This window comes from Bacillus rossius (genome assembly GCF_032445375.1).
Source record: "Bacillus rossius redtenbacheri isolate Brsri chromosome 4 unlocalized genomic scaffold, Brsri_v3 Brsri_v3_scf4_2, whole genome shotgun sequence".
Lineage (NCBI taxonomy): Eukaryota > Metazoa > Arthropoda > Insecta > Phasmatodea > Bacillidae > Bacillus > Bacillus rossius.
This window is the reverse complement of record NW_026962011.1, coordinates 34,486,212-34,627,538: the sequence shown is the minus strand read 5'-3', so window position 1 is coordinate 34,627,538 and position 141,327 is coordinate 34,486,212. Positions and strand designations below refer to the sequence as shown.

The following is a 141,327-nucleotide window of genomic DNA, read 5'->3' as shown; positions in this document are numbered from 1 at the left end:
AACATTTGTAATGTTTGAACTGTAAGTGATTAACCAATTGGGCCCGTATACAACCATCATTCAATAAGATTATAAAATAAAAAAAATACATACATATAATATTAATATTCATGAAAGCAGGAGTGCCTCTTTTCGATTTTTTTAAGTAACCAACTATATTCAAGCAAAACATATTCATCAAAAAATAAAAAATAAAAAAATTTAATGAGCAAATTTTGAGACGAAATTAGATCAAATATATTATAAAGAGCTTTGATAGTCGCTTAGTCGAATTTTCGCTCAGGCCTCACCTATTGTGGTGATAAGAAGTGTCTTGAGTGAAGTATGAACTACTATTGTACATAATTTCCTTACATCATTTTAAGAATGTTTAAATTAAATATAATGCCCTTAAAACACAATTTATTCCTCATATATGGCACAGTGGACACAGTTAGGGTGTACACAAAATAGTCTTGCCTTTATATGTATAATATAAAGTAAAGGATTACACTTTTCTTTATAGAATTACCTTGACAGTAACAGCCTTTGAAGAGTGATACAGGCTACCAGGGCCGCAACTAGAGCCTCTGGCACCCGGGGCATGAATGGATTCATGCGGGTTCTCCCCCCCTCTTTTTTTGCACATACCACACCAATAAAGCGGGGGGTCCGGGGGCCCTCCCACGGAAACATGGTGCTATTTAAGCATTTTCCATACCTACATGTAACAGTTTCTGTGCTGCTGTACCTTCCATGCATGAACCCACTACATATGTCCATAAAGTAGTCCGTATAATCACTAGACTTGTTCATTAAATATATGTTGAGACGTTATATTGTAAATCAGATCAGACATTCCCGGCATGCAAGTTAAAAAAACTGTTTACCAGTTACCAGTTGTAGTAGGAATTACAATGCAAACAATGATTTCGGCGCCCCCACGGCTTTGCGCCCCCACGGCTTTGCGCCCGGGGCGTATGCCCCGCTTGCCCCCCTCTAGTTGCGGCCCTGCAGGCTACTGTTAGTTTTTTTTAAAACTACTGTTATCATAACTGCAGAACTGTTAACACTTAAGTAACCAATTTCTTACAGAAGTATGTATGTAGTTATATTGCACTACATTTTTCTTATAAATTTCCCTTTCTGAAAGTTTTTTCTTTTTGTATGCATATTTTTGAAACAATTTGACGTTAATAACAGGTCAATCTAATCAGTTAGCAGTGATCCAATAATCACAGTACATGAAAATTCATGAAAATTAAATACCAATAACTAAAAAGTCACTACTGTCATATAGGAAAAATATAAATTACATTTTGAGGTTAGTTCCTTGTACAAAATTAGGATGGTTGATTTTTGGAAGAAATATTTTGCACATGTTGAAAATTTATTTCTATTTGAAGAAAAAAGTTATCATGACTGAATTTGTAGACAGTTCATTTCTGGGCAACCAATTCTTTGCCATTAAAGCTGAAAAAAATACAATGCATGGTAAAGCTTAGAAAATTTCATTCTTGGGGTGATTGAAGTGTATAAAATCTTTGTTGTAAGTCTAAACACCAAGTGAGACAGCAAGGACTAAGTGATGTCTGGACAAACTTTGCTGTGTCCCTTAGCAGGAGAGAGATAGTCACATAGCCTTAACAACCAATATCAACACAGCTTTAATACTTCGCCCAGTCGCAACTCTTCGTATAACAAAATTTTACATTAGTTTGTTGCAGGAAACTTTCCAGAAACAGTCTCTCCTTATAAACAGAAGCAAACACCTTCAGAAAAATTTTTACTTGTACATTACCTTACTGTGCCATTGTGCATAACACCTGGTATTTTTTCTATTGTAATGTATAAAATAACGAAAGCCTTCTATTATAGATCAGTTTGCTAGATATAGTATATGTATAATAGCCTACAAAATGAATTAAAAAATCAAAATGACAATTGAAGTAATATAATGCCAATGCCAGAGTTGGAAAGGTATTGCAGAAGAAATTTGAGTGCAAGAGTAACTTTGAAAATAGTTTTATAAGACACATTAGAAAATTATGTCCAGAAGTTAGTATTAAGTAAACACCTTTGAAAGATTACGAAAGCTATTAAGTAAGCAAGTTAACCGGAAGCCAATTAAGCCATCCAGAACATCCGGATAAGACTTTGGATTCAGTCTCTGTTCGCATCCTGAACGATGGAAAAAAAGGTCTCTTCTCACCTTTGTCAGCATTCAATTTTCTAGAAGAGAGAAAAATGTTTGTGAAGTGTTGTGTTTTCTTGTGTAGTTTCAGAAATCAGATTAAGTCCACTGACTGACTGCTGATTACTAGTGTGTACGACTGAATCTAAAGGTCTGAGTCCGCTTGTCATCTCCTATGCTACACGGTACAATGGCGCATGCACTCTGGAACTACACGTAGTTACTATGTAATACCACAGTGCAATGCAACACGCTAGCAGAGCTACAGCCAAAGCTTGCGAACACTCCCTGTACGTACGTATGTATGGTTTTTTGTGTACCGTGAACATGGTCACCAATGTGACATTCCACGTAACTGGGATCAAGTGAATCTCATTTTACAGTTAGGTAGTAGCTCTAGCAATAAACAAAAGTATTTCCAGACCTATGTCCTCTGACATTTATTCCTCTTATGCAAGAATTGCATATGCACCCACAGCTTTGAAGTGTTTTATACACATCATGTAAGTCAATACTAAAAACCAATCATATCAATATATTTAAAAAATACACATTTGACATAAAATATATAAAACTTTTTTTAAACTTTAAAAATGATAATGCCAAAACATGGAAAAACATGATTATAATTCCTAATCATAAAATTGGCAACAAAATAAAACTTTCTAATAAAATAATTGAGTAGTTAGCATAAAATATATTACTATGCTTAATATTTTATAATTTATAATAGTGCATAAGAAATGTACTTTCCATGCTTTCCCTAGTGAAAATTTGTCTCTATAGTTATTACCGTAAAATGGCGTGAATAGGGACATTTTTTTTTTAGTTTTTGTTATATTATTTCTATATCAGAAGAATGATTTATCATTATATTTTTATTTAGTAGTTGTTTTTATTAGCTGGCAATAGTATAAAAAAATTTTTGCGTTTTCTGTTCATGTTTTACATAAATTTAATTTTTTTGTTTGTTTGTCCCTATTCACCCTAAAGGTGGGTTTAATAGGGACATATGTTTGGCTTTTTAAATGCAGGTAAAATTTTAAATCACTTCCATTAGTAGTTTTATTCAAAATTTGTCTATATAATATTTACAAAAAGGCATCTTAAATATGCATTTTAAAAATTGCACTTAAAAAATAAAAAATTGATTTTATACTTATAAGCTCCATGATGCTGTTATGCGTAGTCTTGGAAGACAGTCTACTTTCAGAATATAATGTTACATTTAGAAACTCACACTATTTTCCGGTAGTCCTACCACAAATAATATGTGGAAAAAATAGGTTTGTTTGCTGGTTGGAGATGACAAGCTCGTCGCCTTCCTCCTGCACGGAAGATGGCCGCGGCTGGCCGTCCCGCCTCCACGTGAAATAAGAACATTACAAATTATTTCCACATATTAAACTGTCTTCAATTTCATATGAACGAACAAAAAAGTTGGCTTTAAATAAAATATAAAGCTTGATCTTACGATAATAATAAGTAAGTATAACAGGATTAAAAATTCAATAGGTTAAGTTTGCAGATAGTTTGACGTCGTCCCGACCATGGCCTCTTAGCCCGTGCTCCGCACCACTAGTACACCAGATCCCGTTTTCGGAGCGCACCCCTAGCCCAGCGGAAGTGAGTCGGGCAAGCGCCTCGGGTGTGACCCCACTAGACTCAAATAAATTTCAGGGCACGAAACCCCGGGGGCTAGACCCCATAAAACAATTAAGGAACAAGACATTAGAACACAATTATTCACAGGCATTAAACAAGTGCATCGTAGCTACTCCGTGCGAGCACCGCACGCACGGAGTAGATAACGAACCTCATTATCAGTCACAGCGGCCACTGGCCTTAATTAAAGTGCCCATGATATTTATCGAGTCAGATTAGGAGAAATCCAACTAAAACAGTTCACAGTGAGACAATATGTTAATAAATTTACAGTCTCCAACTTGATGCCACAATTAAAATAATTAAATACTATGACGTGTCCCGGCAACAGCGTCCAGTGCTGGAGTGGCTTGAGGTGGGGTGAAAGGCCCGCTGGGATGTTGGCGCTTATCTGAGATGCCTACGTCCTGCCCTCTTACTGGGCAAATGAGCAGGGAGGGGGAGGGGGAGGGGTCCTGGAGCATAGTTCCGAGGGCTGCTCTAGGGGGGGAGGGGGTTGGTTAGGAGGGGGGCAGTGAGTAATTCACCCTTTTCTGAATTACTGCTGTATTACTGTTGTATTTCTCCAGTTTTTTCTGGGGTAAAGGTCCCTGACTGGTACGCCGCCGTTTCTTCATATGCTCAGCCGGGAGCGTGTGACAGCGACACCATGAACTATTATGTTCCCATAACTCACTACGTGGGAAGTCAATTCAAGATTGCGACTCCGTCACTATATTCGAATCTTAGAAACGACGGCGGGGCGCGAAGTGTGCGAATTTAAGATTAATAGTGGCTCACGGTCCTGCAAGTAGTTAAGTAGCTGTCGCTGTGTGCTTGGCTTTAATTTATTTAGTGTAGATGTCAAGCGGGGGGAAGGTCACCCTTTCCCCCTCAGTTAGGTGGCTAACTGATGTATGGAAGTGTCGTGATGTCTGTATTTAGAGGCTTGTAAAGTATTGCGTCAAAAGTGGCCTAGTTAATCTCGTTGTGTGAGTGTAGTGTTAAGCTTCAAGGCCACGCGCGACAGCTCAGTGACCCCCCAACAGTGCCCGGCCAGTCGCCGAGGAGGCATATAATCGGGAAGAGTGTAGAGTTTCGCTGTGGGAAAGAGGTTAGTTAGCAGGCAACCGCGCGGGATTCTGTCAGTCCGCTCCCGCAGACAGCCAGTGCCCCGCGCGATTGCGCAGCCCCCGAAGCTGACTGTTGCTCCAGTCCCTCACCGATTCACTCGTTCAGGTTTCTCTCTCCATCAGCCGACGCACCGGGACCTTTCATGCATGGCGCGAGTTTCCGAGGGTCACTACTCCTCTTCCCCTCCTGCCGACGATGTGCAGCTTTAGAAGTGTGTGTAACGCCAGGCTCTCGTCGATTACTGCTGCATCGCCGGCAGTGCCAACACTCAAGGCCTAGCGCGCCGTCCAACTTGAAGTTCCGCCATCACTTGATACTCGGCGAGCCACTAAAGCAACCGCCCCTCCGGCCAGATGGTCCACGAGTTGGTATTTATATATTTCCAACAAATCCAGCTGCTCATCATAGTTGGACCCCTGTATTCGCCATAGAGGTGGGTCGCAGAGTATCAACCTGCTTCTTTGTAACTGATACACGCCTGTATCAAATACTGTCAACGAGTACACTATTCAAGTATCAAGTACTTTAGTATCAGTTTAGAATTCGCCTTAAACAACACCACGGCCAATGTGCGCAGAACCCGATCGCAGATGACGGTCACTTGGGCGGAGCTTGTGAAAGGGGAGGGAGCGGCACGACGAATAAGGGATAAAGAAGGGAAAGAATGTAGGGGAGGAAGCGCAGGGGAAGGCGTTGAAGGAGAGGCGCAGAGCGAAATTGTTACGAGTCGTTTTGTTTATTGTCCCACATCAAAGTACGCTCAGTGCGCAGTGCGTGCTTCTTGCGAAGACTGAAGACTCTAGTTAGTACGCTAATAGCGATACAAGACCAAGGGCACTGGTTCTAGATCCATCATCCTTAGGTGATAGATATGTGGATCTACGATCTAGGGAGCAAAGCTGAAACACCATCTCGTTCAATAATAAAACTAATGAAATTTTAATATTAAAAAGTACATTAATAAAATATATAATATTTATATTTGTGCACCTAAAACCTATGAAAATGCAATTAAATTCTTAGTTGACCCTATGATGCCACTCCCGCTGCCTGTCTAAGTTTTTTAATTGATTATTAATGTTGAAAGTGATCTCAGGGGTTTTAACGGGGGTTGGGCCTCGTGGCTGCAGGCAGGAGCGCGTTGCGGTTTGAAACCTACCCGGGCTGTTCAGGCCACCCAGGACGCCTTATAAATAACTGGTAAACGATTTGACACGACACTGCACTTTATTCAGAACCGATACACTTATTGGTCCAGGTACTGGCCGCTTCTGTTGTCTGACTGCTGCGACACGCGTATCTCTCTACGTAAACGGTACGCGCGACCAGGATATGTTGCCAAGTGGTGTACACGGACTTATACAGTGGCCGATTATAAATGTGAAAGGTGCGGCGGATAGCCACAGATCTCCTGTGCTGCAAGAACTTCTACAGGCAGTTACGTTAACATGGAAAACAGCACATACAAACGGACGTTCCAAAGTTATTTGCAATCTAACCTGTGGCGAAATATTGAGGTCCCGAAAAGTACGTTACCCAGTACGCTGGAATCATATACGTTACAGTCACTTTCTAACTGGAAATTACTCGGTTAGATTGCACATTACAAGTTACACATTTACAGACGATGAAAGTTAGAAGGCGAAAGTTAGTGAGTAAGAACTCGACACACGTTGCTAAGAGTCTTCGATGATAACAATTAAGTGGCTGTGAAGCCGAAACTGCGTAACTCAATTACGCTGTCCTTAATCTCTGGACACGAAATTACGTAGAAAATGCAAAGTTCCCTGTTGGGATAAAATTAATTAGTTACGAGTCGCACGAAATATCGTGCGACTGGGTTGGGTCGGCGCAGAGCTGGTAAAAGGATTTTAAAACTTACACTATTGCTGATATGTAGATGTAGCGCGAAAGTGGATGGCTCTGCGTTCGCGGAGCGTTCGACCCCTGCGAGCTCCCGACGGTAACCACAGAACAGTAATAGGGTGACGGTAACTGAGCTCGAGACCGCCCTGCGGCCTCGCGCCTAAACGCGTGGAGCGCGGGAAAACGGATCCGGCCAGTTTTGGGCTTAAAAGACATGTTACACAATATATGATTATAAAACAATTAGACATGATTTCCCTTGAATTAATTATCTTTTAAATTATTATTAAATTGGTTGTTTTTGATTTGAACAGAATATTACATATTTAATTCGGCCCATTGCCACACCCGGCTGGACGCTGTCGTCACTTTGGTGTTCGTCGCGGCGCACTTTTACACACTCGGCGGAAATCACGCTCGGGCGTGTTCGATGCACTTAAGAGGTGTTGTTGTGACATAACGGCCTGTGCGAACCAGAGGGAGCACCGGCGGTCGGCGTCAAATGCCCCCCCTCCAACGAGGCCATTATGCTCAACAACACTACTCCTCACACGCATGGAAGTGGTGCACTGGTTCGTCGCACTAAGGGGGTTAGAGCATGGTGGGGCCCCTGTGTGTGGCATACTCAGTAAAGGTGTTTCTACAATTGAATTAATGGCGGTCCTGGCATGACCCATCTAAAGGGCGTAATTAGTGGGTGATGTAGGATTTGATTTGTACTCGACTGTGAGCCCACAACTGGATTGAAGAATGGGTGTTGGTCCTCCCTTGCCGTAGTCGGAGACAGCCCCGTCATCCTTTGGGACCCCACCATCGTGATTCGACCCAGGAAGTAGTCCCTTAAATGGGTTGGCACCTGTGGAATGCGGTGTGATACTCTAATAGGATGTAATATTGGTGTTGCCTGTTCATGTCGCCCTCCCTGGTGTGCACTGGTCACACCCTGGACGCTCGCATTTCCCTGATTCTGGATGTTTCCGGTGATGTAATCCTACAGATGGACCGGAGGGCGACGTGCCCGCCTGGAAGGGATGGTGTTAGCGCTAGCATTTATATCTAGACTGGCTTGGTTCTCCCCTTCACCCTTGTCCACGGTGTTATCAGCTACGCGCCCTTTCCCAGGGCCTGTCGAGCCGTCTGCTTGCGGCCGTGGCTGCGAGCAGCACGTGCGGGTCATCACCCGCCGCCGCCTCTGCGGTGCTTCCCCCTCCCCCTCTGACGTAGGCTCCTCAATGGACATGGTGAAAGTGGACTCGCTCAAGCTGACATCCAGCGGCCACCAGGGCTCGTCGACATCGTCCTCTACATGGTTCAAGTCCTAATCGTCTGGCTGCCAGCATTGGTGTAGCTGTGTTCATAAAGTTGGGGGGGACAAATAATGATTTTGATGTCATGTAAACCCATTCCCGTCTTACTAAGCCAGGGGGGGGGGGGGGAGTCTGGGGGTCCTCCACCGGAAAACTTTGATATTAAAAGTGCAAAATAGCACTTTTTAAGCAGTTTTTGTATCTAACCATTGGATGCATCGATGTTAAAATTATTATTGTTTCCTTAAGATAAAATTTGATGAGTGAAGAAATTACAAATAAAGTTGGGCAGAATAATATTATAAAATAAAAATATCACGGTCTAGAAAGTTGGGGGGGACAGTCCCTTACACCCGAAAAGTTCAGGGGGACACGTCCCCCCTGTCCCCCCTGGTTCCTACGCCCCTGCAGCAGACAAGGTGAGTCGTCTCCTCCTCAGCCAGAGAGGTCGGTGCTAGGTTGGTCATTGGCAAGATAGTGTCCGCTGCAAGAGGAAGGATGTTGGGTGAGGGGCAGTCGGGAACTGGGGAGTCCATGATATTTGTGGACTCGGGTGGAGTCCCTGGTACGGAACAAACAGCATCTGACCTTTGTGTAGGTGATGGGGCAGTTGCGTGGCCGTCGTGGTGTCCGTGCGGGTCAGCCACGTCCGGTTCGGGCGAGCCCGGAGTCGGGCTCGGAGGTGTGCCTGGTGGCCTATCAACCGGGGGTCCCGCCCCTGTTGGGGTCAGGTCGTTGACTGCGAGGCGCAAGTCGTCTCGATGCACCTTGGCCGGTCGCCCACTGGGGGTGCGAACGGTGTACGTGGATGGACCGGTTCGCCACAGAATTTGGCGTGGCTCAGACCACTTGGGAGCCAGCCCCACGCAGAAGTTGTGTTTTCCAGAAGACAAGTGGTGCTGCCGCACATACACCCACTGACCGGGTTCAAACTGTGCAGGAGGACGGGTGGACTGTGGTGTTTTTTGAGCCAGGAACTGTTCCTGTTGAGTGCGTGCCTGCTCCCTCATGGCTGCGATTTCCTCCCCCCATAGGTCCTCAGTAGCCGCCGTGGCTACCCGACACTCCCCAGGGAGGGCCAGGTTCTGTCCCAGGAGCAGTTCGGCTGGAGAGTGGCCCGTGACTGCATTGGTGCGTCGGCGCAGACAATACAATAATTTGGGCAGGTGTATGTCCCACTTGGAATGGTCCTCCCCGAGACGGAGGCGGAGCTGAACCTTTATCTCCTGGTTCCTCCGTCCTGTGGGATTGGCCCTAGGATGGTATGTGGGCGTGGTGTGATGGGAAATTCCCCACTGGCGGCATCAGGCCTGCCAGCGCCCCCTGGTGAACTGGCATCCATTGTCTGTTAGCAGTATCTTCGGGAAGCCGAATCGTGGGTAGACCTCATTTTCTAGGAGTGACAAGATGGTGCCTGACCTGACATTGGAGACTGGGAAGGCTTCGACCCAGCGGGTAAAAAGATCGGTGATGACAACAAAAAGCCTTTTCCCGCGTGATGTGACATGATGTCCAAAGCTAGTGTGTGAAAAGGTTCGTTTGGTCTGCGGGGCTGCTGCTGCTCTACCCCGTCGGGCCGCCGCGACTTGCGCTGCTGACACAGCTGGCACCTCCGCACGTAGTCGCGGACGTACCTGGCAACACCGGGCCAATGGAACTCCAGACGCAGTGCCCCTTGCGTCTGCTCCGCGCCCGGGTGGCCGGCCAGATCGTGGTCGTGGTAAAAACTCAGGACAGCTGAATGGGCAGCTGCGGGTACTATGTCCTCCAGGTTTCCTTGTTCCCCGGTACCCGTGTCTGCAGCCTCCCGTCAACACATCTGTGGTACGGCTGCACCTGTTCCCCGCATCTGGCCACCCACCCCCTCACTGACTCGTCGTCGTGCTGCGCCTCCAGCACAACACGATGTAGGGCCGTGAGCGTGTCGGGGAGAGACGTGTTAGGACTCGCGTTGGAATCAGTGGCGTATAGAACCGCGGGTTCGCCTGCCCCCGGAGTGTATGCGGTGTGTCCCACTGGCTTTAGCAGTTCCTCCCAGCTGCCCTCGTCATGGTACTCGGTGTTAGGATCGGGGTGTCGTGATAGTTCGTCAGCCAGTTGGTTCTCACGCCCTGGAACGTGTTCGACGTGGAATTCAAAGCTTTGGAGCGTCAGGGCCCACCTCGTCAATTTCGACTTGCGGCCCTGTACCGAGTCGAGCCACTTGAGACACTGGCTATCGGTACGAAGGGTAAATGGCCTACCCTCTAGGTGGTGTCTGTAACGCCCTACCGCCCACACGACCGCGAGGCACTCCTGCTCATTGACGTGATAGCGGCGCGCTGCTGGACTGAACTTGGCGCTCGCGTATTCCACTACGCGCCGTTCCCCCTCTGGACCTACTTGGTACAACACCGCCCCCATCCCCTCCTGACTCGCATCAGTTTGCAAGAACACGTGCTCCTCGGGGCGGAGGCGGGCGAGCGTGTGGCACTCCTGGAACAAGCGCTTCATGTCAGGCAGCGCGCGGTCCGCCTCATCTGTCCACCTGAACCTGTTCTTGGGGGATAGAAGGGCTGTCATCTGTGCCATGACTGTGGCGAAGTGGGGGATGAAGCCCCTCAGCCAATTGAGTAGGCCTATGAGCTGCTGTAGTTGTTTGCGGGTACGCGGTGCGGTCTTAGATTCAATCAGGTCAAGTTGCGCTGGCAGGGGTCGGCATCCGTCCGCACTTACAATGTGACCCAGGTATTCTAGCTCCGTAGCACCAATGTGACATTTGTGGGGCGCGCAGGTCAGCCCATGTCTGGCCAGCTGCTCGAGGACCATGGCAAGGTGCTGCGCATGCTCCTCCCACATCCGCGACCAGACGATCACATCGTTCAGGTAGGCCGCGGAAAACTTGCCCACGAACCCATCTAGGACGCGAACCATCATGGTCTGGAAGGTCGCGGGGGCGCCCATCAGCCCGAACGGCATGGCGCAGAACTGAAACCTGCGGCCATCGGGAGCGGTGAATGCTGTCTTGTGTCTGTCCTCTGGGCATACTGGGACCTGCCAATACCCTGACTTAAGGTCTAATGATGTGAAGATGCGGGCATCCCATAGTCCCGCCAGAGCATCCGTTATATTAATGAGAGGTGGTGGTGCTTGTATGTGACGGAGTTGATGGGTTTGAAGTTGATGCAAAACATTAGCGAGCCATCCTTTTTCTTCACCATCACCACTAGGTAGTTGTAGGGCGACTCGCTCGGCTCAATGACCCCGTCATGTAACATTTCTGATATTTGTACCTGGATGGCCTCACGTTCTTTGGGTCCGAAACTAAAAGGTTTTACAAACTTAGGTTCATGAGGGCGAGTAGTAATTGTGTGTTGTTTCACCGTGGTGCGACGTTACTTGTCCGCGGCCGCGAACACCTGGGGATGTTGTGCCAGAACCTCGTTGAACCTGTCCATGTGTTCTGCAGGGACCTCATTGCACAATTCCCCTACAGTGATGGCTGGCGTGGTCACAAGTGGCCCGTCCCCGCCGATGCTGTACATCGTCCTGCGACTCGCACATCCCACATGCACCTTACCGTATTTGACGTCGATGGACGCGTCCTCCTGGACGAGCCACGGGAGCCCCAGGATGAGGTCGTCCCTCAACTCCCGCAGCACCAGGGCGGTGGTCTGACTGATCATGTCTCTTATGGTGATTGTTACCTGGGCGCACCCAGACGTGAGCGCGCGGGTCCCATGAGTGGCCAGAAGGACGTCCTCCTCCCCCGGCTCCAGCTCTGCCTCAGGTACCAGGTGGGCGGCGATGTAAGAGTGGCTCGCCGCGGTGTTCACCAGGGCGTGGACGGGCTGCCCGTTGACCAGGACCGGCACACGGATCAGGCCCCCCGTGTTGTCACCCGCTTATCCCAGCCGGTTTGGTGCTGCCGTCCGCGCTGCCAGGGTCGCTGTGTGCGCTGCCATACCAGCACAGTGCGTCGGCGACCCTTAGTGGGGCGGCGACACGTGGTGCATGGCACCACCGCCTGACGTGCCAGGTGGCGGTGGTGCGTGGTGGTGCCCCGCAGGTGGTGCCGGAGTCGCCGTGTGCGCTGCCATGTCAGTGTGGTGCGGCGGCGACCTGGAGCGGGGCGGCGACACGTGGTGCGTGGCACCACCGCCTGACGTGACAGGTGGGGGTGGTGCGTGGTCATGCCCCGCAGGTGGTGCTGGGGTCGCTGTGGGCGCTGACGTGTCAGCGTAGTGCTTCGGCGGCCCGGAATGGGGCGGTGACACGTGGTGCGTGGCACCACCACCTGACGTGACAGGTGGCGGTGGTGCTCGGTGTCCTACGTGCCGGTTGTGTGGCACCACATGTTCAGGCAGGCATGCTGTTGTTGTCGGGGGAGTGCGTCCCTGCACCTCGCTCGCCAGTGTAGCGTTCTGAGATGCCGGAACTCTATAAGGCACCACCACCCGCCTGTCTTCTGGTGCTATGGGCTGTTGTCGCGCCGTCCCCTGTTGCCGAGCTCTTGTGGTGAGCGGCTGCGGTAGCGGCTGCACGTCCTGCTAAATTTCCTTGGCCAGTTGCACGAAGTCCTCCAGGTCACGTCCGGTGGCGCCCCTCAGATGTGGACGCAGCTCCCACTTCATCATTTCGACCACCAGTCCAAGGGCCTCGCTTAGGTAGCTTCCCGTGGTAAGACGGCGATGAAGTTGAACTTTGGTTCGTATGAACGACTCAACGTCCTCGTCGTCACCTTGCGAGGTACACCAGAGGGAGCGCTGGCACTGCGCCCGTGGCCGCACGTCGTCGAACCGGCTCTCCAGCCGAGAGATGAAGTCGTCCCATGCCATTTCGCCTTCTCCGACCATGGCCCACCAGTCACGAGCGGCTCCTCTGAGCTGGACACTCACTCGCTCCGTCCACTCGTTGAGTGGAACGCCGTAACGGGCCAAAAAGTCGCGGCAGTGGCTGCTGAATTTTCGTGGGTCCTCGTGTTCTTGTCCGGCGAACTCGGGAAGCCTAATTCCGGCGCCTGCGCGGGCTGGACCGGCCATGACCGCTACTTCCGTCGGCGCGGTCGCCTTACTTGCACATGCCTGGCACATAAAGAGTCCGTCATGAAAAACCAGGAATTCTCGCGCGACGGTACATGTTCGGTGGCACAGCGTGCCACACTGGTAGCAAGTGGCTAACTCGTCAGACTGTCCGCGGCACTGCGCGGCCCCGCACTCGCCTACTCGTACGTTCGGTTTCTGCGGCTCCTGTTTTGCGGTCTGGTCACTATCGTCCCCAGGACGTCCTGCGGCGTCTGTTTTCGCGGTGTGCTTTACCGCCCGTAAGCACGTCTCCCATGGGTCGTCCCCGTTCATATTGACGTGTGACCTGTCACGCGTTCGCGGCAGACTGTCCGGACGACGGATCAAGACGTCGATGACAGGGTGCGAGCAGGTAGGGAGGACCACCTCCCTCACCCCCGAGTCAGTATCTCATGCTCGCACGCCTCCTGTCCCGCGGAACCCGGTGATGCGTGCGTGGCCGTGCGCCTGTCTGTCTGTGTCTGCTGTGACGTCACTGTGCGCCGAGCAGCATTCCTGCGGTTGCGGCATGCCATTCCCGCAGTACCGAGTCGTAACTGATCGGGTGAGACGTTGTGTAACTAATCCCGGCCGTATCTCGCGGTGCCGAAGTTATCACGTCGCGGGGAAACCGATCCTCGTGTCTCCTGTCGCTATCTCGCAGCGTCATCTCCCGTCGCTATCTCGCGGCGCCGTATCCCGTGACATGGCGCGCCGGCTTCCGCTGCCGCCGTGGCGTAGCCGTCACCCGACCTATGTGAAAGGCCCGGGGGGTACCTGACGGGCGCTACGGACGTCGCGGTGCTCTTGTTGTCCGGAGGGGCGCCAGGCTAGCGGGCTGCTAGGCCGTTGGTGTTGGGTCGTGGGTACTCTGCCCCCGCGTGCCCCGCCAGGTACACGGCTTGAATCTACCCTGAATGGCTCTCCCTTGACTGTGAAGGCCGCTCGGCCGTGTGGAGGACGGGAGACTCCGGAAAATTAGTGTACACAAGTTGGTGAGAATTACCTTTAATCTAGTCCCGCTACAAAACACTCTCACCAACACTTGGCGACGTCTAGCCGTTACACAATTAACACAGAAAAAACATAACACTACGCGACACTAATGGTTACCGCGGCAGTCTCGCGGGACGCGGGTCGATGCTCGCTGGAGACGGCCAGCGCCGAACATTAACCGGTGCAGGGGGGGCTCTATGAGCGGGCTCCTAAATTCGGCGAAACACTTACGTGAGTGATGCGATCTGCAGCGCGGTATCACGATGAAGACGGTCGGGATAGGCCCGGTTCCGTAAAATACGCGCCGAGTCGACGTGGGCAGCTATGAATTAATAAGAGGTTTAAATTTAAATATTTAGTACAGAATAAAATAATCACAGATAGAAAACTTGGATGCTGCCCACGGACACATGCCTGTTCCCGGCGCGGAGTGGTTCGAGACTCCCGGACATGGCCGCCTCGCAAGGAAGAGAAACTTTCTCTTCTTTGTGAGTCGGCGTCAAACTTATATTAATTTATTTTACTATATTACCAGTTAAAACATGTTCCAGGTGCCCAATTAAAATATAGCACCTGGTAATTGGGTGCTTAAGGCTTAACAATAGTTTTAATGTATTTAATTAATTAAATTGTGACATCAAGTTGGCGACTGTAAATTTACTTACATGTTGTCCCACTGTGAATTGTTTTAGAGGGACTTCTCCTATTCCGACTTGATCATAGTCACGGGCATTTTAATTAAGGCCAGTGGCCGCGGTGACTGTTAATGAGGTTTGTTGTCTATTGGGGTCACGCCCGAGGCGCTCGCCTGACTCAATCCGGCTGGGCAAGGGACGCGCTCCGAAAACGGGATATGGTACTGGTGGTGCGGAGCACGGGCTTAAATGCCATGGTCGGTACAACGTCAAATGCCCCCCCCCCCAGTGGAAGCCCGTCTCCGCCCCGTGTTCCCGCTCCTGCGGTACGACGACCCCCTAGCTCAGCCGGCACCCTTCGACACGCGATCCCATAGCGCGTGGCGCCTTAGCGCCGGCGGCACGTGAGGTGCTGGCGCAGGCTGATGCCGCCCCGGTCGCTGCGTGGGCAGCTGGGCCGGGAGGCGGCGCCGCGGCGCATGGAGTGTCGGCGCAGACGGACGCCGCCTCGGTCGCTGCGTGGGCAGCTGGGACGGGAGGCGGCGCCGCGGCGCATGAGGTGCTGGCGCAGGCGGTCGCCGCCTCGGTCGCTGCGTGGGCAGCTGGGCCGGGAGGCGGTGCCGCGGCACATGAGGTGCTGGCGCAGGCGTACGCCGCCCCGGTCGCTGCGTGGGCAGCTGGGCTGGGAGGCGGCGCCGCAGCGCATGAGGTGCTGGCGCAGGCGGACGCCGCCTCGGTCGCTGCATGTTTAGCTGGGCCGGGAGGCGGCACCGGGGCGTGTGATGGGTGGGGCGGCGTGGCGAGACTGCCCAGGACGTACTCGGCCAGGTGGGCTGGGAGGCGGGGGGATTGCGCCCTATACCTGGGGTCGGCGGGCTGGCGCTTTGCGGCGGGGGTGGTCTCACGTGCGCCTCCTGGCACGGCGGTGTGGCGGGTCGCGCCGCCCGGAATTCCCGCGGGCATTCACTGTGCCAGTGACGTTTGCCGCGCGTGCACCCGAAGCGACAGAGCGGGACGTGTTCCCGTGCAGTGGCATCCTGCGGCGGTCGCTCCGCCCGCCAAGATGGCGGCGCCTCAAAGGCTCGTGGTCCTCTGGGCTGGTATGGGGGCGTGTCCCGTGGTGCGGTGTTCTGCCGGACTTCCGGTGGGCTGTCATTCCCTCGGGCGTTCGCGGCGGGGCCGCGCTTGCAGGCCCGCTGAAAGTTTCGCTCTGTCTCGCGTGCTTCCTGCACATAATCTGCTACACCACCGGTGTGGTAGCGGCGCAGGAAGGGTTGCAGCTCGTCTCTCACAAAGCTCGTGATGACGGGCAGGGCCCCGGACAGGTCGGTGCCGGGTGAGATGCGGCGGAACAGTTGTATTTTCGTGGCTATGAATGCCTCGACTGCTTCGTCGTCCCTCTGCCGTGTCCCATAGAAGTGGGCGGAACACTCGACACGGGGCGATCCGGTGTCGAATCGGTGGCTGAACTCGTTCGCGAATTCGCTCCACGGCATTGTGAATCTGCCCCACATGCTCCACCAGCTCCGGGCGGTCCCTCGTAGCTGATCGCTAACCCGCTCTGTCCATTCGGACTGGTGCATCCGGCACCCGATTAGGCGCGCTTCGCACAGCCTCAGGAAATCCCTCGGATCCTCATGCGGGGCTCCGGTGAACTCCGGCAGAGTCACTCTGCTGGGTAGCAGGGCTCGTGCTAGGTCCTCCAGGGCGAGCCACGCGCATTTGGCCTCGGTCATCCCCGGGGCGTGCGTCGCATGGTCGGTGTGCGAGCTCCAGTCGCTGGCGCGGGTGGTTGGTGGTGCGGGGGTCGCCGGTGTGTGGTGGACCAGCAAGGGGGTGTTGTTCTTCCAAAAGCTCTTCGGTCTTGATCCTGTCTGCCATCGCGTTGCGCGGGGCTTTGATGTTGACAGTCGCTTAGTGCGCGCACGTGGCTCTGTTTACAAACAGACTCCCGGCGAATGAAGATTGGTGAGGGGGGTTGGCGCGCGCGCTGATTCGGGTCGCTGGCCGAGAGGCGCCCAAACAGCCGCACAAAAGGGAGAGCCGAGACTCGCCACTGCGAAGGGGGGATGCGGATAGCCGTGTGTAGCGGCGGCGGAGAGCGCCCGGACAGCCGCACAAAGCGGATAGTGCGATGATGTGAAGGATGATGGGGGGGGGGGGAAACGCGGGCGAGGATGTTCGCTGAAGGCCCAAAGGGGAGGGGTGGGGGTGAAAGTGAAAGTTGGCGAGGGTCGACGCGAGCGGTGACGCTCTCTTCCGGGTGGTCCCTTTGTCGCTGCTCCTCTGTGCGCCAAATTCCACTGCGCGCGTCCAAAATGGCCGTCTTCTGTCCCCTTTGTCTGATCTTGCTGGGTTTTTGTGATTTTCGGCTGTAGTTATGCCCCATGTTGGGCGCCATTTGCCGTCACCCGACCTATGTGAAAGGCCCGGGGGGTACCTGACGTACGCTACGGACGTCGCGGTGCTCTTGTTGTCCGGAGGGGCGCCAGGCTAGCGGGCTGCTAGGCCGTTGGTGTTGGGTCGTGGGTACTCTGCCCCCGCGTGCCCCGCCAGGTACACGTCTTGAATCTACCCTGAATGGTTCTCCCTTGACTGTGAAGGCCGCTCGGCCGTGTGGAGAACGGGAGACTCCGGAAAATTAGTGTACACGAGTTGGTGAGAATTACCTTTAATTTAGTCCCGCTACAAAACACTCTCACCAACACTTGGCGACGTCTAGCCGTTACACAATTAACACAGAAAAAACATAACACTACGCGACACTAATGGTTACCGCGGCAGTCTCGCGGGACGCGGGTCGATGTTCGCTGGAGACGGCCAGCGCCGAACATTAACCGGTGCAGGGGGGGCTCTATGAACGGGCTCCTAAATTTGGCGAAACACTTACGTGAGTGATGCGATCTGCAGCGCGGTATCACAATGAAGACGGTCGGGATAGGCCCGGTTCCGTAAAATACGCGCCGAGTCGACGTGGGCAGCTATGAATTAATAAGAGGTTTAAATTTAAATATTTAGTACAGAATAAAATAATCACAGAAAGAAAATTGGATGCTACCCACGGACACACGCCTGTTCCCGGCGCGGAGTGGTTCGAGACTCCCGGACATGGCCGCCTCGCAAGGAAGAGAAACTTTCTCTTCTTTGTAAATCGGCGTCAAAAAACTTATATTAATTTAATTTACTATATTACCAGTTAAAACATGTTCCAGGTGCCCAATTAAAATGTAGCACCTGGTAATTGGGTGCTTAAGGGTTAACAATAGTTTTAATGTATTTAATTATTTAAATTGTGACATCAAGTTGGCGACTGTAAATTTACTAACATGTTGTCCCACTGTGAATTGTTTTAGAGGGACTTCTCCTATTCCGACTTGATCATAGTCACGGGCATTTTAATTAAGGCCAGTGGCCGCGGTGACTGTTAATGAGGTTTGTTGTCTATTGGGGTCATGCCCGAGGCGCTCGCCTGACTCAATCCGGCTGGGCAAGGGGCGCGCTCCGAAAACGGGATACGGTACTGGTGGTGTGGAGCACGGGCTTAAATGCCATGGTCGGTACGACGTCAGCGTGAGACTGTCGCGTTGGAGTTATGAAAATAAAATTAAGATATTTTGAAAAACAAATGTTACTTAGTTAATAGTACCGAAATGTTATAAAAGTCACAAAAACTAAATGCCACTTGCCGGCCTTAGAACTCACTCGTGCTAAAGTAATTTTGATGTACTTTGAAGTTTACAATACGTTCAAAAGTTCGTTTTTCAAAAGCCACACTAGTTGCGCGCCATATGACGCCACTCCCGCTGCCTGTCTAAGTTTTTAAATTGATTATTAATGTTGAAAGTGATCTCAGGGGTTTTAACGGGGGTTCGGCCTCGTGGCTGCAGGCAGGAGCGCGTCGCGGTTTGAAACCTACCCGGGCTGTTCAGGCCACCCAGGACGCCTTATAAATAACTGGTAAACGATTTGACACGACACTGCACTTTATTCAGAACCGATACACTTATTGGTCCAGGTACTGGCCGCTTCTGTTGTCTGACTGCTGCGACACGCGTATCTCTCTACGTAAACGGTACGCGCGACCAGGATATGTTGCCAAGTGGTGTACACGGACTTATACAGTGGCCGATTATAAATGTGAAAGGTGCGGCGGATAGCCACAGATCTCCTGTGCTGCAAGAACTTCTACAGGCAGTTACGTTAACATGGAAAACAGCACATACAAACGGACGTTCCAAAGTTATTTGCAATCTAACCTGTGGCGAAATATTGAGGTCCCGAAAAGTACGTTACCCAGTACGCTGGAATCATATACGTTACAGTCACTTTCTAACTGGAAATTACTCGGTTAGATTGCACATTACAAGTTACACATTTACAGACGATGAAAGTTAGAAGGCGAAAGTTAGTGAGTAAGAACTCGACACACGTTGCTAAGAGTCTTCGATGATAACAATTAAGTGGCTGTGAAGCCGAAACTGCGTAACTCAATTACGCTGTCCTTAATCTCTGGACACGAAATTACGTAGAAAATGCAAAGTTCCCTGTTGGGATAAAATTAATTAGTTACGAGTCGCGCGAAATATAGTGCGACTGGGTGGGGTCGGCGCAGAGCTGGTAAAAGGATTTTAAAACTTACACTATTGCTGATATGTAGATGTAGCGCGAAAGTGGATGGCTCTGCGTTCGCGGAGCGTTCGACCCCTGCGAGCTCCCGACGGTAACCACAGAACAGTAATAGGGTGACGGTAACTGAGCTCGAGACCGCCCTGCGGCCTCGCGCCTAAACGCGTGGAGCGCGGGAAAACGGATCCGGCCAGTTTTGGGCTTAAAAGACATGTTACACAATATATGATTATAAAACAATTAGACATGATTTCCCTTGAATTAATTATCTTTTAAATTGTTATTAAATTGGTTGTTTTTGATTTGAACAGAATAATTACATATTTAATTCGGCCCATTGCCACACCCGGCCGGGCGTTGTCGTCGCTTTGGTGTTCGTCGCGGCCCACTTTTACACACTCGGCGGAAATCACGCTCGGGCGTGTTCGATGCACTTAAGAGGTGTTGTTGAGACATAACGGCCTGTGCGAACTAGTGGGAGCACCGGCAGTCGGCGTCACCTAATAACTGATGTAATAAACATATGGACTTTCTTTTTTGGTAAACAATTAGTAACTAGCGTTTCATACATTAAAAGATTACGATTTTATCAAAAATTAAAAATAAAAATAACAGATAGGTACATTAGTGAGCATACCATATCATAAGACATTCGAGTTACATCAGGCAGATAGCAGTGCCAATATCGATAAAAAAACAAACACTTTGCAAGTTCTGTCACTATTTAACAAATAGTATTGCATTATAACTCAGTTTTTGTTTACACAAATTACACTTAGCAAACTCATTATTTCCCGTGAAAAAATTCCACACAAATGAAGTCTTTTTCCTGCACTTATTCATTCCTTATTTCACTATAAAGATACTAACTGCAAAGCATGATAGCCCACAACAATGTACGTGGTAATACACCAAGGTTAGTCTAACCTTGGTAATACACGGCCAGGACGAACTGCAGTGAATGTTGAACTGTTTGATACTGGCTGTATTAGGCAGGCATGAGCGTAACAGAGGTAGAGAATTACCGGGCATGATAAATAATGTATCAGATTCTCCTTACAGTCGCACGGTCTGCGTACGCGGATCTTTTTTTTACTGTTGGAGAGAAGTAAGGACCAGGGAGGGAAGGTTGGAAGAGAGTGAGAAATTCTCCTTTAACGTCGGAAAGGGGGGAATGAAGTATGACGAGGAATTGGTCGTAGATGGGCCCTTTTAAGGGGGGGGGGGGGCTGCAGATTAAGAAAGGCGTGGAAAGTAGGGATGCAAACGATACATCGATGTTTTGAAAACATCGATGTTAGCATCGATGTTTTGAAAACATCGATGTTAGCATCGATGTTTTGAAGAGCGATACATCGCCGATGCATCGAAGAAAAAGTCCAAAAACATCGACATCGTTCATCATTAAAATTGCCATAGTTTCTTATAATATTCTGGCTATAATTTCATGAATATTTATTGATTATATAAAAAAACATTACGATACATTTAGTTTTTAAAATACAATTTTTTTAACTGTCTATACTTACTATAAAAACCTACATTTTTAAGTAGGTAGGTATCATAAAAAATGTTGTAAATACTGAACTATTTGTTTGATTTCAGTATAAATTTTTCCCAGTACTTTAAGATGTGTAAAATCATTTGAAAAAATTAATACCGTTAAAAAAATTTGTTTACATAAGAATTTTCTTTAAAATTTTGAAAAATATAGGGAAAAAGCAGCGAGACTTTATGGACAATTTCATAGCTTGTTGTACATACAAGCTATTGATTGGTACTGATACGGTCTCGCTAGCTCTATCGAGAATATTAATGTTACATTTTAAACCTGCACATACACTTAATGCTTTTTCCCTATTTTTTTTTTAATTAAAAATAAATTGTGTAAAAAAATAGTTATTTTTAAATGATTTTGGACTTCTTAAAATACTGGGAAAAAAATATAAGGATACCAACCAAAATGGTTTAGCATTTACCTACTTTTATTTATACTTAAAAATGTAAGTTTTATAAGTATCGAAAATTAAAAAAAAAAGTTTCTTGAAAACTAAATGTCGTATCGCAATGTTTTTTTTTGGATAAATAGATCTCTCATGATCTGTACTATTTACAATATATTCATGAAATGATAACTAAAAACATAAAAAACAAGGGTAATTTTATTTTAAGTAAGCCTGTCTCCTAAGGCTGCAGTCTGCCCGGGCACACACACGGTGCGCAGAGCTTCAGGAAAAACCAACGTGATTTGAAAACTACTCAATTATTCGAGTGGGGTCTGTTTACAAAAAGCATTTAAGTGTTCGCTGAATGCCGAAAGGTACTTTTTAATTCGGATTAAGTTTTTAAAATGTGTTTTTAGTAGAGTGAAAATTGCTAAAAGGCGTGTTTTCGGAGTAATCTTTAGGGATAAAACAACCGATACAGAATCTTGAAACCACTTAAGGGCAGTGCAGTACACCCTTTATCTTCATTTCTCAGCCATATAATGTCACGGTCACCACTGAGTTCTCTCAGTTATCCTGTGACGACGAGAAGACCGTGCGCCAGTCCAGAGGAGACACCGCGCTAGAAACACCAGCGAGCGTCGCGCTTATCATCCCGCCTCACTGACACACATAAACCCCGAACAGACGGCCAGCTTTACATACATTTAAACTATGGACATGCCCTTTAATGTTTACCTTTACTTCTGCTAATGTTGTGAAGTTGTAGCTGGTCAAGTAGTTCATGCGGATTTTTAAGTTTTTGGTAGCAGAATTTGCTTTTAATACATGTTTTTGTTCTGCATGAGACACGACTGTAAATAGGTTGTGGATAGTGTGGTCAGGAATCTGTAGTAGGTATGGTTTTTGGCTACATACTATAGTTTAAATCATTTTGGCATGTTTTCCTGATATTTAAAAAACATCGGTTAGAACATCGATGTATCGGTTGTCAGAACGATGTTTTTTGACATCGATGCTTTTTCGTTTGAACATCGATGTTCGTGATATCGATGTTTTTAGGAGCGATGTTGCATCCCTAGTGGAAAGTAGTGATGGGTCGTTCGTTAACGATTCGTTCAAAAAGAACGAATCTTTGAGAGAACGAAATCTTGCGATTCGTTCGCGATGTAAAGAACCGGCTCTTTGAGAGCCGGTACCTTGAATGATTCGGTAGAACGAAAATGCGGAGAGAACGAGAGAACCAACCGGCTCTTTGAGAGCCGGTACCTTGAAAGATTCGGAAGAACGAAAACGCGGAGAGAACGAGAGAACGAGATGAGAGAACCGGCCACGCGCCCGGTCTGATTCGTTCGTGAAATGATTCATGACGTCAGGAGTCTGAAGAATTAGTAATCACAGCGTGAGCATGTTCATAAGAGCAAACGATATCTGATCAAATAAAATAGGGTAACATGAAAAGTATCTATACCTGAAAATGTCAACTGTTAAGTAGTGGTTTAAAATTGCGTTTTCACATTCACATACACAAATTTGGGGGAAAAAAAAACATGAATTAAAAATAACAGGGAAAGTAACTACAAATGTTCACACTTACCATTTAGGTGTTAATTAATGTACCTACTTCATTTTTCTCTCTTCATACTGAATCGCAGTAGTAGTATTCAATTTTTGTCTTTTTTTCTCTAAATGTGTTGGTCTACATGCAAACACTTTACTCTCTCTAGAGTGTAAATAGCCTGTATATTAATATTTGTAACTTAAAAAGTAATACAATATAAATAATCTTGTTTCATATACGCAACTGTGATTCACTGGCTACGAAAAGCAATGTTCAAGTACTAGCTATAATAGTGCGATTACAAATTAAAGTTAAGAAAGATCACTTTCGTACCTAACATTCTTAGATTTAATGCTCCCGTATTATATAGAATCACTGCATGAAGCATTTGCAGCGATCAACAGTCAATAATTTTATAACAGTCAGTATACAACTAGATGTTTGAAATTTCATTTACCCATGCAGAGTAGATAAAGATAACCACCCACGCGATCCAGCCTCCTCTCGTTATCGGGTCACGCGATAACGAGGGGAGGCTGGAAGCAAACACGTAGCCAATACTCTAAAGGATGAACGAGTTACGACACCTGATAAAAGAGCCAGATCCTATTCACAGAAAAGAACGAAATGACCGAGATGAACGAATCGTTCTGAACGAATCTTTCACGGAACTGATCCGAAAGTACCGGTTCGGTCAAAAGAACCGTTCTGCCCATCACTAGTGGAAAGAGAACACCGATACCTTTTTACGCTGGTGATGATGGCACGGAGGATGTGTAACCTGTAACAAGAATGCTTACTGCTCTAGCTGTTACAGAAGTATCTGCTACTTGTAACTAGTACATTACCGTACTGTATCAGTAACAGGTTGGAACAGATACCGAAAATTTTCTGTAACAACCCATCTCTAATTCGCCACAGACAGGACGCCCTCGATTGCAGTCGGTTACATTATCATTACCGTCAATATTTACAGATTTAGCCTTTGCAGCATGTTCTATAAGTTTTCACTGACTGTCCTGATCATATGCTAATTTCTGATTCTCGGGATGCTCCCAACACGAGCGGAAGGCCGTTCTTTCTCTGAGTAATGCCACAATAAATCAAACTTATTTACATTCTGCAGTAGGTGCCATCTATTGGCGCCGGGTGCATCACAATCTTACAGTATAACTAGCTTAGGTATAGAGATTAGATAAAAAATACCCTGCGGTGTCGGGGCAGCCATGTTTGTTTCAGGGATGAGCATGTAGCACTCTCACAAGGGGGCCGAGGCCAATGCAGGACACGACAGTACATTTACTACTAGTGTCGTTAGTTCGCATGCCACCGTGAGCTTCACTTAGTAGATGGAGAATGAATATAAGAAGTCTGATATGCTATTTGCATATATCTACGGCTGTTATGGCAACGACAGTCTTGTTTGATTTTTTATTGGTTGCTTTTAAAGTGCCGCAAATCTCAAATGAGTTCGCGAACGGAAATGTGTGAATTATTATTTAGTTAAATGAATTTACGTTTGTAATAAAATCGTAGTAAGTAATATATTATTTTCTGTACAGTTTTGTACTAAATTTTTATTTTACTTGTGGTTTAAGGGTTTTTGAATGGAATGTGATTATGACTTAAATATGCTTTGCACAAATGTAAATTGGAAGCATTCGAACCAGTTACGTGAACAACACAAAGCATCTCAAATGCAAAATGGAATGTCTATGTGTAAATCATTTTAAATTATGACCGTAATTGTATAATTAAAGTATAATAAAAAAAAATTCATTTAGGTAGCTAATTCCGAAATTAAAAATGGCAAAATGCATTTGTTGGGTTTTCGATAAAGAGTTGTCAAAATGCTCAATATCGTATTTACATTTCTTTTAACATAGTTACCCTATTGTTATTTGTCAATTAATTACATTACTGCAATTGTTGACTCATGTAAAAATAAAAGAAACAATGATTGATACTTGCATTGGTATGTGAATTTTCATGTAGGCAATGGTTCTTGCAAACACATCTACAAAGTTTTATGCAAAATTATTGTGTTTGAACACTCTTGTGATTTACTCATTGTTTGAGTTTGTTATTTGAATTATGACATGCTGTGGATTTGGTCTACTTGTCTGTTTTATTTCCACTTTCTTTTACTAGAGAAGGAAAAAAAAAACAGTATTTTTAGCTATGAAATGATTATTAACTTACTAAAGGCTATGCGTTATTTTTTGACATAAAAAGTATTTAAATTAATACATCACAGTCACACTCATTTTCAACTAGTAATATTACACAAGTACACTCATCATACACAAGAATCAGCGGGCATTGAAAAAGCAAAACAAAAGATGCTTCGCTCATGACGTGAGTAGCTGTGTGCACAACCAAAGTGTGCTCTTATGCTAGTGCTTATACGGTGGTATGAGTCCTTCCATCCTCCATCGCTCGTGCGATTTAGCTTAAAACAGTGAGGGGACCATTGCGCTATTAGAATTACTGAGAGTTAAACTTTAAACATGTCGATGAATTACAAGTACCTATTTTTAAAATTTTTTTTTAGAGTATTGGCATTGAATTTTTGCTTTAGTACATTATTGAATATTAACTTGAGGATTAGGAGTAAATGTGCCATTGTACTCCACTGCAGTAAATGCCCACTCAATGCCTGCTTTGTTTTCTTAGATACAGAAAAATTTTCTTTTCTGGGCCGATCTCCATGAAGATATTGGTATAGAGCCAACTTTGGTGTAAGGGGTTCTGGGTTTGAACCCCAAGAAAGGCAAGGCTGCTTGTGGTGTTGATAAATGTAACATTAGTAATAGTTTATCTTGCATTCCTCTCCTCAAACCAAGACTAGGCCTTGGGCCTAAAAGGAGGGGTGTTAATGAGCCCAAAAAATTATGTTGTTTGAGTTGGTTATTGTATTGTGTATTTCATTTTTATCTTTCGTGTGCTGGGTGGCAGTTTGTGAGAACACCGTAGGTGGCCACGGATTCCATCATCACATGTTGTGATAACGATGCTGCCTTACGAATGGTGCGACTACATTTTTACCGAGTAAGCAGCAAATACAAATTCGTTCACTTGCAGGCTTGAGCAATACACAATTGGTGTGCTACTCTGAGTGAGCCAACTTATGTGTTTAGGGCTCTCATCTTGACGGCTTAACTCTTCATCCTGTCACCTTCATGATGTATCAGTTCCTTCATGGCATGATGTTTGGTGAACTGCAAGTAGATTAACGTATGCTATATAGCAGGAGTACACAAGCTTGAAGGTTACAGGGTTTATTGTTTTGGTTATTTTCTGATGTTTAAACATTATATATATTCTCTTATAACAATTTTCCTTATGTTTCTACCAGAATAAGAGTTTGTAGCAGACAGCAACATGGGTGATGAGGAAGAGCACAAGGAACTGGTTGACGATGTTCGGCTGGTGTTCATGCTGGACTACCTCCAGAAGACATTGCAGGTCAGACCAGAACGTTGGCAAAGAATGTTGGAAATTGAAGATTTTCAGGTGAGTTGAAAAAATCAAATTTTCTATCTTAATATAGCATGTTTGAAAACTTTTTTTTAAAGTTTGCTTTATGCATCTCAATGAAAGTTTCTAGGTTCAGTGTAATGTTCACTTCTTCATTGCACACACTTTTTCAGTTCTTAAAAATGAATTTAGTGATGGGCATAACGACTTTTAATGCAAACTTTTAAATTATGCGAAACTGCAGCAATATTGATATTGTCAGTAATTATTGCAACTATGTATATAACACTTAAAGCAAAACAAAAAAAATAAATAAGTAGGTATATTACATGATAAGTGCAATTGTAGTAAGATGTTGAAAAGTGAAAAATTTTTTCTTAGCTTGTTGCCAACTAAAATATATGTATATGGATAAATATACTTATGTTTGTATGCAGTAATGTGTAGTTTTTTTTTAAAAGGTTGGTTATTGAGAATTTACTACTTAAGGCTTATTTATTCTACCTGTATTGTATCCTGCCAGATGAAAAATTGTAATTGCCTCAACCTCATGACGAGTATCTTCGCATCAATCATGTGCAACTTCACTAAGTGAATATAAAGTTATATATTATTTTTTTTCCAAACGTTAATGTTCAGTTGCCTGACTGTGTACCCCTTTGGACATCTCAGTGATGTGAGAAGGGTTTGGCAGATGTGACTGTTTTTGGCTGGGGAGCTAAGATGTTAGCTTACCATCTCTGAGGTCGTGTACTTGTCGTGAGATTACTGAAGATTTTTACTTGGTTCGCAAGGAGGAAACTCTAAGCCCATTGTTGCAGAGTGCTTCAATTTTATCATGTGTACTTGTGACTGATGTTCTATTAGTTTATCACTGCATCAAACAATGTTAAATGTTCACTATGTTATTATTTTCTGCAACTAAATTTTTATTTGTTATCACTAGAGACAAGATTTTACGGTTTTATTTTTATTCCAATTTAATTTTTAAAAAAAGGATTTTTGTGTTAATGTTTTTATTTTTATCAAAGGTTTTATTTTTGATACTACTCTATCACAATAGGGGTAAAATTTATGAGCTGCATTTTTACGGGAAAATAATTTTTAATAAATTGGTCTATAAGAGATAGATTCAGAACAATAAAAATAAATTAACAAGTATTTATGTTTTAAAATTGATTCAATAAGAGATGCACAGTAAAACAAATTAATTTAATTTTTTTTGATCCATGCACTTTGGTGAAATTTTTTTATCTGGAATTGACAGTCCTTGAATTTCAAACATTAAAAGATATTTTTTTTTTATGATTTGAATTAAGTTTTGGTTAAATGTTACTTAATTCCGTGATATAACTTGCATTTCAATGCTATATGGTGTATTAACTTTGTATTTCAGTGCTTTTTGGTGTCATTTCAGTTTTTTTTGCAATTCACAGTATAATCTTGTCCCTAGTTATCACTGTGTAGTTGTTTGTAGTAATTTTCTTTACTTTTTATGTATTTCTGAGCTTTTATTAAATAAATCACATGAAAAAGTAGATGGATGTGCATCTGCCTGTGCAAGTGCACAGTGGCGTAGCCAGAATTTGTGTATGGTGGTGTCAAGAAGCATGCCCCCCCCCCCCCCCCCCGTATTAAAGCCCGGAGGTACGGGGGTCCTCCCCCGGGAAAATTTGGATTTTAAGGTGTAAAATAGTGCTATTTTAGCAGTTTTCGGTACTTAAATTTAAATATTGTAATGTTAAAATTTTTTATTAATTTTAATATGAAATTTGTTTGAGTGATGAATAAGAAATTAATTAAAGATTTGGTGCTGGGGGGGGGGGGTTGAACCCCCCCTGGCTACGCCCCTGCAAGTGCAGTGATGAAAAGAAAGCTAAAGAGTTTGCACACACTGTGTTTGAAGCTGCAGACGGGAGGCAATGTGGAACGGCGAAGGGGAGGGAGTGCCAGTGGGGGCTCGACTGCGCAGAAAGCGGTGCTGGACTTCCTGACGGGGCAGTCCAAGGAGCAGGTGCTGGTGATCACGACCACGGCGGGCGGCGTCCTGGTGCCGGTGCTGGGCTTCCCCGCGTCCATCCGCAACAAGGCCGTGTACTTCATCAAGCGGGACAAGGGGCCCCTGCACTCGGAGGACCTGCGGCGGCAGCTCATGTTCGGGGACCTGGCCCCCAAGGTCCTCGACGAGATGTCCGTGATTGTGGACGAGGTGGGTCGGCGGCCTCGGGAGGGTCCAGTCGGACATCCTTTCACGAAGCTCCTCATGACATGCAGAATCGTCTGATGGATTGTTAGAGACCCGGAAATTTCGTGAATTCGCCTGGCCTCAGGGCAGAGTTCAAAGTCAATAGGTGTGTTAAACCGATGTTTGCTTATCCATTGGTCAATTTCTTAGTGAGAATAGTTTTATACATGTTAATTGGCACTAGCTGATTCGCTTACTTCTCGCCTAGCTGGGCCTCGTTGGCTCACGGTCTCGGAGGGGTGTGTCCAAATAACTGCTGTCCAATCATGAACACAGTGCGAGAGAGTGAAGGTTTGCATTCTAACTTGCGACTAAATGAATGCGCGAAATTTCCGTATCTCTATGGATTGTCTTTTACCCGTACAGACTAAGTGGCTTTTGAAAAAGAAAGAAAAAAAATACGTAGAGTCCACGTGCAACAGAAGTGAATCTTGCTTATCAAAGTATCAGGTATAGGAAAAATAATTATCTGTTTGTATCACATAACTTGAAAGTTTTCTTATGAATCCTATTAAACGTATAAGGGTAAACTCAAGGATTAAAAAAATAATTGAAACTCAACGGGGGCCTCTTAACAGTGCCCGGCCCCGGATACATTGCACCCTCACCCCCCTACCTTGCCGCTGGCTCCCCCTCTCAACAGCCCTGCCTTTACTTGTCAGAGTGAGAGTTGAGTGAGTGCAGAAGACTCACGAAATGAAAATTAAATCAATGACCAATACCATTACTCTGTTATTTTCACATTTGACTTTGCAACACTGAATTTTGTGTACAGATTGCAGGATGCTTCCTCTATAAATGAATCAAAGTGATCAGATTTGTAATGTGACAACGATGGGCGATGAACGGACGGACAGGGATGGATTGGATGGGGGGATGGGTGGGTCTGGGGCTGTACGGACAGGAGGGACGGATGGGACAGAGGAGGGTGGCCAGATGGATGGGGACAGACGCAGTGGCGGATTCATAGGGGGGCCGCAGGGGGCGCGTGTCCCCCTTGAGATTTTTCTGTATCCGCCACTGGACAGACGGATGACGACAAGCAAGCAGTCCGGATGCTGTTTCAGATGCCCAGCCATTGCTAAGGGGAGATAGCCTTTGATCGGCTAGGGCAGACCAGATGAGGTGATTCTGCAGAGTGGCCACTGCCTTCGTCAGTGTGGCATTCTAAAGCCTTATGTTGAATTGTCTTGGTTTATGGGCAGTGCTTTAACAATTAGTAGAGACATGCAAAATTCGCGGATTCATTTCGCGATAGGCTAGCATCAAAACAACTATGTATACCTTTGTACCGCTTCTGCGATTGGCCCACATTTTATCCGGGGAACTGTGAGCCAATGGGAAACACTAAACCAAGAAAGTGCCGAATTATGGACAGCCTAGTTGAGACGTCTCACGCGTCAGTAGCCAATGAACAGGTGTCGTTTCCGAGAGTATTTAAAGGACTGTGGAGTCTATCCTGGAGGTCAATGAATCCGCGAATTTTGCAGGTCTCTAACAATTAGTGTCGAAAGTGTGGAGCCAGGCTCGGATGGACTGTGGTGTGGAGCTAGGCTCGGATGGACTGTTCTGCTCGCAGCTGTTCGTGCCTCTGCTGTCCAACCCGGAGAGCCACAGGGGGTGGCCGCAGGTGGTGGCAGACGACGTGGTGCACCACGCCCACACGCTCAAGAACACGGTGCGCGAGGTGCGCGGCAAGATGAGGGGCCACACCATCCTGCCCATGCCGCTGGGCACGGACCGGGTCGAGGCGGTGGAGAAGGACGTGCTCGATGGGTGTGTGCTATCCTTCGTTCGTGGTTTTTAAAACAGGATTTCCATGTTATTGACTTGATGTAAGCTTTTGAACATACGCCATTGCTTAGTACATGTATGTCTGTAGAAGAAAACTTCAAAAAACACAAATGACAAAAAACACAAACTAAGCAAAAAATTGCTGTTGTCAGGATTTAACGCCACACAATACTCCACAACAGGAATATGGTCAACAAACAAAGAAAAAACAAAGAAAAATAAAGAAAAATGGACTAACAGAACGACAAAATCCCCACAAATGATAACACAAAAATACCGAACCCAAAAAAATTCAGCACAACAGTTGAAACGAGACAAAAACATAGCAAAACGAAAAGACGAAACAAGCAAAATAGTTTTCCAAAAAACAAAAAAACAAAAGAGAAACGAAAAAAAAAAAACCCCACAAATGATGACAGAACAAAAATATTGAACCCAAAAAAATTCAGCACAACAGTCAAAATGAGACAAAATCACGACCAAACGAAAATACGAAACAAACACAACAGTTTTCTAAAACAGTTTGTGTTTTTTGTCATTTGTGTTTTTTTGAAGTTTTCTTCTACAGACATACATGTGCTAAGCAATGGCATATGTCCAAAACCTTACATCAAGTCATGCACTCCCATTGCACTAATCTTTCAAAGATAATTTCCATGTTATTGTTTTAATTTTTTTACAACGTGAAACTAAAAGGTGTGCTAATATAACCCTTATTTGTGAATAATCTATACTAGCAAAAAAATGTGCCACAGATTAACTTATAATTATATGAACTACAAGTGATATTGACACCTCTTGATGTCTAATGATGAAAAAAAAAAAATTGTAAATTAAAACATGCAGATCTGTAGCACTGAAATAAGAGAGTAACTTTTTTTAAAAAAGGATTTTTTGAAATCTCAAACTCTTGGTGCTTTGACTAAAAAAAAAAAAAATTTCCAGTTTCTTTATTATTTAAATATTTTTTATGTTTGATAATAAATGTTTGGTTTCATCCATTGTCACTAAGACACATAAAACACTTTCTCAACGTTTAATTTAACATGAATGTGCGTATTTCCACAGAGATAGTGATGTCAAATTACCTTACAATATTTTTGGTCTTCAGCCTGTGGGCATGCTTGATTCACAGAAAAGGCGTGGACATGAACGTGAAGAGTGCCATCGAATCCATGACAATCAAGTGGGCAGGCCAGGTGAACGATTTGCTGAAGGAGTCATCACACTTACCGGTCGATGGACAGGAGTACTTCCCCACTCCAACGGATGGTAATGAACACATTTACCGTCATATGTTGTAAATTATCACTTTCAATATGAGGACAGCCCCAAGGGTAACATTACTCCTCGAAAGTAAGACATATAAAAGAAAGGACCTTTATTATTATGTATTTGAGGAGGTGAGGAACAAAAAGAGTATGTATGGACACAAAAAATCAAAAAGTGAACTGAGGGTATTTTTGTGTAGGGATTGGTCATCATGAACTAATGTATCAACCAAAAGTTTGAAAAAATTTAATCCCTTGTATGTTGCCATTCGAAAATTGAAGTTAATTTCAAACAAAGTTTAATCCAGCAGCAGTGACAATCAAAAGAGATTTATTCCAAAACATCGAATCACAGAGCTAGCTCATGTTCCCATGATCCTTTGCTGCTCTCTTGTTTACATTGAGAGTGCAGGTTATGTTGGTTATAACTGTTGTTATGTTGGTTGTAAAATGTGTGTTGTGTTTAATAGTTAATTATTTTTATTAAAAATTAAAATGAGTGACATTTAAGACAATTTAGTGACTGTTGGTGCGAGCAAAGAAGGCAGCTGAAAAAGAGAAACTTAAGGAAGAAAGAGGGTTGATGGAAAGAGAAAGAAGTACTTCAACCCAAAGGCTTCAACACATACATACAACCCCTGTCAACACAATAGTAAGCACTTTAAGTGCAATAAGTTTTCACCTAATGACTGTAAGTACTTAAGGAACAAACTTTTAGTGTTGGATAAAGAAGCTCAGGATAACTTCATTTCCAGTTTTACTGATGTTCTCCCAGTAAAATGGCGCAGACCATTGGCCACAAGCAATAACAGCTGACTAAATTCTGTTTTGATTAAATATCACGTAATAACGTCCGAGGAAAAAAATGTTGCCTGTGTGCAAGAAACTTTTCATGCAAGCAGTGTGTGTGGAACCTATGTACTAGATTAAGAAGTATCTTTCAGGCCAAGTCTAAGTGGTGTTATAATGTTTGTAACCACTAAAGTAGTTGTGTTATTTATTTTTAGCTGAAGAAAAGTTAGTGATTTTTTTTTACATTTAAAGCAGTTTTCAAAATAAAAATAGAAGTAGATGAATTGAGACATATGCTCATATGATGTGAGTGGGAAAATATTTGTCACTTTTGCAAACAGTAAAGCTGGACTCCCAATCATCCGTTTCATCCGTCCGTCACCCGTCCGTCCGTCAATCACGTGACCTGCAGCCAATCAGATGGCCCGAAAAATTCCATCCGTCCGTCTGTCAAAACCTTGCCAAGCTTTAGCTTTTGACGGACCAACGGATGGTCCACCGCCTTGTTAAGTCGATCGTCTTCAATACGACTTTCCGAAAACAGTGTTCGATTTTTTTAATTTGCAATATATAGAAGGCTGTGCGTATTGACAGATTATTATTGTCATAATAACGGTAAAGATTGCTTATGAGAATGAGCTTTTCGGAAGAAATGCTGATAAATTACGTCCGGGAAAGGGAGCATTTGTATAATATATATAGCAAAGACTATCGGGATAAGCAACTGAGGGAAAAAGCCTGGATAGAAATAGCTTCTTTCTGATTCCTTTGATGCAGTAATAAAAGAAGCATAATTTTATTTATTGCTGGCATGACTAATGTTATTTTCAACGGCACCCGTTTAATCCACTTGCCAAAGCACGGGTCCCGCCTGTCAACTTATTATCCCGTTCATAAAAACAAAAGTTAATTATCCCAAGTAAATTATTTTCACCAAAAGTTTACCTACAATTGAGAATGTATGTGGCGGAAAGTTGTAGCACTGATATTTTAGAATAGTGACGGACGGACGGATGGCGGATGGTTGAGAGTCGGTAATAATTGCCGATAGAAATAACGGACTGAAATTAACGGACGGACGGGTGACGGACGGATGAAACGGATGATTGGGAGTCCAGCTTAATACCATGTGTTATACAACTTGACAATTATTATCGTTGCAATAGGCCCCATAACAAAAAAAATATGAATCATGAATATTTACCATCTTGCAAGAAACTGGAGAAAAAAAAACAGGACAATTATACAATTTAAATAATTCAAAATGGTTGATTGGTTTGTATGATTAATGTGTTAACTTGAAGTCAGTAAATTTTTTTGTAAAATAGGATATTATTAGTTTGTTATGACTTTAATAAACTAACAATATTTTCATTCAGTTGGGGTGAATGGTTGCCGCAGAGATGAACTTCTGGAGCAACCGCGAGAGAGATCTGGAGTTCGTGTACCACCAGCTGTGTGCCGACAAGGTCCGGAGGATGGCGTCCATCCTGCAGCTGAGCCAGAGTGCATACTTCCCTTGCTTCAAGACTTTGTTCAGCAACGTGGTGGCCGGTGGGTGACCTTGCTAGCTCCTAGAGCACTTGCTTCACGTCTCCGAGCTCATACATTGAGATGTGTTGCTAACCTGATCATGTGGAGCTGTCCACTTATAACTCTCTTGGCTTACAAGTAGAAAGTTCTATCGTCTCAGTGTAGAACTATGTACTTAACACAGAACACAGATAACTTTGGACTGAGAGGGAGATTTCTGTTTAGCGCTTTTGAGAATCTGTTGTATTTGAAAACTGGTTAATTGATCTGTGGACGCGGTAGGATTGATGATGGATTGGTCAAAGGGTGTCTTGGTGGTGATATTCAGATGGAGGAGGTAAGCGCTGCTTGTTCTCAGGGCTGACGGAGGTGAGGCACATAGCCATATACCTGAAGCCGCTGAAGAAGTTCTTTGAGAAGATGGAGGTGTCGGAGTTGGAAGAGATACGCCAGATGCTGCGGCCGCTGCTCGTCATGGTGTGCATGGTGTGGTCGAAGAGCGAGTACTACCGCACCCAGCACCGCGTGGCGGGCATGCTCACCAAGATAGCCAACCTGCTCATCAACCAGGTGACGGCCTGTTCTCTTCTGCTGTGACTCCAAGTGTTGCGTTTTCCATATACCACCTCACATGGTGGTTTGCTGTACCATTATTTCCTTTTATTCTGTAATTTTAAACAAAGAGATGCTGTATGGTAGTTTTTGTTTCTTGCCAAATAGTGGATGATTACTGATCTACAGCACTGCAGTCTCAGTGATCTCCAATCACTAGAAACCTGCAAAATTCGCGGATTCATTCGGTGAGAGGCTAGAATTCAAATACATATACCTCTTAGATAATTTTGCTATTGGCTTACCATTCATCTGGACGAATCTCAACCAGTTATAAACCCTCAACAAAAGAAGGATCGAATCACAGACAAACCAGCTGAGACGACTTACAAGTCGGCAGCCAATGAACTTGCGTTATTTGCCCGAGTGTACAGGGGTATGTGCAGTCTATCCTGAAGGCCATCGAAACCGCGAATTTTGCAGGTCTCTACCAATCAAGTAAAAATATTTTTATAGTGGAATCCTACTTTTATTTTGTTTGTAATTTTTTGTTGTGTTGCCGAAATCAAAATCATGTTATTTAATTAATTAATTTTCTAAAAATTTCTAATTGAGGTGTAAATTATAAGGTAATATTATTTATATTAAATCATTTGTTTGGTGCTAATTATGTTAAAATTAAAAAAGAAAATTGAGCTAAATCACCATTGTTGCACGCTGGGTCATGTCGCCATCTAGGCAAGGTGCTGAGAGAAGGCGTAAATATCTGTGACTTCGTTAGTTGTGAAGAGAAGTATGATTTCATCACTGATAGTGCCAACAAATTTTAGAAGGGAATTTTATTGTGGTTTTGTAAACAAGTAAAGATCATTTCTGAAAGCGTGTACTTAACAAGCTGTATGCAGCGTATTTCAAGAACGAAAACACTTCGTTATTAACTCAATAGTAAGTGTGCATATATGATGAGTTGATGAGCTACTGAAGAAAATGAATAAATATTGGGAGCCTTCAGTCGTTAACTCTTTTTTCTCGTCACAGTGGGTACTAATATCATGAATTGGTGCTGATGGTTACTCTATATAGTTTGATTAAATGACACTACCTGATAAATGTCATAAAAAAAAAGTAAAAGAAAGTTAAGAACTAAGGTATTTTGCAAGAAAAATTATTGTTTCCATGAATTACTTAATACAAACTGTAAATGGTTTCTAGTTATTTCTGGTTCAAGTTAATGGGATAATTTCTTCAATGTAAACAGACCAAGTAACCTCTATTGAGAATTGGTGGCCAGAACCTGACAAATGTAGAAATGAAAAATTTACTAGGTTTGAACTATGTTTAAAAATACTAAAGGAAGAAGTGTTCTATATTACATTGATACGTAATATGTACATCAGTGAAAGGTCTTTAATCCGGCTCTTTCAGGACTACGGCCTCATAATTTCTTTCCCGATAAACGAATGTCAGTATAGTTTTAACGGGTATACCAAATGTGAAATATGACCCGCAAGAAAAAAAAAGTTCAGAAATGAAAACAGACAGTATCGATAAAATGTGAGCAAACTATAATGCAGGCAGCACAGTAATGTAACCTGGTAGGAATAGTAACAGTTGCAATATCGTACAAAAGTGATGTGTAACCGGTTATCAAACATGAATCCTTTCGAAAAACTAAAAGTGAGCGGCTGGATCCATGCCGGATCACAGAACGTGCCGAGCCGGAGAATGCCGGATTAAAGATCACAATCTGTATAACTGTACTGTAGTTTGTTGTGGAAAGGAAATTAATTTTTGTTTTTCCAGGCCAGTAAGTTCTTAGATCCCAGTCGGATTATGCAAGGAGATGTTCACGAATCACGGGATCAAGTAGATATCTGCATCGAGCTTTTTCAAGAGTTCAGGTAAAATCTCTCAACACTGCAAGTAGCATAAATAAAATGTCATTAAATATGATAGCATGAAATGTAAGTGGCATGGCCACCATGAACGCAATTAGCTTTTTGTCAGGCAAGAGTGGTTACTCTACCTGAAGGACAGTCCTGCCATTCTTGGCTGATAATAAAATGATCATTTCAACAAAACTCTTCTTCACAATGCCTTTATCAATCTCATTGCCTGCTTGAAGAAGAATTTCTTTGTTGGTAGAAATTCAGTTTGTAAAGCGTAAAGCACTTGAATAAATACACACAATTATGCATGCAAACACAAATAACAGGGACTAAGGAAGGTTTTTTTTTTTTGCTTTATGTGAAGTCTGCAGTAAGGTCTCTAACAGAAAGAAATACACAATAAATACAGGAGTGTTAGAATATAAAATAGTTACAACTTTTAGAAGGAACAATCTTAGCATTTTCCTGGAGTGATTTTGGATGGCAAAACCAGGGTCTCTGGAATATGAGTTTGGTCTTACACTTTGAACCTCGCTCCCATATCAGGTTTAAAGGTAAGTTTTTGAAACTTATGGAGTGACTCTTTTGCTTCAGATGATGTGCAGTTGATGCACAATACTTTGCAGGGAGTAGAGAGATTCAATGGTGTTACATTTGCAAGATAATGGTATGGAGACTAATTAATGTATTTCATGCTGGTGAAAAATAATAAATAGAGATGTGCAAAAGTCACTTTTTTTCATTCAGGCACCAGGTTTGGTTCCATGGAATTTTATGTCATCAAATTGATGTCATTTAATTTTTTTTTTGGTTGCTGCCACACATATCTTTCAGTCTAATGTGGGGCACCAGCGACAAATGTTTGTTTCTTTAACTAAGTCCATGGATAATTGTGGTGATAGCCATGAACTTGTTAGTAAAGTAATGCTCCCTGTTATGTTATCTTTGAGTTGGTAGGTGTATAAAGTTTAAAAGAAGAAAATATGGACAATTTTCACTTGAGATATAATAATCAAATTCATTTGTCTTAGACCTACTAGTGAAGAGGCAAACAGGTATTTTATTTATTGATTTATAATTTTATTTATTGAAATATTTCACCAGTGGTTCAGAGTAATATAATAACACAAAATTTATACAGTATCAGCTTTCATATTGTTCTTTTGAGTTTTTGCTGGCCTAGGAACAAAACTTTTCCAGTTAAGATCATAGTTAGGAATTTTTGCTGAAGTAGGACTAATACTTAATATTTTATCAATTGGTTTTACTTTCTAAAATAAATCCTACATCAAGTTGCACGTGACATGGTTTTTTGATATTTAAAAATCTTTTAACTGCTTTTAGTCCTTCAAGACATTCAAATAATGAGATACAATAATAAACGTTGTTGAACTTTACAAGGCTGTGCGGTCCGTCGTGCCATCAAATAACACAGTGAAAGGTTTTTAATTCAGCATTCCGTGGTTTGCCACATTCTGTATTCCGCCACCAACTGGACCACTTGCAATCAGATTTTTTTTTTGGGTGGATTACAGCTGTTGACTTTGGCAGCCAAGTGCTATTACTGTGCTGATGGCATTTTTAGTTTGGTGATAGTTTATCATCACTGTCGATTTTCATTTCAGTACAGCATTTCTTGCTTTTTAACGGGTCACATTTCACATGTCATATTTGATATTCCCGTTGAAACTATATTGAAGTTCGCTAATCTGGCAAGGCAGTGGTCCCGAATGTGCTGGAATTGAATTTTGCGTGTCTCTGTTGACGTTTTACACTTGGTGGTGGCTGTTTACTAGGCCTGTTCAAATACTCTAGTTTATTGACGCGAAGCGAATATCAAATCAAATGTTTAAAATATTTTCAAAGTCATATTCAATTGCGAATATTGTTCTCGGCAAAGCTGTATTGCTATTGACGTCGACCCAAGTGTCTCCTCGGCTCCTTCAGGCCGTTATGCCTCGTCAACGTCCTCCATTGTGTCCCCAGTGGAGTGCGACGGCCAGGGACGCACCCGCGTGCGCCCTAGCGGGCTAATGAGCAAATTGTGCAAGAGTTGATTTTGTGTTTTTGTATATATTTACTGTGTATAATTTAATAACTCTGTAAGCTTGTTGTAATTAATGTTTCGTGTTTAGCTGTGATTATTCTGTGTTTCTGCAAGGATGTAGTATGTAATTGCAGCCTGGCGCGCCGCGAGACGGAGCTCTCTCCCACGCCGGCCGATTTCCCCTCCCCTCCCCGCAACCCGCGGGCGCCGGCCCGCGGGCTAGCGGGGAGAGTCAGTCGTGTTCAGGGCTAGAACGAGGACGGTCGAGTACGCCGCTCCGCGCAGCTCGCGAGGCGCGTACCCGGAGCTCGTAGCCACTTCTCGTTTTGCAGTTCACGAGTACGGCAGTCAAGCTGCCTCCGCGAGTCATTCGCCGCGTTACGGAGTTTACGAGTCGTCTAGTGACATTACCAGCCGAGTACGGCAGTCAAGCTGCCTCCGCGAGTCAATCGCCGCGTTACCGAGTTTACGAGTCGTCTAGTGACGTTACCAGCCGAGTACGGCAGTCAAGCTGCCTCCGCGAGTCATTCGCCGCGTTACTGAGTTTACGAGTCTCCGAGAGACGTATATCGCAGAGAATTCCGGACCATACGTTACGTAACAGGACGCACGCGCACCGCACTTCTTTGTGGTGTAACATAACGGGACTAATACTACGTGTAAGCGGCATCGGTGCCGGGACGTCATAGCGGACCTTACGGTGTTACGTGAGTCTGGGTCGCCGTGGGAGGGGAGCAGGCTCCGCGGTGATTTCGCCAGGCTGCGACAGGGTCATAAACCGTTAATAAAAGGGGCTCGTGAAAACCGTCAACACCGAATCGTTATTGGAACAATTTACCAATATTCCTCTCCACCTAACTCCTCCCTCCAGGTCCCGCAGTTCCCGGTCCCGGCCACGTTGGCCTGGACCCACTCTCCGCAGAGCAGTACGGGCATAACTGAACATTCATGCAAGCAGGGAACCGGGGGCCTCAAGCCGAGGGACGTCACTATGTTTTTATGGAACATAGGATATAATGAAAAAAATCGTTTAACATTTGTAATATTTTAACTGCTTAAGTGAATAACCAATTAGGCCCTATTTATAACCTCATTCTATAAAAATTATAAAATAACCTGGCATAATATTAACATTGAGCATTCATAAAAGTAAACGGAGTGCCATCTGTTGATTTTTTTTAAGTAACCAACTTTATTAAAGCAAAACATATACAACTAAAATAAATATATATGTATATAAAAAAATCAGAGCTTTGCAACAAATACCAAGCGTCACACTAGACGCGAAACTTTGAATCACAACTGAAGCTAAAAATAAAATGAATAACAAATTTCCTAGCAAAGTCAAATAATTAAAAAGAGCTTTGACTGATTCTCATAGTTGAAATTTTTCACAGGCCTACTTTTTACATTGAGATGAACTTGTGAGTGAAGGTGTTTGATTGCTGCGAATTTTGTTTCAGTGATCTTTTCACAGAGTACAAAGAGAAACTGCCAATGTTTTTCGAAAATGAGGAACCAGTGCTTTGGACGTTTGATGCAGATGAAGTATTTGCCCGTAAGAAAGTATTCGTACAGAGGCTTGAAGACATAAGAGTAAGTTGAGAAAAAATCTGCTTGTTGCTGATGGGGCCAAATACTCGCTTTGTGCTCACCACTGCAAAATCAATTTATAATTGTTTTATTTTATAATATTTAGTTGTTTATCATTACTGTATGCCCAATTGTTAACAAATTCTCCAAAAGAAATGAGGAAGTAGGATAGCCTATGTTTAGACCTAAAAGAGGAATGCACAATCACTTGTTAATTTGATGCAGGCGGTTGGGGTCTAACCTATGACCTGCTGAAGACCAAAGTGGCTGCCTGATTGGGCTCATGGCATATAGAAGCGCGGAAGTGTAAGGGTGACTGGCTCACACATTGCATGCCTCTTCATTTCTATGCTCATGGCACTGAACTGGTGCACAGCCTCTTTATCCGGAACATGTCTCTAATAGACTTTGAGCGGTGACTACAACTTTATAGTGGAACATTAATGATGAAGTATCCGTGCATGTTAGGCATACCAAATTTTTTATAACTTAAACACCTTCTTTCTTATGTTAAGAAAATATATAAAATAAAGTTAAATATAATTAAAAAACTTTTCTAAATAAAATAATTAAATACCAGAATTAATTACAAGAAACTAGGTCATTATGACTGTGAAACTTTATATTCAGCTACTCCACCTGAATAGCAAAATATATTTCCTTCCCAAAAAAAACTCATAAAAGCTGGGGAGGGCAGGGTCTTGCAACATTATAGACTTTTCTAGTCTAGTTCATTTTTGATTAAATTTTCTGTAGAAACTCAAACTTAATTACCTAATTAATGAGGCAACTGTTTGATGTAGTCTTTGTCATGTAAACCAAATGTGTACAAATTTAATGCTGCTAGGTTAAATTAGAAATATAGCTAAAATCAACCAAATGTCTTACTGCATGAGCTTAAAAGATTTTTGATACTCACTTGTAGGATAAGATTTAAAACACACAGTGGGTTGAAAGAAGTTCAGCTCGTTACTGGTCTAACAATACTCTTGTGGTTTTTTATCCAACCAATTATGAAGTTGAAGTTTCATTTTTTTTGAACTTCCAAAAATAATATCGAATTGTATCCTTTTGACAAGGTGATTTTGTGTAGCAACACAACAATTGTAGTGACTTACTGCTCCAGCTATTACAACACAAACCTCTATGTTGAAATTTAAAACTTGTAGTTAGCTTTTTTATATGCGTACTTCTATTATTGTTTGCTTAATCTTGGTAGATCCTTACTGCAACAGTTTTTGTTTGCTATTGCTTCTGTGTTATTTCACACTTGTCTAAGTATATTAAATAACAATTTTGCACATGTCGACAAATGCTAAAAATTGTAGCATTTAAAAATTTCTCTGCATTCATAGAATATAAAGTAATTCAGAATCTGCATTGTGCTATTTTTTTTAAACATTATTGGTTTATTACGTAACCAAGTACCACCCGCCACTGCCCTGTAAGCAGAGAACTGTTGATTGGATGTTGCAGTTCCTGTTCTTGACCGCAGAAGAGTTCTTGAGGCTGGAGAGGGTCGTGTTCGGAGGCATCAAGGGACACGCCCTCTCTAACCAGGTTGAAGCTGTGCTCGACGTAAGCTATTGTTCCGCCAGACAGCCCACTTACCGTGAACGTTCATCACTTGAGCAAACCAGCATCTGTTGAATCTCTCTGACGGGTCATACAGGTTTTTTCTTTGCAAGAAAACGACACCCGGGACATTTTGAATGTCATCCGCACTTAATTCACCTCCAAAACCCTGTGTCATGCTGTGGTTGGCATTTAACCAGGGGTGCAACAACAGGGGGGGGGGGGGGGGGCAAGGGTATTTTGCCCCCCTCTGAAACCTTGAAGTGGGGGCAAATGGTGGCAAAGAAAGTGCTGTGTAATCAATTTTTAGATAATAAAACTGCTTAAATAGCACCATTTTCCAGACCCCCGGACCCCCGCTTCAATAGGGGGGATCGATGATTCTTTATAAAAAGGTATATTGCCCCCCCTTTGGAAATTTAGTTGTTGACCCCTGCATTTAACCACTGACACTCTTCACATCAACATATGTCAGCAAACACAGTAAAAAAAGAGGACATTTAAATTGCATTGGGGTTATTACATCAGACCTCAGAAAAGAGTAGGGTGAAATTTAATTATAGGAATGTAAAAAAAAAACAGCTTTATTTTAGTTACAATACCTAGAAACTCTATAACGCTCCAAGTTATACCTTGTAATAAGTGGCATAAAGAAAAGGGCACCAGAGAATAGAGATGTTACAATTGTAAGTATAACGCATGGCATAACACTCTTGGAACAGGTGAATGTTTGTGAAGCTGTGTTGTTTATTCTCTTGAGGCTGTAATTTATGTATCATAGTTCTTAAAATCAGAGTGTAGTTTTGTGAGTTTTTATCAAATCTTTGTCTAGCCCACAATACTGTAAATACTCTCAGTATGTTACATTCATGGTGATATTTATACTGACTGCTAATTCTTTAAGGATGTACTTTTTTTTGCATTGTTTTGTTTTTGATATAATACAAAATATTATGTTACAGGATTTTAAAAAAATGTTCAGCGTGTTTGTCAACATAAGCTATGACGTGTTACTCCCTGAAGAAATGCAGTTTGACAAGGACTACAAAACATTTTACAGCATGTTGGAAGACCTGGATCACAAACTGGCCAGCATTTTCATTCAAGCTTTGGATGACTGCCACAATCTGGAAAGTTTTTTCAAGGTTGGTAGCGATGATTTTTTCTCTGAATTTTTAGAGTGACCTTGGTTTACTGGCTTTTATGCATGAGATAAATTATGGGATAGGATACTATGAGAGTTCTCTTGATAGAAGAGAAAAGGCTTTAAACAGTACAGGAAACTCCAGATTATTTGTGCTAATTGAGAGTAGCTGCCGTGGATAAACAAAAGTTATGAATAATCCACAACAGATTTTACATGCTGTATTTAGGACTTTCATGGCTGGTTTATATATTAAAAACAGGACTTTTCTGAATAAATTGATTGTTAAGAAAGGCATAGATTACCTGTTGTCGCCAAAACAAACATAAACACCAAGTCATGACAAACTTTTAATGAGTGGTTATTAGCTTGCTGCAAAAAAATAAATAATTTTTTGTTAAAATTTTAATTTATTTCTGTACTTGTGTGTCTTTCAAACAAAATGAAACCACAGAAGGCCATATTCAAAGTCTTGTCATAAAAAACCAAGCATACGCAGCGAGTGATGATTAAAGTCGTGTAGTGTGCGTGCAAAGTCAATTTTCCGTGACTTCTATTGGGAAAGTTATTGATATTTTTTTGAAATGTGAATTGATTTTTATAGGTAGACGTCTCCGAATCGCAACAATACCATAGAAAGCCAAGTATAACATCTCATTGTAACCAATCAAAAAGTTATTTAAATATTGTGCGTATTTTTTGGAAAGATGCCAGTGTGAAGTCCATTTTCAGCAGCTCGTTGCAAGAAAATAAAAAAAGCTTCGTTCTTGACATGTCTTAACAACAAAAATTTACCACAGATAGAAATATGAAATGTCTCTTTATTTCAAAAAAAATAATGTTTTTGTCGCAGAGTGATGCATAAATTTTGGCGATGCACACGTCAAGTTAATTTTTCGCGGCTTCTCACAGGAACATTAAGAATTATCCTACAGTGTCAAACATGTCAATTTGTAGATATTTCTTTCAAAAAGTTTTGATTTGGTTGAGTGTTGTTTTGTTTCAGTGCACGTATGTGCTGGGACAGCTGATGGAGAGGCCAATCATCTACAATGAAGTGGCCATCAAGTACAATACAATGATCGAGATGCTTATGGATGAGCTGGAGACATGCAAAGTACCTTCCCCCCCCATCATTTGGACTCTATATTTGTTTATTTGTTTTTATTTGAGGTCTTGTCAACTGCAAAATCCTTACAGATGGATAACATGATACCGCATGTCAGGGATTTTAAAGGAAGTACAGGCTACGATGTACATGTAGCAAGGAACCTAGCATTTGCCTGGAGTGAATGCTGAGAGCTGAAATTGGCTGGGCCGTACCGGAATTCAAACCCAGAATGCGTGTCCACTGTCTTGTAACTGCGCAACCTTCCCTTGGCCAAACAAAGCTTTGTAGGAGGGTAAATTTGTTGAAAATTTTTTAGAAACTAAACATCCTTCCTAGAGGTGCCAAACAAAGATGGTTGTCTTAAAATTTATTATTATATGTGGGATAGTTATAAGCCGCATAAAGTAGCTGATCTTAAAAAAATTATCGAGTTCAAACAAGCATATTGCCAAAAATTTATTTAATGAGAAATGAATGTTATTTGGATAACTATACAAACAACATACAAACAATACTCAAAAATTTGCAATTTAAATAGAGCTGTAAATTTGATTCTCAGGTTATATTATGAATGTGAATTTTTTTTTAAACTCGAATATATAAATACAAGATTTTGTAACATCTTTACCATGCAATTATAGGAAAGAAAACTAGCGCAACCATTTAATGTAACACTTCCTTCTTAAAAAAACAGTTGTGAGTCAATCATTGGGCAGCTCATCCTGCAACTAGTGGCATGTACTCTAACTAGGATGCCAAAAAAAAATAACATAATCTTTTAAGTCCTAAAAAATTGTAGACTTTAAATTTCTTACAACAGTTCATTTAATCGGAGCTTACAAATACAATGCTTTTTTTTTTCCATAAACTATAAGTGATGAAATGCAGTGCCGGCAACTGGTATCAGAACTTTCTACACAATCAAACCATAACTCACGGTAATTTGGCACATCTTCTAAATTTTGAAATCAAAGGATGGAGTTTATTGATGAATTGAAATTTAAACTTAATTCTAAGTTGCTGCAGGCTGCCTTAAATATTTTCGTAGAAGGTTCCAGTTAATGCCTTAGCCTAAACTGTGTGCCAAAACTCTGTTAACAAATAGTTCTGTAGTAAAACTGACACACCTGAGGCCCATGTCTGTCAAATATCTTAACTACAGACATCTCTTATAGCCAACAGTAATCCCAATTATACTTAAACATCTAGTATTTTGGGAAATGAGAAAAACGAGTGCAGTTTTATAACTGGGAAACAGTTTTGCAGATAAAACATTTTCTATTCCGTATGTATTGAGACTGTTAGCTTTAAAGTGGTGTATTTATGTATTCACAAGTTTGTTCTGAAGATTGCCATGTAGGCTGCCATGTTGGCCAAGAAACATCAAGTCAGTGTGCATGATGATGAGGAAATAGTGTGATATGGCCAGCCCAGAACAAAACATTGCTGAGTTGTACACTTCCAGGAAAGTTAATTTCATTTATGCATTGTTTCGATAACAAGTTTTTTTCTGCGCAGAGTTCGAACTCCAAAAGACTTAATATTCAGTCTGCCTGTCTAAAAATTAAAATGGAGCAGATAACACAGTTCATCGTAGTCGGCCTTGCAGCTGCAGTTCTTGATTAGACTGCCACACGGTTACAGGCACGAAACAGCCGAGCAAAGCGAAAGCAGAGTGCCTCACGCACCCAGTACCTCCGCAGCCTGCGGCAGGAGTTCCTGTTGACCACTGCACTCGTTTGCTGTCTCACTTGAAGTCCCCGCGTCGAGCAGCCAAGGGCATGCTTGCAAAATAATTCCTTGTGACTTATCTCTCTGCTCTCGTGCCTGCTCACAGACCAAAGCAAAGATTTTGAATGCCAGTTAACAAATCAATTAAAATTTACCATTGCCAATCTAAATTTCGCTTGAAAAAAAAAAAAAGTGTTTTAAAATTTAAATATGTAGTTATTCAAAATGTAACATTACCATGATATCAAGTTAACCAACTTAAATGATGAACAAGAGTATTTATATAATACATTTAGCATTAAAAAAAAAATACGCATTACAAAAAAAAATGCAGTAGTGTCTCGAATAAAAGAGCTTCAATTAAGTGAGGTTCCGTTTTATCCGAGCTGACTTAAAGAGCCATTCCCGGCAAAGACTTCTGACACATTTGTTTCTAGAAAATGATCTAATCTTTGTCAAAAGCCTAGTAAAATAAGCCTCAAAGATGCATTTTACTGGTTAAGCAAGTCATGGAGTGACGTTAAAGAATTTATACTGAAGATAAGCTGGAAAAATAAGACCGCTGGGCCAACTGAAAACCATGACAATTTTTAAATTATATGCGTGTTATCCAAGATTTTGCCCATCGAAGGTTGCCACGGTCCACATGAACTCGGTTAGTCCCAGCACCCTTCATCTGCTAGCAAGTGGAGCACTAGGAGTGTAAGGAGTGTACGAGTCGCCCCGACGCTTGCAGGAACTGTTCGACGAGCGGCAGGCCATGATGGACCGGCAGGAGTACCTCCCGGTGGACAATTACATGCCCCCGGTGGCCGGTATGCTCATGTGGATCAACAAGCTGCGGTACCGCATCACCAAGCCCGTGGACTCCTTCCAGCAGGTCGAGGACAAGTGAGTGCAAGATGGCTGTGAGCAATAACTTTATGCTTGTATTTTCAGTCCAATTTCGTTTTTAAACACAGAGGATTTCTGTGTTATTGTTTTTATTTTTATAAAAGTTGTTTTGTAATACTTACTCCACCAAAATAGGGGTAAAAATTTATATGCTGCATTTTTATGGTAAAATAATTTTTGATAAATTAGTCTAAAACAGATACATTCAGAACAATAAAAATAAATTAGCAAGAAGTTATGGTTTAAATTGATTCAATAAGAGATGCATAACCGCACTTCCAGAGGACCTAGGTTGGAATCTTGGTACGGTTATCCAGAGTTCTGTTCCTCCCTGGTTTCCCCAAATCACAGCAACAAATATTGGCATGGTTCTTTGCATCATTGCATCGGCTATGGCCAATCACAATATTCCTATTTGTGTTATGTTACTGTCTCTAAAGACCTCGCCTAGGGGTTCGCCTAGTCAGATGGGCATTTGTGTTAGAGAGGCGGGATGATATGTATGACGCTTGCTGGTGCTTCTAGCGTTGTCAATAGTGTGGTTTCACTGCACCACTAATAGTCAGATAGTTGTCATATAAATCACTCAGTTTGCCCATTTGTTATTCAAAATGTACTTGGTTGATTGTTAACGGTTGGTCATTACCACAGACACTTTATGCCAGTTAGCTACACTTATATATGAGCCAAGACACCACACATATCCCAGCCAATTACAATCAAGTTTCTGCACAAAATGTTTTTTCTGTACATCTTTCTACAAGTTCTAGCCTGTGGGTGATTTGAGTTCCTGTTAAATTTTTTATCTTAAATTATTTGTTTCACGATAAACAAAAATTCCGGTAAATAATAATAATAATAATAATAATAATAAATGTATAGTTGCAGCATTTGATGAGAGTTGCACCTTGTGAACCATCTGATTTCCAATGTGGAACTTGTAAATACCAGTCATCCCCGAATGTGAAACACAGTAAGCCTCAAGGATGACCCTGAAAAACGTCATCACAGGGTGGAGGGAACTGGAATACTCCTAGGGAACCTGCCAACCATCGTCATCGTGTGCCGTGGATCCCGTCAGAAAATATTTACCGAATGTTATTCAGACTGGGAGCCCCCGGGGGACTAAACATAGACCATCGCGACAGGAGACTTGCAAGAGCACCAAGGCCTCGAAGGGAACAACACATCCTGACTTCTTTGGTCTCTGCGGCTACGCGGTGCACTTGCCCTCCGTGTACAGGCCATTTGTGGATCTGCCTACCTGGCTGTGGTTTCCCCTCAGGGAGTGCTTAACTGCTGTTGGTGCTGACGGTTTTGAAGTTTCCATATAGTCGCATGAATCATTACTGTCCGTGTCGTGTTTATGTCGTGCCCACCACCCAAGCCCCTTGGCTGTTGGTGGGCATGTGACAAATTAAAAAAAAGAAAGAAAAATTGACAAGTGATGTATTGCTAACTGAAGTAGTGCTGGAGCTCTTTCCAAAAAATCATGGTCACTCATTTTACAGATATAAAGAAGCAATTTTTTTTCGGGAAGTTACACTAAACTAATTTATCCTGGTTTGCTTTGAAAATCATACTGTTTAGTGTTTGAAATGTTGCATTGTGTGTGAAACTTGCATGTTGTGCATCGCCTACGTACCACGCCAAATACAGACGTCTGTCCACGTCCTTGCCACCATGTCGGTGGGCCGGCCGACTGTTCCCAGCCAGCAACGCAGCTGAGCTCCGGCCCCCTCTCCCCCCCACGCATGCAGGGACTGGGCGTTGCAGGATCATGGAGACCCCGGAGGCCCAGCAGGTGCTGGACAGGTACAACGCGCTGATGGACAGACTGGCGGGGATGGAGGACGCCGTCTTCTCGCAGTGGGCGGCGACGGTCGGGAGCGTGGTCAGGACCAACCTGGACAAGCCGCTGCTGATCCGGGTCGACGAGGAGGTCCTGGCCCCCAACTTCCAGCCCGAGGTGGGGTCACCGGCGGCACTTGATGAGTGCCGCGTGTACGTGTGTACGTGTGTGTCGCAGGAGCGGACGCGGGATAGAACCACTGTGACCGCTGTTTGCTTTCAAATTATTTCCGTTTGTTCAGTAAAGCCGAGGCCAATCAGAAAGCTATGCTAGGTTCTCGCTATGTTTGCTGTGTTAGCTATGTTAGCTATGTTCGCTGCCCCAGGTGGCCAAACAGGATAGTATAGTTCACGATGTCGGAGAGATGAATGCCGTGGGTTTCAAGTGATGAGCAAAACTCAACTCGGATGACAAGAGTATAAAATAATAAAATTTTAATATATTAAATTCAATGAATGTAAATTATTTAGCATGGAGTTTGTACCAAAATGTATGTACTACCTAAGTACTAGATTGGAAAAATTTGTGTTTTTTTTAATGTTGTAACTGTTATTAGTAACTAATTTTTACATAACATTGGTACATTTTTGAAATGCACATTTGTTTACTGATTTATTTGTATCATTGTAAATACTTTGACATGATTATTACAAATAATTTTATTGTAAAATAAGGCATCATGTATCAGTCAAAATGACACTGTTTTGGTAAAGTAAGTATCATTGAACAAGAAATTGTAATATTTGTTGAAAATAGTAATATATTTATGAATATACAGTTCATAAAAAATAACAATATCACCGAAATATCTTGTTTTAAAAACGAAATTGGCCTAAAAATAAAACCATAAACTCTTTTCCCTGGATATCAGAGACTTATCTAAACAGTAATGCTCATCTGTAATTTTTTCTTTCTGTAGAGCAGCTATTGCAACTTATTTTAAATACCATCTTAATATATATAAATCCAGTGTCCTGATGTTTGTTTCCAGTGAACTCTTCACCAAGTCAACCGATTTCGATGAAAATAGGCATTTATGTGTAATTTTTTCCAACTTGAGAGATATGATAGTTTTTATTTCGATTAATGGTCTTAATAATTTATCATTAATAATAAACTGATTATCAATGTTGATTAGTGTTTAAGCCCGGGAAACAGTGGGTACTTCGTCTCCATGACAACGTTGCGTGCTCGAGAGTCGGGAAACCATCGGTGCTATTCGTTTTTTTCTCTCCGGTACATTACAAAAGCATTGTATTAAGTTTTTGTCAAAATTATTTAATTTTCATTTTATTTCATTTATTATAACTGTAAATAAGAGATTTGGTCATATTTCACCCCCCCCTCCCCCCCATTAATACAACCGTGCGAAGCCGGGTTGGGCAGCTAGTTGTACTGTATATCATTTTTATTTTTTATTCCTGTTTGAAATGTATTGACGTTGAGTAATGAGGCACAGCCGTGGCCCTGAACGTGCTCGATGGAAGCAATGCCAGCTGTGGCACGACGCTGGACTACCTTCGGTCGGACTGCGCGCGTGTGCTCCAGCTGACTGCCGTGCTGCGGGAGGTGTCGTACATGAAGATGCTGGAGAAGTCGGACATCCCCGAGGAGGCCCTGGACCTGCACGACCGTGCCGAGACGCTGCGGCAGTGGTCCTTGCTGCTGGACTACATCATCAGCTCGTGAGCAGGGCTTGATAATAATTACTCTCTGTGCCTCCCCCACCGCGAGTGGTCTCGTAGCCCCCGGAACAGAGGGATAAAAGAACACTAGATATCCAGAAGAATATGGGAAAACATTAAATTTTTTCTTGATGTTATTTCACTACGTAAGCTACTGTTTCCCAAAAACTTCTCGTTCCTCTATCTGATTCTTCTTCTTCTTCTTCGTCTAACCCTTTGAAGGATGAAATTGAGAAATTAATACAAGCATAAATTTTTTGCTATAGTGTTCAGTTCGTTACCTGATGTACACCCACACATTATGCACAGATTTGATCACACAGCACAATACGCAGATGCATGATGTAGCAATAGTATGGTACAGGTATTGAGCGTCGCTTCATGTCATTACGCTGGTCGTGACATCCCCCTTGTGGTGTTCTTCAACAACCTATCAGTTATATGAGATCCAATGCCAGTACCTTATTTGTATATAGCCACAGTGGATACCGAACATTTAAATTAGCGGCTAGTCACGCTGGTGCAGGCTCGTTAGGCAACCCACTGGCCTCCGCATTGTACGCGTTCACACCGTAGCTACGTGGTTGACTCTAGAGTGGTTTTAGTTTGATAAGTTTAATTATGTCTGTCACACAAGCAACTGGACTCAGCGTGAGAGACGTGAGAGCGACTTTGCTGGCAGCTCAGTTCACGCCACGTGACTGGCTGCAAACAGCTTCCATGCCCAGCGGCATCGCTCGACAGTCGTTATTGTTGCTGCATTCAATAGAAAATAAACCCTGGGGATTTAAAAATAACTAAAACACGTAGTAAGTAAGCACTGGTGATGCTCACACGACGTTGCACATCCTTGGGGGTAATTGAAACTGCCATTCACTTGCACACACAGTGGCCCTATTCATCTTTTATTGTTTTCACCAACTGAGGCAGTGCAATTTTTATTTGTTGGGGTTTCAACCTTCAAAGACTGGAGGGTTTTAATTGATTTGTTTCCTACCTTTTTTTTTATAGTTAACATGTTAGCTTCCAAACAAAAGTTTTAATGCAATTACACTGACATTTTTTGATGTGGTTTGATGCTCAGGTACAACAGTATTCATGCGAACACTCGAGAGGAAGAGTTCGCCTTGATAGAAGAGGAGGTCGAAGAAGTGAACGAGGTGGTGGACAATGTGCTAGTCGAACTGACATGGGATTCAGAAGGTAAGGACTCAGGAAGTTCATAGGTTAGTTTTTAGTATGAATACATAACAGTTTGTGCTTTGTTAAATTCATCAGTTGCAGCAGAGTGCGTTTATGTTTCCTCCGGCTCTTTAAGCATCAGAGGTGAAACGCTGATGCTCCGTTTGTCCCAAGCCGTGGCAGCAATAATAACCCATTTCTTCATCTTGCCCCCAGCGAGGACGCAAGCACATCAGTGACCAACTGTGTGCACGACCGAAGAGAAATTCCCCATTGTCGGGCAACCTTCCGAGGGAAGAGAGTGGTTTTCGCTTGAATTTACTCAAATGTTTCAGGTTTATATGTTTTCAAACTCTTTTTCTTTGAATTCTCAATGGACCAGCTGATTCAAGTTTTCCAGACTCTGCGGTTTTTCTATATATTTTACCTACCACGTTTAGGTATGAATCAGCTACAGAAAATTTATGATAATATGACCTGATCAAGAATACTACTTAAAAATGCAAATTTATTCTGGGAAAAATCTCAATGTCTTCAATTCAGTGTTTGGAAAAAATATTAATTAATTATGTAATTTGCTACCTGTATACTACTTTCTTCAAGGCATGGGCCACTTACAATGACAGTTTAATTATTCTTGACAATTGGTTCAACCATTGTGTGTATGTACTTGTACACATCTGATTCACATTTTTCAATGAATCAGGAAACAATGTTTCACAACAGAACTGCATTATAGAAGATGAGAGAATGTAAAATCAGGAGACGTAAATAAATGGATTTTCTGTATATAAAACTAAATGCATGTTATTGCTGTTTTTTAAAATATTGTTTGGTTTTGTTACTGTTGGTAGAAGCTGGACCTGTGATAAAGAAAACACACAGCCTTGTGAAATCGTTATTTGACAGACTGGTACAGGCTCAGTCGAATGCAGCTAAGATAGAGGATGCCATAAGCAAGTGGAACAATATAGCCTTGTATGAAAGGAGACTTAACAGGAAAACTGAACTTATCTATCTGCGGGATCGTAAGGATCGTGTTCCACGAAGGTAGGAAATTGCACGCAAAACTCTTCGTAGGCGACTTCAGTGGCTTAGTCACTAGCACAAAAAACCAGCTTTGCTTTTGGTAGAGTGAAATGCTTTTAAATATGTACATAGTTAAAATGACAATGCTGGAGGTACAGTGTACAATGAAGCCAGTACGAAAAGGTAACCATGTAATTTACCTAAAACTACAGGTTAATTAATTCTTTACTTATGCACCAGTGCAAGTTTTGTCACCTTGCTGTCAGATTGCACATTTCTTCAATTGCTTCACACACACGTGCACTATGTATCTTACCTCACATGCTATACGTAGGCATGCAATTACTATTGTTTATTTATGTAATGGTAGAATGCTGTAGAAGTAAAAAAAAAAAATGTTAAAATAACTCTCTCTAGCACAGGGCCAGCACAATCAGGTCTGCCACCCCAGCCAAACGTCAAATTTCCATGCCTCCCATAACTAAGGTGACAACTTTTGCAAATTCAAATTACCTGACACTAGATACGAAAAAAAAGACACACACACTCCTACAAATTCATACTACTACTTTCAATAAAAATGCTATCTCAAGTATGAATTTAAAAAAAAATATAACTATAATATAATGTTTAGCCAAAGGCTATGAAAATATGAAATTCAAACATCATCATTTAATAAGAAATTTAAATTTAAGTTAAAAAGAAAGGTGATAATATAGTGTTATCTAATCATTACTTGTACTTACTGCACTAGTAATGTAATTTATCAATGAATTTAATAAAATTAAAATTATTAGTGGTTACAGAAATAAATGTTGATGAGACAAATTTTGCATTTAACTGTATCTTTTTTTTTTATAAAAGGCAAATCCCTGGGGTCCACACACTAAGGGTCTCACGTGAGTTTTAAGATTTTTTTTTAATGCTTTGGTTTACCTTGAGAGGATGAAAATTACAAGTATATTGCCAGTAGAATTCATAGTAAACCTGAAAAGTAATGCAATAGATCTTATTTAAGTTACATTGTTTACATTCGTTATATGCTTTTCTTTTGATTGTGGGACTTGAAAAGTTGTACATTAAATATAATAGGGAAGGTGCCTGACAAAATTATTTGTTTCCGGGTCCTCAGTTTCTCTTGATGTCTTGATCATCATCAGCAACATTTATTAAACAAGCAAAAAAATGGTTACCATTGTAAATATATTTACATTCATCATTACGTTTGTTTCAGATATATGTTTTGAAAATGAAACCATGGTTCTGGAGTAGCACAATATTTAGAGGTTTTATGTGGTGGTAGCTTTTAAAGTTTCACATTTGTTACAACTTTTATCATCGCGACTCAACAATTTATTCTCGTCGATTTATTTGTGAAACTAATTATTGTAACCAGTCAACTGACATTCTCATGATAGAAGTTAAAAGTTCTTGTTTTAATTCGCATAGCCAGGGACAGGCAGGGCCGGTGCAAGGTAAATTGGCGCCCTAGGCGAAACACCTAAATGCCCCCCCCCCCCCCCCCGGACAACCCAACAAAAATTTTTCCTTGCCTGAAAACACATCACGTAAGCCTAAGATTTGGTCAACAATCAAATGTAAGCAGGCTTGTGTTTTTTTTTTTACTTTTTACAAATCATAAACAGGTCACCGTGGACTTTAAATAATTACTTATATCAATATAAACATTCCAAACTGTTAAAAAATCAATTTTCATCTAGTTTCAATAATCGTTAAACATATTGTATCAGCTGTTATGTGTCGTGCTGCGCCGCCCCCAGCTACTTGGCGCCCTAGGCGGTTGCCTAGTTCGCCTGTACGGATGCGCCGGCCCTGGGGACAGGGAGATATTTGCACGACGGGACGTCCGAGTGCTTCAAACCACTTAGATGCCGATGTGGTGGCCTTGGATGGTGGATTATTCCCGGAGGTGGGTGGCTGGCATCCTTGGTGGGCATGCTGGAACAAGGAACGCTCTCCCCCGCAGGTACGCGGAGATACAAGCGGAAGCGGAACTCATCCACCGCCTGCTGGAGGAGAACCGCCGGCTGTTCATGGACATCCCGCTGGACGCGGAGGAGACCCCGGATGCCGCGGAGGACGAGCAGGTGGCGGAAGAGGGGGAGGAGAAGGAGGACGAGGGGCCGGAGGGGCGGGCGGAGGCGGCGGCGAAGGAGGGCGACGAGGATCTGTTCCTGGACGACGAGGACGCGGACGACGCAGACGCCCAGCAAGAGGAACTGGAGGCCGAGGTGTCGGAAGAAGAGGAGCTGGAGATGAGTCCCGAGGTGATGTGGTTACAGGATAGCTCGAACCAGTTACAGAGGATCGGTTGGGGGAGATGGCTTACTAGAAAACAGGAAGCCTATGATGTACATTCTATATTGCACAGACCCGAATACTCACGTTGGCAAGCCTTCTTTTCACAGACGAGAGAGCCAAATGTCCGATCGTGCATCTTCAAGTTTTTTTTTGTTCATTGTAAATAAATACAGAACTCATGATAACTAATGGTCAATTAGGTTAGGTTAGCTACATTATAAATACTTTAAAACATTGTGGACGGTTGATTTGGTTAGGATAGCTACATTAAAGATACTGTGAAATCATGTAAACTGTTTCCTAGCCCTGGATAGCTACATATTACAAAGTTATTTTCTAAGTAACCATAAAATGATTTTACAGTATTTTTAATGTAGCTATACTTACCTAATATAACCAACATTCCACAACGTTTTAAAGTATTTATAATATAGCTAACCTATCCTAATCGACCGCAAAATTTAATGCCACACCGGTTTATACAATGAGATAGAACGGAAAAATAAAGCGAGCATGAATTTCAGGGAACTTCGGGTTTGGCTCTCTCGTCTGTGAAAAGAAGGCTTGCCAACGTGAGTATTCGGGTCTGTGCAATATAGAATGTATATCATAGGCTTCCCACTAGAAAACTCATCTTCAAAAACAAACTCAATATTCGTTTGGTTTGTTTCACAGGAACTGGCGCTTTTGGAGGAGAGACGCATCAGGAAAGAACCACTGTGGGAGAACTATAAACAGCACATTGACAAAATAGTTTACAAAGGGTTGTACGATGCTGTTATGTGCAGGTAATGTTCGTACTCTGGAATGTGTGAGTGTGCATGGAAGAGTGTGGGTATGTGTGAAAAAGTGCAATAGAGTGCAAGAATGGGAGAGAGTTAGAAACTTATAAAGTAAACACATAATAACATGAAGAGTAAGATACTGTGCAGTGTGCAAGCAAGTGTTATTGTTCAAAAGTCTCTGAGGGCATGCGAGAGTTAGCAAGTACGTGAAGTGCATGAGAATATAAGCATATGTTTGTGTGTGTGTGTGTACACACACACATTTTTTTTTTGAGAAAGAGAGAGGATTTTTTTTTGTGCATTTGGAAATCAAAGAGGCTTTAAGTGATTGACTCTGTGGGCTTGCATGAGTGTGTAGTTTGTATTTTATGTATTTAAGACTTATATAAAATTAATACTGTTCAGCTTGTTCTAAACTGTTTGTAATGGTTAACCGACACTAATATTCTTCTTTAAATTAAATAAATAATGCAGTTGAACATCATTAACTCTAAGGTACATAATTTCTGCACTTTATATTAATGAGATATTTGCTAGATATTTTGGAACAAGTTTACACATTGTAACCATTACAATTCTATCAAATATATTTAACTAGTATCTAAATGTTATGTACCTGTAAATAACCAAAGAAACACAACTTAGTACCAGTGCACTGCTACTTTATTTAGTGTGAGAGTGTTTGCGTAAGCTAAGGTTCTGCTGTAAAGATTAGTTTGGCCAACACGTGGTGTCGTGTGTCAGCATGATGTTCTTCATGGACGAGATGGACGTGTTCACCTTCCCACACGCGCTGTTCGAAGTGTTCCTCCACCTGAAGGACAAGCGCCTCGTGTTCGAGCCCTCGCTCGACCCGGTCGCGCCCGACGGCTTGAAGCTGCTGCTCCGCAGCCTTCTCGACGACGTTCTGCTGATGCCGACCTTTGTGCCGCGCATCTTCACGGAGCCCTACCAGACGTACGAGGTTCGTCACCGTCTTTCGCGTTTCGTTTGCAGTTTGTTGTCCCGTGAGGCCGGCTGTCGCCGGTAGCCTGAGGTCTAAAGATGATGTGCCATAAAATGAAGGTGGTAACGAGAATGAGACGAAAGTAGGAAATCACATTTCAGTAATTAATCCTAGCATTACTGTCATGATGACTTGGCGGAGGTAATCTGTTTTTGTGCTTATACTTCACTATTACTTTTTTTTTTTACCTTAACTCTTGCAAGTATTTCATTTTGAAAAAATATAATCTAAAAACAATTGTGTGTGGTGCTGTATGTATGTATGTTTGTGCACTACGTAGTTAAGTTTTACTGTGTTTGAAACTAAACATCAAAGGTTATACATAAATGGGTTTTAATTTAAAGGGTGCATAATTATAACTTTTGTGATGTTTCGTTAACGCTTAATGAGTTTTTTTTTTAAATATTACATTACAGGATGAAGTAAATGAGGACACAATAATAACTGATTCAACTGAAGAATTGTTAAACAGAGTGCAGCTAGCTATTAACGAGGTAAAATATATAATTATCCTTCTGAATTAAAATTTTTTTAGGCTATATTTTGTTTATTTTAGTGGTTCTAAGTTGATTATACATCACACCTTCAAACATCTGGGATAAAAAATTATCATCCAAGTTCTGAGTCTGTCCAGTTGGAGAATTGTTTTTAGGTTGAAAATTTAATTAAATTAAAATGAATTGAATCTAATAAATTCAAAACTGAATGAAGTAGTGGTTACATATTGAATATAAAAAGAAAAAAGTATTTTTATTACAATTTTTCAGTTTTGTAATGATTCAAAATAAAATTTGTAAATAGATGCACTATTTATTACAATTGCAAATGTTGACTGTATTCTAATTCTTACTTCAACTGGTATTTAAAACGCCATTTTTTCCAAGACATTTTATATGTTCAACCAACAAATCCAATATCATAGCTTATAGGTTGACTGGAAATTTATATTTTAGTAATTGTTTCGTTCATATACTATCAATTAGGTAGGTATTTTATTTTAGAATAGTTAATATAAAGAAAACCAAATCTTTTGTAAAGACAAGATTTCATATTTTCTGTAGCTTTTTTATTTAAATTTCCTACTTAATTTTATTTTTGATGTACAGGATTGACCTTAGCTGTTATCCTGAAATAATTGCAGCCCTGTGAAGATATTGTTGTTCAATTTTATCCCAGATGAATTGTAATAAAGTTCTTACTAAACTACTTATAGTTGATTGTCTTGGCAATCATAGTTATAGAGATATCAATATAAATTTCATTTTTCAAACAGTGGTACAATAAGTGATCAATAACTTGGTGATCAGTGTAGCTACCAAAAGGATGTAACTTAAAGTTGTTTTGTACATAACCTGGCTGAGATGAAGGCCCATGCAAAACATTGGCCGCATGGGGCACTGGACTAAGGAAGATGCCACGTCAGTGACGCTTGCTATTAAACAGTTGTGTCTCACAAAACAAAAATAAAATTTAATTTTTTGTTTTTATTTTGTTTTAGCTAAACAGACCATACCATCAGACCAGTGTCCTAAGCTGGTAGTGATGTAACATTTTAATTACCCAGGGTGCTGGCTCTAATATTTACTCTTAACATTTGAAAATGATAATGTGTGATCTCCTCTCTTGTAGTGAGATCCCACAATCTCAACACCCAACTGGTATCAAAAAAAAAACTTTTAAATTTATGATAATACATCCTGAAAAATACGTAAGCTAGGCGTTGACTTACAAATCTCAAAAGGCAGATTCTCAAAAAAAAAAAAAAAATGAAATGTTGAATTGGCCTGGTTATATACTAAATTAAAAGTAAATTTTTTCAACTTGAACTGGTAATTTATTTCCCCAAAAATCTAACTCAAATGCATACGGAAACACGATAATGGCAGTGAAACCACCTTAGAATTTTCAATATTACTTTTAATTTTAATTTAATTTAATTTTAAAAAAATACTAAAAATTGTATAATAAATCTAAATGCTGAAAGAGAACTAACAAAATTTCGTACATCACACATGGTGCTAAAAATATTTGATTTGCTTAAAAACAAAATACTTGGCACCAAGAAAAATAATACCCCAAAATATTAACAATCGTACCATCAACATCTCTTCATTTTGACTATACTGTTTTGCCATAATAAGCAAATAAGCAAATTAAATGCACTGATTGTACAAATAATTAAAAATTTAAAATCTTACTAAAGTCTCTAATAACTGGAGTCGCGCAACTACCTACAAACTTCGCAATCAGTATCAGTAAAGTACGTGGTCAGTTAAAAAAATCTGGTAGATGCAATTTTCTTGCAATTTTACTCCACTAGTCGCCTAGCTTCGGGTGAAATCAATGTTTATCAAATTTTCACTGATGGTAAAAATTCCTTAAGTTCAACCTAACCTTTTAACTGTGAAACTCTTCAGATTATCGTAAAGTACTTCCAATTTTTAGTAAGCCTTAATTCACATATCGCAAACTTGTGCTGAGAACGTCGATGTTGTCTGCTTACACACACCTCCCTGAGGTGGATGATCAGACGCGCTCTAAGCCATTGTGGGTGACCACACACGTATAGTCAACTCCATGCAATTAAGTATAAGTAGGAAGGTGAGGGTGTAAAAAACCTTAATCCATCTCCGGCCACATGTGTTTTTATTTTTATTTTCAATATTGATAGGCTGCAAAGATTGGGCCCAGTGACCTTAAATGAACACAAGTTCCAGTGTTCCCGTCACCGGTTTAGATAACAAGGTTTTACAATTGCCAAGTGGTGTACTTACCAGACGTCGTCACGTCATTTATCTTTCGGTAAGCTAGGAAACCAGATGAGCCATTGCAGAGCTCCCAATGTTTTTATTTTTCCAGTCATACAGTTTCCTGAAGACGTTCGATAAATACACGTTTCTGTGGATGGTGAACAGACAGGCTTTCATAGAGCGGTTCGCCAAGTACGGCTGCCACATGGCGGACACGGAATTTGAGGTGACGAAAGATTTGAAGGAAACTCCGCCATCCAACGAGAGGTTTAAGGAACAGGTAAGCTGGCACACGTAACTTTAACAGCCACCATTTATGAAATCATGAATTCAGTCCCAATTATTAATTGATTTGTGTATTCATTTCATGATCCGTTTATCAATTTGCTGGATTGCTGGTGTGTGTGAGCCGGCCGCCATTGTTTCTGATCGTGCTTGCGGGGAATGGGCTGAGCTGCCAGGCCACTCACAGGTCCTCTGGCAGAGCACGGCCTGAGTCTCATACCCCCTTGCAAGGACCACTCTCACTCTTCACTTGATCCATGGGAAGTTACAAATCTTCTTCATCTGTTTTTTTTTTTTTTTTTTTTTAAATTTAACAGTGGTGTTATTTTTTGCCCAAGTGTGAAATTTTTTTTTTTTTTTTTTTTAATGTTCTTACATGCTACCTTAACTGCTAAAATTTTGACCAAATTACTTACCCAGGGTCATCGGAGAGATAAACTGAAGTTTAAATTAACGAATGGACAGTTATTTAGTAAACTGATTAAAATCATATATTTTTGACTTTACTCAAACATGTAACGGCTACGTATGTTGCCCTTGGGGTACTGGGTCAGTTATTGGAATTTTAATTCCTTCTGTGGGTACCAGCTATTTATTTATTTATTTATTTATTTATTTATTTATTTATTTATTTATTTATTTATTTATCAATTTGTTACATGACTACCGATGGCATAAGGCCATGGGTGGTAGGCACGATAAACATAAAAAAATACATAGACAAAACAAATACATGAAACAAAATGAATAACATTGAGGACAATACTATAATAACATTTAGTTCAGAAAAAAAAAATTGTAAGTTTGTACACTGGGTGGCCACATGGTGTCTTGGTTTTGAAAAAGAAATCCCAGTTTAAGGGCAGACGGATGAGACGGCCAGTGCCGTTGGTTGTCTGGCGCAGATCGACTACTGCCTGGCGCTGCACAGCGAGGTGGAGAAGATGTCGGAGGAGAAGCTGGTCCAGAGGTGGCTGCGGCTGAACCTGGGGCCGATGAAGCGCAGCCTGCTGGACGAGGTGCTGGAGTGGGCCCAGCTCTTCAAGGACTACCTGGTGAAGCACGTCGTGGACAGGTGGGCGGTGGCGGGGACCCGTGACCAGAGCTGTCACGGCCGATCCCTATCACGAGGATGTGTACGGATTATCATTAGAGTCCCGGAAATTTCGCGGATTCCTCTGGCCTCAGGATAGAATTCAAAGTTATAGGTGTGCTCGACCCATGTTTACTTTCCCATTGGTTGATTTCTTAGCGAGGACATTTTTATTCTTGTTATTTGGCACTACCTGATTCGCTTACTTCTCTCCTAGCTGGACATCGTTGGCTCACGGTCGTAGAGGGGCGTGTCCAGATAACTGCGGTCCAATCATGAACACAGTGTGACAGTGTGGAGGTTTGCATTCTAGCTTGCGACTAAATGAATGCGCGAAAATTCCGTGGCTCTAATTATCATGAAACCACGAAGCACCTGGGATATATACATACACACACACACACACATATATAATTTAAAAAAACAATTTTTTATTTTATATATATATATATATATAAATATATATATATATTTATTATATATATATATATAATAAAAAAAACAATTTTTTTTAAAAGTTGCACTTTTATTTCAGTACTTCAAATTCAAATAATATAATTTTTGGCATCAAATGTAAAGTCCATATAGTGTTTTATTTTACCTTTTCTTGCAAACATCTAGGTTATCTTAGGCTCGGTCTTACAAGTCATGTTGATCTTTAGTTTTTTTCCTTCATTACTTTTTTTAAGGGCTACTTCTACAATTTGAACTCTATTCCTCCCTCGCATTTATTTTCAACAACATATTCACTTAGTTTAAGATCATGGGTGTAGTGAATTGGCATAAGTATTTTTATCGGTCACTCGAAATTAGATTTGAACTACAGATAGTCATTTTAAAGGTGGGATGACCAATGATAAGTTCATTGGAGTTGTCGATTGTAGTTATACATATGTCCAATTAGTAGAGGCAAGATTTGATGGTGAATTGCAATAAAAGCAAAATAACAGCGAAATTGAAGTCGATACACCGCCAAACACCGAAATCATTGTCAATACAGCACATAATACGGAAATGCAAGGCAAAATACAAAATCTATACTAATATTATAAAGCTGAAGAGTTTGTTTGTTTGTTTGTTTGTTTGTTTGAACGTGCTAATCTCAGGAACCACTGGTCCGATTTGAAAAATTCTTTCAGTATTGGATAGTACATTTATCGAGGAAGGCTAGAGGCTATATTATATTATCAATAACATTAGGGATCCTTACTAAAAGTCCAATTTAGAATAAAATGCGTTGGAGGGGGTTAGATACAACATGCAGTACAAGTACGAAGTGTGTGTTGACAATGCCGCAGGCGCTAGAAGTTTATTTCCTATTGCCTATTAACATTGTTGCCACGCACTAGATGCCTTATCATTCTTAATTTTCCCATACAAGTAAAAAACACCCGTGTGATATTAAAAACGAAGTAATCAGTATCCTCATAAGAGTTCAATTAGTATTTAAATACTTTTTATCACTTTAAATCGCAAACCTAAACTATTGTTTTTTTCCTCTCTCTGTGTTTAATTTGTTTTTTTATTGCCCTTTTTTTTCAAGTATATATATATTTTACAGACTTGAAACTTCACAGTAATGTTCCTTATGTTACGCAGGATGACATTTTCCGAAAATTAGATCCCATGGGTGGTTAAAACCAGGCAACAGTGGGTACTTTGTCTGCATGAGAACAGGATTTTGCATTGTTCATGCCTTCTGCGTCTCCATAACAACGGGCATCGCGCGGCAGTGGCGTACCCACAAGGAGGGGCATGTATAATGAGCGGCGCAAGAGTGATCTCCCTGTAAACTGCCGTAGCGAAGTACAGGTACATTGTGCGTGCACGAGTCGGGAAACCTTCTGTGCTATTCATTTTCTCTCCTGTACATTATGCGGCATTGTAATAAATTTTCACTGAATTTTTTTTTATTTACCATTACTGTAAATGGGAGATGTGGCTTAATTTTTTTCCATTAGTATAGCCGTGCGAAGCCAGGTCGGGCAGCTAGTACAAAATAAAGCAAAACTTGCCTCAATGAACTCATTTTTTTCTATTGAAATATAGAATTATTTTCATGTATCTTTAGTCTAGGCTTTTATTCAAAAACTTAAAATATTTCATCCTAAATAAATAAATATTAATTGTGTTTATATTTATGTTTTTTTCAAAGTAAATTAACGCTGTCTATATCTGATACTATAAAGATGTGGCTAAAGGAGTACAGAGAAACATCACAAGTAAATGTATAAGTTTATGGACTTTGGGCTTTTAATGTTGTATATTGATTTTTTGATTCATATTTATAGTAAAAAACTGGCTTTAGACAGATCAGTTTAAAAAAAGTGTTTTTCTGTACATTTAATGTTCACATTTATAACTTTCTTACAAACTAAGGAACATATTGAATGTTTTAGTTGCAGTTTGTTGTTTAACTTTCATCAATATATGTATAATTGTTTTATGTACACATTTTAAGTATCCTACCACAAAATGTTGAAAAAATTGATCAATGTAATTGGGTTTGATATATACTTATTATTAGTGTACATATGTTTTAATTTTTTTTGACGGTAAAGAAGAAATGTGCTATTTTTAATGACGAAATTTGCTTTTTTATAAAAACATAAAATCATGGTACTACCAATTAGAAGTGATAAGATAGTGTGAAAAAATAATTTTTGGTTTTGATGGTTAGTTTAAATTTTAGTGTTACCTATACATTAAGCATAACATCTTGAAAGTTATTATCTGTATTCAACTTAAGTGTGTATTAATGAAAAAAAAAAAATCTGTTGAATATTTTGTGCAAGGTTGCTTTTAAAGTCAAATTTTGAATTTATGGGTCGTACAAATAAAAACTAAATGGATTATACAACTCTGAAACTATTTTATGATAAAATTTTAATTTAATTAACATTACCTAAGTATTGAAAGATTGAAACCATGACAAATTTGGAAAATTTAGAATCCTGAGTATAGTTAAATAAATTTCTCTTAATTAAATTTCATCATGAAGTAGCCAGACAAATGGAATTTAAACCTGAAAGGTTTGATTTCTGTAATCCATTTAAGTATTTATTTTTATTTGTATGACCCAAAAGCACTAAGAAAGAAACGTTAACAGCTAATAATTCAAAAAGTAGGTATTCAACCTTTTTTTTCACTGTATGGAAGTTAATGCACTTTAAAAACTGCATTTTGAAAAGCATGTCGTTTAAAGGTAATCACACCCTAAAAGGCACCTGCCTAGTTCAGCACATGTCCACATGCAGAGCTTCACTTGATAAGTTACCTAGAGAAATTTTAGGATTAGTCTATGTTTATCTCTGCATGCCTTGACAATAATTCATATTAGACATTATCATCACATTATTCATTGTGAGATGGTGAACTTAGGAAACTCAGCTTGTACTGGAATGATTTTGTTTTTAATAAATACAAAGTGTCAAAGAAGTAGGCAAATTTGCTCCCTGGAAGCCCACATCTTTGAATCGTCAATTAGCCCAAGCATCTGTGCGTGATGCATCAAGGAAGGTCTGGCTCATCGCTCGCATGAGCATGACCGCAGATGGGTGGACGCCTCAGTGAGTGGTAAGTGGGGCAGAACGGGAATGACCTGAAGAAACCCACTGGTTCACCATTTCAAAAATTGCAGATTAGACTCTATCAGGAATTGAAGCCACCTAGCAGAAAGTGAGTAACAGTGTGGCCAGATGTTTGGGAATTATCGTAATCAATAATTGAAATTTCAAAAATTTGGCATAGAGTAAGGTGTACGGCCAGAGCTTCACTTCCGTTTCGTGTCGAAAGAATACTGGAATTTTGAAGATATGCTTGCTTTTTTAAAAAATTAAAATTCATTAATAAAATATTTGGTTTGTGAATTAACAGAATACTAAAAGTAGAGAAAAGATTTTATGGTTTTATTTTTAGGCCAAGTTCGCTTTTAAAACAGGAGATTTCAGTGTTATTGTTTTTATTTTTTATGAATTCTGTTTATTCATAAATATAGCATATTATTGCACACATATGACACACAAATGTTTTATAATACTTATTTCACTAAAACATTTTGACTCATAGATGATGCGCTAAGAAAAATAAAAATAAATCTACAAGTATTTGTTTGAAAAATGTATCAATGTCGTAATGTAAAAAAAAGAGTTGCTAAAAACAGGTGTAAGATCAAAAAAGAGTAAAATAAAAATTTTTCAATCTACTATGTGCATACATTTTTATAAACTTCATGCTGAATACATTACATTAATTGAATTAAATATACTTACTAAGTATTAGGTGTTTGTGAATTAAGTTTTGATTAAAAGTGCTTATTATTATTAATTCCATACTAGCAGTTGCATTTTGGTGCTTTATGGTGTATGTATTAACTTATATTCGGGTGTTATATGTAGGGACACCTGTATTTCGTGAATACATTTCGTGTCAAGGTAATTCACAAAATACTGTAGCTTTTCTCCTGCGGTTATTGGCTGAGGTCGGTGAGAGGCGTCTTCCCGCTCTTGACGGGGCCAATGAGAATGTGGTCACCGTACTGCTGCACCCTCACAATTTGCCATGGCTCTTAGAAAAAAGCTACAGTGTTTTGTGAAACACCTTGACATGAAATGAAATCGCGAAATACAGGTGTCCCTAGTTATATGGTGTAGCGACAAGCTTTTCAGTGTTATTTCGGTTTTATCGCAATTCACCATGTAATCTTGTCCCTAACTACAAGTAGTAATGTGAGTAAAATCCACGAAACAGCTACTGATGAACGTATCATTTAGGAAACAAGAAAACACTTGAAAGTACCGTATATACTCGTGTATAGCGCGCCCTTTTTTCCCTCAAGTAAAGGAAAAAAATCAAGGATGCGCACTATACACGGAAAAAAAAGTTGAGGGGCGGAGGCGGGGAGGAGGAGTGGTAGACGTTGACTGCCGGGTGATGGGTGACCCCACACATACGCACAAGCAACAAGGCCTCTCTTTCACACTAACACACACACACAACCTGGTCTCTCGTACACACACACACACACACACACACACACACGCACACACACACACACACGTGCACACGCGAGGTGAGTCATCTAGTCCTCCGCGCCAGCTTAGCAACGGTGGCGGGAGTGGTGGTGTTTAGTCCTGTCAACTGTCAAGGTTGCTTGGTCGTAGTCCCGTTCCTGCCTGCCTCCCTTCCCCACGCCATCATACCAGTTGTGACAATACAGCGCTTCAATATCTTCCATCCACACAGCAGAGTTTAGCTTGCTCGGTCGTTTCAGATGGTACAGTATGCCACAAAAGTTTTGCTTTCAGGTGGAAGAGTATTTTATTTAAGTATTTTCCTGACACATCACCACACATCAATGTAAATAATCATTTGTTTCATAAGTTATTACTTAACAGGTACCACAAAATGTTTTTAAAATTTATTTATGGGGAAAAAAAAAATTATAAATTTTTTCTTTGGAATTTGTTGCAAAAATCGTGGTGCGCACTATACACGAGGGCGCGCTATACACAAGTAAATACGGTAGTATGAAGCGAGGTGTGTGCGGAGACCAGAGACCAGAGCACGCGGCGTGTGTGCCGTGCGCAGCTTGAACAAGCTGGAGCAGTTCTGCCTGGACGCGGAGCGCGAGATGCTGACGCCGCTGGAGGAGGGCGACTACGAGGGCCTGCTGAAGGTGATGGGCTACCTGCGCGACATCCGCGACATGCAGGTGGCCACGGACCAGATGTTCCAGCCGCTGCACGCCATCATCGAGCTGCTGCGTCCCTACGACGTCGACTTCCCCGAGGAGGTGTTCGTGCAGCTGCAGGTCAGCCCCTCCCCCTTCTCCCCCTCCCCCTCCCCCTCCCCGTCCTCCGCGATGTTGCACCAACCCAGCTACACACAGACACAGGGCCGGTGCAAGGTAAATTGGCGCCCTAGGCGAAAAACCTTAATGCCTTGCCCCCCCCCCCCCCCCCCTCGCTCCAGCCGGACACCCCAAAAAAAAATTTTCCTTGCCTCAAAATACATCACGTAAGCCTAAGATTTTTGTCAACAATCAAATGTAAGCAGGCTTGTGTGTTTTATGTATTTTAATAACATTATTATGTATAAATAATGAAATCATTAAACATTTGACTTAACAAAAAAGTATTAAAAAAATAAAATGAAAATTAAAGTATAAATTAGTCAGTTTTCTTTTTCTCAAGGAAAATCATTACTTAAATTTCCATGGTAGAAGTTGGAGTTCTAAAAATCTACTATCCCCTGAGATTTTTGTGTGACAGTCAATTTTTTTTTTAAAATTTAACTATAAAGAAAACTAATTAAAAAAAATGATATAATGGTAATGCTGGACTTTTTCAAAAAATCCTGGTTACAGCCCTGATATGTACGTACGTTTTAATATGTATTCTGTATACATAGCGTTTCTTGATTTTTCATACATTTCCCAAGTTTACATTAAGCAGTTGCGCACAACTTATAATAGACAACAAACAAATACATATAACTTAAAATGTTTCAAATCTGTGAAATTGTGGGAATTGTTGAAGTCCAGTTGGAAATTAAGTTCAAATCAGGGGATTTTAATTCTTTAATAACACTGACCCATTTTTTACATATAGTATCCCCTCTAAAAATTCCCAGGCTGTAGTTTGCTTTGTGTGGGTACCCCTGCTTTTGAAATGAATTTAATAACACTGACTGAAATATTTAGTTCTCCTGAAAAATGGCAAGCTTTTGTTTAACTCTAAAAAATTTAATTTTTTATGTTATCCATGATTGAGCTAAGAAGGTTACGAATAAAATGTCCAAAGACTCAAGCATGTTCTGTTCTTCGAAATAAATATCAATTTGCTGAACACTTTGATATTGAGTGACAAGATAAATGGTTTGAAATTATTAACCTCAGTTTTACTATGAGATTTTTAAGTTTTGAAAATTGTAATCTAAAACCTTTTGCTGAAAATAAAATTAAACTGTCACAAGGTTCCATATTCAGTAATGTTTTACTCTCTCACTCTCGAAGGGAATAATTGTAGTGATCTTGTAAGCAGACCGGTGGTCAGCCCGCTGTGTCGGACTGCGAGTGAGTGTGAGTGTGTGTGGTGGTCGCAGGAACTGCCTGACAAGTGGGCCAACACGAAGCGGGTGGCGGCGACGGTGCGCCAGACCGTGGCGCCCCTCATGGCGACGGAGATCACGCTCATCCGCAAGAAGCTCACCTTGCTGGACCTCATGCACAGCCAGTTCCGCGAGACCTTCCGCAAGCAGCCCTTCTTCCGGTACGCCTCGTGGTCGCCCCTTTGCGCACAGGTTTTTGTTGGGCCAACAGCTGGAAGTTATGCTCCTTGGAAACTGTTTACACATTTCTGATTGGAAAAATTCTGATACCGCAGGCATGAGGTGCCTTGCTCCAGTTTAGGTCCTAGCGGAGGGTGATGGGTATTCCCCTCCCGTCAAACCCTTGTAAATGATCTACTCTAGTCCGCATCTGAACTTTCAAGTCAGTTCAATATTTTTTTGTGAAAAGTATTATTTTGCCATTTTTTTAAAATGATACTGTACCTAATGTGAATGTTCTTTTAATTATAAAACTTTTTAAAATCAGATTAAAACCAAATTTTTGGTAATTCATTTTCAAGGCATCAGAAATGTGTTAAAATAGGCTTTTAACTGTTTGTTGTTTTCTTTCTTTCAAAATTTTGGCCACCCTTTTGATTGGGGGTTGTTTGAGATAACCCAGAACCTTCCAGTCATTTGCCCTCCCCAAGATTGGAATCTGAGTCAACCACTGCCTTACTCACAAGATGAGGGTCGTGTATTCCTCATCCCAGCATGACACAATCTCAGTGTGTTTTAGTCTACGATGATCTCGAATGATAATTCCGTCTTAGCCTTTCTTTGCATAACTGTGCCAAGTAAAACCTTACCTTTTTCTTCCTATTTAAACCGCCTTGACGGATTAGAGTATTTTTCCAAATTATCAAACTTAAGTTTAGATTAAACAAGAATAACAAAGAAAAATTAATATACAGTACAATTATATTTAAAACAAGTGTTAATAAGCTGCTCTCTAGAAAAAAAATACAAATGAGCAGTAGTCTTTAAAAAAAAATTATGAATAATTACCTCAAAATGCGAAATGTGAAATGGTAACAGTAAACTGGAGTGAAAACTGACAGTAACAAGAAACTCTTAAGCGATCTAAAAAAGGCCATCAGCGCAGTAATGGGACCTTGCGGCCGCGGTGAACAGAGGGAACCCACCTGATGAAACACGGATGCCATCGAAGGTCGTGTTAAGAGACCTTTCTCTGTGTTTTAATGAAGTCCAGTTGCTGGTGAAAGGAGCCGTGCTCTGGTGTGCCTGCAGGTTCGACTGCACGGACATCTACAAGCGCCTGGACAAGGCAGAGGAGGAGATCTTGGAGCTGGAGGCCAAGATAAAGGACATCACGGACCAGGCATCCTTGTTCGAAATCTCCACCACGGACTTCAAGCTGCTGGATGTCTGCAAGAAGGAGATCAAGCTTCTCAAGGTGGATCCCTGCTGTTGTCAAACCATCTATTTTTTTGTTATGTGCCTTATTAAAAATTTGTACAATTTTAATTACTGGTGTCAGACAGCACATATGCTGGCAGCAAACTCTAGCAGAATAAAAGAAAATGGCGGATCCAAGATGGCCATATGTCATACTGATTGGTGCAATATATTCCTTGGTATTAATGGTGGGGGGTAAAGTTGCTTGTGGCCTGTGTGGAGGAAACACCTGTCACCATTTTGAATTGAATGACCTCATCAGGTTCTAACAGAGAACTCAGACGTAATTACGTAAATGACTTTTTTAGTTAAATTTTATTAAAATTCTAATTAAATCATTTTTGAAAATTATAAAATTTTTTTAAAAAAATATTTTGAGAAATATTTTCTGATTTTTAATATGGCGGATATAATGTCATAATTCACAATGGCGGAAAGTTTTATTTTCCAAGATTGCGGCTGTAATGAAATAATTCAAAATAGAAGAATTCTAGATGGCAGTCGGGATCTAGGTCATTCAATATAGTTGTCAGGGTTAAGGTCAAGGTATCCAATATGGCCACTGGTGTGATGTCAAAACCCAAGATGGTGGCCACACTTCTCCACACTTCTATGCCTGCTGCCGGAGGAATATTTGTAAACTGCTGATATGGTTGTAAAATGGCTTGTGCAATTTAGGAATTTAGAGATTCTGTTTCTAGCGTGCATAGAATATGGTGAAGAAATTTCTAATCGCAAGTTGAAATTTTTGATTTTGTGCTGCCAACATTTCTGAAGCTTATTATAATTTTTGGTTGGACTCATGTCATGCAAGACTAACTCAGGTGCGAGACTTTTGACTGAGTGCTCTGATTTGACGAGAGGAAGCTTCCCTTCGGCCATTTGCTCCCACTACTTCATTGGCAGTATTTTTGACTTGGGTATCTTCACATTTTTTTTGTGAATAAAGGAGAATTGACATTGACTCTTATTGTCATTCATATATTTGTAATTCATGAAATAATTTGTCATATTTTAAGTTGTTTTAATTTGGTTTTATGTTCGAACTGTGAATTTCAGGGTCAAAGGCAGGTATTTTTTGCAAAAAAAAAAATCTGAATGGTCATTAGACTTTGATTGGCAGCCATCTGCAAGAGAAGACTTTGTCTGTCTCGGCCTGGCCATTCAGGACACTCTTGCTTTTACACAAAATAGCTGTGATAGGTGCATTGATAATGGGTATTTGCCTGATGAAACTCAACCAATTGCTGAACACAGGCGATGCTACAGTATTTTAACACACAACTAGTGTCAAAATGTGAAAAATACATGTACCTAATAATTGGCTTTATTACTCTTATCAGTTATGGTTTGATGCCTGGACTTAGCCTTTGCAGTTCCTCGAATTTAAGACACATTTTGTGAGAATTTTGACTAACAATGCTTGATTTTCAAAGTAACCAACTGAGGTAGTAAAAGTTATATTTTTTGCTTCAGTAAATATATATAAATTTAACCTGTTTTAACTCTATTCATACCTTTTTGTTGTGATCATAGTGTGAATTTAGGGATTTTTGATTTGGGAGGCTTTGTTTAACTGGATGTGTTTGGTGTAAATTTTATAATTATGGGATTATATAATCATGATGCAGGCTGTGTCATGTGTGAGTGCCAGCTGATGGAAATTTGAACCTGCAAAGTAGAATAATTGCTCTTTGGTGCTTTTAAGCTCAGTATTTTGTTTCAAGAAAAGCTTTTTAAATAAGTACGTATTGTATTTTATATTTTTTTTTCTTTGCAGCAAATCTGGGACTTTGTGAAGATTGTCCAGTACAGCATCGACGAGTGGAAGAAGACTCCGTGGAAGTCAATCAACGTCGAGGCAATCGAGATGGCGTGCAAAGACTTCACACGAGACATTAGAGGTTAGAAGAGTTGCTTATCTGCAATTTCTCCAGTTTCTGAAACATGACAGCACTTTTGTGGCTTCCCAGTTTGCATGATGATATTCTTTTAGTGATCACAGAGCGTGTTCTGCACAGTGCTTTGGACTCTCTCAATGCTTAGGAGTAACACAGAATCTTAATCACATAATCACACACAGCAGTCTAAGGGGTCCTATGTGGCCTTGAATGCTATGCCACCACTCTCATGTGGCAAGGTTCATGGGGTTGATCTTAATCTTGTGGCAGGACAGTAATTTATGAGTATCAAAATTGTACCAAGTGATTCACAGCCCACTATAGTTTTGGTGCCCTGTCGCCCTGAGTCTCGTTAGGTAACAATGCCACATAAAATCCTATCTTCATTGTATTTTATGACTATGTATCTGGAGTAGGGTTGTTCCATATACGTATTATGGCAGTTAACTTTTCCAGAACATCATAACATTCAGTGAGCAGCTCTTATAGTTAAATGTGGTCTTCATTTTGTAATTTTGTGATTTAGAAGAAAGCCAAGAAATAAAATTGGGTAAATTTGGCCAAAGATTTTGCATATCTATTTGAATGACTAGCTACCGCATTTCATCTGCCTATTTCATTTTCCAAGTTCTCACACAAAACTATGTCGTATGTCAATAAGTTGGACTTGAAGACCACAGGCGAGGCTACGACACTTGCGGGCTGGATGTGATCCGCAGATTACTAACTGAATTGCCCTGGACCAAAGCCTGCTCAGAATGTCTGCATCTGTAACTGACCACTGTTCACACAGAAAGCTTGAACCGGAATGCACAGAGCAGTGCGTGTATACTGTCTCTCAGCCAGAAGGCTGGTCTCTGCCCGCCGGCATAGTTTGGGTGCCTCTCCCTCTTGCTATTATCGCTACAAAGGATCCGACCCAGGCCAGTGAAGGGAGAGGAATAAATGGTAACTTTGGCATCCTACAACTGGGACTCTAAAAAAGCATCCCAAGGTGTCTCGTAGTAAAGAACTTGCAGGCCCCTTTTCACTTGGCACATGGAGCAAGCTAGCAATGTACTGTTATGTATCGGGTACCTTCTTAACTAACAGTTCTATCTCATTGATGCTAATGCCCTGTACTTTACGTCGTGGGAGAGTGGGGGCCTAAATGAGAACGCTGCAGCACTCCACACGTCTACATGACTATGCAGCAAGCACAGGCAGAGAGAAGAGAGCTACAGTGCCTAGCATCACATTATCAGAAAGAATTGGGGGGTATTAAAGAATTACTCACCTCATCACTAGAGATAGTAATTTTTTGTACAATGATACAGTTTGTAAAACGGTATAATTTCTTCTCATCCTTATTTATGTAAGAAGTGTTGCTAACATGCTGTGATTATTTTCAGACTTAATCACGGATGTTCTACATCATGATATCTCTTGCCCTCTCTGGCACTGTTAATTGCTAGAGATAAGATTTTTTGGTTTTATTTGTAGTCCAATTTTGTTTTTGAAACAGAATTTTGGTGTTATTGTTTTTATTTTGATAAACTTACTTCACCAAAATAGTGATAACATTTTATTTTTACGATAAAATAATTTGTAATAAATGGGTCTAAAACCGGCACTTACAGATTAATAAAAATAAATTAGTGAAAATTAATGGTTTGAAAGTGATTCAATAAGAGATGCACAGTAAAATTAATAAAATTAATTTTTCTGATCCATGCACTTTGGTACAATTTTTCTTCAGGAAATAACACCGTTCCTTGAATTTCAAACATTAAAAGATTACTTTTTTTTTATGATTTAATTAAGTTTACTAATGAATTCCATGAAATAAATTGCATTTTGTGCTGTATGGTGTTTTTAACTTGCATCTCGGAGTTATGCAGTATTTACACATTATTTTCTGTGTTATTTCGGTTTTCATCACAATTCAGCGTTGATCTTGTCCCTACTGACAGCGGAGCGAGCTTCTCGCCCATCCTGAGCCTGCGGGCAGAGGCCTGCTGCAGACGGGGGAACCCGCAGTGTGCGACGCGTGGTGTGTTGGCAGGACTGGACAGGGACGTGCGGCAGTGGGACGTGTACACGTCGCTGGACGACACCATCAAGAACCTGCTGGCGTCGCTGAAGGCCGTCACCGACCTCCAGGACCCGGCCATGAGGACCCGGCACTGGCAGCAGCTGATGAACGCCACCAAGGTCAGACACACGACCGGCCACGTGTTAGGCTCCCGCCTGCCCTTGCCGTTAGAAGTCTCTGGTGCCTCTGATTTGAGCTCCCAGATGGCAGGCACACCATCTAGAATACAGCAAAATATAAGTACTAGTGTCTTATACAGGGGCGTAGCCAGGTTTTTTTTTAGGGGTTCTATTCCCCCCCCCTCCCTTAGCCACCATTTGTTTTCTTATCTGAAAGCAGGTTAGCTAAAAGCCTGGGTGTCTTACTGCTATCACCGGCCACTGCACCGGAGGGGAAGAGTAAGCGAGCCCTACCGATTCTCCTTCCCTTCCCCTACCCCTGTCGCGAGCAGAAGCTATAAGGTTGTGACGCCGTGACGGGTCCCAAGTTTTAAATTATTTTATACACCTATTGTATTTAACCAGCGCGGTAATTATAAGCAGGTGGTGACTGGGTAACTCTTCAAGCTAAAGCTAATTGTTTCCAGGAATAGGCCAGTTCTGCCGAAACCCAACCATTTTTATTCCTTTTTTTTTTTTTTGTATTGTCGAGCTTCGAGCATGATTTATGATTTTGAGTGGACGTGGACAAGGCACTTGGATTGATTAAAATATCTTTAATTAATTTCTTACTTCATCACTCAAACAATTTTTTTATTAAAAAATTAATAATATTTTTACCATTACAATATTTAAAGTTAAGTACCGAAAACTGCTCAAATAGCACTGTTTTACACCTTAAAATCCAAACTTTCCCGGGGGAGGACCTCCGGACCCCCCGCTTTAATACGGGGGGGGGGGGGGGGGGGGGCTCATGCTTCTTAACACCCCCCATACACAAATCCTGGCTACGCTACTGGTCTTATATATACGTAAGTGACAAAACTTTCACTTAGTTATGAAGACAGAGGAAAATTTATTATATGTGTGTTCTGTACACTAAAGTCATATCTGTAACTGCATGAAGATATAACTTAAGCTATTTAAATAATTCCAGTACAAAATCTGAAACCTGGTGGTTGTTATAAAATGATGATGTAGAGAATGATTGACTCAAATTATTTGAACCTTTTCCATTACCATTACTTATCAGTCATTAAATGTGCATTTACAGATTGAATACTGAACAGCTACATTCTGTGATACAGTGATTTTGGTTTTCGACTTTTCTTTGTTGATTTTACACACATTCTTTAATCTTTGTTTCGTCCCATTACTGAGGATAAAGAAGTAATTTTTTTCCCAGTACTTTTTGGTTTTGTTAGCGATGTCCTTGCAGCTCCACCCGAATTTTGTAGTGGATAGGCACTGCAAAATCGGACACCTGGCCAGGAGATACACACTATTCGAACTAAACTAAAAAATTTATAACACATAACATGTGACGGAAAGTACCATTGATAAGGAAGTATTTATTTTAGTGTCTCTGCAGTATTAAATAAAAGCCAAACAATTTTAAGGTTTTCACCCACAAAATACCTATTTTGTAGTTCTGTTTGTTTGTATAAATGATGTGTAGTGCACTGTTTTAGAGGTTCCAATTCCAGCTTCATTCAGTTTTGCTCACAACATTTGTGCATAATGTCATGGTTTAAAACAGCTGCTGACATGTTCATAAGATACACAGCTACTCATTTAGTGGTTTTCTCCCTGATTTTGTGATTTGAAACTGTATTCGATAATTACACTCTTTTTTTGCAAGCAAAACACCAGTAAGTCAGACTTGTATGTAGTACCTACGTTTTTTTAGAATGTTTGATAAAATTTTAAGTTTTGGGGTCAGAAATAATGATTTTTCTGGGCTTTGCATAAAATTTGTATCATTTGCTTGGGTTATAAGAGGTATTTCTTCATCAGGTGTATGTGTACATTTAGATAGCTGTAGTTAAGAACAGTGTGTATGCACTGTTATCTTCAGCTTTGTACTAATTATGATGTACTAGTTATGATTGTGTTTCATGCTGCAATTGTCTGGAACAGATGTCTCAGAGTTACTCTGTGAGTACTCATATTTCAAAAGGGTTATTGCATACCAACTTGCTCAGTGGTATGCAACGATTTGCTGTCAGAATAATTTAAAGTACTTGTAAAATCAATAGTGATAAAAATAAATGCTGTATTTATTTTTTTTAAAAGTTGTAAATATTTCATACATTGAATTTAAGCATGATGAGCTAGCAATCAATGTGTCGTATTGTTATAAAAATGAAAAAAAAAAATTAATAAATGGAGTTATTTAAGGATTACTTTAGTGTCTGAAAGTATTGAGCTGTTCACGATCTAAGGAATAAGTACTATATAGGTACCCACTCTCAGCCAACAAAATGTAATTTGTCATTAGTTTCTATTTGAGGTGTGGCAGACATGCCTTGAATGATGGGGTACTTATTACAGCTTGCTTTGTTATCCGAGAAATGGACCTTAATGTGCCAGGTCACCTTTTTGACAGTTTGAAGTGAGATGCCGTGGTTTTTGTTTTGCACATCTCTTACGCAAGAACAACCTTTTGGCCAATCTTCAGTTCAGTTTATGGCTTAATAATGAGTTGTAGTAATTCTAGTAACTTTAAAAATATGTAATTCCTGGCTTTACACTTGCAATTCTTTTACTGGTATGAGTATATGAGTAAGTTCTGGCCTCGATATAACTACGATTACTAGGAGTGTTCATGTTTAAATGTGTGTTCATTTCAATTGGTTGAAATACATAGCTCTTTTGGTTAATATGTCCGTGCTTGATACATGCCAGTGTACTCGTACACTGGTCCGAGGTGGTATACAGGGAGTGTGTAAATAATAGTGTGAGCGCGCGAAACGCCCGGGGAGTAGCTGCGTAATATCAGAAAAATAAATGCCACCGGTGACCTTGAAATTATATGAGCTGCAATTAATATCCAAATTGTTTGGATGTTGAATTCAAAATGCAAAGCAAAAAACTATTTTAAGCTTTTATTTTGTGCTAATAATGTGAAATTTTTATGTATTGATAAGACTCTTTGTAATTATTTTCTTAAAGCAATATTTTTGTTATTTATAATTAACTGTAATTTTATTTTCAAAATGTTTATTTTCAGGGGCTTCAACATTTTATTTTGTTGATTTAAATTAACTTAAAATGGACAATCACAGGTTACATTCAGTAACTTATTCTTTTACTGTTAAATAGCATTTTTAATTTTATAGCTATGCACAGATTTTTAAGGTGCTCGGGCTCTTAATCACATGAGTACTAAAGCAGTGCTCATAATTTTAAGTGATACTGTCTGCAATCACTGCCTTCGAGACTTTATAACCTCAACAAGTTAAACAGCTGCGCTCTCCATGACACATGTGTTTAACAGTTCTAGTGATCGTCTTGACTTGCGGGTTGAAGTGTCATCCGACGTTCCGTTGTACCTCGCGGTCATCATCACCAGCGATACTCTCGGTGCTTTCATAGTCACCCTGGCGTCGCTCTAACCACCATGACAGTGGTTGCGAAAGCCTGAAACCTTCTGTGTCTGTTCCATTGGCCAATAAGCCATTCAGTTCGAAGCGTGAGGTCTATGTGGAGCTGACCATGGGTGCGATATGGATACAGACCATGCGCCAAAGCTTTACGGTAGAAATTTTTTGGAGTCCTTCGGTGATTGGCTTACTTGCATGCAGGGGCGTAGCCAGGGGGGGTTTTTCGGGGTTCAACACCCCCCCCCCCCCCCCTTAGCACCAATATTTAATTAATTTCTTATTCATCACTCAAACAAATTTCATATTAAAATTAATAACATTTTTACCATTACAATATTTAAATTAAAGAACCAAAAACTGCTAAAATAGCACTATTTTACACCTTAAAATCCAAATTTTCCCGGGGAAGGACCCCCCCGGACACAAATCCTGGCTACGCCACTGCTTGCATGTGTAACGGAGACCACTGTTTGTACGTCATCAAGTTTTCTCTAATGCGTTTCGTTAATATTCGTATATTCCTGGCACTGTGACACTCAAACTGTGTTTCAGTGTTGCAGCATGCTAATTAACAATATTTTTAAACATTTTATAGTTCTGGAAATACAGCCGCCTTAGTTTATTTAAAACATGAGGTCCCTTAAAATGGCCAAGCAAAAAAAAATATTTTAAGAGGTTTGTTAAAGTTCTTTTGTCTGATTTGCTGTGTTTGCATTCACAAAAAAGAAGTTCATTTCAAGGTAGATCTGGACCAAGCTATTTGAAATTCGAGGGGGGGAAATGTGTAAGTACACTTTAAACATTGTCTATGGAAAAAAACCAAACATATTTTCAAGATTGTTAAAATTATACGGGTATAAATATCAACTAGTAAGCATATCTCGTTGATACTGCACAAAAATATAAACAAGTCAATGAGTGAATGTATTTAGGCTATTTAAAGTTCTAAATTCAGCTTCTGATTTAAAAATTTAGCAGGCCCCCCCCTCCCTAATGGAAATGTCTGGGCACGCCTATGGGGGCAGGTGATGTTCGTGATGGACGACAAGACGACGCTGGCCGACCTGCTGGCGCTGCACCTCCACGAGTACGAGGACATCGTGACGGAGATCCTGGAGCGGTCGCGCAGCGAGCTCAAGATGGAGACCGTGCTGAAGGAGCTGGACACGTACTGGGGCGGCGCCAGCTTCGAGCATGACCTGCACCCGCGCACCGGGATGCATCTGCTGCGCGTCAACGAGCAGACCCTCAACGACCTCGACGACAACCTGGTGAGTCGCCCATCCCCGGGCTCTGACCAACCAGTGACGTGCCGAACCACAAACTTTTCCTCGAAGTTAGTCAATGTTTGGACGAGGTACCGACAGGCCGTGTGCTGGGGGAGTGGCTCACAAAGTATAAGATTATGTGAGTTTAGAGAATATTTTTTTTGGCTGTGGTCCGGGTGCCGCCGTGTAAGATCAACCTGATTTTGTAGCATTTGGATTTTGCTACTAGAAATTTCGACCACAGTCATTGGTAATCTCCCAAAATAAGTTTTGAGCGATCACGGCCCATACCGTGAGTTTGCGTGTAACCATGGAACTTAATTATGAACTGTCAAATTAAGAGTTATCCTTTAGGTACCTGTGAACAGTCGACATGAATTTTCTTTCGGAGACAAAGAAGTTATTTGTGAAAGGTTGTATGTTCTACCTGTACCGTGTTTTTTGGTCGCTAGAGGGCTCGATTTGATATTGGCACAGACATAGTGTACATCACACCGCCTGCAGACGAAGACGTGCGCTCGTCCGATGCGATCTCCTCTCTGTCGGGCTTGGTTTGGAACAGGTATCAGACCGTGATGTTTTGGAGACATCTCTAAACACGAGCTGATTCTTCTTCTGCCCCCAGAATGCACTGCAGACGTTCATGAGCTCGAGGGACATCTCTTTCTTCCTGGAGCAGATGTCCAATTGGCTGAAGAAGCTGAACACCGTCGACCAGGTGATCCAGCTGTGGATGGAGGTGCAGCGCACCTGGGCCCACCTGGAGGCCATCTTCATCGGCTCCGAGGACATCCGCAAGCAACTCCCCGAGGACACCGCCCGCTTCGAGCACATTGATAGGGATTTCCGGGTGCGTCTATTGGCAGGCGTGTGTGTGCGAGTTCAACCTGTGGCTATTGTGGTTTCATTACATAGCAGTAAAAAAAAAACTTCTGCTTTGAAGATTCTCTTCTGTAAATTTTATACCTAACAAGCTCCTTTAAACACCTGTTTTAACCACCTTCACTCTTTAAAACTCCAGTGTAGGGACAAAACATGTGGACTTTAATAGATAGTTGAATGCTAAGTCCATCTGAAACAATTTCTAAATGTTACTAGTCTTTAAAAGTTTTGCACAGCATATAACAGAATAAGCAGATTTAAGCCCTGAGTAGGTAATTTTTTGTGGGTAAAATATGCTTCATTCACTTTCCTTAAATTTAACATAAAAATTTGTTTTGTCAATGAGTTAAAAAAAAAAAATTTAGTAATTAGTAGAACAATATTTTTATATTTTTGAAGCAATGAATTTATACACACGCACGCACGCACACACACAACAGCACACACACACACACGCACGCACACACAACAGCACACACACACACACACGCACGCACACACAACAGCACACACACACGCACACACACACGCACGCACACACAACAGCACAAAAGCACACAACAGCACACACACACACTCACACACACACACACACAGAGAGAGAGAGAGAGAGAGAGAGAGATATAAACATATACAATTCAGCACTATTTGTGCATGTTCAAATTAAATTAAGAGAAATATTTACAAAATGTATTTGTAAGAAAAACAGTTTATACTTAATTCCCCAAGTCTGGTGTGAAATGCGTGAGTGAAACTGCCTGCCGAGCATACGTGGAGCATAAAAGGAGTGAGGCAGTATGCTAGACGCGCTCTCTGCGGTGCAGGGTCTCCTGATGGAGGCCCAGAGGACCCCCAACATCGTGACGGCCACCAACCGGCCCAATCTCAGCGAGAAGCTGGAGTCGTTGCAGCGCGAGCTGCAGCTGTGCGAGCAGGCGCTGGCCGAGTACTTGGAGACCAAGCGGCTGGCGTTCCCGCGCTTCTACTTCGTGTCGTCGGCCGACCTGCTGGACATCCTCGCCAATGGCAACCAGCCCCAGCTCGTCGCCAGGTGCAGTAGCTAGTCACCAGGTGCAGTAGCTCGTCGCCAAGTGCAGTAGCTCGTTGCCAAGTGCAGTAGATTGTCACCAGGTGCAGTAGCTCATCGCCAGGTGCAGTAGTTCGTCGCCAGGTGCAGTAGCTCGTTGCCAGGTGCAGTAGCTCGTTGCCAGGTGCAGTAGATCATCGCCAGGTGCAGTAGCTCTTCGCCAGGTGCAGTAGCTCGTCGCCAGGTGCAGTAGCTAGTCGCCAGGTAGCTCATCTCTGTTTCAAGGATAGATTTTTAGTGAAACACAATTAAATTAAAATTTCTTAGTTTATTTACGAACATTAATCTTGTGTATATAAATTGTTTATAATTGTTGGAAGTCAGTTTTATTCTTCTCTAAGGGGAAAAAATCCCTGTCGGCACTGCCTACGGGCGTAGGTGGATTTCAAAGTACCTATTTCTTCTGGAAGAATTCTGGAAAGTTCTATAAACTTCTGGAACATTTTAAGAATTTAATTCAGCCTACATAACATCCTATATACGTACATCACATTTTACACACACACACACACACACACATATAACTAAATAAACGGTAACTGCTACAATAGGTAGTCTTTCTTTGAAAACTACTTAAAAGTAGGGCTCTTCCGATACCTCCTTTTCTGATACCAATTCCCGATACCTCAATACCACTATTGATACCGTGATACCACAACATTTACGGTTACTGGTCACATTATGCAGGGGTGCCCACAAGGGGGGGGTAACGACGCAGACTGCGTCATTAAAATTACAGGGAGGGGGGAGGTGGTGGTTAAAAGACGAGAAAAATGTATATATTATTTACATAATTATAACTACTAATGTGAAAATACGTTTCTGGTGCTTTGATAATTGAAAGGGATCTTGTAAATCAAATTGGCAACCCCGCACTTTCCTCAACAAAAGCAGTTTGGCATCTGTCGGTTCAGGATGGAAATATTACCTGATATGACCAAAATTATTATTAGAAAATCAGTTTTAATTAATGCAAACTGTGATAAAATATAATACTAAAAAAGTATAATATTATAAAATAATTGAGTAAATCATTGAGAAAATGGCATAAAAAATTTCGGGGGAAGGGGGTGGGGTGCATCATTAGGTTGGGGGGGGGGGGCACCTCTGCATTATGTGATTAAATAACTGACATGTAATTTTTATAAACATGTTGGAAGTTTTCATATTTAATTTATATATCGATATTGAAAGCAAATTTATCGAAACATTGTGTAACACTGTTGATTAGGTAAACATCTTTGAATTTTGTTAAAAGTTGAAACTTGATTGTTTCGTGTGTCCGACAGACACCTGACCAAGCTCTATGACTCCATGGCCAAGCTGAAGTTCAAGCAAGACGGAGGCAAGAGCACGAAGACAGCAGTCGGAGTGTGGGCCAAGGATGGAGAGTATGTCGACTTCAGCGAAGACTGCTTGTGTGACGGAAAGGTACTGTTGTCATGCTTGGTTTCTGGTTTCGATGTTGACCCTAAAGGGGCTGCCTAGCTATGACTATGAGGCAAATTAGTATGATGCTGGTTGATACAGTCTCTCTTTGTGATTTGATTTTTGCTTAAGTTGACACATTATGAAAATTTTCGACCATTGGGACACTTTGAATTGTGAAAGTTACATAAATATTGCTCATTTCACTTGTTAGGTAGCGTGAAAGTTATGTTTGAAAGTCGCCTGTGCAAAATATTTGATTTTATTTTAATCAGATATGTATTTTTTTTGTTGACAACACGACTTGTCTTAGTATTAGTGCCAGGTTAGATGTTGTTTTTGCTTTTTCCAAAAAAATGTGGCATATTTTAAGTACAGTGACCGTTCTTTAATTGGCCAGTTCGGAACCTTGGCCATGCGAAATTAAAGATTTTGCAGATTATCAAATGTCAATATAGTTTTAATGAGAACACCAAAGAAAAATTAACATACTGTTCAATGGTTTCTGAAAGAAAAAATACACAAGAGCATGGTCTTCTTAAAAACATTATTACGAAAATGTACCTGTGAAATGTGAAATATTAAATGTAACCTGCTATGAAACAGTAAACACTGTACTATGAAAACCGACAGTTAACAATAAATTATGAGCCTAATGGTCTACACACAGCATGTGATAGTTCTTGTATTTTACAGTGTACAAAGAAATACCACATTGTTCGATTATGAAGTGGTATATTTAAATACTTAAAGACGTCACAGTTAAAGTGAAAAAATGATCCTTAACTAGCTTGAAAAACTTCACCTCACAAAACAGTATTGTGCTGTTCATAAAATAGAGAAAAATTGTTTAGGAATGGAATATTATTTAAATGATAACACAGAAATATAGGAAATACTACTGATTAACTTCAAATTCAGCTGAAAATAGTTCCAATATTAATATTGCTGCCTGACAGAACAGACGAGGTCCAATTAGTACTGTATTTACTTTTTCCAAAGAGCAATATAATATTCTTTAAAATAAATATTTGAACATTTGTATTGACAATGTGTGGAACAAAAAAAAAAAAACCCTCAGATCCGTATTCCTGCAAATGAAAATTGAAGTAAGATTCATTCAAAGCATCCAGTGGCGTTGCCAGGATTTGTGTATGGGGGGGTGTTTAGAAGCATGCCCCCCCTCCCCCACCCCTGGGAAAATTTGGATTTTAAGGTGTAAAATAGTGCTATTTTAGAAGTTTTCGATACTTAAATTTAAATACTGTAATGGTAAAAATTTTATTAATTTTAATATGAAATTTGTTTGAGTGATGAATAAGAAATTAATTAAAGATTTGGTGCTAAGGGGGCTACGCCCCTGAAAGCATCTGTCTCAAGGAAATGCAAATGCAGCGTAGTTGTGATGAAGACGTGGAGTGGAACTTACTCGGAGCCGGCTGCGGGCAGGTGGAAGTGTGGCTGAACCGGCTGACGGAGACCATGCGCCGCATGGTGCGACACTACTTCGGGCTGGCCGTCAACACGTACGATGAGAAGCCGCGGGAGCAGTGGATATTCGACTACCCGGCCCAGCCGTCGCTGGTGGGCACGCAGATCTGGTGGACCACGGAGGTGACCATGGCCTTCGCGCGGCTGGAGGAGGGCTACGAGATGGCCCTCAGGGACTACAACAAGAAGCAGGTGACCTTGCCCCGCGTGGATCTCCTTAAGTCAGACCGTCCTAGAGCCAGGGTTGCTACAGGTGCAAAAAACAGGGAAAACAGGGTTTACGTTAGGAAAATCAAAATGGTCAGGTAATACCTGGAAAAGTCAGGGAAGTCATCAAGTATTTCTGTAATTTTGTTACGTGACAGCAACATTAAACCAAAAATATCAATTCTGCTAAAATTCTCGCACCTCAAAAACTTCCCAAATATTTACTAACCACGAAATTTCGTCGATTTTCCTTTTCCTGAAATTCTGTTCTTTTAATTTCAAACAAAAAGGGGGTAAACTAATTTCCGGAATTGTGATAAAATCAAAATAACGTAGAAAAGCATATCAGTACAAAATATAACACTAAAATTCAAGTTTAACATCAAAAAGCTTCGAAATGCAAGTAAAATAAATGAAACTAATCAGTATTTCAATCAAAACTTAACTGTAATGACCAAATACATAATCTTAACATTAAATTCAATGAAAGTAATTTATTTAGAATGAAAAGTTTGTACCACTATTTATGTAAATATTGGAAAAATTTCACTTTTTTTGATCTTGAAACTGTAATTAGTCAGTAACTAATTTTTACATTGCAACATTAATTCATTTTTCAAATTCAGAAAAAACTTAACATATTAATTTTACTTGTTCCGAATCGTTAGACATGCTTATTACAAATGTAAAAGTACATCATGTATCAGTCAAAATGTCACCAGTTTTATAAATTAGTATCATGGAACATATAAGTGTCCTATTTTTTCAGTAGTAGGCTATCATTTTTAATAAAAATATTTCATTAAATAAAAAAAATGTTACAGAATTCTCGTGTTATGAAAATGAAATTGGCCGGAAAATAAAACCGTAAAATCTTTTCTCTGTTATAAGTAGGAGTAAAAACACTACAAACATCAGCAAAATTTAGCAAAATGTACGGAAATTCAAGCGGGTCGCGGGGTTTTCCAAGGTCGGGAACCTCTGGTGTACACCGACTGATTCGGACGGCTCCGTGGTGAGATCGTGATAGGCGCGTGCGTGCGTGCGTGTCTCGGCAGGTGCAACAGCTGAGCATACTCATCACGCTGCTGGTGGGGGACCTGACCTCGCAGCAGCGCCAGAAGATCACCACCATCTGCACCATCGACGTGCACTCGCGCGACGTGGTGGGCAAGCTCATCAACGAGAAGGTGGACAACCGCTCTGCCTTCCTGTGGCAGTCCCAGCTGCGGCACAGGCACGTCGCACCTCACAAGGACAGGACCCCCCTCAACGTGTCTTGAAATCCTGAAAAAACACGGGAAAACTGACAAAATGTTAGCTACCAAACTGGACCATCGGTTCCCGGGCCCATATATATACCGTTAAGTTATGGAATAAGGATGCGGTTTTATAGAGCGAATTAACCATGTTACAGTATTACCATTCCACTTTGGCTTCATCGTGACACACATGTATTTTCTCTGGAAGAACCAAAGATACATGTACACAACTAGAAATACACCACTAGATAAACAAATATAAATTTACATTCCTAAAGAAAGATTTAGTTCCTATTTTTCCGCCTTTTCGATCCCCAGGTTGAAGGACTGAAATAGAAATATCTGATCTCCAAATTGTATACAGTTGGTTGGTTAACTAGCCTACGATCTTGTACTACGCAGACTCAATTTGCATTCTGTCCTGTCCCCAGGTGGGACGAGAAGTTGAAGGACTGCTTCTGCAACATTTGTGACGCCCAGTTCCGCTACGCCCACGAGTACCTGGGCAACACTCCCCGCCTGGTCATCACCCCTCTTACCGACCGCTGCTACATCACCCTGACCCAGGTCAGCAGCACACACTACAGCCCCCTCCGACTGACTGTTTACGGGAGAACCTCATTTGTACAAGCTGCCAACTATCAGTAATGTGGGCATGTCGCACGTGCTTGTGTGAACTAGTTTAGAGTCACCAAAATATTGCATTATTCAAACAAGTCATTTAAAAATATATCATTAAATAAATTATCTCGCCTTATTACATACATGAATAAAACATACCGAATTAGATTAAGTAGGAAAAAAATCTGCACAATTCTTTTTTTATTTTGCAGAACTGTGAAAACATTTGTATAAATTAGTGTTTATTTTTTTGGTCAGGATTTATGTCAACAAGGTTTCGCAGGTTTATACTTTACATCCGGTTCTTAAGAGCATCACATTGGTTATGGATAGCATGAATGACATAATTAACCTTACCTAAGAATTAGTGAGCTAAAGAAACTGTTAACATTCAGAGCAACCATAAAAATGGCTTGCGTGAACTAGTATCTTGTTTTCGTCACCAGGAAAGACTCAGGGGTACCAACCGTACAGGCCAGAGCTTTGAAAGAAGAAGTATAAAAGCATAATGACATTGGCTTCATTTTTCGTTGAAACTTTTCGTTTGGAGTATGTATTTCATTAGTCGAAAAAAAGACTGCTGGAATTTATTTTGTTGCATATTGGCACTCCAGTCTTGTGAGCAGGACCCCTGTGCTCCCCTGGAAGCGGGACACGCCCTCGGCCGAACCTTTCAGCCGGGGGATGGACGACCCTCGAGGGCTGGCCAGTTTGCCACTTCTCCACCCCCGTCCTGCTTCGAGCGTCCGCCTGTCAGATACTACCTTGACACTCTGGCCTGGCTTAGCTACCATACCACCGTGGGGCAAACCTTTCAAGCACACCACTGTGGGCACATGCTTGGTTTATCGTGTCCTCTGCAACACGCAGCTGATACCTGTCCTAAATTTTTTACCCATCTTTATTGTCACAATGCTAGTATCACTAACAACACAGAGTGCAAACACAGATACACATACAAGGCGTATGGTACGCTGGATAGGTATTGTAACACCTCCGATGTAATCTCCATCACATACATACTAATACTGAGAGATACACGAAACAAACATGTCAAGTTTGTATGAAAGAGCAGTGACACATGTGCAAACCGGCATTGAATATAGACAACTTCGACGCACAGTTCCTACCGCTTTGGTGTGTAAGGTTTGTCGTGATGTAATGGGAAATAATAAAATTAATGGTAGCTCACTAAGGAATACGATTATCATTATGTTTGTAACCATATGTAGCTACAGTTTCTTATTCTGTCTCGACAAACCTCTGACTATGTCTTGGGGACATCACTGGTAAGTGACCTCCTGGCTCCAGCGGTAAGGCCTTGGTCTGTGTTCCGTGTCCCCGACAGTCTTTGCACCTGATCATGGGCGGAGCGCCGGCTGGGCCGGCTGGAACGGGTAAAACGGAGACCACCAAGGACCTGGGCAAGGCCATGGGCATCATGGTGTACGTCTTCAACTGCTCGGAGCAGATGGATTACAAGGTGATGCTGTAACTACAGTGTTCTCATCTGTAGCATGTGTGTATGAAACACTGTACTGGTGTGAAGGATCTGGATTATTTTATCTTTAAAATTAAAAATTGTAAACTAGTTTAAATCACACTATTGTGCACTGGAAGGTGCAAAATTATAGAATCCTCTTGAAATATTGGTATTGATTTGTTGCTCATAAGTAAATGAATATTAGTTAAGGCCAAAGTTGGCCTCAAATGGATAGGAACAAGATTATACGGTGAACTGCGATAAAACCGAAATAACACAGCAAAGCGTGTCAATAACAACACACAGCACCGAAATGTAAGTTCTGCACCATTTATCACCGAAATGTAACTAAAACACAACATAAATTAACAATTTGACAAAATTTAACTCAAACCACAAAAATGTTTTCTTTTACTATGGTGAATTTACTAAATGGATTAGAAAAAAATTTATATTATGTTGTTTTACCTGGCATCTCGTATTGGTTACAATTTTTAAACAATCAAGAATTTGCCAATTTTTTTATATGTTTTTTGGAGTAGTTATTTTCTAGACATGCTTATTACAAATTATTTTATTGTACAAGTGCATCATGTGTCAGCCAAAATGAGACTATTTTGGTAAAGTTAGTATTAAGAAATATTTAATTTCATATTTGTTAAATAATACACAAATTGAATGAACAAAAACAATGCATAAAAATAAAAAAAAACAATTACAACAAAATCTTCTGTTTCAAAACAAAATTGACCAAAAAATTAAACTATAAATTCTTGTCCCTATTAATTGTGATATTCTTGCCCTAGTAACCTCAATCATAGAAAATTAGTAAAGCACACTTAACATTATTTATGCAAACTTGAAACATTTTGAATCACCCCTTCACTAATCTTTTTGGTTGTGGGAATTGCCTGGTGCACATACTTTAAAGCTAGAAACAGATATGTATAAAAAGTAATTTACTACTCAATATACACATATTTGTAACAATGTGCATAAGAATCATACAATGTCACCTTGTGCCATTAATTAGTCAATTTTGGGCTATATCTATAACTGTATATTAATGACTCTTTAAGGACATTTGAGTAAGTTTATCCAGCACATTTTTTAAAAATTATTATTTTTTAATATTGTTTGCAATTCAAGAATTATCTGATGGCTCGATGTTGCAACATCCGCTACAATGATAATCTCATCATTTTATAGACGTTTATGTAACAGACTAGAAGTATGTATATTTTAAGCAAGACTGACGGACTATAAGTATATTATAAGCAAGACTTATGAAAGTCGCAAAAGGTTGCTTGAGGTTCGGTCTCAATGAAAATGTTTTTTTTTTGTATCTTGGTATTTTCAAATTTTGAGGAAAAATTAATTTGAAACTCAAGCCTTGTTTTAATTTACCTGCTAAGTGCCCATACATTGCTTTGTGCCCTTGAAAATGGCATTGAAGCTGTAACGTCTCTCTATGCACCCATGAACGTGCCCTAGATTGTTTGTTCACATAATACACACGTCTTGGAAAGGGCTTAAGGGCGCCGTCTGCCCGGGCAACACTCGGTGCGCAAAGCTTAAAAAAAAAACAAAACGAGATTTTAAAACTACTCAAACTTTCTGAAGGGAGACTGCTTACGAAAAGCATTTTAAGAATTCACTGAGGGCCAAAACATACTTCTGATTTCAGATTAAGTTTTTAAACTGTATTTTTAAAAGCGTTAAAATGGCTAAAAGGAGTGTTTTCAGAGTAATTTTAAGGCGTAAAACTATCGGTAAATATTCTTTAAAGCACTTAAGGGCCTTGCATTACACCTTTATCTTTATTTCTCCGACATATACTGTTACGGTCACTGCTCAAATTTCACAGTTATCCTGTGATGAGAAGACTGGACGCCAGTTGAGAGTCTTGCTTTTAGAGGCTATACCGCACTAGAAACACTAGCGAGCATCCCGCCTCACTAACACACATACACCCCGAACAAATGGCCCTCTTAAGGAGTTGAAAGAAGTGAAAGGCTCAGGGGCAAGTGGCCAAGGGCTCAAATCAGAACATGTTTTGAGATATAGAGTACTATGTAACTGAATGTTTTACTCGGTTGTGTAAATACAAAATAAAATATTTTGTATTGTGGACCATAAGTATGAAAATTCAATTGTGAATGTATCATGACTCTTTATTCAGTGTTCGTGTGCCTCCTTAATATCCTTAAAAAGTCCTTAATAGCCTTAAGTCCTTGTTTGTCTGGAATTGAATAAAGGCCCTTAAAAGTCCTCAAATTTCACTACAAATCCTTAAAAACTCCTTAATAAAGACTGATAACGAGTAAGTAATGGATAAACATGTATGTTTAAAATTTTTTTATGGTTTCCTACTTGGCAGCAAACAACGCTTCGCGCATGCGCAGTACAATTGGAAAAGTTAGGCCCATGTGACAAAATTTTATGTATGAAAATCTTATGAATTTTTGTTTGTGTTTTGTATCACACTTTTAAACTAATGAGGTGTGTTTTGCTGTCTTAATTTGAACTCATAAATAGAGACCCGGAAAATTCGCGGGTTTAATGACCTCCAGGATAGACTCCAATATCCTCTACACACTCGGGAAATGCCAAATGTTCATTGGCTGCTGACTTGTGAGTCATCTCGACTGGGTGGCCTGTGATTCGACACTTCTATGAGTGAGGGTATCTAATTGGCCCTCAGTCCTCCAGATTAACAGTGAACCAATGACAGAAGCAGCACTAAGGTATAATTATTCGAATTTTAGCATAACACGAAATGAACCCACGAATTTTCCGGGTCTCTACTCATAAAAATATATGTAATTAGTGATCAAATTGAACGTTAGGGACACAAACTTAAGATGGACACAATGCTTGGGTTAGATATATGTATGTTCCAGGGATAATTCTGGACAAAAGGGGCTTATATGTAAGAAATGACTAAGCAACAAAATTATTTTTAGTGCATTAACTATTTAGAATTGGTTTTTTTCTTGGTGTATTTTGTTGTATTACAATTAGTTTTCTACCTCTTGATAGTGGCGAAGGCGATGGAAGTACAAGAGGGTACGAACCGTCATTGTTAATAGGTATTGTGTAGTGTGTATCTGATGATAAAACTGGCCACAAATAATAAACTCCAACAGAGACTCGATAGTTGAATAAGCGACGTGATGGGTGGGACTGGGAGCCAAACGCGGGAGCACACGAAGTGACGTCTCGCGATGCTGACGCTGCTGCAGTCGTGCGGGAACATCTACAAGGGCCTGGCCCAGACGGGCGCCTGGGGCTGCTTCGACGAGTTCAACCGCATCTCGGTGGAGGTGCTCTCCGTGGTGGCCGTGCAGGTCAAGTCCGTGCTGGACGGCATCAAGTCGCGCCGGCGCCGCTTCATGTTCATGGGCAACGTCATCTCGCTGAACCGCTCCGTCGGCATGTTCATCACCATGAACCCGGGCTACGCCGGCCGCACGGAGCTGCCCGAGAACCTCAAGGCCCTTTTCAGGTACGAGTCACGCGGAGGGCAGGGGCGCAACAACAGGGGGGGGAGGGCAAGGGTATTTAACCCCCCCCCCCCCCCTCTGAAACCTTGAAGTGGGGGTAAACGGGGGCAAAGAAAGTGCTGTGTAATCAATTTTTAGATAATAAAACTGCTTAAATAGCACCATTTTCCACCTTGAAATACAAATTTTCCCGGGGGAGGACCCCCGGACCCCCCACTTCAATATTGATGATTCTTTATAAAAAGGTATATTGCCCTCCCCTTTGGAAATTTAGTTGTTGCGCCCCTGGTAGAGGGTGATGCAGAGGGGATTGCTGGTGGTGGGTGAGGATGACCGAGGTGGCGGGAAGTACTCGAGTAGGGGTGTAGCCAGCAAGTTGGCTAGCCTGCTGCCAATATGAAATGTTCACAGTGTTGTGGAAAAGTGTAATTAATGATCAGGAAAATAGTGGTGTAATGCTTTGCTATTTGGCACCATGGTCGTTCTCTTGTACTTCTACGGCGACCCGAGTATTTGGATGGTGTGTGGCCTTGAGGCTATGGATACTTTAATAGTGCATTACACTCATTATCATGAAGCCTGTTGACACTAATAAAAAAACAAATGTTTAGGTTTATATCAAGTTGAAAATACATGACTTACTCATAAACTCTTATGGTTGTAAAGTCACCAGTGGCAGTGGCGAAAGAACGGTTGTTGCCCGGCGAGAATACTGCTGACTCCACAGCACAAATAAACCCCGCACAACGCTACACGCAGCCGTTTCGGTCAAAAGCCACGCACACAGTCCCTTTTGGCCAAGTTGGCGGCTAGGAGAGTGCGGTTTGGCAGGATCAACTGTTCGTCGACATATTTTTACGGCGGTGCGTCATAATGGCCCTCGTGACCCGAGGGGACACCCCAAGGGTTGGCATCAAGTGAATACAGAGGCTGAGCAGTAGCGGCACCGACAACTAATTACCTACATTCAGCTAAAGAATCTGCTTTGAGGATGTATGCTTAACATACTACTTATCTTAAAAAATCATTATTTTACAATGTATTCAGAATAAAAGTGTCTTAATGTGGGTCTCACACACCGTGTTGATTTTTTAATCTTCTCATTACAATTTACTATTAAGGGCTATTTCTGTAAATTTATCACTTTACCTCTCTTGAATTTGTTGTTTTGTCACAAAAATACTCAATACATATATAATTGGTATAAAAAAGGCAATAACAATTACAAACATTGCGTAAATTTTTACAGCAATTATATCACACTTAGTAAAAAATAAAATCTCTTTAAAATATTTGTGACAAAATAACAAAAACTCCAAGATTGCCATAGTGTTAAATTTACAGAAGAAACCTTTACTTGGAAGTAATGACGAGAGAATGGAAAATTGGTCAACTCCTCGCACGGTGATGTCGGCAGGCCGTGCGCCATGGTGGTGCCGGACCTGGCGCTCATCTGCGAGAACATGCTGCTGGCGGAGGGCTTCCAGGACGCCAAGCTGCTGGGACGCAAGTTCATCACGCTCTACATGCTGTGCAAGGAGCTGCTGTCCAAGCAGGACCACTACGACTGGGGGCTGCGCGCCATCAAGTCCGTGCTCGTCGTCGCCGGCTCCCTCAAGGTCTCCTCCGTCCTTCACCGACATTCCGATCAAATTTTAACATACAGTGAAACTTTTTCGAAGTGAAAACGTCTAATAAAACGATGAACGCCGGCTGCACGCATGAAAACGTGTACCGTTACGCACATTGTCCCGTTACGCACATTGTCTCGTTATGCACATTGTCCCATTACGCACATTGTTTCGTTACGCTGTGTCCCATTACGCCCATTGTACGCTCGCGCAGCATCTATCTCTCTCTTCCACTTGATTGTAACAACCATCGATTTGACTTTTTCGAGGCACATTAAACTTTGAAAACACTCCCATTCGTTTCCTACTTTTCCTGTCATCGTCCTATCCTTAACAGAATAACACAGATTGGAAGAAGTTAAATAGCAAACACGTGTAAAAGTTATATTTGTAATAATCTGTTCGTTAAAGTAATAAACATAATTATTTGAATTAATGAGTGCAAATAAAAGTAAATTTATCAATTAAATTGTAGATTTCATTTCACTCCTTCTTTGTATCCATACAAAATAGTGATAATTCAATAAAAATGATTCAATTTTATTCATAAAAGTATGCAATCATTTCATCAATTTTTTGTTATGACGTCACGTTAAACTATCGTCCGTAAACCGACTTTACAGACAACCAATTTTTTTTTTTTTGCTTTTCAAAGGTGTCCAAGATAAATTAAATCACAGTATTAAATATATATATATAAAACCATAATAAAACTGTAAAAATTAAATAAAAAATCTGGTATAGCATTTATTTTCTTTATCCAATAAAATTTTAAGTTTTGTATTTTGTTTTTCCAACTTGATTTGTTTGTTACATGTAAAAATCAATGTGTGCATAATGAGGCAGAAAAACAAATTTAAAGTTCTCAACAAATAAATTTAGCTTCATAGATGTATCATTATTTTATTTTTTTTGTGAACAAGTTCCTCTTGGTGTATCTGTTTGAAACCAAAAACTAAAAAAAATAAATATTCAATTAGAAATTTCAGATTGAATATCAAATTATTAACCAATATTGAATATCAAATTATTTATGAATATCACATATTTGTCAACTAATTGCATGCAATAATTTCCTCTATATGGAGTGAAGTAAAACGTATTTTCTACAGTTTTGTTAAGTCTATTCGTCATCAGAGCATAACAAAAAGTAGCATAAGAACAAAAATGTAACATTCAGAGTGTTGTGGAAAGTGTAATGATCAGGAAAATAGTGGTGTAACTGCATTGCTATTTTGCACCATGGTCGTTCTCTTGTACTTCTATGGCGACCCAAGCATTTGGATGGTGTAAGGCCTTGAGGCTATGGATACTTTAATAGTACATTACACTCATTATTATGAAGCCTGTTGACACTACTAGAAACAAATGTTCAGGTTTATATCAAATTGAAAACACATGACTTACTCATAAACTTAACTGTACTAGAATTAACATTAAAGCCCCTCAGAGCGTGAGTTTATCTGCTTACATTTCCGCTATCAAAGTATTTGTTGGAAACATATGGCAGCAGCAGCAGCGCTATTAGTAAAGCTGACATAGAACTACATACAACCATTCTGTGAAGTTTCACTTCCAAGCACGCGGTGGATACCACTAATGAGTTATTTGGGCTTGACGTCTTGTTGATGGTGAAATCAACACAATCCAAGGATATTGGAACAGGGATCTGTCGTTCTAAACCATCCCACCTTGAGCTATGTTATTTCAGGGGGAGGGGGGGGGGAATTGAAGACCGGACCTGGATCGGGATTATAACGTAGATCCTCTGGAACTGGAATGTAATACTAGTGTGTTACCTTTGCGCCAACTCGCTCCATAATTTTATTCTATGTATAAACGTCCATTTCTTGCTGCAAGGGAAGCGCTGTTGCTTGCAGAGAGGTGATCGTCTGAGACCAGAGGACCAGGTCCTCATGCGCGCCCTTCGAGACTTCAACGTCCCAAAAATTGTGACTGAGGACCGGCCCGTGTTCATGGGACTCATCGGGGACTTGTTTCCGGGGATAGACGTGCCCCCCAAGAGAGACTACGACTTCGAGAAGGTGGTGAAGCAGGCCGTGGAAGATATCAAACTTCAAGCTGAAGATAACTTTATTTTAAAGGTGACCTTCAAGTTTAATGGCCATGGTGTTAACAGTACATATGAATAACTTTAAGATTTAAATTGGCTTTTTCCTTTTTTTGCTGGTGGCAAAAAATTTAGATACAGTGGATATTCACTGTAGAGTGAGATAATCCTAACATTTGCTGAGCTGTAAATTTGCATTTTCTGGCTTGCCGGTAGTATTTCACCATTTCAGAGTACCTTAAATACATATTTTGTTCTTTACCAGGTTCGTAAATCAGCAAAACTGCTTGTGTTCACACACCTCAACCTGGGTGGTGCTAATGAGTGACAATGCTGGAAAAATATGATATCCCAAGTCAAGGCATTTAAATACACTTGGTAGAGTGTACAGATACAGAAAACAAGCAAATGCATATTCGTAGCTGAGGACCTGCATGTTATGTGTTATGACTGTTTACTCACCCACTGCTTTAAAAATTATTAATCCTCTCCTGCTAAAGAATATGCGTCAATATTACGTAATGGGTAATCAATAATGGAATAAGATGATCTGTTTGCGTAACATACAAGCTACGTATTTTAAACTGTACCTGCTGCTAACTGAATGTACTACCAAGGCTTGTTGGGATGCGAGAAGATGCATCCAAAAATCTGTAACCTGACAAAAGGTTTCTATTTCCACTCATGCGACTATAAGCGCAGTGGGCTTTGTATCAGTCTGTCAGCGTGGTTGAAAATGCTTTCGTCGTGCCGGTGCGTGTCGGTAGTGCTGAGAGAAAGTATTTTGTGCGCCCGGCAGATCGTACAGCTGGAGGAGCTGCTGCAGGTGAGACACTCGGTGTTCATCGTCGGCAACGCGGGCACGGGCAAGTCCATGGTGTGGCACTCCCTGTTCCGAACCTACCAGTTCCTGAACATGGCGCCCTTCTACAACGACCTGAACCCCAAGGCAGTCACCAACGACGAGCTGTTCGGCATCATCAACCCGGCCACGCGCGAGTGGAAGGACGGTGGGTCACGGAAGAAAAGAAGCCCGGTCTGGTGTGTGCCTGGCTGGGCGTGGCGGAGCGTCTCTCACCGGCGTGGTTATCTTAGCCAACAATCACAGTGACAGTCGAGCTTACCAGCTCTGAAACTCTTGCACAGTCCACCAACTACTTTAATTATTTGGATTCTGTGACTGCTCAGAATTTTAAGTTTTGTCAAAATTTTTTGATATTCAAGCAGAAAAGTGGAATGTTCTTTAACGTATTTCAAGGAATTCAACAAAAGTGTTACAAAGTGCAGAGAAACGTAAAGAAAGAAATGTTGATACCATTTGAGCATCGAATGGAAGTGTATAGGGAACGGAGGTTAAACGATGTGTGCGATGTCTCACACGTGAGTGGCGTGGCGCGTGCGCAGGGCTGCTGTCGACGCTGATGCGGGACCAGGCCAACCTGTCGGGCGACGGCCCCAAGTGGATCGTGCTGGACGGAGACATCGACCCCATGTGGATCGAGTCGCTCAACACCGTCATGGACGACAACAAGGTGCTGACGCTGGCCAGCAACGAGCGCATCGCCCTCACCAGGGGCATGCGCCTGCTGTTCGAGATCGCCTCGCTGCGGACCGCCACCCCGGCCACCGTGTCGCGAGCCGGCATCCTCTACATCAACCCGCAGGACCTGGGCTGGAACCCGTAAGCCACACGTCCAGGGGCACTCGCGTCGTAGAGTTTCAGGGAGACGTTTATCATGCAGTATTTTATATTTTTACACGCTTTATATTAGCTTCACCTGTATGTTTGCATGGTTGTAACCAACTCCTTTGGGTGCGAATTTGACCCACTTCAAACGGCCTGATTTCATTCAAACTTTGTAGATTTATCGAGGACAGATGACAATACACTAATTTGATAAGATTATTAGTCCATTTATTAAGAAACGTTATTAGAGTTGGAGTCAAATTAATGAATTATTGACTTAGGCTGGTATAAAATACGCAAGGAATGCAACAAAGCAACTGCCCATCACTCAACCACTCAAAAAAGTCACAGTAAAGCAGGCAAGATGAAAGATGTCACCAACCTTATAACTTAAAATTGTATAACTGTAGAAAACATTTTTTACCCTTGGCTTCTTTTGATAATTCATATTTATCACAAATTAAAAAAAAAAAAGTCAATATGATTTCAAATGTTATTTAATTTTTATATCTCTGTGAAAGTTTATCAAGTGTAAACATGATTTATCTAATAAAAATATCATCGCGGACTTAAGGTTATCGGTACAAAACATATATAACTATTGCCAACTTTATGATTTTACTTATATTCTTACACTTTTAAAAATTCTTTGTGGAACACCTGTTAACTTGTACATGCGGGGCTTTGCACTTGTAGATTTATAACTTGCACAATTGTACCTTCGTGGAATAGGCCCATGTTAGTAACTCGTTGCATGGCATCATTGCAAACAATGTGTGCAGAGCAAACAAGTTGTAGGGGCCATGGTTTTTTTTTGGTCAGACCACTTGCCTCACACAGAGGCAATCTGAGTGTCATTCTTAGCAGGGTAAAACCTGGATTTTTCAAAAGCACAATATGTGCCAGTGGGTTTTCTCCGGTACTTCCATTTGCCCCACCAATTCATTCTGCTAGTGCCCCATTAGCATCCCATCTCTCATTGCATCTAACGACTCTGAAGTGGATGAGAGGTTAAGCTCTAAATCATTCATCCATCCATGTTTTCTTCAAAACTTATATGGATCCTGATTCGGTGTCTGTCGTTGTATCAAAAGGACACAGGTGTAAGTTTTGCAACAAGGAATTTATCTCGAGAAAGAATGGTAGACAACAAGAGAACAATGAATGCGTTAAAAATCCACTACTCAATATATTAAGTTATGTTCGACATAGTAAGTCGGTTACGCGAAGAGAGAGCTTAGAAAAGACATGGTAGATTTTGTAACTCAGAGCCTGCGTGCAAGCCAGAGGACAAAGATGGATCTATTAGTCTAAAGAAGAGTGATCTGCTAAAACATCAATAACTTTCCTTGTCTTGGAACGGATTATGTTTATGTCACCAATGCAATTTTCGTTACGCCTGCCATTTTGAAAATCAAGTATTCATTTATTATTATTTTGATTATCGAAACGTAACTGAAGAAACTTTGACAGTATTCTTGACTGTTGAATGTTAATGCTGTACTGCTTGATTTCCAAAGGGGGGGCAATATACCTTTTTATAAATAATCATCGATCCCCCCTATTGAAGCGGGGTGGAAAATGGTGCTATTTAAGCAGTTTTATTATCTAAAAATTAATTACACAGCACTTTCTTTGCCCCCGTTTGCCCCCACTTCATGGTTTCATAAGGAGGGGGGGGGGAAATACCCTTCCCCCCCCCTGTTGTTGTGCCCCTGCTTTGTCGCCATGTGACGGTGCGTGCGTGCCCGCGCAGCTACGTGTTCAGCTGGCTGGGGGAACGCAAGGAGGCGGTGGAGCGGGCCTCCCTCCTGATCCTGTTCGACAAGTACATCCCGCCCATCCTGGACGTGATGCGCACCCCGCGCTTCAAGCGCATCACGCCCATCGCCGAGATCTCCCACGTGCAGATGCTGTGCCACCTGCTGATGTGCCTGCTGGTGCCGGAGAACATCACCGTCGACTCGCCCAAGGAGTGGTACGAGATGTACTTCGTGTTCGCCTGCGTGTGGGCCTTCGGGGCGGCCATGTTCCAAGACCAGGTGCGCGCACCGAACCTCAATCTACTTCTACATTGGTTAGTGGTATTCCACCATTTTGAGAAAAAAAAAAATAATTACTGAGCCCTCTTGGGATTTCTTGTAATATTTGCTCATGCTACTCGCAACTCTTACTGTATTACGCCATCACTGAGGAGTCATAACTACAAAACTGCATGTATAGAAATGTTGACTTCTGAAAAATGCCTCTCCTTCGGTTTTGAGCTGGATATGCCCTTCACAGCTATATTTGCCTTATCATAGCAAGGGTCAGACAGTGCAGGAATAGGAGGTTATGTAAGAGGCATGACTTTGTGGTTCACATATCGCTCAAATGCACAGATATCATGGTTGAGTAATGTTCATATGTTAATAAATATTTAACCATTATTAAAATATTAATGATAATCTTGGTTATATTTAAATTGCAATTTTTTTTTTTCAGTTGGTGGACCACAGAGTTGAATTTTCAAAATGGTGGGTAAATGAGTTCAAGACCATCAAGTTTCCACAACAAGGGACAGTTTTTAGTTACTACATTGATAATTCTGAAAATGAAAGGAAATTTGTTCTATGGACAGAACGGGTCAAGACATTTCACTTGGATTACGACATCCCAATGCAGGTACAATTACGTAGTTTGTATGTACGTGTGTGTGTGTGTGCGCGTGCACGCTTTGCTGGTTTTAGCTTGAATAATATTTTCCTGTCGTTTGTGAACTACTTTGCACCTTTGAAAAGGAGACTCTGAGTTGAAGCTTGTTTCACTTGGGTGTCATTCTTTTCTTGATAACTTTATATTACCTTGAATCCAAACAATTTACTCATTGAGTATGGCCATTTTTACCTTTGCTGAGATATCGCTCTCTTTGCATTTATGTTAAATGTACACCCAGAGTTTGTTCTGCAGTATTATCAATCCACTGGGGAGGACAGGCGTGAGCAAAAGCACCGAACTGGCACACACACTGTCACGTCCTCACCCTCTCTGATGTCTGCCATCACATGCTTGTACGTAAAAAGGCCGAAGATTCATTTTTCCTACCATATATATGAGTAATTTTAGCTTTACTTTGACAGATCTAGAGATTTGGAGAACTTAAAACATGTTGTAGAGAAAGGCCTCACACAAATGAAAAAAGACACTGCTCATTTATAAAATAAGACATCTTGAGCATAATTTGATGAATGTTTATTTGGTTCTTCAAAGAGGAAGCACTGTTGGCTTGGGTTTCTTATGTTTTAGATTAAGAATAATATTTTACAATGAATAGCAATAAAACCTAATATACACCAAAATTTGAGTCAATACACCATATTTCACTCGTATGCGTGTTAATCCAGTAAGTAACATTGAAATGCCAGTCAACTCATGATATAAAATCAAAAGCAAATAAAAAAGTGGTCTGCGGTATTCAAAACATGTTCAATATTTTTGAATGATTTGATATTTTATTTGAAATTTGAATATATTTTGGACTATTATTTGTCTCACATTTTATTACAGAGGGATTTAATTTCCATAGTAAAGTCCTCAACTTATAAGTTAGAATACCAGTGCTTCCAAGTATTACGGATTTTCTGTAGTCATTACTGATTTAGACGTCCAGTTACGGAAGTATGGAGTTTTAATTATTTATTATGAAATAGCGAAACTTAAAATGATGTGTAAGTTGGTTGCATGTATGGGACAATCATTTTTGTAAAATCCAGTTTGGTTTAATCCAGTTGGGCAGATGAAGTATGCTACGGAAAAAATTCACACATAGATTCAAGTATTCAAGGATGAATTTAAATCCTGATATTTATTTCAGTTTTTTTTGTTCAATAAGTTGTACTTAGACCTTTATATAAAATGTGTAGTATTTGAACTCTTTATGGGTGAAGTAGCTCATTATTGTACGAGTTCAATGATTATTTGGTGTAAACATTATCGCGTTTGCTTGTGTTTTACTGCATGCATAAAATATGTGTTTAGTGATTACTAGGGGCAGGCATTTTTCGCGAATAAATCTGAACACCTATTACACTGCAACAAGTTATACTACTCACACCAGCGGTTTCTTCCTCGTGGTTGGCGGTACGTCTGCGAGGGAAGTCAGTCGTCGCTTTATTTGACCTGAGCCACTCAGGACGTGTTTTCTTTCGCACTGTATTCACTGTGATTGGCGTTGTAACAATTGATATTGACCTGAAAGAAACTCACCCAGTCACGAGACACAGGCGGTGCTACAGTGTTTTAACTCTCAGCTAGTCTCGGATTCATTTCGCGAAATATGCATGCCCCTAGTCAGGGGCGCAACAACTAAATTTCCAAAGGGGGGGGGGGGGGCAATATACATTTTTATAAAGAATCATCGATCCCCCCTTTTGAAGTGGGGGGTCCGGGAAAATTTGTATTTAAAGGTGGAAAATGGTGCTATTTAAGCAGTTTTATAATCTAAAAATTGATTACACAGCACTTTCTTTGCCCCCGTTTGCCCCCATTTCAAGGTTTCAGAGGGGGGGGGGCAAAATACCCTTCCCCCCCCCCTTGTTGTTGCGCCCCTGCCCCTAGTGATTACTTACGGGTGTGCGGGAAGTTGGCAACCTGGAATGGAAAGTACCAGCGATGTTTCGGAAGCAGACGCGGTGACTTGCAGTCCACCATCGTGCCCACCCCGGAGACGACCCGCCTGCGGTACTTCATGGACCTGCTGATGGCGAAGCAGCTGCCCGTGATGCTGGTGGGGCTGGCGGGCACCGGCAAGAGCGTGCTGGTGGCGGACAAGCTCAGTAGCCTGCCCGAGGCCTACGCGGTCGCCAACGTGCCGTTCAACTACTACACCACGTCCACCATGCTGCAGAAGGTGCTGGAGCACCCGCTGGAGAAGAAGGCCGGCCGCGCCTTCGGCCCGCCGGGCGGCAAGAACCTCATCTACTTCGTGGACGACATGAACATGCCCGAGGTGGACGAGTACGGCACGGTGCAGCCCCACACGCTGCTGCGGCAGTTCTTCGACTACAAGCACTGGTACGGGGCAGCAGGGGCGTAGCCAGGGGTTCAAACACCCCCCCCTCAACCCCTTAGCACAAAATCTTAAATTAATTTCTTATTCATCACTCAAACAAATTTCATAATAAAATTAATAAAAATATTACCATTACAATATTTAAATCTAAGTACCGAAAACTGCAAAAAATAGCACTATTTTACACCTTAAAATCCAAATTTTAATACTGCGTTGGAGGGGGGGGGGGAGGGGCATTTGCTTCTTAACACCCCCCCCCCCCCCCAATTCACAAATCCTGGTTACGCCACTGCGGAGCAGTCACCCGGGTTCCCGTCCCAGGCCGATTCCTTCCCCGATGGCCGTGATGTTTATTTTCTAGTGTGCTGTTTCAAAATTTATTAGAATGTTTACTTATTTGGAAGCTAAATATGTTTAACTCACTAGTATGATTGAGTTTACTCTGTCACATAGTGTGAAGTGAGATAACCCAAGAGGTAAGCACCTAAGGGGTGATGTGTTGTGCCCAGACGCTAGCATGACTACGTTTGCCGATTTATGATGATTCAGTGTGCTATTCTTGCAGTGCATAGCCCTCGTTAATATTAACTGTCTCAGTGCTATTTTTAATTTTTTGTGTGTACAATATGAGAGCCAAACTTTATCTTCTTAAAGTTTTCTTTATTGTCATCAGTTTTATTTCAGTCACAACTTTATTGGTATCCTTCAAGGATTCATGTCCAAGTTAATAATTTTCCAAAACTCAATATACAAAACAATCTATGAAAATCCACTATTTTATTTGTCAAATAACATGACTATTATCAGGCAAGGTAGCACAAAGTTGTTCCCTAATTTATGTTTCCTATGGTTTCCATGCGATTTTTGGAGTTAAATTTTAGTCGATAGCTTCGCCAGTTTACCAGGCTTGTGTTGTGTAAGACCGTCTCTAAATGAATTCATCGTCTATGAGATTTATGACCGAAATAAATAAAACCAATAATACATGAACATTGTACTCATGTTTCTTTAAGTAATTTTGTTTGTGCTTTAATATTATTATTGTTTTGGGTTAGGTTCAATATAAAGCTGAATTTAGTGTGTTTTATTATTTTTTTTACTGTTGTGCTGTTAATTAGTAAATTCGACACGATATATTTTAAATTTTTATTATGATTTTAAATTTTTTTTGTGTGGAAATTTTATTTGCTCTACTATAGTGTAATTTTAATTTGTTAGTCTGGTGTACTCCTCTGAGTTAAACTTTGTCTCAGTGCTCTGAAGCCCCTTTCCCATCGGCGTATCGGATATTTTGCTGGCCTAATCTCTGACTGGCAGACAGCTTACCGTTTCCCCCGCCTTCAGTCACGCCTCAAGCCTGTAATATCATTTCTCTTCGTGACCCTAACTGCATAGACAAGCCTGTAGGTTGCAGGCGACCAGTTCTCAGAGACGAGCTGAGATTGGCCTTTTTCATCACGTATTAGTGTTATGTTCGCTCCCCTGCAGCCACGACGGGACGCTTGTTCTCAGCGCCGTTGCACTTTTACCCTCCCCCCCCATTTCTCCGTTCCAAGTAAGACCAATGACCGGTCGTAACCTCCTGGGCACCAGTGACCGTTCCCAAGGTCTCTTCAAAAAAACGTGCGCGCTAAAACTGAGCACAAGCGCTGCCTAGCGACCAAGTCGCGAACTTCTCCGCTAGCCTACCCTCAAAGGCACCAGAGAGCAGCACCTGCTCTCCCTTGAGCTATATGGACGCCGTGGTCGAGTCGATTGTTTTCAACTCAGACCTCCTCCGACAGATTTCTCTAGTGTCGCCCAGTGATGCCAACTTCAAAACTACTGGCAAAGTTTTTTTCCGCCCGCATTCGGGCAAGTTCGGAATCTTTCGGCGGCCCAGACCCCCCCCACCTGTAAGAGCCGGCGGGCACTTTTAATTACGAGACGCGTTTCTCCGCGGGACACTTCGCGCCGCGACTGCAGACGGACCGTTTGATTATCGGCGAGTCGACGAGACTTTGCAAAACTTCCATCCGGCCGCAACCGACTATGTAGTCGCCTAATTGAGGGATGCTATCCCTATAATCTTTTTCAAGTAGTTTAGTCCGTCTGCAATGTAATAGTTATTTTTTTTAGCTTTTAATTTTTTTTTTTGAAATGAAGAAATCATCCGCGTCCTGCCGCGCAATTCGCGAGCTCCAGACCCTGGCTGACTCCACGACTACAGCGTGCTGGGCAACTCCCCTGTTTTGGTGAGTGATAATTCGCGACCCCCCCCTTTTTTTTTTCCTTAAATTTTTTTTTTGGGCATTTTCTGCCCCATAGACTGCCTGTATACAAGTTCTAATCAGTTTTGATTTGGACTGTTGCAGACAGGGTCGACGACGGGGAGAGATTGATTGCTCCCATCTCGTGGCCCCACCGCCCCCTTCTGTTCCGTGGGTCACATTAGAAGAAACGTTTCGACTACCCGACGTGATCGTTTGAAGACCCCGGGTGGTAATGTAAATTCAACATTTCCCCTTCACCTAGCTACGAACTATCTTAAGCGGATGACCAACCCACCAGCGACCAGTGTTTTTCTCAAGAAAATGTAGAACGAATAGAACTAATTATCAATGTAATCATCGGATCCTTCCAATTTTGAGGGTGAAACTCATAATGCAAATGTTTATACTTCAAACTAAGAATGTAAATTGTTTCAAATAATCGCGGGCTAGCCCATTTTCGTTTCTCTTTTTGTTAATCTTTGAAACTTGTTAAAACCTCTTGTGTGTAAAATAATGGAAACAAAATACTTCATCAGGGCAAATAAAACAGGGAAACTATAGATCAAGTGAATCGTGTAGTTTTTATTTATTGATTTTAACAATCCACCCACTTCCTCCTTGCTTGTTACAGGAAGTTCCTAAATTTTGTTTGTTCCCCACCTCGTGTCGCCTCTGGTAATTCAATTTATTTAACTTTTTTTATCCAGCAAGTTTCCAAGGCTCCTTTTAAAATAATTCAATTTTGAGGCACGAGGGGTGTTACAACTTGGTAGCAGAGCATGGTTTCCTTGATCAATAGGCATACCTGAATAATATAAGCATATCTAAACTAAAAATAAAAGTACAAAAATTTTTTTTTAAATTAATTTTTGATAATAGCAATTTTGTAATAATATTGTAAACTGATCGCTGGTGCACCCCGTAGTTATATTGAGTAAAAAAAAAAAAAAAAAAAAAAATTTAAAATTTATCTTGAGTTAAATTCCCGTGTGGACTTAGGCTAGCGCGTAGCGCTCGAGACGTCTTTCAGCAGGCCACAGCTGTTGTCCCTGCCGCGGCGCAGACACAGACACCCCTCCCCCGTCCCTACGGGCTGCTTATCTCTCACGGCTCACGTCCGTGGCTTCATGTTCAGTTCAGCGCCCCGTGCGCCCGGTACGACCTTCGTAGGGGTGTCCAACTGTAATCTCACCTGGAACCTTACTTTCCCAGTAGCGCGATACGAATGCCTGCGACGTATATTTTTTTTTGTTTTTGTCCAATTAATCCTGGACCATAGCAAATTTTTACGTGAGCAAATGTTCCGCTCACATCCTTTTCCCGACAGCCACATGGGAGCTGTCATGTTTGTTTTCCTCCTCCCCCCCCCTCCTTCTGCGAGCGGCCTCTGCCGCCCGCTTATCTTCGAGGGGTGACCACAGCTGACGTCTTTGTCGTGACGCCGGGCTCTGTTTATCTCCGCCCGCCGTAGTTACTTTATGACTAAGAGTCAAATAAGTTATAGTTTTCCACTGTTGTCCCGCAGTAGTCAGCTAAATGTGTTTAAATTTAATTATTAAGTTTACATATGAACAAATAACTATAAGTTAAGAGTACTTTTTTTAGGCTACTAACGCCATTACTAATAAACACGCACATAATATTTAAATATAGATTTTAATTTACATATCAAGGGCTCCCCCCCATCATAATAATGATTTCAAACTATACTGAAAGACATTTGCCTTATAAGAATTTCACGTCTTACATTATTAAAGTAATAATACTTGAAAACATAATATAGTGATAAAAAAATAATAATATAATCAAGCATATTAAAATACGTATTTCCCGAAATTAAGTACCTACGAGGTGACTAGCCTCATTGTAATGTTTATAGTAATCACCGAGAGTGGTGAAATCCTTTCAACCTCCAACGAGAGGTCCACTAAATTAATTTGGGTACGTTTAAGCATCCCGTCTCTAGGCTAGCACACTCTATGTAATTTAAGATACTTTAATTTTTAATTTTTCCATATGTAAGTTCAGTCTTGAACAAGCTGCTTGCCGTAAATTGTTTTATTTTTTTTAACTTAGTAATACTTCTCTGACAGTTTTTTTTAATCTTCATGAATTTTGTTCGACGATTTTATCTATTTAATTTTTGATTAAGTTCAATTTTTTTTAATAATCATAATTCGTAAATTAAGCAAGAATAATGTTTGTAGTTTGTTTTAAATTGATTTAGCGTTAAAACCTTTATGTGATTATTTCTTTATTTTCCTTGTACGTACATGTGATGTACAGCGACGTACATAGATTCTGAGCACAGAAGCTGTCACATCTAGCCATTTTTTTTGTTTCCTTTGCATTCTACCCCCAAAGCTGTATTTCTTTTACATCGCTATCGATGATATGGTTTATTTAAGTAAGAGCTACATGACTTCCAGACGGCAAACAGGTTTCTTTTATGTGTTTTTTTTAAAAATAGGAGCTAGGTCAAGCTAGCCAACGAGCAGCGCAAAAGAAGGGTCCTACGAGCCAACGAGCCGAGACTCGGTCCTCTAGGTGGAAAATCCTATGACCATAGAGTGTTACTGGGTTAGATCCCCAGCACTCACCTTTGGACGGCCTATGTTCAAACCCCCTCTCAGGCAGTGTGAAACCTATCAGCAGTCATGGAAGATCTAACCGCTCCATGATAATTTATAACCCTTTTGATTGATAATTGTTGGTTTATTGCATTTTACCTTTCTTTAAATAATTTAAATTTGAGTGCGAAGAGTCGTTAATTTATCGTTTTGTTTCCAGAATACTTTAAATAATAAATATTAGTTAGTTATATTGAACATCAGAGTTGTATGCGCTAAAATTTCTAAATCTGTCGAATATTTAATTTTTTTTTAAACTCATTCATTCATACGGATTGTTGGTCTTTTGGGGTTTTCATCCCCAAACATTTAAAAACCCGCCAAGGGAATCTTACCCTTAGGCCCTGTGTCACTCTGGGACTGAGGATCTGTTTTACCTTCGGGGAAGCAGCAAATTTGACCGTCTTCTCCATGGCCTGATTGTGCAGGGCAAAGTCCCAATGCCTTCGGCCTTTTATGGAAAGACAATTGTACAGGGGTTCTATTCCTAAATATTTTTTGTAAGTTACGGGTTACCATACCCATTTACAGGGGTTACAATCCCCATCAGTCACTGAGTGCTCAAGGACGCATTTCCCTTGTTTTGGCCTCAGTGCTTTTCGGCCCGCCTCACAGCGCCCACCTTTAGAGTTTTGTCACGTGACACCATTCCCAATATCTGAGATCAACTTTCCTCATTACATCATTCATCGTTAAGTGTTAATTAATTAATTATAATATACCTTCGATTTGATCAAGATATTTTTTTATATGTAAGTAGTTTACTACAGTAGATCCTGGTACAGGGTAAGTTTCTGGAACCCAGGTTTTTGGTGGCTCAAGTGGGCCACCCTGACTCCGTCTTTCAGGGGGGAAGTATGTGCCGTTAATTAGTAAATTCGACACGATATATTTTAAATTTTTATTATGATTTTAAATTTTTTTTGTGTGGAAATTTTATTTGCTCTACTATAGTGTAATTTTAATTTGTTAGTCTGGTGTACTCCTCTGAGTTAAACTTTGTCTCAGTGCTCTGAAGCCCCTTTCCCATCGGCGTATCGGATATTTTGCTGGCCTAATCTCTGACTGGCAGACAGCTTACCGTTTCCCCCGCCTTCAGTCACGCCTCAAGCCTGTAATATCATTTCTCTTCGTGACCCTAACTGCATAGACAAGCCTGTAGGTTGCAGGCGACCAGTTCTCAGAGACGAGCTGAGATTGGCCTTTTTCATCACGTATTAGTGTTATGTTCGCTCCCCTGCAGCCACGACGGGACGCTTGTTCTCAGCGCCGTTGCACTTTTACCCTCCCCCCCCATTTCTCCGTTCCAAGTAAGACCAATGACCGGTCGTAACCCCCTGGGCACCAGTGACCGTTCCCAAGGTCTCTTCAAAAAAACGTGCGCGCTAAAACTGAGCACAAGTGCTGCCTAGCGACCAAGTCGCGAACTTCTCCGCTAGCCTACCCTCTAAGGCACCAGAGAGCAGCACCTGCTCTCCCTTGAGCTATATGGACGCCGTGGTCGAGTCGATTGTTTTCAACTCAGACCTCCTCCGACAGATTTCTCTAGTGTCGCCCAGTGATGCCAACTTCAAAACTACTGGCAAAGTTTTTGTCCGCCCGCATTCGGGCAAGTTCGGAATCTTTCGGCGGCCCAGACCCCCCCCACCTGTAAGAGCCGGCGGGCACTTTTAATTACGAGACGCGTTTCTCTGCGGGACACTTCGCGCCGCGACTGCAGACGGACCGTTTGATTATCGGCGAGTCGACTAGACTTTGCAAAACTTCCATCCGGCCGCAACCGACTATGTAGTCGCCTAATTGAGGGATGCTATCCCTATAATCTTTTTAAAGTAGTTTAGTCCGTCTGCAATGTAATAGTTATTTTTTTTAGCTTTTAATTTTTTTTTTTGAAATGAAGAAATCATCCGCGTCCTGCCGCGCAATTCGCGAGCTCCAGACCCTGGCTGACTCCACGACTACAGCGTGCTGGGCAACTCCCCTGTTTTGGTGAGTGATAATTCGCGACCCCCCCTTTTTTTTTTTCCTTAAATTTTTTTTTTGGGCATTTTCTGCCCCATAGACTGCCTGTATACAAGTTCTAATCAGTTTTGATTTGGACTGTTGCAGACAGGGTCGATGACGGGGAGAGATTGATTGCTCCCATCTCGTGGCCCCACCCCCCCCCTTCTGTTCCGTGGGTCACATTAGAAGAAACGTTTCGACTACCCGACGTGATCGTTTGAAGACCCCGGGTGGTAATGTAAATTCAACATTTTCCCTTCACCTAGCTACGAACTATCTTAAGCGGATGACCAACCCACCAGCGACCAGTGTTTTTCTCAAGAAAATGTAGAACGAATAGAACTAATTATCAATGTAATCATCGGATCCTTCCAATTTTGAGGGTGAAACTCATAATGCAAATGTTTATACTTCAAACTAAGAATGTAAATTGTTTCAAATAATCGCGGGCTAGCCCATTTTCGTTTCTCTTTTTGTTAATCTTTGAAACTTGTTAAAACCTCTTGTGTGTAAAATAATGGAAACAAAATACTTCATCAGGGCAAATAAAACAGGGAAACTATAGATCAAGTGAATCGTGTAGTTTTTATTTATTGATTTTAACAATCCACCCACTTCCTCCTTGCTTGTTACAGGAAGTTCCTAAATTTTGTTTGTTCCCCACCTCGTGTCGCCTCTGGTAATTCAATTTATTTAACTTTTTTTATCCAGCAAGTTTCCAAGGCTCCTTTTAAAATAATTCAATTTTGAGGCACGAGGGGTGTTACACTGTAATTTACTTCATCACTTAGAATTTTCATGTGTATTAATTACGTTTTGTCAAATTTCAAGTATATTCTGGGTAGTAAGACTGTAACATGGAATGTGCGTTTCAGGTACGACCGCACGAAGCTCTCCCTGAAGGACATCCACAACTGCCAGTTTGTGTCGTGCATGAACCCCACGGCGGGCAGCTTCACCATCAACCCACGGCTGCAGAGGCACTTCTGCGTGTTCGCGACGAGCATCCCCGGGCAGGAGTCGATGCAAGGAATCTACCAGTCTGTGCTGCAGCAGCATCTCTCCGCCCCGCACAACAAGTTCTCTCCCCCCGTGGCCAAGCTGGCAGAGAGCGTGGTGGCGGTCGCGCTCAAGGTGCACGCGCGCGTCACGCAGCTCTTCCTGCCCACCGCCATCAAGTTCCACTACGTCTTCAACCTGCGCGACCTCTCCAACATCTTCCAGGTCTGTGTGGTTATTAACCTGCCCGTAATGTTCTAACAATTCCATTTGCTGGAACTAACAATTTAACAGAAGTACAAAGCAGCAGGGGTGCAGAATATGTCCGATCGCGCGAACAATGTTCGGGGGAAATCAGGGCACCTTGGGGGAAATATTTGTTGAGAAAAAACACTGGAACATGTTTACATTACATGCAAAATTATTGCTGAACACTCAGGTCGTGTTATCACACACTACCCGTCAGTACAGTCCTAGTTTTACCATATAATAAATATATCTAATCATTACACTTTCATGACTACATAAACTTTAGGTCCCTCGATTCCAACCCGGTCTTATAAACAAACGTACATAACCTACCGTTTATTTTATTGCTTGATAGAACAGCGTATTGCGTGTGTTTAGTTTGCTTCTTATTAGTTTGTCTGGTAATCTTTGTTACCACTGACTTGTTTAATAACTAATATATCCGAGGTTGTATTTTTATTTATTTTTATTACGTGTACATCGCTTGGTTTTGTCTGGTTGATTGTCACACACGTAGATAAAAAAAAGTTACTACGCACAATCGTTGCCTGTGTGAAATGCAACGGTAGAATACATTTCACCCGGGATTTCTTCTGAGATTAAAATTTCGTAAAATCTTAAATACTTTTCTCTGTGACCGATATATAAACAGTTTTAGCTACCTAGTAATGAATGGTCAAAAAAAACTAGCATCTTGCGTCTTTATTACATGTGCGAGAAAAGAGAGCGGTGACGCTACGATGCAAGCAAGAGATTTCGATTCGATATTCTCGACATTCGCTTTAGAGATCGATAATAGTTCCGTAACAAGTAACAACTGTCTAACGATTTTTCGAGATAAAGACGTATCTGGCGTATCATTACGGTAAAATCAGTTGTTTTGTTGTTTTTTCGAAGTAATTTGAAAAATCTGGAGATATTTTGCAGTATATTACTCGCTCTGTGATTAGGCCTACACTGTGTGTTGTTTGCCGTGACCCGATTCTTAATGTAGGCCTATGTTGTGAATTTCTTCAAGGAAAACAATGTATACTTTCAAAAGTAAACAAGACGTAAACTGTGCATTTTGTGACTGGTGAGGGAGACGCGATAAGCTCACAAAGCACGTTTATAGTAAACATCCCAATGAAAAACCTAGAACTAAAGATCAAAGTAGTATTTCCACATTTGTAACAAACAAAACCGGCGATGCTGTAGAACTTTGTACCATTAATGTGACTGAAAATGATTTCCCCTGTAATAGTAGCTGTGATGTGAACCTTCAAAAAAAGTAAGAAAATTAGTAGACTCGTCTGTCATTCAAATTGAGGAAACACTGAGTCGGGAATCACCAGTTTCGTCTCGCACACAAGATGACAATGATGCTGTTGACGAAAGAAACTCTGCCGAGATCAACAAGCAGTTAGCGACTATTTTCCAAACATTGTCTAGCCTTACTAACAAAGTTGATGTATTATTGAAACCAAATAAATCTGTGACGAAGGCCCGAGTAATTCCAACGTTAACACTCGATAATGAAGCATTTGAAACAAAAATTAAGTTACTTAGAGTTTGCAAAACAGTTCCAGAAATTTGTCAAATTATGCCTTGTTTAGTCGGCGGTACAACAACAATTCAATGTTCTCCATGTGTAGAACATTATAAATGTATTCCTAAGGAAGTAGCTATTCTAAAAACCAGCAGTTTTGGTATTTTTACTCTTCCAAGTGAAAAACAGTTGATGCAACCAACTCAGAGTACTGAGTTTCGAAATATGAAGACCCACATCATTGATCATTTAGAATCAAATGCACATAAGTGGTGTGTAAAGTTTTCTGAAACAACAGAAAAAATGAATGTGAAGGTGAACAAAGAACACGAAAAGGTGGGACTTAGGGTTGCCAGGAGTGCTTACAGTGCAATCAAAGAAGGAAAGGGTGGCAAGTTTTTTGAACGTTTATTGAGTTTAAATGTTCTAAATGATGCTGATGTTGGTGAACTTAATCATTCCACCGAATTTTTCAGGGAATACAGGAAAAATATATTCTTTACTATGAATGCAAAAATATGTGACTTTTTAAGTACAAAAAATCCAGTGACAAATCATCTTCCCCTTGTGTCAGTTACAGCGGACAAAATCACCAAACTACACCGAACATACCAGATAACATGTTTGGTTACACTTGTAGAGGGTGTTCAGACATGCATCGTGATTGATATCTCACCATGTGGTACCTCACACAAAGGTGTTGTTCTAGTTGAAAAACTGCAGTGTGCCCTTGAAAACTTTAAAATTAAGTTGAGTGAACAACTTAATGGAATGGCATTTGATGGCCAATATTTCGATCTTGGTGTGGACAAAAAATTAGTAAGCCTTTGTAAAGATGCCCATCATGACTTCTTTCTTCCTATGTGGGACTTAGCCCATAGGCTAGAGTGTGTTTTAAATGATGTTCGTAAAGTTCAGTCATTATCATGGCTCAACAATCAAGCTCAAACTGTAGGTCATTTAATGAAACACTACAATTGGGGTATTGGCTATGAAGAAATAATTGCTTTAGCACTTAAATTACAAGTGGCTGTTTTGAATCCAAAATCATTCCAGGAAACTCGTTTTGTTCAGAGTGAATTAAGAGTTTATCAAACATTCCAAAAAGACTTCAAGTTGTTTTTTATAGACTTACAAAAGAAGCGCACTGAATGCATCAAGAAAGGCAACAATACTCAAGCCAAGGATTACTCATTGGAACTGAATAATTTTTCCAGTCCTAGTTTTATATATCAACTGCTTGGGACTATTGATATATTGGAGCTTGTAACAGAATTCAGCTGTACCTCTCAGAATGTAAACACTTGCATTTGGACAATCTTTGATTATTACAATTGCATGATAAACACACTTAATGACATGGTAATGGAACTGAAACAAGGGTGCATAACTGAAAAAAACTTTCCATCTCTTGTAAAGGAAATTGACTCTTTAAAATGCCATGTATATCAAGACTGTCTGTTGGTTAATCCAGACTGTCTTAGTGACGTCGTACCGACCGAAGGCCATTAGCCCGGCCTCAGCCCGCAGTACTGGCTCCTGCTGGCGGAACGTACCCCTCGCCAAGTCTTCACCCAAATGAGACGAGCGGCGTAACCTTGGTGCATGGAGGGAGTGTCCCCCCCCCCACCTCCGCACGCCAACCCCTGAGGCAGTTCTGATCAGCTCGCGGCCCGGACCAGACGTGCGCGTACCGTGGGGAGCCTTCAAGTTTTGTCTCTGATCCCTCACGACTGGTAACTATAGTCATCACCGAATACCTTTTACAACGTAACTCCCCACGCGACTCCGGGTCGGTTTTTTTTTCTATGGTGCAGGGATTAACCCGGCCGTCGCTACTTTTCAAGTCAAGCCACCGAGTCTAGGGGACACGCTGGGGCCGATCGACCCACTCACGGTTAGACGACAGAGCTAGCCTGGCGCCCTCCCGGAAAACACCCCAATTTTCACGTACAGCTCCTTAGACTCGCCGCGGGAATCGCACCCGAAACCCCGGCTGATGGCAAATGGCGCCCCTGCATGTGGCAAATAGTGCAAAATAAATTAGCAAGAGAAACACCCGTCAAGCAAAACCGGACAGAAAACAATCCAGGAGAAATTTAAAAACAGTATTCTTCAAGCCATTCCCAACTCAGGCGACAAAGCGGGCACGAAACGGCCATTTTGCGGGCGAGAACGTATCAGGTTCAGACAGACGGCGCGTCGAGGCGAGAGGACATACGAGCTTCTCCCCACCCACCCGCATCATCAAGCTTCGCGTCCTTCGCGACGCGGTAGCGCGACGCCACAGCCCGACATCCCCTCCACTCAACGACCGTTTTTCACCTCCGCTTTGTGCGGCTGTCCGGGCGCTCTCGGCCGCCGCTGCGCATTGCTATCCGCACTCCCCCTCCTCCAGCCAGACCTGTTCGGTCCTCTGCTTTGTGCGGCAGTCCGGGCGCTCTCGGCCCCTACCTTCACACGGGTGTCCGCACCACCCCCTTCTTCCGGCAACTGGAGCGGCGCGCGCAACCAACCCGCCCCCCAATCGCGATCTCCGCTTTGTGCGGCTGTCCGGGCACCTAGCCCGCGAACCCGCTAAGGCGCGCGCGGCACGTCAACGATAACAGCTGTCCAAAGCACCACGAGTCGCAACACAACTATGTTTCACCAAACATCCAACGGGACATGCGCACACTGCAAGCAACCGAGAACCGCCGACTTGCTGACAGGCTCACTGCCTTGGCAAAGCACGTGCCAATGCGCAGCGCAAACCAATACCATGTCACCAACCAACCAAGCGAACCACGAACAGTGGAACATAGACTGGGAGAAGATTTGGAAGGAAAAATTAGAGACAGGCTATACAATACCACCACAACCCACACTGACAGTGCCAGTCACCGGGAACAAGCCAAACACATGTTACGGCATGCCCCCACACCAAACCACAGCACAACCGATTGGGCACGACATAGCAACGCGACCCACCAACACGCGCATGGAGTCGGTGCGAACCGCCCCATACTCATCGAGGTTACCCGAATTTAGTGGTGCGCCTCACGAGGACCCTCGCGCATACCTCCACCAGTGCGAAATCCGACTCACGCGAAGCGGAACCCCAATCGACGAGTGGCCCGAGCGGACCAGTGAACAGCTGCGGGGAAGCGCCCTGACATGGTGGCGCCTATGGGGCCGCTTCGATATGGAGTGGCAGGAGTTCACGGAGGCCTTCAGCCAACGGTTCGATGCAGGCGCGACGATGGTGCAATGCACCGCACAATTCTACGGGAACACACAGCGAGACGGCGAACCCGTTGAGAACTTCGTGGCACACAAGCTACAGCTCTTCAAGCGCATAGCACCACTCGCAGAGCCCACCAGAGCACTCCCCACCATCACCCTACTGTTGAGGGACGAGCTCCAGCCATTCATGCGCGTCACCCACGTAAACACCGTCATGGAATACGTGCAACTCGCGGTGGCGACGGAGCAAAATGTTCAGAGGATGTGGGGAAGGAACGCACGTGGCCCCGAGCGAGAACGGAGCAGCCCACCCAACCGCCGACACCTGCTAGCAATCCAGGCACCACCACTCCAACCACAACAGAGGGGCCCCAACCTCAGAGAGCCAAGAACGCTACGCACCGACGGCCTGGCGCGGCCAGAAGTTAACGCGAGTTATCAACCGCCGCAGTGCAGGTTAGGATGCTCCCAGGGCACGTACCACTGGCACAGCGACTGTCCTAGGGGGGCAAACGCCCGGCGCACGACACAACCCGCCTACCGGCCACTCACCACCTCGCACGACCAAGAGCCGACGGGAAACGAGTAAGGGGGGGACACAGATGGAGCCCCCCACCCGCAATACCGACACGCGAACCAGGTGATGCCACAACCACTGCAAACCCACCCGCGACAAGGGCAGCACGACGTGAACCACCCACCACGACACTCACGCCAGGACGCGATGACCCCAGCGCCGCACCATGCTCAACCGCCGAGTGCATCCACCGTGCCGACATACGCCACATGAGCACCGGTGACAACCACGACGAGCCACGACAAGTGCCGCCCACCACAACACCTCGCTACCGAAGACCACCAGGTATACCAACAATGTCTGAACCCACCACGACACTCCTGATAGGACCAGGCGACCCCAGAACCACACCACGCTCAACTGCCGAGCGCACTCACCCCGCCGACATACACCACGCCCAACAGCCCGGCCACAGCGGACCAATCCAGTTACAACCACCCAGGATGGGACAACTCGCACAGCCCAGCGACCACCTGCTCCGCGTGCCCGTCGAGGTGAATGGGCGCCCGACCCTCGCCCTCATCGACACGGGGGCGAGCCAGGTGTTCATCCACCCCTCGCTGGTACCTCCCGGCACCTTCCGCCCACACCAGGGCGAGCTCCGGCTGGCAACCACCACCCACAACGGCCGGATGATGGGACATGCGGATGTGAAGGTAAGCCTTCGGGAGCTAACTACACCAGTGACCGCTGTTGTTGTGGGGGACTTGGGGGAAGAGCTTGTGTTAGGGCAACCCTGGCTGGCAGAACACGATGCCGTGTTGGAGATGGGGCCAGCTAAAATCAATGTGGGGCGAACTGAGAGATTCGTTGTGTATGCAGTGGGTCGAACACCTAGTCCATCAGGCCCAACCATAACACTAGACGACCTCCACCATGATGTACCACCGGAGTTCCGTAGCGCCATCAACAAAGTCCTGCATGAACGACGAGGCGTGTTCGCGACCGCCGAGCCCCTACGGCGCACCACTGTAGCCGAGCACTCCATCCCGACCACCACCGACCAACCCATCTATGAATCACCCCGGGGTTATGGGTACAAGGAGCAGAGGATCATACGGGAGCAGGTCACTGAAATGCTGCACAGTGGGGTGATCGAACCCTCCAACAGCCCCTACAATGCGTGTATAGTTCTGGCCCCCAAAAGGGACGGTACCCTGCGTTTTTGTACTGATTTTCGCCCCCTCAACGCTGTAACCATCAGCGCACCACCCCCGCAGATCAGAGTCGAGACGGCGGTATCCGGCCTCGGGAGGGCCCGAGTGTTCAGCACACTAGATCTGAAGTCAGGGTACTGGCAAGTACCAATCAAACACCAAGACCGGGAGAAAACCGCCTTCACCGTCCCTGATGGCAGGCGATTCCAGTACAGGGCCATGCCTTTCGGGCTCAAGTGTGCACCAGCGACATTCCAAGCAATAATGACGCGGGTGCTAGAAGGGTACCTTGGCCAGTTCGCCCTCGCGTATCTAGACGACGTTATCGTCTTCTCGGAGACATGGGAGGACCACTGCCGCCACTTAGCACTCGTGCTCGAGAGACTCGCTACCCACCACCTGACCGCGAACCCCGCTAAATGCCACCTGGGTACCGAGGAGGTTGAATTCCTGGGGCACCGTGTCAACGCGGAGGGGAGCCAGCCACAGACTGGCCATCTCCAGAAGATCGCGACCGCGGAGGCTCCACGTACGAGGAAGCAGCTCCAAAGGTTTATCGGTCTGATCAATTGGCTGAGGGTATACATACCCGATTTCTCCCGCGTAATCGCACCCCTCACCGACCTGCTGTCACCGCAAAGGCGCTACCACTGGGGCAGCGATGCGCAACGTGCGTTCGAGGAGGTGAAGAGCGCGTTCACTCGCTGCCACACCCTTGCGCGTATTGACCCAGAACGCCCACTCATCCTGCAGACAGATGCCAGCGCCTTAGGGGTAGGTGCTGTCCTGTATCAAGTTGACCCCCTAGGAGACAAGCACGTAGTGGAGTACGCCAGCGCGAAGTTTGGGCCTGCTGAGCGTAGATACCACAGCAATGAGCAGGAGTGTTTGGCGGTGATCTGGGCAGTTAAAAGGTACCGGCCGCACCTCGAGGGCCGGATCTTTACTCTCCGGACCGACAACCGCTGCCTCACCTGGCTCCAGACAATGCAGGGCAGAAAAGGGAAACTCATACGGTGGGCATTACTCCTCCAGTCCTTCGACTTCGTGGTGGAGCACGTGCCAGGGCGAGAAAACCAGCTGCCAGACGCCCTGTCGCGGCAACCGAGCGACCAACACGAGGTCATCGACGTGGAGGAGTGGGAGGACATGCTGCCGCCCGGTCCCAACACCGAACACCTCTCGCCACTAAACACCTGTTTACGGATCACGACCGACGCCAATCAAACCTACCCACCACCTGACACCGCAACTGACGTCGACCAACGGGTCATGACCGCTCAACGTCAATCAACCGAAATGACCCGACGACGACAACAAGCCGAAGACGAACTACACCCGACGTGGAGAGACCAGGACGGCCGGATCATGCACCGAGCGCTTGGAGTAGCTGGGTCGTGGAAGACCTACGTCCCTCCCGAGGCGCGCGAGGCCGTATTGAGGTTCTACCATGACCACGACCTGGCAGAACACCCCGGTACGGACCAGACACGACACGCGGTCTCCCAACACTACCATTGGCCTGGCGTGGCGCGGGATGTGAGGGAGTACGTCCGGGAGTGCGAGGTCTGCCAGGTCTGCAAGGCGCGCCGACGCGACGGGGAGCAGCAACAGCACCCACGACAACCGACCCACGCCTTCCAGACCATCGCACTCGACCTGATGGGGCCCTACCCCAGGTCGCCCAGAGGGAAGAGGTTCATACTCGTCGTGACAGATATGTTCACAAGATGGACAGAGGCATATCCGTGCAGCAATGCCAGGGCGTCCACCATCATCCACCTCATGACGCAGGAATTCCTGCCTCGGTGGGGCTACCCACAGTCAGTCTTGACCGATAATGGCAGCCAGTTCATCGGCAAGCAATGGCAGGACTGGTGCGCGCGGGTGCATATCCAGCACCACACCACCCCAGCTTACCATCCCAGAGCCAACCCCACCGAGCGCAGGAACCAGGACTTGAAGATCCAACTCCGACTCCGACTGACTGACGACCACTCGAAGTGGGACCAACACCTCGCCGACGCCCTGTTCTGCATCCGCCGTCGTGTGAACGCAGCCACAGGCCACACACCCGCCGAGATGGTGCAAGGGAGTAACCTGCACCTCCCAGGCGAATGGGCCACCCATGGGACGCTGCACGATGGAGAAGGGATGGAGGAACGTGACCAGCGCAGGACAGACATGTATGAAGACGCACGGCGACGACAAACGACCTACTCGCAGAATATCACCCCCAAGACCACGCGGGAGCCACCCCTAGTCCGAGCGGGAGACCAAGTCTACGCCCGGGTCCACCCGCTGTCTGCAGCCCCCCGCAACTACTGCGCCGGATTGGCACCGCGCTGGAGCGGGCCTTACAAAATCCAGAGACGCGTGGGCAAGACCGCATATCTGGTCAGACTCGGGGGACGGCGCATCCGGAAGATCCACCGCGACGATCTACGACTGGCCACGACACCGGGTGAGCTGATGCCGGAAGTACCCGACCACGACGAGACACACAACGACATGCACGACGATGAACAACCGGTAGCAGACGAGCCCGAACCGGCTACTGGAGAGCAAGACCACGACATCCGAACCAGGACACCAGAAAAGACCCTCGATGACCTGGAAACACCAAGTGATGCACAAGATCTCACGCACGAGATGACCCGCCACGGACAGGTGACCATCACCGACGTCTCACTGAGCGATCCGGAGGGCCTATTGGGAGACACCACCACCGTCATCAACGAGCCAGACGACATGGTACTCGGCGCCACCAGACAACTACAACTCTGTGCGGCTGGGCCAGTGATCGCCCACGCATCAGAGGAGGAGGCGGCAACCCTACCTGAGGGCACTACACCCATCGTGGAGGAACCCGATGACGAGGCAGGAGAAACCCCGGGTATACCCGAACGAAGGAGGCAACCTTACTCTAGCGGGCCATCCAACAACCACGACGCGAGCAACCGCCGTACAACACCGACGGAAGACCACAACAACACCACCACAACCACCACTCGGACGCCTCACAACCCACCAGAAGCGCCAGACGAACCGCCCACACGTCAAGTGATGAGACCCGCCAGGGACAGGCGGGCCCCGGGGTACCTGGCCGAGTACGATCTCGGGAGGGCCGAGAGAGGCCACCGCGGCCCCCGCAATCCTGAGGGCACGACGGAGAAAACTCGACCACCGGTGGACACGCACTACTACCTGCGACCGCCCAGAGCCCCAACTGCCTGGACATGATGTGAAAACTAGGCCACCACACCACACCACCACACGACCACAACACTGCACACCACCACCTACCTCATCACGCCTCCAAGTGGCCCCACCAGCCGCAGCCACCAGGTCCAGAGCGCCGGCCCCACCAGCCTCAGCCACCCCAGGCGCCAGGATGGGGAGTCAACGACATGCTAGGGGTGCAAACCGCCGCAGAGCCTGATCGCGTGCAAGGCCGGGCTTCTTCGGTGGGGGGCGTTTGACGTCGTACCGACCGAAGGCCATTAGCCCGGCCTCAGCCCGCAGTACTGGCTCCTGCTGGCGGAACGTACCCCTCGCCAAGTCTTCACCCAAATGAGACGAGCGGCGTAACCTTGGTGCATGGAGGGAGTGTCCCCCCCCCCCCCCTCCGCACGCCAACCCCTGAGGCAGTTCTGATCAGCTCGCGGCCCGGACCAGACGTGCGCGTACCGTGGGGAGCCTTCAAGTTTTGTCTCTGATCCCTCACGACTGGTAACTATAGTCATCACCGAATACCTTTTACAACGCAACTCCCCACGCGACTCCGGGTCGGTTTTTTTTTTCTATGGTGCAGGGATTAACCCGGCCGTCGCTACTTTTCAAGTCAAGCCACCGAGTCTAGGGGACACGCTGGGGCCGATCGACTCACTCACGGTTAGACGACAGAGCTAGCCTGGCGCCCTCCCGGAAAACACCCCAATTTTCACGTACAGCTCCTTAGACTCGCCGCGGGAATCGCACCCGAAACCCCGGCTGATGGCATTAGATCAAGCCGTTCCCAGACTTTGCATCAGGAGGACGAAGCATCAGATGAAGAAAGTTTCAAACTTTCCAGAACAAAATTAGCAACTTTTTGTGTAACACTTCTTGAAAAACTTGCACTTAGAATTACTGAACCACCAATAGTAGAAAATATGAGGAAATGTTTTAGCAGCAAATACTTGACATGCCCTCCAGATACATCAGCTGTGCCTACAATTAAGGAATCTCTAGAAACTCTTGTTGCATGGGTCAATGAAAACAGAGGATGCAAGCTAGACAGTGAGGTTCTTTTTTCTCAACTTAATAGTTTCAGAAACAACCTTTTAAACACACCATTTTTCAAAAACGTTGATTCTTTAGAAGAAAATCAGAAACCAAAATTAATCGTTCAGGACAACACAGTAATAAAAGAAGCATTTACTAACCCTGATGTGTTTGCTCACATTCCTGAAATAATTTATCTGCTTGAGAACTGTATGAAAATATGTAGTGAAGCAGTTTGTGAATCAGTAGGATCAGTTATTGGGAACCACCTCCATAATCGGAATATTCATTTTGACACTCTGTTCCATGAAGTCTTTATTTCTTGGAATGGATCTCCAGTTCACAAGGCTTCACAGCTGTTAAAAGAATCTTTGGACAGGCATTTCCATGGTGGAAAGTACCATTTTACACAATTTTCTTCAGCATCTCGTCTCAAGGTGTACAACACTTCGAAGTTGATTGACAAACTTCACAAAAAAAAAGGAAGGCTGCCATTTCTCGGAGATGATTGACTTAAGAAAACAGTGCATGTTTTAATGTATTTTTCATAATGAAATTAAGTGTAAAATATGTAACAAAACTCAAATTTTAATGACGGTACATAATTTTAAACATAATTTAATTGTCCATTACCGTACACGAAAATTTACGCAGTTTTAGGGGAAATTTTGAATCAAATTATGGTGTTCTGGGGAAATATTGGTCCCTGTACATTTTCTGCACCCCTGCAAAGCAGATTTGTAGCAACAGTCTGTTACTACGGAAAGCCTTTGTTACTGCATCTTGACAGTTGTTGGCTTAAATGCTTATTAGTTACTGAGAAATATCAGTTTCCTCAACTGCAAATACTGCACAGTGTAAGGTTTTTTTGAGATGTTAAGAGACTTTAAATATAACTTAATTGTATACTTCATTTACTTGAAGATAAATTTATAATAATTTCACAATAACATGGGTCTCTTCTCCCTGCTCAAATTGTTTGTAAACAGTTTGTAAGAAAAGCTTTTAGAAGCAGTATGTATGATGTTACCTAACAAAGTCAATAGATACATTTCTTTTTCCATCAATGCAGCTAAATTGTGTCGCAACTCATTTTTCATTAACTTATTTTTTGTATTTTTAAGGGTATGCTGTTTGCCGATGCAGCTTGCGTTCCGAATCCGAGCGATTTGATCCGCCTGTGGATGCACGAAGCAACACGTGTGTACGGAGACAAGCTGATTGACACGACAGACATAGAAACATTCGAAAAGGTGGTGGCAGAGATTGTGAAGAAAGGTTTCGAAGAACTGAATGAGGAGGAGGTGTTCATGCAGCCTCTAATCTTCTACCACTATACAGAGTCAATGGACCAAAGCAAATACATGCCCATCAGTGACATGAAGCGCTTGGAGGGCCTCCTGGTGGAGGCGCTGGCACTTTACAACGACAGTGTGGCTGCCATGAACCTAGTGCTCTTCGAAGATGCCATCGAACACGTGTGCCGCATCACGCGCATCCTGGAGTCTCCTCGTGGCAACGCTCTCCTCATCGGAGTGGGCGGCAGTGGCAAGCAGTCGCTGTCGCGTCTCGCGGCCTTTATCTGCACGCTCGACGTCTTCCAGATCCAGCTCCGAAAGGGCTACTCTACCGTGGACCTGAAGGTCGACCTGGCACAATTGTATCTGAAGGCGGGTATCAAAGGACAGGGTAACGTGTTCCTCATGACCGACGCACAGGTCGCAGAAGAGAGGTTCCTGGTGCTAATCAACGACCTGTTGTCAACGGGCGAGATACCAGACATGTTTGCGGAGGAGGAAGTGGACAACATAGTGACTGCGCTGCGCACTGAGGTGAAGATGGCTGGCTTTGTCGACAATAAGGAGAACTGCTGGAAGTTTTTCATTGACCGGGTTCGCAGGCAACTCAAAGTAGTGCTCTGTTTTTCCCCTGTTGGCCCCACGCTTCGCATTCGCAGTCGTCAGTTCCCGGCTGTCGTCAGCTGCTCTGCTATCGACTGGTTCCATGAGTGGCCGCAGAATGCACTTGAATCTGTCTCTGCTCGGTTTTTAGGAGAGATAGAGGTCCTACCAAAAGATATTGTGACGTCCGTCTCGCTGTTCATGTCTTACGTTCATACTTCTGTTAATAAAATGTCTCAAGTTTACCTCCTGATGGAAAAACGCTACAACTACACGACACCCAAGTCGTTTTTAGAACAAATAGGTTTGTTCGGAAACTTGCTCACCAAACGGGCAAACGATTTGAATTATAAAATAGAGCGTTTGCAACAAGGCTTAGAAAGGCTTCGCAGTACTTCAGAACAGGTTGATGATTTGAAACTCACACTTGCTGATCAAGAAGTTGTTATAGCACAAAAACAAGAGGCGGCGGATATACTTATAAAGGAGGTGGAAACTGAAACAAAAAAAGTGACAGATGAAAAATCAGTAGCAGCAGAAGAAGAGGAGAAGGTGAAGGTGATAGAGGAAGATGTGAGCGCGCAACAGAAAGTATGTGCGGCAGATTTAGAACTAGCCATGCCAGCTCTTAATAATGCTTTAGCTGCTCTGGACACACTTGATAAGGAAAATCTGTCTGAACTTAAGTCATTTCCCACTCTTGTTGGACCCGTAATGAAAGTAGTGGAGGCGGTCATTGTGTTGATGGCTCCGGGTGGCAAAGTTCCAAGAGATAGGAGCTGGAAAGAAGGCAAACGCTTGATGGGAAAAGTTGACTCATTTCTTCAATCTCTTAGGGACTATGATAAAAATAATATCCACCCAAATGTATACAAAGCTGTTCAGGAATATATTAAAGATCCTCTGTTTAACCCAGATGCTGTATCTAAAGCTTCGAAAGCTGCAGCAGGGTTGTGTGCATGGGTCAGGAATATAATTAGCTATTACGACACATGGGTTATAATCGAACCAAAACAAATAGCATTAAAGCAAGCAACGGAAACACTTAACGCTGCTCGGGCAAAACTTCTGGTGTTGGGAGAGAGAATACGTTCCCTGGAAGAGCAGCTTGACACACTGACTAAACGGTATGAAGCTGCAGCGGCAGAAAAAGAAAAATCACAACAGCAAGCTGATGCTACTGCTCGATCCATCGACCTAGCCAATCGCCTTGTAAATGGTTTAGCATCTGAAAATGTTCGATGGTCTCAAAACATTCTAGATTATCAGAACTCTTTCATTACACTTCCAGGTGATATTCTTTTTGCAACAGCTTTTCTTTCTTATGTGGGTTGCTTCACTAAACAGTTCAGAGAAGATTTGGTTAATAAGCATTGGTTGCCATTCATGAAGAATCTAACACAACCCATTGAAATGACTGAAAATCTAGATGTTTTGAATCTTCTGGCTGATGATGCCATAATTGCTCAATGGAACAATGATGGTCTTCCTACTGATCGAATGTCTTCAGAAAATGCAATCATCTTAATCAGCTCTACTCGCTGGCCTTTAATTATAGATCCACAACTGCAAGGAATAAAGTGGATCAAGAATATGTATGGTAGTGATCTGAAAGTAGTGAGACCAGGACAGAAAAGATATTTAGATGTAATCGAATCAGCTGTATCTGATGGAGACGTAGTACTGCTGGAAAACATCGGTGAGGCGATCGATGCCGTCCTGGATCCACTTCTTGGACGTACGCTCATCAAGAAAGGAACAGCTGTTAAGATGGGGGAAAAGGAAGTTCATTTCAATCCAAAATTCCGCCTGATCCTCCAGACGAAACTGGCAAATCCTCACTACAAGCCCGAGATGCAGGCTCAGACGACTCTCATCAACTTCACGGTGACGAGGGACGGGCTGGAGGACCAGTTGCTGGCAGAAGTGGTGAAGGTAGAGCGGCCGGATTTGGAGAGCAAAAAGTCGGAGCTCACGAAGCAGCAGAACGACTTCAAGATCACGTTAAAGGAGCTGGAGGACAACCTGTTGCAAAGGTTGGCGGCCGCTGGGGAGAACATTCTTGGCGACGTGCAGTTGGTCGAGAACTTGGAGACCACGAAGAAGACGGCAGCGGACATTGAAGTGAAAGTGGCCGAAGCAAAAATCATGGGCGTGGAGATCGACGCAGCACGAGAACGATACAGAGTCGCTGCTACCAGAGCATCACTGTTGTACTTCATACTCAACGATCTACACAAGATCAATCCCATTTACCAGTTCTCGCTGAAAGCCTTTGGCACTGTTTTCCAGAAAGCATTGGTAACTGCTGACGAGAATGAGGATCTGAAGCAGAGAGTGATAAACCTGCTCGACAGCATTACATTTTCAGTTTTTATGTACACCAGCCGTGGCTTGTTCGAAAGTGATAAGTTAATTTTTATGGCACAGATGGCATTTCAAATTCTGCTCATAAATAAAGAAATTGAATATGCCGATCTGGATTTCCTTTTAAGATTTCCTGTGACCCCGAACGTTACAAGTCCTGTGGACTTCATTCCAAACGTTGGATGGGGCGGTGTAAAAAGTTTGTCTCTAACAGATGACTTAAAAAATCTAGATCGTGACATCGAGGGTGCTGCCAGGCGATGGCAGAAGGTGGTTGACTCGGAAACCCCAGAAAAAGAAAAATTGCCAGGAGAATGGAGAAACAAGACAAGCCTGCAAAAGCTTTGCATAATGAGAGCGCTTCGACCAGACAGGATGACATATGCAATCACTGAGTTCATAAATGAAAAACTGGGAAATAAGTACACATCTGCAAGGACAGTAGAGTTTGCCAAATCTTACGAGGAAATGAGTCCGGCGACTCCTGTATTTTTCATTCTTTCTCCTGGTGTGGACCCACTGAAAGACGTGGAAGCTCTTGGCAAGAAACTGGGCTTCACAATGGACCAGCACAACTTTCACAACGTGTCCCTTGGCCAAGGCCAAGAGGTGGTCGCAGAGCAGGCCATGGAAACTGCAGCCACAGAGGGGCACTGGGTCATTCTGCAGAACATTCACCTGGTGAAGAGATGGTTGCCCGAACTGGAGAAGAAAATGGAGCACTGCAGTGAGATAGGCCACGATAACTACCGCTTGTTCATAAGCGCCGAATCTTCGCCCGACCCTGCATTTCACATCATACCGCAAGGAATCCTGGAGAGCTCCATCAAGATAACTAACGAGCCCCCTACCGGCATGCAGGCCAACTTGCACAAGGCTCTGGATAACTTCACCCAGGAGACTCTGGAAATGAGCTCAAAGGAAGCAGAATTCAAGGCCATTCTGTTTGCTCTCTGCTATTTCCATGCTGTCATCGCTGAACGTAGAAAGTTCGGCCCTCAGGGATGGAACAGGAACTATCCCTTCAATATGGGTGAGTTTTTTAATTATCGAATCAATGTGTGTCTCAATCAAACAAGGAATCTTAAATATAGTGATAAATTGAATAAGCTAAAAAAAGTATAGACAATGTAATAACTCACCAAGGATTTGTTTTAGTTTGTCAATATTATAACACTAAATTTACTACCTGAATAGCTTGTATATTTTACAAAACCTTTCAGCACTATACATCTTAAGTGAAATTTTATTTATCTGTGTTACAATTGTACAATTGACAGGAATGGTGGTTGGTACAAGTGAGAGTGCACTATTTGGGGTCGCAAGAAATGCTCAAGTAGTTAGTAATTTCATGCTGTTGTTTAACCTGTGGTTTTTGCAAGTCAAATCATTCATTTTTGGGGGCGCACAAACTGATAATAGCTGAATGACATGTGGCTTTGGGCCGGAGTTTTCTCCAGGGGTTGATTTCAAAAGAGTTGTTTTCGATACGACTACACTCTCTTTACTCTGGGCTGCAATGCTTGCAAATCAAACAGTGAGGTCATTGGAGACAGTCACACACAATGACAAATGGAAAAGGAATAGACCATGGCTTTTTTTTTTAGAGTAAGTGTGTATGGAAGTCACAATGTTCGGACTGGGATTGTAACTGGACTTATGACTTTTAGGCTTTCGTGGCCAGTCACAAACCACTTGTTGGCTTCTGGGCCCTTGTGTGCGACATTTTGGCGTGCGTAGGTGACCTGACGATCTGCGTGAACGTGCTGTACAACTACCTGGAGAGCAGCACGCGGGTGCCGTGGGAGGACTTGCGCTACCTGTTCGGGGAGATCATGTACGGAGGCCACATCACGGACGACTGGGACCGCCGGCTGTGCCGCACCTACCTCGAGGTGTACCTGATTCCCGCGCTGCTGGACGGAGACCTGCCGCTAGCGCCGGGCTTCCAGGTGCGCTGGATGTGGACCGTGTTGTGTAATATTACTGTATTCACGGGTTCACTGCAACTGTTTTTGATGCTCATTTGTTTTGTTTTGTTTTGTTCCGTTTCGTTTCCGGACTTTCGACAGTATTTTGTTTGGCGTGAGCGTCAGCGGCCTCGAAAGTTGCCATAACGACGCATGAAATCAACAACATTTGGCAGTGGTTCGAAACAATAACATTATAATTGGTCGATTGTAATAATGACGCCTAGCGTGTACGTTTGGTTTGGTCGGATAATACTGACAATATGAAATTTAAAATATTAAGAAAATAAGTGCTTCTGATGCTGGGAATATGGTGTGATTTCGGCGATAATTCCCGTGGGGAATTAGGATGTTTGAAGTTATAATAATAATAATAATAATAATACACCTGCAATTGGGCATCCGCCCGATGGCAAGGAGTTTCCACCCCCAAACTACCCTCACTCCTCCAACATCTGGAGCCTCCTTCATAAGTCCTTCCCCCCTCCCACATCCAGTGTCCTCCCCTCAAGCTCGTTCTACTCTCACCCCGTCCTCACAAGGAATACCTGCCTTCCTCTCTCTGTCCGTCTCCATTCCCTCTGAATCTTCCACTCATGATCCCTCCTTCCTCGATACAGTCCTCTGTTCACTTTAGCTCCCAGCTTTCCCCAGCCCCCCCCCCCCCCCCCCCGAATTGCTTTATGCATTCTCACTAGCCTTTCTACTTTCCTCCTTTTTTGCAGCGTGTCCCACCCCAGCCCTTCATCATCACCGATGGTCTGTGTGTTTCCCCCATCCTGCCTTCGCCTTCCCTTCTCCTCCACACATTTGTCACCCATCTCGCTGCCTTGCGCTGCACCCTCTTCAACTCAATTTCTTTCTCCACATAGGGGTCCCACACCGCCGCGGCATATTCCAACACTGGCCTTACCAATGTCGCATACGCCTTTTCCTTTACATTCCTACCTGTCCCTTTCAGTGTCCTGCTTAGCAGCCCCAACCCCCTCCTGCCCTTCTTCACCACCTTCTTGACCTGCTTTCCCCACCCCAAGTCGCTCTGCAGGATCACTCCCAGGTACTTATAATCCTCAGCTTCCTGGATCACCTGTCCCTTCCAGTAGTACACTTTTCCCTCCACCCTTCTCTTCCTCGTGAACCTCACCACCTTTGTTTTCCCTACGTTTATTCCCATTTCATTTTCTCTCGACCAGCATTCCTGTTTCTCCAAGTCCTCTGCCAGGTGTGCCCCTTCCCCCACAGTTTAATAGAGCACACAATCGTCCGCAAACAACCGCAGCCTACTTTTCAACTCCTCCCCTACATCATTCATCATGATCAGAATAGCAGGGGTCCCATGACACTTCCTTGTGGTACCCCTAACGTCACATTTCCCTCTTCTGACCATTCCTTACCCACTCTCACTCGCTGGATCCTGTCCCTCAAGAAGTCCCCTATCCAATTTACCACCCTCTTGTCCTATATCAACCCCTCCACCTTTCCCATCACCCTCCTGTGCGGCACCCTGTCAAATACCTTCTCAAAATCTATAAAAATTGCGTATACCTGCTTTCCCTCATCCACTGCCTCCACCAAGTCCTCCAGCAGCCCCGCCATCTGCGTTTCACAGGAGTAACCCCTCCAGAAACTATGCCTCTCATCCATCCAGTCCCTTTCCTCCACCCTTTCTACTATGTACCTCACTAGCAGCCTCTCCATTACCTTGCCTACGTTCGACGTCAAGCTGACCGGCCTATAGTTTGCCGGGTGTGCCTTGTTTCCACTCCCTTTATAGAGGGGCACCACCACAGCCTCTTTCCACTGCCTCGGCAGCTGTCCCTCCTCCAGTGACTGCGCATACAGTACTTGCAGGTACTTCCCTATCACCTTCCCTCCCAGCTTGAGGTGCATGTTTCCTATCCCATCTGGCCCAGCCGCCTTCTTCACATTCAGCCTCCTCAACTCCCTTAATACATCATCCCTCTGTATTTCCAACCCTCCCTCTCCCCCTGACTTCTCCCCTTGTGCTCCACACCATACTCCACCATTTACAAAAACCGATAAGTATTGCTCCTGAAACAAACGAGCCTTTCAAGGTCACTCACACACTCTTGCTCTTCTCTCCCCTTTATTACCAGTAGTCCCTTCTCCCCCTTTACTCTCCTAACATATTGGTACAGATCTGCCCAATTTCCCTGCCCCCTTTCTCCATCAACCTTTCCATGTACGCATCCCTTGCTTCCCTAGTTTTCTTTCCCAGTTCCTTCACCAGCTCCTTCATTTCTGCATTTAGCCCCTCCCCACCTCGCTTCTTGGCTCTTGCATGGAGCCTCCTGCACTTTCTCTTTAACACCTTTACCTCCCGTCCATAGTAGGGTGGGTCGCCTCACTTTCCTATCCTCCTTTGGGGTACGAAGCACTCCACCATTCGCTCCAATATGCTTTCAAAGTCTCCCACTTCCCTTCTAGTTCTGCAATCCCTTCCCACCTACAGAACTCCATTTTTAGGAATGCCTCAGCATCGTGTTTAACTACAAAGGTGTAGTTAAACGCGAGAACGAATCACTCCGGATGTCAGCAAATGAAGGCAGCGCGCGGCGACAACTTTGCCGCGAATTATAAGGTTGAGAAATTCCCTTGTACCACGACTCAGGTATGGCTGGCTGCACCATCATTTAGAGACGTTTGCGCCGTGAATCGATAGCTCCATCACAGTGAACACTATTAAAATCACGCACGTAATTAGCATTGACATGTTTCCAGTAATTTTATTAGAAACAACAAACAATTAATCAAACTGTTGCACACAGGTCCAGTAGTCCTAGGAGTCCGAGTCTCGTGTCTGACTAGCTGGAGGCAAATATTAAATAGATTTTTGAAAATTAATAAACATGTGCCCAACGTAACTGAACATAGATTTGGACATAATTTGTTTTCTTTCGGACATATTCGAGAAATCTGTGTTGATGTACATTATTCTTGTCGAGTATTCTTTAAAAATAAATGTTGTGTTTATTTTATTGTGGTACTAATTATCACTAGATCATGTTAATCATAACACAAGGTGCCCAATCCCATTAAATATCTGTTTTTATTGTATGCTCATGATAGTACAGAACAATTTGGTTATCATAACTTGGGGCATGTTATAGTGAGCCGTATACTTACAGTAAACGGCTCTTGTTTGTCACGGTGGATGGCTTTAAGCTCATAGCACTTTGTACCAGGGGCGAACGCTGAGTAAATATACCCCTCCCCCAAAATCCTAAGGAAAACCTATAAAAATCTATTATTTCCATTTGAAAGCAAACAGCAAGCAAAGTAGACTATCCTTACCCCCCCCCCCCACCAAAATAAAATTATTCCTATGCTCCTGCTTTGTGTGTCCAAGTGCTTGATATTTCATTGCTTAGTACATTTAAAAATGGCCAAATGATATTATTACCTATCAGTCAGTTATTTTAACCAAAACATATATTTTTTGGAGTATTAATTATAAACACCACACTATTGAATGTTTTCAATATCTTTGTTTAAAACTTTTGATAGCTAATTGTGAGCCAATGATGGCCTCATGTGCAGAGTACAGGAAAAAGACTATCACTCTCAAGGATCCCCCACACATATGGCTCGTCCCAGCTGAACTGGGCATTTCATCCTTATGGTCTCCCATCATGGCTTCTTGCTTTTCTGTGTTATTGAATTTCTACAGATGTCAATACTATAATAGCATATAACTTCACATTATGTGTTTTATGTTAGAAAAATATCAGACAAATATTCATGAATTAAATTTTTCGCCCAACTAATTATTGTCAAGATGTTCATAGACTGTGTTCTCACAGCTGAGTGAACGTGTACAAACTTGCTTCTGTTGTCTCATTTCGGAAACAAGTTATTTCTTTGGGAAGATCTGGAACTAACAAACAATTAGAAATTCAACATAATGAGTGAAGCCTGGCCTTATACGAGAAACGTTCCAAAAAAAATGTTTTGTCATTTTTTTTTGAAAGACCCTATGGTACAACAGGTGAAATAAACAACTTTCATAATGAATCCACACCCGTTGCTGGTTCGACGACGGAAGTAGCGTCAGTGAGGTGGAATGACGCATGCGCAGAGTGATGAATTTCTGGCCAGTTATCTATATTAAGTTTATTGAAAAGACCTGAAATTAATATATATACACTAATGATGTCCCTCGGCTTTAGGCCCCTGATTTCCTGTTCAAGTAATTGTCCTGTTATGCCCGTACTGCTCTCGTCGGAGAGATGTGGGTCCAGGCCGACGTGGCCGGGACCGGGACATGCGGGACCTGGAGGGAGAGTGAGGTGGAGAAGAATGTTGGTAGGCTGTCGCAAGGAGAACACGGCATTGACGATTTCACGAGCCTATTTTTATTAACGTCTTAAAGCCTGCCGCAGCCTGGCGGAACCATCGCGGAACAAGCGCCCTACCCGCGGCGACCCGGACTCCCTGAAGACCGTACTGTTCACGAATACGTTTCAACACGAATCGAAAAGTTCTCAATGCAAAACTGACCCCGTTAGAGATGACACGGTGACGAAGCGCTGTACGTACGCGGCCCGTTACGTAATGTCCCTTAAGGCGGCGAAGGTTCAGAAACCTGTAATAACACGTTCGCGTTCCCGAAACTCTCAGTTGGACACGTCTCCCGAAAACTCGTAAATCAAGCACGTTGATGGTTCGCGGAGGCAGCTCAGCTGCCGCGGCAATCTGTGAACTGAACGAACGACTAGCCACGAGCGCAAGGTACGCGCCTCGCGGAGCGGCGTACACGTCGGTCTCCGCTCGAGACCAGGACACGACTGACTCTTCCCGCCCGCCCGCGGGCCGCAGGGAGGGGAGGGGAAATCGGCCGGCGTGGGAGAGGTCCCGTCCCGCGGCGCGCCAGGCTGTGGTTACATATTAACACGGCGAAACCCTTCAGAAAAAGTTCAAGATTATTTATACAACTTAAACGAGACATTAATCAGCAACGAATTTACACAAGAATTAATAAATAAATTAAGTTATTTACATACTTTTAAGAACTGTGATCGTTTGAAAATATATACACACAGAATTACAATTACACAGAGAAAACCTCACTGGCATGCTAGGGCGCACGCGGGTGCGTCCCTGGCCGTCGAACTTCACCGATGTAGCACTGGGGAAACACACTACCTCAGGCCCCCGTCGGTGGCCAGGTACGGCCTCTGAACCCGGGAGGCACGACGACTGTCGTCACTACCTACTGCAAAAGTATGTACTTTTTTCGTATAAGTAAGTAAGTAAGTTAGAATGGTTTGCTTAATGTTTATAATAACTTATTTAGGTTTATTGCTAAAATGGCTCTGATCTCTGATAGTGATGTATCTGTACCACAGGCACCTCCAAACCTCGACTACAAAGGCTACCACAACTACATCTCGGACAACCTGCCGTCGGAGTCCCCGGTGCTGTACGGCCTCCACCCGAACGCAGAGATCGGGTTCCTCACGACGACCTCGGAGCGCTTGTTCCGCACCGTGTTCGAGATGCAGCCGCGAGACGCCGGTGCCACGGGGGCGGTCACCGTCACGCGAGAAGAGAAGGTAAGTCCTTCCTCGTGCTGCCGCGGGACCTTAGTGAACAGCGTCAAAAGTCGAACAAATTAATAAGTAACGTTTTAAGAGTGTTCTACAGGGTTATTATTTAAGCTGCCTTGGCTGGGCAGAGTCTCACATGAAACTAAACAGTAGTTTTCTGTAATTTAACAGATAAATACCCGGATTTGACATGGTTTTGTTTAGAAATCTTTTATGGACTCATCTGCTATCTTTTTCGAACGTTTTTACAACCAACTTAAAAATCATGCCACAGTTTCAAAATATTTTTATTTAAAAAATAATAATTAAATACAAAAAAAACACTAGTTTATAAACAGATATTTCCACAGTCATGAAAAGTAAAGTAAAATTAATGAAAGGATGAAATTTTTATTTTTTTAGTTATTCAGCTATTTCTGTTCTGTAAATGTGCGTAATTAGCAGATATCGTTCAGGGCTGCGTCCACTTAAGCCCGATATGCCACCATCTCCCCCCTTACCCCCAACCTTCCTTGCTCTGTCTACGTGCGCATCGTGATGTGAGTCGCAGGTGCTTGTATTTTTGAATAGCTTGGCACCAGCCCAGAAGAGGGGGTGAGCAGACACTTTTAGATCCATTGAGCGTTTCCATGACTATTAATTAATAATATTGTAATTTGTTTCCATCCACAGATCTCAATACATACTTGCCAAGTTGCCTTTTTATGCAATTATTAATATTCTAACGAGGGCCGAGCCAAACTTGCTAGAAGGACGTCTGAGAGCTTCTGAAGTGGAACAGTTTCAAACAGTAAATTAATAACTAAGGATATTAATATGAAAGTTTTTGTACAAGCCAAAAATATTAAATTTAATATCCTTCATCAGCGAGGACGGGAAGGGTATATCTGAACCAAATCTGTAGTCATCCTGCGAGGCAGGTCACTCTTAGCACCCGAGGACTTCATCATTTTGCATCACTGACCTTTTACTTCTGTATTCTTAATTTAATAATTTTAATAAATTTCTTATAATCCTCGGTACCTGTCTCGAGCAGCGGGCTTTTTGAAACTAAAACCATATCTATGTCGGTCATGAGGGTGATCAATCTCTGCGTGTATCTACCAATTTGAGATATGTGGCATTTTCACTGTAAATGAGAAAGATGTTCTTTACAGTGTGTCGACGAATAATGGTGCCAGGCATGTGAGAGGCTTAACAGTAGGTTCTTCGCGTAAGGAAGCTTGTACGAGCTCAGAGCGGGCCAGGTCAGTCAGGACTGAGGTAACTTTTAAGGGACAATTCGAGTCTCGTCTCGCACATGAGCGACGTCACATTGTAGAGATAGTCTCCTGCAGTCGGGTCCACGTCCATTGATATAACAGAGGCGTCCATGCTTAGATACATCTCCGTGCAGTTGCGGATGTGTAAGGCCTCGTCGACAACAAAGCTTAGATGCTTCATTAACACCTTTGCCTGACAGAATAAAAAAAAGTAAGTCGTGCAATAGTTTGTCTAGTAAAAATATTGTTGAGAAGGAAGTGCACCGGGTCCGCTCGACGCCTTCGGGGCATGGGACTGCTTCACGGCTGCCTTCACGTCTCCCCGAGACGTGGCTTCCACTCGCAGACCTCTAGTCCGGGAGTAGGTGGTGGGTCTGGTGGACCGAACCTCACCGTCAGCGGAAACCGACCCGTGTTTGTGGACCCGGATCCAACAGCTCCGTTCTTGGAAGCCGGACTGCCTGGCAGGGCGCCGCGCCAGGATGCCATGCCCGCTGACTGGCGCGGCGAACTTCCCGGGCTGCCTGACGGTTCTGCTGACGACAACTGATCTTGCTGCCTCGGACGACTGCTAGGCCGCGTGTCGAGGTGCGCAAGGCAGCGCCCACGGCGTCGGGGCGAGCCTGTCTTTCACTCGCCTCCCGCCCGCGTCCACTTTCACGGCCTCTCGCATGTCAGACTAATCAACATATTTAAGCGCTCGAAGTATACAAGCGTCATACGTGCAGACATGCGTACGTTCATTATCTTAGACAATTTCGTAAGTCATATCCTGCAACAATCTACTTCCGTACTGGACACGGTTTCTGTTCCGACATCGTGGCTTACGTCTCTGTTTGCTGCTCTTAGAACATGGTGTATCCCAACATAGCTCGCGCAGTAGATGCCGGGCTTGCCTGTTGAGGCTGCCTCGCGCAACGTCGAGGCGAACAAGCTCGCCACTCGGTGCCAGGGCTGGTCTCTGTGGGCAGGTGAAGCAGGTGCTGGACGAGATCCTGGAGAAGCTGCCCGACCCCTTCAACATGCCGGAGATCATGGCCCGGGCGGAGGAGAAGACGCCCTTCGTCATCGTGGCGTTCCAGGAGTGCGAGCGCCTCAACTTCCTGACGACGGAGATGAGACGGTCCCTGCGCGAGCTCGAGTTGGGCTTGAAGGTGGGCTGCAGTTTGGCTCTCACCAAAGTTTATGTCAAATTAAAAAGGCGAACATTAAAATTTATATAATCATTCACATTTAAGAATAAAGCACAACACAAATTTTTCTTTAGTTATAATAGCTACAGTACTATTTGCAAATAATTTTGGACTATAGGGGTAGCGTGTTATATGTACAAAGTATTTTACTTTTAATTTGAATGTATCTATAAAGTAAATATTATTTTATAAATGCATTCCGATGATGTTTGAGATGGCCTCTGTGTAACGCATGCTTGCTCCACTGCTCCGGATGTGCTCTCCCAGAGGTATCAGGCTCTCATGGCTGCCTCACTTCAAGGCTGCTGCATCTGTTCAGGGGTCACGCGTCAGTCCTCACTCCTCCACGGTTCCCACGGGGCCAGAGTTGTGTGTGGCCCTTCCTGATTGCCAGTCGCCGCCTCATGGAGGGGGCACAGTGTGCAGCCCAAGTGTTTTTCGTGTCGAATAACGGTCACAAGTCATCTAATTAGGCATGCAATAAGCGGCAAAATATAATGTTTAAAAACATTCCCCTAAAACATTATTTTGGTGAATTTATTACGTTTATCCATCTCCATTATTGTGCGTCCACGGTAAGGAACTTATTATTCGAGGGGGACCGCGGACCCCCTTTTCCTTTCCCCCCAGGAAACTACGCCCATGGCTGTACCTGTGCCGCCGAAATCTCGGAGGCTCCTTGAGTAGCCTTTACGTGTCGAGGCATTTGTGTCCTGGCTGGATTTAAAGCTAGTACAAGCAAACACCCCTAGTCTTGAGCTACTGACTGAACCTATCTCCTCTGCTTACAGATAACAGGTTTTGTAAATTTCCCTGTTCCTTCTTTCAAAGTCGGGGTGGAAGAAACAGGCAGAGTCGGTGCAGCTGGAGGTTTGAAATTGAATAAACACGAGTGTCGAGCATTACCTGTCCGAGGCCTTACCTTGTATTGGAGAACACAACAGCTGAATCCTGCCCCTGTACCATGAACAGACGGCTGCTCCTACAGTGCCAACTGACTATGAGGATGGATGAGTAGGGGCAGGCATTTTTCGCGAATAAATCTGAACGCCTATTAAGACTGCAAAAATGGTAAACCCACACCAGTGGTTTCTTCCTTGTGATTGGCGGCCGTCTATCGAGAGAAGTCGTTGCCTTTTTTTTTTTGATTGAGCCACTCAAGACGCGTTTGCTTTCGCACGGAATTACTCTGATTGGTGTTGTATCAATCGACATGTGCCTGAAAGAAATTCAACCGATCACGAAACGCAGACGGTGCTACAGCATTTTAGCTTATAACTATAGTCTCGGAATCTTTTCGCGAAATATGCATGGCCCTACCCATTAGTTACACTTGATAAATATCGTCGAAGATATTTTTGAGAGAACAACAATAGTCATGGTTAGAGACCGGAAAAAATTCGCGGATTCATTCGGCGATAAGCTAGAAGTCAAATACATATACCTTTTAGATGATTTTGCTATTGGCTTGCTGTTCATCTGGACGAATCTCAACCAATTATAAACCTCCAACCAAAGAAGGATCGAATCACAGACAAAACCAGCTGAGACGACTTACAAGTCAGCAGCCAATGAACTGGTGTTATTTGGCCGAGTGTACAGGGAAATGTGCAGTCTATCCTGAAGGCCATTGAAACCGCGAATTTTTCCGGTCTCTAGTCGTGGTGGTGTGTATAGTGGAAGGACACAGAGCGGTGAGGAGAGGGGCCCGTGTCGCAGGGGGAGCTGACCATCACGGCTGACATGGAGCAGCTGCAGGACTCCCTGTTCCTCAACTCCGTGCCGGACAGCTGGTCGGCGCGCGCCTACCCCTCGCTGCTCAGCCTCGGGCCCTGGATCATCAACCTCATTCTGCGCATCAAGGAGTTCGAGACCTGGACGTCCGACTTCGTCGTGAGTCTGCCTCGCCACCTTTCCGGCCACTGCGACCTCAGTTCATCCTTACTGTCCAGTGTCCCCTGTTTCCTGGAGAGTCACCCTCCCTCTCATAGATCAGCTTATTACATCTAGTACTTGCTGTACCGTATTTCAATATTTCTTTGCTATTCAGGTTAAAAATCTATTGGCATTTGATAATCCAATCGAATCGCAGATCCGGCATGGCCATGGTTAGTAACGTGCCAAAGATCTTTCACTGAATTTATAATTATAACAAATCAGTTTAGCATCAGTAATAAATATACACTCCCTTTCCTTTTTTTTCCTTATATACCATAAACTTAACTTATGGTGAATAGAAACAGCGTCCTGAATAGAAACATTCCGCTAAAAGAACCTTAAAATAAAATTAAATTCTTCAGTAAAAATTATTACTCTAAATATTAATGGTAATTAACATTCAAAATTTGAAAATATAATTAAATGAGTCCATTGATAAAGATTCTTTTAGCAGACTGTTTCTATTCACTCCATTTTATGATACATGTCTTTTTGATTTATAAGAGAGCATAAATACAAGCAAATGAGCATTATATTAATAAATCACAGATTTCACTAACAGAAAAAAAAGGGGAGCATGTACATGTCATCGTAATTAAAATCATCACTTGGGTTCTCATTGACAGGGTTTGCTAACGCTTTGTTCTGGGGTGGGCAGGTTTGCAGGTTCGATCCCAACCCCGTGGCATGACTCAAATTTATGTACACTGAGTTGGTACCAAGTGGTTTGAAACCCTCTATAGTACTGAAGGTCCTGTTGGCATATGTGTCATTTGGACGTTACCTAAATCTTTCAATTTAAAATTTTTTTTTTAATTTTACAATTTTTTATATTTTAGTAAATCATTTAATTATGTTTAAGTATTTTGATATTAATGTATGAGAAATATTTAAATATTTAATTGAAATGAAATTGTTACAGATATAAAGAATTTGACATTTCTGAAAACTATCTGCTCTCCTTATTCAACGTGAATGTTGACGAGGTTCACGCTGAGACAGTGGCAGTGTGTTGAAGCGAGTGCGCATGCGTGCTGCCCTGCCAGATGCCGGGGGCCGTGTGGCTGTCCGGGTTCTTCAACCCACAGTCGTTCATCACCGCCGTCATGCAAGTGACCGCGCGCAAGAACGAGTGGCCGCTCGACCGAATGTGCATCATATGTGAGGTCGTGCGCAAGCAGAGGGATGAGATCACGTGAGTAACACTCTTTGAGTGCTGGGTTGTGGTGGCAATTACAGGGACGGAGAATTAAACAGTAAGTCCCTTGTGCACGGACACTTAGTAAAACAAGCCAAATCCTACATTAATTTAATTAAGTCAACCTGTTTTTGTTTGCACACTGCGTTGGTACAGGGTTCCTCCCCCCGGCCCCAAAGTCGAATAAATTAATAAATAACGTTTTAAGAGTGTTCTACAGGGTTCAGTGATTTGAGAAAAATTGCTTCAGTTGTCCGCTGGAGGGTGACATGGTTGTCTCTGTCCACGCGAGCCAGGCAAGGAGTGGATCAGTGGGTGGCGGCAGTGGCGTAGCCAGCCGTATTAAAGCAGGGGGTCCGGGGGTCTTTCCCCCGGGAAAATTTGGATTTTAAGGTGTAAAATAGTGCAATTTTAGCAGTTTTCGGTACTTACATTAAAATATTGTAATGGTAAAATTTTTATTAATTTCAATATGAAATTTGTTTGAGTGATGAATAAGAAACTAATTAAAGATTTGGAGCTAAAGGGAGGGGGGGGGGGTTGAACTCCTAAACCCCCCCCTCCTGGCTACGCCCCTGGGTGGCGGGAACAGGAGATCCCTGAGGGAACCCACCGGAGCACGGAGCACAGGGCGAGCAGGGAGCCGAGACGTGCGGGGCTGATGAATGTTATTCCTTGGGATGAATGTTCGTAGCTCTTCTGATCTCGACAAAGAACTTGGGGTGGCTGCTTGCAGCTCGGCGCCGCGCGACGGGGCCTACGTGCACGGCCTGTTCATCGAGGGCGCGCGCTGGGACGAGAAGGGCGGCACGCTGACCGACTCCCTGCTCAAGGACCTGTACCCGGCGATGCCGCTGGTGTTCGTGCGCGCCACCACCCAGGAGCGGGAGGACAAGCGCAACATGTACGGCTGCCCGCTGTACAAGACGCGCATGCGGGGCCCCACCTACGTGTGGACCTTGAACCTGCGCACGCGCGACCCTGCCTCCAAGTGGATCCTGGCCGGGGTCGCCCTGCTGCTCCAGATATAGCCCGCTGCCGTCGCTCAGACGTCTTTCAAAGCATTTTGTAACTGTCATCTCCTAAAAGTTACTTTTTCCCACTGTAGAAAATATGTCTTTTAATACATAGATCATAATTAAACACGCCAAAGATTATTTTATCATTTTATGATTAGTGATTACTGATAGACTTAAAGTGCACTTGCGTGGAATGTCTAATAGTGTTATCTTGATTATGTAGGAGCTTGATTGTTTTAACTGCAAACAAAAATTAGTAGTATGTAAACAAGTAGTCTTGTGGCAGTGTGTTATGTTTTTTGTACATATTTTTTCCTGATAGGGAATGACGGTCATAAACGAAATATAGATACTTAATATCTACTGTTACAAACTGTTAGTTATGTATGGCCATAAAGAAATTGATGAATTACATCGAAATAAAGCACCATTAAAGTTTCTTTATTTTAATGTTTAAAGCAGAGGCCGCACCGAACACAGCAGGAGGTTAGATAGGAGGGTAGAGGGTGGAGGTTGGCGGGTAGTGGCTGGATGCAGCCTGACCGCACCGCCAGGCTGTTTACAGCTTGCATCCTCCTCCAGTCTGGCGCGAAAACTGAAAACATGCACATCAAAATGTCACTTTAAAAAGCATCTCGCAGAATTTTGCTGTCCGAAAATTCTCTTTTGAAAGCGAAACTACTAAATAGGAATCATAGAGAGTGGATTCATGATTATAATGTACAAAGAACAACGGACGGTGAATTTGTTAGGGTTTATTAGGAGCTTAGGAACCACAGTGACAAGTTTTATAATTACTTGCGGATGAGCAAAGAATTGTTTAATTTACTTTTTTTCAAAGTGCAAAAGTTTTTCATCATGTGACAACAAACTTCAGAGAAACAATCTCTGCTGAACAACGACTAGTAATTACATGCAGGTAAGACAAATTTTATTGTCACTATTATATATTGTAATATTGCTGTCATAAATATGATGATATTGGTATTAAAGAGCCTTTTCACAGGGTTTTTATAAGTAATTTTAATGTTATTAATATTGAAACAGTACAAATGGTATACACTATCCCTGCCTAATTTTCACTAACAATATTATCACACAATTATAAACATTCAATGGTATTTTCATAGATGTATATTTTACACTTGCGAAAAATTACGAGTAGTGAGAAACGTCAAATTTTCCTGTTGAGTATCCAAAGATTCCGTTGATGGAGCATTAAATGACGCAGTGACATGGTGACAGGGTGACTCTCGGATGAATCCCGCGTGGCGGGAGAAGACAAGTAGCTTCCTGCAAGTTGATTAAGTGGTAAAGGACCTAGGCTCTGTGTTGCCTCAAACTCTCGGGTAACGATTTATTGTATTGCCGCACGTACTCGAAGCTTTTGTAAGCCATTGTTACAGTCCATGTATGACAATAAACTCTTGAAGAAGTTCAGATCCGGATCTTCTGTGGTGTTGATCTCTTTTTCGAGAAGAGCCATTTTTTTTCTATTTCAATTAACTCATCTTCCTTACATCTTTGCTGTGATCTGTGATAAAGTTTGTTTCCGTTTTCTAACTTCCCTTCTTTTCTTTAAAACATTGTACTCAGTTTCCTGTGAAACACTCAAAGTTGACGTTTCGGGTATGACATCTGCTGGAATGGCAAAAGACTCACTTTGCTGTTCTAATGTTTCATAATTGTTGGTCACATTTGTTTCAGAAGATTGTGAAGCATCATTGCTGTCTTGTGTTGTTGCTTATTTAGAAACACGAAGGTTATCGTTTCTAGGACAACTAGAGCTAACAATGACATCTTAAAAACATCAGTCGAGAAGAAAAGCTCCACGTATTTGTATTGCCACCACTTCCACTTTTTGGGATTTCTAACTCTCGCAATTCTTTGGCGAATAAAGCGCAAAGGTTCTTCCATTTTGCTCTCGCTGTCTTCACTGAAAGAGAAAGAAAATGGGTAATGAATAAAATTAATATTAGTTGTTTACTTCATAAGTAGTATAGGATAGCCGGAGCTGGGACAAGGGTTCAGGGTGTGGTGTCTGTGGTGTTTTCCGCCATATTGAATTATGACGTCATGGCGGCCATCTTGGATGAGTGTAACGGGACACAGCGTAACGGGAAAAGTAGGACATTGACCTTTGACCCTCAAAACTAGTCAAAATTTGCCCAAAATTCCTCAAAAATCGCCAAAATTTCCATTTCTATGGAAAAAAATTCCGCCAAAAATTCTCAAAAAATTCCACAATTCAAAAATTAGGATTTCGAAAATCCTCAAAAGTCGTTTTGCCCTAGAAAGAACCCAAATTCCTAAAAATGGCTTAAGCATCCATGTCTAAAGCCTCCGGTAAGCCATTTCTAGGAATAAGGATACCATGACCGCCATCTTGGATTAAGTCGTCACCGTTGCAATTTTCGTTACGGCCGCCATCTTAAAATTTTTTATTTATTATCCGATTTTAATGGAAAAAAATTTAAAATTTATAAAAAAATTCAATTAATAAAATTTTAATAAAAATTATTAAAAAACATACATTTACGACATGGAGCTCGGAGTCCTCGGTTCGAACCCGACGAGTGCAAAAAATAATAATGGCGACCGATCCTTCCCCCGTGATGGGTGCAAGTTGTTTCGGGCCGAAGCCCGGCCTAGCCTCACCACCTCCACCTCCTAGGACTGAACCCGTGAGGGTATTCCAGGAGCACTAGCTTTTCTTCTTTCCATCCTGATGTCACCTGGTCTTAATGGCATCAGGATGATTGGCCTCAGATGTTCATATGCCATGGTTTTGAATGGTTAAACACCATTCGTTTGCCTCAACCAGAAACAACTTATCCATTCTGTTTGAGCCGCCGTGCCTGCAGCCAGAATATAGCTTTGTCAGTTTTATAATATATATTGTCCGATGCATCCATGCAGATTTAAAACACAACGGCTGATGTTAAAACACTTCAGTCACTCCGTGTGGGATCTCTTGCATGCCATTGCTCAGGGACGGTTGCCAGTACACGGGGCAATGAACATGCAAGGGCACCGATCCCACTGCCTTTCTGGGTTTTCTGTCTTTGCCTTCTGTGACTACTGTCCTTTACCACTCCTCTCCTTCCTGCTGACTCTTCAGCCCACTCCATCACCTGCTTCCTTGTTCCCTTGCTTTCCGTTCTCGTTCCTTCTTCTTTTGTCAGTTCAGTAAAATTTTGTCCATATATAAAATTTTGGTCTGAGATAATAAAAATCCTCTGGATCTTGATGAGCATCCTTAAAAATATCTCAAGTCTTCGCTTAAAACATCCAGTATTTTCGTTTTGTTCTAAAATTCTTTTAAAATGGTGTCCAATCTTAAAATCTCCGTATCCTCTTCTCTTCTTCTTCTTTGTCTCTCCTCGGTATTGCTGGTCACGTCCATGTTCGTGTTTGTGGTAAGCTGGTCTGCTGCATGCCTCATTGTCTTTTAACCAATTTATATTCATAAAAAGGCTTTGTGTGGTCGAACACGAAACGACCATAGGTCATTGCAGCTTGCTTTTTAATTTCCTCGAAATCGATGGGAATTCCGAGTCTCTCAAAGTTGGTGCGCAGCAGGGATCTCAGCTCGTCTAAATCCAAGGGGATATTGTTCCTTGCGAGAAGATGTCGATCCACAATTTCCATATTAGGAAAGTTTATAATCTTCCCTCCATCCATACTGCGCACCAACACAGCTATTGCTGCCTGTTGAATCTTTGGTTCA

At 42.7% G+C, this 141,327-nt stretch overlaps 1 protein-coding gene across 1 annotated transcript; it reads left to right on the top strand.

Moving 5' to 3' along the window:
- Positions 1–24,355: 24,355 nt before the first annotated feature.
- LOC134541828 (dynein beta chain, ciliary-like) lies at positions 24,356–137,721 on the top strand. The gene is made up of 50 exons (XM_063385523.1): positions 24,356–24,465; positions 26,289–26,446; positions 28,383–28,619; positions 30,235–30,431; positions 31,585–31,721; positions 33,914–34,066; positions 34,404–34,615; positions 36,401–36,498; positions 39,997–40,129; positions 41,603–41,704; positions 42,664–42,846; positions 43,852–43,962; positions 46,424–46,578; positions 48,358–48,593; positions 49,893–50,118; positions 51,203–51,321; positions 51,475–51,535; positions 54,317–54,625; positions 56,181–56,400; positions 59,302–59,472; positions 60,383–60,552; positions 66,160–66,382; positions 67,675–67,841; positions 68,932–69,097; positions 70,880–71,003; positions 73,045–73,193; positions 77,644–77,889; positions 78,512–78,736; positions 79,593–79,819; positions 81,145–81,286; positions 82,733–82,966; positions 84,040–84,218; positions 84,675–84,810; positions 86,213–86,347; positions 89,593–89,855; positions 91,271–91,472; positions 93,365–93,589; positions 94,355–94,565; positions 94,960–95,236; positions 96,999–97,284; positions 97,727–97,906; positions 99,924–100,294; positions 108,054–108,402; positions 120,304–124,480; positions 125,188–125,399; positions 130,787–130,993; positions 133,221–133,403; positions 135,162–135,335; positions 136,427–136,575; positions 137,315–137,721. Exons 2-50 carry the CDS (start codon positions 26,315–26,317, stop codon positions 137,607–137,609), a joined length of 13,476 nt encoding a protein of 4,491 aa, XP_063241593.1. The 5' UTR covers positions 24,356–24,465; positions 26,289–26,314; the 3' UTR covers positions 137,610–137,721.
- Positions 137,722–141,327: the final 3,606 nt, after the last annotated feature.

Excerpts from the sequence above, each read along its gene's own strand:
- LOC134541828 (XM_063385523.1), top strand. The coding sequence starts at position 26,315 with ATGGGTGATGAGGAAGAGCACAAGGAACTGGTTGACGATGTTCGGCTG. Across the intron at positions 43,963-46,423 it reads ATGAGCTGGAGACATGCAAA|GAACTGTTCGACGAGCGGCA; the intron begins GTACCTTCCCCC and ends CGACGCTTGCAG. Across the intron at positions 82,967-84,039 it reads GGGACTACAACAAGAAGCAG|GTGCAACAGCTGAGCATACT; the intron begins GTGACCTTGCCC and ends GTGTCTCGGCAG.